Raw genomic sequence first — 144,179 nt, 5'->3', positions numbered from 1 at the left:
ACAGGCCCTTTTAAAACTTGGCCTGAGGGCGGGCAGGGAAGCAGGAGCAGCGAATCCCATTAGGATGGGGGTGGAGCCTGGCTCAGGTAGCTGGGCCATTCGGCCACCTGGCTACAACTGCGCCAGTTTCCTAACATGCACCTCCCGCCCAGAACTCCTTATGTCACTTAAGGTGAGGCCAAGCTTGGGATACACTGTCCCTCCACTGAGCCTCTTTTTCTTTCAAATGAGATTGTCCCCATTTACCTTCCTGGAAATGTGGAAAGGTGAATTAAAACAATGTCTTTAGTATACAGTGATCTACATTTACACATTTTTTACCTAGAAAATACAGACTGGTGCAGCATTCATTAATTTATGGAAGGCTGTGAAGTATCCATTATAGATCACATGTACATTTCCATGCTAGAAAGACAATTTTGGAAACTCTTTGTCAGTAGGCTTCTGGTGTAGCAGGTAAGATATTGAGTGGGACGTCCACATGCTAAACTGGAGTGCCTGTATTCCAGTCCTGACCTTGCCAACAGGTTCAGTTTCCATAATGCTCACCTTGGGAAATAGGAGGTGATGGCTCAAGTGGTTAGGTCCCGGAACTAAAAGGGGGAACTTGAATTGATTTCCAGACTCCTGGTTTAGATCCACCCTGACACTGGCTTGGGAACGTTGAAACTAAACGCTCTTCTGGTTTGGCACATGTAACATGAGTTACTGAGTTGTTACTTTCTCTGGGAGGCTGGAGCCTGCACCTGGAGCTGGGAATCAGACCTAGGAGCTTCAGCATAGGACATGGGTATCTTAAGCAGTGTCCTACATGTGAGGCCAAATGCACACCCTGAGCTCTGGTTTTATAAGAGCAGCAAAATTATAAAACCTCTTACTATACTGATAAGGAAAACAATCGAGAAGATCTAAAATATCCATGTCAATTATGATAGTTGGCACTGATTTACAGGTGTTAAAAGTATAATATTATGATGAACTTTATGCAGCAAATTCAGCAAATTTAAACATGAGACAACTCCTTGAAGGTTTAGAAAATTGAGTTAGTCAACATTTATTGAAATTGAACTTATACTTAAAACCCTTCACAAACAAAAACAGAAAAATCTTTCAGATTCAGATAGTTTCATGAGTATTTTTCCCAAATATTTAGAGAAGTAGTATCAACACTTCAAAAATCCTTTTAAAGCCAAAGAAAAGGGAACAAAAAAACACTTCCCAACTCATTGCATAAAGTCAGTAAAAACCTGATATCAAAGCCTTCACACAAAAAGAAAAACAAAAGACCAATATCCCTCACAAATTCTAAAAGTCCACCAAATTGAATCTCACAATAAATAAATATAATATCTCTTGACCAAGAGTTACATTTCTTTTAATATTTAAAAACCAATCAATAAAATGTTGTACTAAACATAAAACAAAAGCCATATGATCATCTCAATAGATACAAAAAATGATTTCCATAAATTCAAAATCGACTTCAGATCTACTTCAAAAAAAAAAAAAATCACAGCAAACCAGAAATACATGGAAACTTCCTGAATCACTTCCTGACTCTGATGCAAGCCATTAGCAAGACCTACAGCTAACACTGCACCTGTTGGTGGAAGACTGATTCTTCCTTTATATGAACAGGAAATAAGCATAATTTCTTGGGAACTGAACCCAGGCACTCTAGTATGGGACTCAGCTTCTTAACCTCTAGGCTAAACTCCCTACCCTGCAAAAACGTCTTTATCATAAAAGGTGTGATTGACCGTGTAGAAAATCTTACAGATTTTGAAAAATAAAACAGCTTTAACTAATAAGTTCAATTAGTTTTTGGGATAAAGAGCTAAATAAACAAAACCAACTATATTTACAGAAAAGAAAATGTATAAGATATCATTTATTCTCAATCTTATGCAATCCCAAATGTTAATTTTGGCTTTGACTGCCTGTGCTTCCGGGGTCTTTTCCAAGAAGTCTTTGCCAGTACCTATATCTTGCAGGGTTACTCCAACGTTCTCTAATAATTTGATGGTGTCGGGTTGTAGATTTAAGTCTTTAATCCATGTTGAGTGGATTTTTGTATAAGGTGAAAGGTAGGGGTCTTGCTTCATGATTCTGCATGTGGAAATCCAATTTTCCCAGCACCATTTATTGAATAGACTGTCCTTACTCCAGGGATTGGTTTTGGATCCTTGATAAATATAAGTTGGCTGTAGATGTTTGGATTGATTTCTGGTTTCTATTCTGTTCCATTGGTCTATCCATCTGTTTCTGTACCAGTACCATGCTGTTTTGATAACAACTGCCCTGTAGTATGTCCTAAAATCTGGTATTGTGATTCCTCTGGCTTTGTTTTTGTTATACAAGATTACTTTAGCTATTTGAGGTCTCCTGTGTCTCCATATGAATTTCAGCCTCATTTTTTCCATAACTGAGAAGAAGGTCTTTGGTATCTTGATTGGTATTGCATTGAATCTGTAAATTACTTTTGGGAGAATGGACATTTTGATAATATTGATTCTTCCAATCCATGAGCATGGAAGATTTTTCCATTTTTTGGTATCCTCTTCTATTTCTTTCTTCAAGGTTTTGTAATTTTCGTCGTAGACATCTTTAATGTCCTTGGTTAAGTTTATTCCAAGGTATTTGATTGTTTTTGTGGCTATCATAAATGGGATTGATCTTAGCAGTTCTTTCTCAGCCATGGCATTGCCTGTGAATTCAAAGGCTGTTGATTTCTGTGCATTGATTTTATATCATGCTACTTTGCCAAACTCTTCTATGAGTTCCAATAGTCTCCAAGTAGAGTTCTTTGGATCCCCTAAATAAAGAATCATATCATCTGCAAAGAGGGATAGTTTGAGTTCTTCCTTCCCAATTTGGATCCCTTTAATTTCTTTTTCTTGCCTAACAGCTCTGAGTAAAACTTCCAGAACTATATTGAATAGCAGTGGTGAGAGTGGGCATCCCTGTCTGGTACCAGATCTCAGTGGAAATGCTTCCAACTTTTCCCCATTCAATAGGATGTTGGCCGTGGGTTTTTCATGAATTGCTTTGATTGTATTGAGGAATGTTCCTTCCATACCCAGTTTGCTTAGAGTTTTCATCATGAAAGGGTGTTGTATTTTGTCAAATGCTTTCTCTGCGTCTATAGAGATAATCATATGGTTTTTCTTCTGCAGTCTGTTAATGTGGTGTATATCATTGATTGATTTGCGCACATTGAACCATCCCTGCATACCAGGGATAAATTTCAATTGGTCTGGGTGGATGATCTTTCTGATGTGTTGTTGCATTCTATTGGCCAGAATTTTATTGAAGATTTTTGCATCTATGTTCATCAGGGATATTGGTCTGTAATTCTCTTTCAGTGCTGCATCTTTTCCGGCTTAGGAATTAAGGTGATGCTGGCTTCATAGAAAGAATTTGGGAGGATTCCCTCGTTTTTGATTGTTCTGAATAGTTTGAGAAGAATTGGTGACTTGATCAGCCCTTGCGATGACTGTTGATGAACAACTGAATACTTTATCCCTTTTAGTATTTTTTTTTGTTCTAGTACTATTGGTTGAACTCTGTAATTAACACATAATTATCTTAGGTGTTTAAATTTAACTGAAAAGTGATCCTTGTTAAATATAAGAGTGGGAATAAGAGAGGGAGGAGATGTACAATTGGGACATGCTCAATCGGACTTGCCCCAAACGGTGGAGTTAGAAACATGCCAGGGGATTCCAATTCAATCCCATCAAGATGGCATGTACCAATGCCATCTCACCAGTCCAAGTAATCAATTTCTGTTCACAATTGATCACACTGATAGGTCTAAGAGTCAAAGGGATCACACAAACAAGACTAGTGTCTGCTAACACTAACTGATAGAATAAAAAAGGGAGAGAACGATCCAACATGGGAAGTGGGATACACAGCAGACTCAGAGAACGGCAGATGTCCTAAATAGCACTCTGGCCTCAGAATCAGCCCTTAAGGCATTCAGATCTGGCTGAAGAGCCTATGATAGTATTTTAGGCATGGAAAGCCAAGAGACTCTGGGGAAAAAAAAAAAAAAAAAAAAACTAATGAAAGATCTCTGCGAGGCCGGCGCCGTGGCTCACTAGGCTAATCCTCCGCCTTGCGGCGTCGGCACACTGGGTTCTAGTCCCGGTCGGGGCACCGGATTCTGTCCCAGTTGCCCCTCTTCCAGGCCAGCTCTCTGCTGTGGCCCCGGAGTGCAGTGGAGGATGGCCCAGGTACTTGGGCCCTGCACCCCATGGGAGACCAGGATAAGTACCGGTGCGCCGGCCGCGGCGGCCATTGGAGGGTGAACCAACGGCAAAAAGGAAGACCTTTCTCTCTGTCTCTCTCTCACTGTCCACTCTGCCTGTCAAAAAAAAAAAAAAAATCTCTGCGAGTGAGATCCCAGTGGAAACAACAGGGCCATCAAAGAAGGAGGTACCTTTCTATGAAGGGAGGAGAGAACTTCCATGAGATCCCAGTGGAAACAACAGGGCCATCAAAGAAGGAGGTACCTTTCTATGAAGGGAGGAGAGAACTTCCACTTTGACTATGACCCTGTCAATAAGATCGAAATCGGCGAACTCAAAAGGCTTCCATAGCCTTGGCAACTCATGAATAGAGCCTAGGGAGATTACTGACACCATAAACATGAGTGTCAAATTTTTAAGTTAACAACAGGAGTCACTGTGTACTTACTTCTCATATGGGATCTGTCCTTATGTGTTGTCCAATGTGAAGTAATGCTATAACTAGTACTGAAAGAGTATTTTACTCTTTGTGTTTCTGTGTGGGTGCAAACTGATGAAATCTTTACTTAATATATACTAAATCGATCTTCTGTATATAAGATAATTGAAAATGAATCTTGATGTGAATGGAATGGGAGAGAGAGTGGGAGATGGGAGGGGTGTGAGTGGGAGGGAAGTTATGGGGGGGGAAAGCCAATGTAATCCATAAACTGTACTTTGGAAATTTATATTTACTAAATAAATGTTAAATAAAAATGAAAAAAAGCTGCTATAATCCAAAAGTTGTACTTTGGGAATTGATATTTATTAAATAAAAGTTTTCTAAAAAAATGAAAAAATATATCATTTATTCACGATAAATATGTAATGCCTATTCCCTAAAAATACAAAATTATTCTAGAAAACTTTTTAAAATAATAAATGAAATTGTAAACCATATTAAGTGTTAATATTCAGTAATAAAATATCAACTATCATCAAATTTATTAAGTATTTACTGAAACTCAATTAAAATTGCATCCAGGATTTTTTCTCGCTAGAATTTAACAAGCTGAAAAAAAGTCATATCAAAATTCAAGAAAAAAGTCATATTAAAATGCAAGCAAACTGGAATTGTCAAAATAAGAAAAAGAAGAAAATACGAAGACAAATACTTCTTGGTTTTAAGAGCTATTAGGAAGCTACAGTAATCAAATCTGTAATTAGTTGTTTTTACTCCAATAATTTTTATTGATGGTGGTTTTATTTCTTTAGGGTTGTATTTATTTAGTTATTAGTGCTTTGCTTATTTAATTATGACTTTATGTTATTTGGAATTTATTCTGTGGAACTAAAATGCTGTGTGGTCTTCAAATGGCATTCCTTCTATGAGAAGTCATATTACTCCTAAAAGGTACCAGGAGTGTTTTTTTTTTTTCCATTAATAAGTTATTGATTGAGGAAATAGTGATAAAAACATTTTTCTAATTAATAAATTACAATCCCGGCCAGCGCCACAGCTCAGCAGGCTAATCCTCCCCCTGCGGTGCCGGCACCACAGGTTCTAGTCCTGGTTGGGGTGCCGGTTCTATCCCGGTTGCTCCTCTTCCAGTCCAGCTCTCTGCTCTCTGGCCTAGGAAGGCAGTGGAGGATTGCCCAAGTGCTTGGGCCCTGCACCTGCATGGGAGACCAGGAGGAAGTACCTGGCTCCTGGCTTTGGATCGACACAGCCATTTGGGGGTGAACCAACAGAAAGAAAGACCTTTCTCTGTTTTTCTCTCTCACTGTTTAACTCTGCCTGTCAAAAAAAAAAAAAAAATTACAACCCCAACATCAGGTAAACTATGACTTGAATTTTTCTTGATGTGATTTAAAACATATATATCTCACCTAAACCAATGTTTAATTTTTGTTTTTGCCTATGTAGTCAAATACCAAGCTTCAGGAAAGTTAAAAAAAAATAAAAGGCATAGGAAACTTGTGATTGATGAGTGAGTTCCCATAGCAAGGGAAAAAAAATGCAGTCTAACAATAATAAAAACTGAATGGAAATTAACCTAACTAAGACTTTAATACAAGACATTTAAGAAATTTGGTGAAATTAATGAATATATCCCAGGGGAACATTAAATGACAGAAAGTTACCTTTGAATGACTGATGATTGATAGTTTCTGTCAATTGAGAATGTTTGTTATTTCTTAGAGTTTTCCCTTTGCTTTTCTAAAATTCTCAGTTTTTAACTTACTCAGTCATGTATTCTTTGCCTGAAATTAGGTTAGGCTGCTTTTTAATGCATAGATGCACACAAATGCATTATGGTTTTTAGTCTCTTTGAGAAATATGTGTGTGTGTGTGTGTGTGTGTGTGTGTATTTGACAGGCACAGAAAGAATACAGAGAGAGGGACACACAGAGACAGAAAGTTCGCATCTGATGACTCACTTCCCAAATGCTTCTAGAAATTCAGAGATCTAAGCTGAAATCCCAGAACAAAATCCATGTCTACTACAGGGGTATAAGAACTCAACTACTTGAGCTATCACCACTGTCTCCCAGGGTTTACATGAGCAGGAATCTAACCCAGGCCCCCTGATGCAGGAAGTGGGCACCCTATGACATCTTATCTGCCAGGCCAAATGCCTCCCCTAATATTTCTATATTACATAGATGCTGGATTACTCTCAGCTATTTTAAACTGCTAAAAATGCACACCTGATTTTTTGTTAATTGAAAAATGAACCAGTATTGAGAGTGCTCATATGGCTATTTCATACCTTTTTTTATTGCAATGCTTGGTTGATTTTTAGATGAAAACTATCATTTGGACTCATTTCAAAACATAATTAGGAACTGTGTTAATGCTTCATCTGTAGTCCTAAACTGTTCCTGAATGTCTCCTCTTCTGAATCAGAATACAGTATCGGGAAAACAGAACACAGGCACATCAAATGATGGCAGAATAAAATATACACAAAGGGAAACCAAGAAAAGCAAGTAAGGTCAATCAACTGAAAAAACTGAATTTAATCCAAGTAATTTTGTATTAACAAGGACTGGATATATGATTACATAGACTTTCGTGTATCTCTGATGTCCCCAAATTTGGGATGAGTAGCATGGTAGGAAGGTTCTGTATCTAGAGATATACAAGGGATTTCAATGTCATGACAGAGAAACAAACAAACTGATTAATGCAATACCTGATGGAGATTTTGCTTAAAAATTACTCTGATTTTAAAAAGCTTATAAAGCAGAAGGAGAAAAAGCAAGGTAAGGGTATAGTGTTAATGGACAATGTGGTACAATTTCCTTAATGTAATAAATTTACCCTACATAATTCAAATATATTCCTTGTACACATCACAGTTTTAATATTCTCTTTGTCAGCTCTTTAGATCGGAGGCATTAAACCAATACATTAAACTTATAAGAATATTTCTGCTATCTAGAGACTATACCTCGATCTGACCAAAAACCATATGTCAGACCACATTTCCTGATTTGGAATTTGGGTAACACAATCAACATAACTGCATAAGTCACATGCCTTTTCTAATTTCAAATAACATAATAAGAAAACAACTAAAATAATTACATACAGTGATCTGAAACCATGTTAATACAAAAAAAATCTTTTGAAATCACAGCATTATTCAGGGAAAAGCATTAGTTGTAATATACAAATGTGCTATAGCTGAAGAGTTGCCAGAGAATTCTAACTGATAGAATGTCAAATAAATGAGCCAAAAAATTTTAGTTCTTTAGTCATTATCTGATAGAGTTAATGCTTGGAGGATTAAACAGTGCATCTCAGAAATCATGTGTATTCGGGGTGGATATAAGGTACAGTGGATCCAATGCACCTAGTGATTTTTTTTTAAAGATTTATTTATTTGTTTATTTATTTGAGAAGCATAGTTCCACAGGAAGAAGGAGAGACAGAAATAGATGTCTTCCAATCTACTTGTTCTCTCCTCAAATGGCCACAATAGCTAGAGCTGAGCTGATCCAAGGCCAGTAGCTGGGAGCTTCTTCCAGGCCTCTCAGATTGGTAAAGGGGCTCAAGCACTTGGGCCATCTTCCACTGCTTTCCCAGGACATTAGCAGAGAGCTGGATCAGAAGAGGAGCAGCCTGGATATGAACTGGAGTCCATATGGGATGCCAGTGCCAGGGACAGAGGCTTAACCTACTATACCACAGCTCCAGCCCCACACTAGGCAATTTAATTAACTGTGCACAAAAAATAACTTTTTTAATCTGACATTTATTCTTTTTGAAAACATTCTGAGGGCTTATTTTGTCCCATTCCTGCATAAAATCTTAGATACATCCCATTGCTTTCCCTAGGACTTATTTGTATTAGCAATTATTATAGATTTTCAAATTTTCAAAATTCTAGATCTAACATAAGATATACTAGTCATGTTACAAACTTTTCCATTATTTTCACCCATGTTTCCTGCCAGCCCAACTGCATCTGTCATCAGATTCCAACTTAGATCTGAAGAGTGCAAGGAAGAACAGGGTGTAGAAATCAGTTTATTCCCGTTTGCTGTATATGTACTTCCTCCACCTGTCACTGTTGCAATTCTCAATACTAGGATTGAGTCCCAGGGAAGGGCAGCAGAGAACTGGACATTAGAATTCAAACTTTGCAGGCTTGTTCCACTGTAAGCCACTGACAGAATGTCCAAATGCTGACTTTTTTATTCCCATGGTGTTCATTATTTCTTTCTTTCTTTTTATTTCTCTTTTTAGACACCAGTAGAGTAGATAGATGTTCCATTTTCAGGTCCCTAATTTCAATTGAAGACTCAAGCAGTTGGTGATTTTCCAGCACCCTGTTAGCTCCTTGCTGCTGAGAGCCCACCTTCTTTGAAGGTCACTGTTCAACCATCCAATTATCCCTTAAAACATCAGTGTTCAAGTCCCACCCTGAACCCCATGCTAAATCACCAACTGTACCACCACACACATGGCTATGAATCTGCCTATCTGTGAGAGTTTTTTGGACCTCCTTGTGTAACCAAGAAACTCATACCCTCGTTCAAACATGCTCTATAAGAGTGACTTACATACCATACATTATATGTGCTGTTCTCAGGCACGCTACTCAAGCCATCCTCTTCCAAGCTTTAAGATTGTGACATAGTTTAAGGAGAGAAAGAAGCTCACTACTCATCAGCTCCCTAAGAATCAGGAAGAAAAAGAGTAACAGCACATTGGCCATTCTCTTCCAGGAAATTGTTACTCTTTGCCGATTGAGCTTCTTCATAATGAGGGCAGAAGTTTGAGTGTGATGAGAGATGATTGATAGTTTCATAGTATTATAATAAACCCTGATTAGTACGAGGCTTAACTCTTCTTAGCTATAACTGAGGCTCTGAAACCAGAGATTACATAAACTCTATTCCTGATCAAGCTTCATTTCATTCTTAAGGTAATTCCACTCGATAAAATTTGGTGTCTTATTTTTCAGCTGGAAAATATAATTTAAAAGTAATGCATAACTATTGAAATTCCTGAAAGAAGACAGAAATGAGACAAGTTTGGTCAGGATAAAGATGACTTAATAATAGTAAGGGGGCCGGTGCCATGGTGCAGAAGGTTAATACTCTGCCTGCGGCGTCGGCATCCCATATAGGCGCTGGTTCTAGTCCCGGCTACTCCTCTTCCAATCCAGCTCTCTGCTATGGCCTGGGAAAGCAGTAGAAGATGGCCCAAATGCTTGGGCCCCTGCACCCACATGGGAGACCAGGAAGAAGCACTTGGCTCCTGGCTTTGGATCATTGCAGCTCTGGCGTTGTGGCCACTTAGAGAGTGAACCAACAGAAGGAAGACTTTTCTCTCTGTCTCTCCCTCTTACTGTTTGTAACTCTACCTCTCAAATAAATAAATAAAATCTTAAAAAATAATAATAGTAAGGCAATAAGGCACATAAAGGGAAACCAGGCAAGGCAAGCAGGAGCAGGTGAGGAGTCTGGTCTACAAGGAAGGTGGAATTATCTATACTGTTAGTAGTGGAGTGTTTCATATTTATGTTCATTAGTTTCAGCACACAGAGTTCTGATTCTACAGGTTTATAATGATCTCCCTGATATGTACATATATTGGAGTGTTGATAATAACTAAGAATGAAATCATACTGAAATCCTAGTCAGAATGGGGATTTTGATGCTAGGGTTATCTCATAGTAACCCATTTAAAACTAAAAGTATTCTGGAGGCTAAATATTAAAGCATAATAGTTATTTTAGCAATCATGATATCCTGACATTTTAAAGACATGAAATATTATTTTCTAGCAAATCGAGGACCTTTTATTAAATGCCAACTCAACACATTAGCAAAACTAGGCACTAGAGGGACATCATGTTAGTAATTTGGTCAAGGTCACATAACAGAGAGAAATCTTCAACATAATTTACTACAATATGCTACATGCTGAAATCACACACACAAATATTTGAAACCTTTAACAGCAACATCAAATTTAATATGCCCACACGATGAAATCATCTCTATAATAAAAGGCAAGCTATATTTTCTTGTATACAGTTTTGATGTGCAGAGTTCTAGCTAAATGTGCACCCAATAGCACACTTTAGTTAAGCATTTCAATGTGCATTCATAAAAGCATGTGCTGGGAGATGCCAGCACATATAGGAAAGCTTATTCAGTAGAAACTAATGGTGTCCAGCAGAGAATAAAGTAACTAATTGAAATCTGTGATGTAGCCAGTAACATGATTATCAGAGTGTGTGGCATTTGCAAATAAAGTATTTTATTATCTATAATGTCAAAGAGATCACCTCGAAGTGAACTTAAATCTTCTTTCATCAAAGTTCTTTCTTTCTGACTGATAATGGAGTATAGATACACTCTAAAGTTTTTGATATATTTTTGAATGACATTTTTCCAACTTTCTTATATTTTACAAGATGTTAAATTACAGTGATTATGCCACTGAGAAAGAAAACATTCTGCATTACTTGTAGATCTATAGAAACTTTGTAATATGTGAAGAATCTGCAGTCCAAATTCCCATCAAGATTCTGCATTTCTCGTATAATTTTAAGCATGTCTGATATCCTATCAATGAGTTTCACTTTTTATTAAATGTTTCCATAATATTTTTGAATTTCATATACATATACATTCATATATTTAATATTTTACTTTTTATTAAATATTTATATCTGTGCTTATAATATCCCCAAATCAAAGCAAATATAAACAAAATAATGTACATCCAAGTTAGAATCTCTTTCTTTACATGATTTAAAATTGTGGGAATAGCACAATTCTATACCTTTTAGCATATATGCATACAAATGTGTATATATATATATTATATGTATATCATCTGCTACACGTCAACAACTATAAGGAGTTTGAAACTTTGTGCTATCTGCAAGTTTCATAGATTTTGATGGAAGACTCAAGATTCCTAGATTTAAAAAGGACAATTTATTAACGAAACAGTGGCATGATTCAGAGTACTCACATTTTACTTTTTCCTTTCCTTTATTTTTTTTGGGGGGTAACTCTTTCCTAATCTCCAGGCCTCATGGAGTGAACCAAGAAGAGCAATGAAATGTGGACATGCAGTGTGGACATTACAGAAGAGAAAAGAACCCTAAGTTAGTGGAAATTGAATAATAAATGATGAGTAATCAGCATGGCTAGTCTTTGCTCCAACAGGAGATACTACGTCTTCCAAGGCTGTTTGATGTACAAACATTTCTGAAAGATACTCTAGGGAAACATCAAACCTGTGATTGCAAGGTGTGCATAAACACAGATACCTATTTAGAGTTTCCCAACGCTACATCCATATAACTACATGTAACATAGTTTATTCTAAACTCTTGCCAGGTAAAAGTATACATCCTGTGCAAAATCATATCACTAAAAGAGAAATAAACACTTGAGAATTATCTGAATTTCCTACAATTTCATAATTGTAGCAGTGCGGATCGTCCAACCTGTGGGCCATATAATGCTTAGAAAATCATTTGGTCTGGCCCTACCAAGGAAAACACAGATGAGACTTGAAATTCAGTAAATCCACAGCAGGCTGATTTTTAATTTGATAATTTTTTAGCTTGTATTATAAATATCTAAATGGTCTTCACTAGAAAAAGCCACCTACACCTGAAGAATGAAGGCTTTTGGCCAGAAATCTCACTTACAAACATAAATGTAAAAATATAAACATAAAAGTAAAATATTAAATTAAATAATAGAGTATATAATGAAACTTTATTTTAGAAGTCTCTTTGGAGTCTTTTGGTTCCCCTATATTATATAGAATCGTGTCACGTGCAAGTAGGGATAGCTTAAATTCCACCTTCCAAATATATATACCTTGATTTATTTTTCTTCCCTAGTAGAATAGCAGTGGTTAGAGTGAGCGAGTGAGCATCCTTGTCTGTTCCTTGATCTTAGTGGGAATGCTTCAGGCTTTTCCTCATTCAATAAGATGCTGGCTGTGGGTTTGTCATAAATTGCCTTGATTGTGTTTAGGGGTGTTCCTTCTATACTCAATTTGATTAAATTTTATTTTTAATCCTGAAGGATGTTTTATTTTAACAAATACCTTTTCTGCACATATTGAAATAATCATATGATGTTTACTCTTCATGTTGTTAATGTGATGTATCCGTGTACTTAATTGCAAATGTTGTACCATCCCTGGATTCCAAGGATAAATCCCACTTGGTCCAGGTGAATGATATTTCTGATGTATTATTGGATTCAGTTAGCGAGTATTTTGTTGAGGTTATTTGCATCTTTGTTCCTCAGTGATATTGGTCTGTAGTTATTTTTATTGTATCTTTTTCTGGTTTCAGAATTAAGGTGATATTGGCCTCATATAAGGAGTATGGGATAATTACTTCCCTTTTAATTGTTTTAAATAGCTTGGAAAGAATTGGAATTAGTTCTTCTTTAAATGTCTGATAGAATTCAACAGTGAAGCCATCAGCCTTGGGCTTTTCTTTTTTGGGAGAATCTTTATTACTGATTCAGTCTGCATCTTGGTTTTGGTCTGTTTAGGTTTTCTATGTCTTCATGACCCAATTTTAGTACACTATTCTGTTTAGGAATCTGTCTATTTCTTCTAGATATTTCTATATCTTGTCATACAGTTCTTTGCAGCAATTCCTGATGATTATTTCTTTCTGTGATATCCATTGTTACTTTCCTTTTTCATCTCTGATTTTATTAATTTGTGTCTTCTCCTTCATTTTTTCGTTAGTTGGGCTAATGGTGTATCAGTTTTGTTTATTTTTTCAAAAAGCCAGCTCTTCATTTCACAGGTCTTTTGTATTTTTTGTTTCAATTTTATTTCTTTACTAGTTTTACTTATTTCTTTCCTCCTACTAATTCTGGATTTGGTTTGTTGTTTTTCTAGGCTCTTGAGATGCACTCATTTACATGATGTCTTTCTAATTTCTTGATGTTGGTACCAATAACTATAAACTTCCCCCTTAGTATTGCTTTTGCTGTATCTCATAGTTTTATTGTTTTTGCTGTATCCCGTAGGTTTAGATACATGGTATTGTCAGTTTCATTCTTTTGCATGAATTTTTTCATTTCCCTTTTGATTTCTTCTATGACCCATTGTTCATTCAGGAGCATGTCATTCAGTCTACATGTTTGCAAATGTTCTAGAAATTCTTTAGTTATTGATTTCTAGCTTAATTCCATTGTAGTCAGAAAAGATACATGGTATGGTTTCAGTTGTTTTGAATGTACTGAGGCTTGCTTTATGGCCTAGCATATGGTCTATCCTAGAGAAAGTTCCAGGCACTGACAAAAAGATCTATACTATGGACAAAATGGACCTAAGTTATATCTACAGAGCCTTTCATCTACAGCTGCAGAAGCTGTGTTATTTATACCCTCAAATTTCCCTGCTTAACTGCTCTGAACCCAGTCCAATAACCAACACACGCTTTTTCTGCAAGACAATCTGCTCTAAGTAAGCCAGGCTTATACTGTGCTATGTCTGCAGAAGGTGGCAAGGAGGACCATCATTTGTTGGGCAGGAAGGCATTGCGTATATCAAAGATCAAGGTACCATATGGAATTATATGAATTCCTTAATGGTGTGCATTAGAGTTAGGAATGGGACAAGTAAAGCAGGCCATGACTTCGGCAACAGAGTCTGGCTGTCTCTCCCTATCTTAACTGAAGTCAGGCACAGGCCTTAAAGAAATCATAGAATTGTTACTTCACATTGAACCTTCCAGTTTATTATGAAAATAGTCACTATTTACACAGCTGGAACATTCTCTATTTAATAGGTGGTTGGCTTGACTCCTGATTCTTACATATTTACACATAGGATATTGGGAACTTTCCTTGTGCTCATGCCTTATGTACCACACAAAGAAAAAAAGGAAAGAAAAAAAACTTAGGAAAGGTCCTACTCAAGGAATTTAAAGTCTGTATGTGAAAAAGTATCAGAAGCAATTCATACATGAAAAAAAGCTCATATGGCAGAAGCATAATCAACTGAAATGCATTGAATGGGAATGGCCTAATTATATTATGATGCAGAACTATAGGAGGTTTCAGAGAGAATGCATCATTTGAGTGTGCCAACAAAAAACATTTAAAATATCTTCTACAATACAATTTGCCATTTCACACGTCTTTAAGTTGTGAGAAATACCAAAATATAAATGAATAAAAAACATATATATCCAAAGGTAAAATAAAGGAAAAGTTCTATTGTTGTTTTAGTCATTCTAAAATGTCTTCAAAAATGTAATCTGATTCATTTAAATGACACAGAATCAGAAATCAGAAAGGATTAAAGCCATTTTAATATAAACTAGAACACAGAAATACTCATAGAAAATCAAGTGACTGTCTCAAATGTATGCATTAAGTCTTCTGTTAAATCTTACATATTTATATTTGCTTTAAATCTAGTTTTAAACAATGCTGTACAGTGTGGTTTTTGTCCTTCTGAAACTGATTGCTATATAATCATATATATAATTTTTAATATAATAAGAGTACTGTGCTAAAAATTATCTGTCAAATATATACAGTATTGGACTTTTCTAGAAGGTTTCATAAAGAACACCTGTAGTTATCATGAACTTTCACATTCTAAATATCAGAGCATATTTATGAGTGGTTTGGAATCTAAAATTTTATCTTTTTTCTTGTAAAAAATACAGCTAATTATTTACTGCCCAGATTTCATCATTTTTCTGTAAGAAAGTGACAAAGTTAGGAGGAATTAAAATGGAAATTAAACTAATTGTAAAGTATATATGAAACTTGCAAAACTTGGAATAATTTTCCGTAAAGGAAAACAACTTTTGAGCTTCCATTCATATATGAAGAACTGTAGTATGCCCTACATTGAATTTACATTATAGGCTACTTTTAACAAAATGTGTGCTTGGAATATATTTATAAAAATATATCTTCCAAACAAAGTAATTTTAAAGAAAAAACTTTTAATATGAATTTATTTTATGGTCATTTTATCTGCCATATTTTTATTAACAAATGTTGTCAATTTTCAAATATTCTGTATTTATTACATCTAACCAAACCATAACACATGAGCTGTTACATCAAATCTCACTCCACATATAGGAAAATAGACTAAGTGACTCCATATGGTTAATAGATCAGTAAGTCTTACCTTTCAAATGAGAATTATCTTTGAAATTATAATCCATATATAAACTATTGCTATAAACTCCTTTGAACTTAAAACTATCTTCTATATTAATAATCAGTAACTTCTCTCTTCCTCTTGGATTGATTCCATGTTTAAAGATAAAATACAGTTATCCAGTTGAAGAATACAATTGTTTTGAATTCAAATATTATTAACATAAAGTATAAAAATAATTTTCTGATTTTTCTATTGTTATGACAATGATGATTTTTTTAAAAGTTTCTTCCATTAACATTGAGGATTTATTTCTGCAATAATATCTTCATGTGTGAGTACTCAGAGTTAAAAATAATTATCACTGTCTAAAAACTAGAGTAGATTCATATTGTAATTCAATAATGCATTTTTTAAAAAATTAAAATATACTTAAATGTTGCTTCATCACAATTAAAGAAACCTTCAAATGTTTCAGTCTTAATTTCTGCCAAGTTAGTGAGTACTATATAAAATATTTTTGTACACTCATATTTTATAAACAACTGGATATATCAATTCTGTATTAATTCATACTTGATTGAAGAGTGTTTTTTACAAACCTTAATTTTTTTAAAGATTTATTTATTTGAAATTCAGAGCTGCAACAGTGAGAGATGAGAGACAGAAAGACAGAGATCTTCTATCTGCTGGCTCACTCCCAGACGGTTTGAGCCAGGCTGAAGCCAGGAGCAAGGAATTATATGCAGGTTCCCAGGTGGGTAGCAAGGGCCCTAGCCCTCAGGGCATCTTCTACTGCTTTTCCCAGGCCATCAGCAGGGAGCTGGATAGGAAGTGGAGCAACCAAAACTTGAACTGGCAGGTGGTGGCTTTAACAGCTACACCACAACATAGGGTCCCATAACCCTTAATTTTAAAAATTATTTTCACATGAGGAAACATTTTATATAAATCTTTAGAAAAGGACCAAAAATAGGATAATTTTAAAAAGAATTTCACCACAAATTTCAGGAACTTTAGCACAAATGAGTATTTCAAAATGTCCATATAAAATTGGAATGAAAACAATTCAGGTTGAATTTGTAAATAATCACTAGGCTAAAATGAAATATTCTACATTAAATCTGGGATAGTATAAATATACAATATAACTGGAATCAAGACACAAAACCTGACCCTTAAAAGCGCTGACATTTTTGGAACAGCATGAACTTACAAACAAATGTTTGTAGCCAATTACTTTGTGTGATAGTAAACACTTAAGAGTATTTCTTCTTGTTAACTTCCTCATAAAGTATAGATTTATGAAATATAAGAGATTGAAATGAACTGATCTGAAGATTAAGAAGTATTATAAAATGCATTGGTAATTCAATAACCATTTTTAAAAAACAAAAGATTATTTTGAGGAGTAATTGCTTATCTCCGATATTTTAGAATCAAGGCAATAATAAAAAGCTCAATGATACTTCTCGAATTTTTCATTAAGTTCAGTATCTTTTTTTTTTAATTTATTTGACAGGTAGAGTTAGAGACAGTGAGAGAGACAGACAGAGAGAAAGGTCTTCGTTCCATTGGTTCACTCTGCAAATGGCTGCAACAGCCAGCGCTGGGCTGATCTGAAGCCAAGAGCCAGGTGCTTCTTCCTGGTTTCCCATGTGGGTGCAGGACCCAAGCACTTGGGCCATCCTACACTGCCTTCCTGGGCTACAGGAGAGAGCTGGACTGGAAGAGGAGCAACCGGGACTAGAACCCAGAGTCCATATGGGATGCCAGCACTTGCAGTCGGAGGATTAACCAAGTGAGCCATGGTGCTGGCCCAAGTTCAGGATCTTAAGAGATGACTAGGGGTATGCCCATGGACCTTAGTGGATTCATAGCTTGATAGTGATTGATGTCATCCTAACATTCAAGGAGGAACTTAGCACATAAAATTAGAAAATTAGAATATACTAAGAATTATTCCAAGGAATACTAAGGAAAGAAATGCTTTACATTAAAAAAAAAACTTTTTTTAGAGACAAAGTAATAGTTTTGTAAATATTAAGAAATTTTAAATACATGAAAACAATTTGTGGTATGAAAATAAATGCAGCAATAATGATACATCTTTTTATCATTCATTTTCTCAATCTCAAGCTCATTTAGAGAGTAATATATATTGGATCCACTTTGCAATTTTAAGTTTGCTTTAGATAACACTTGATTTTTTTCCCTAAAAGACATTAATAGCTGACATTACCTATCTAAAAGAGGAAAACCGGCAGAGTTAAAATCCTTCATACAATGTACCTGGGCCATTTAATTTTGGTTTTTAAAAATGTAAGCAATCTAAAGCATCCTTTGATTGTTAAGGTTCGTAAAAAATTAATTCCAAATGCTTGCTGTAGTAAGATAGATTAAAGAACATTGTCCCTGAGAGGATGATACAGGCTCTTGGCTTACTTGGTTCTGGGTAAGGAAACATGGCCCTTCCAAATAAATACTGTTATCAGTGAATTTGAAATGACTCCAAAGTTCAAACATCAGTGAAGCGTAACATCATATGTTCAAATCAGATGACCATGTGGATGGGCAAATGCCACTTACATTTCAGGAGACATCCATGTACTAATCAAAAATGAATTAGCAGACATGGAATCTTTAAGCATCATTTGTCATCTGGAACTCATGTGCATTAATATGCTTCCTATCTGTGACTCTCTGAGAAGAGCTAAGTCAATTCCAGAATTACCATAACATTCAAAGCCAAATAGTAATGCATTTTAAAATGAATGTATTGAAAATTGAATGCCAGCTGGAAATAAATTATGGTGCCTTTTAAAATTAAATTACAAAGGGCTTTTTCTTTGTCTTTACTTTATTGTCATCCTCAGTTAGCATAACTGTCATATTTTTACCACTTATACCCATAACAAAAATGCTTTAGAATATAAAATGAGAAGATAAAATAAACACCTCATTCTACTAAAGCAAGGATCTGATGAATGTACTTGGTTTCTTATGAAAGAAAAATCTAATGTTATTCTCCTTTTTCAGCTGAGTTTCCTACATGCTTCCTTTAGTAACTCAACTTGGTTTTATTTTTATTGTTATTACCTCCAATGTACACTGTTATCTGAATATATTTGCACTTCAATAAGAAGAGACAGAAGGAAACTAACCATTAATGTGTTAGAATGTTAAATATACTTGGGGGAAACATCCGCCTTGTGGTAAAAATCCAGTTATGAAGTATTTATTTTTGCCCTTCTTAATAAGCCTTAAAAAATAAATCTATAAAACTGAATTATGTTTTCAGCTTAAAAGCAAATACAAATCGAACAAAAGACAACTCAAGTTGTGTTTTGCCAATAGATTATTCTTTGTATGTGAATGCATGCATGTGTATGGTTACACAGAAATACTTTGCCAGAATATATGAATTATTCTAATTATGCTAGGAGGAAAATTGCAAAACAAAACATAAATCTTAACCATCAAATACTATTAACTACAACTGATTCAGAGAATTCATGATTGTTATGTACCTTTCCTATCTCAAATACTTTATTATTATATCCTATCGTACAGTATTTTATTTATTTATACTATTGATATAATTTTATAAAATGATTTAGACACAGTTTTTAGGTAGAGTTATATACACATATATGAGCATGTGTATATATACATACGTTGTGCTGTGTATGTCTGAGTGTGTGGATACACAATGGCTGAAGCACAGTTGCATCCTACTCTCCTTGAGAACAATGCCAGCTTTCATTTCATTGTATTTCTCCCGAAAGGGGAGCATGTTGCTCGAAATAGTACAGGTGCTCACACTACTACTTTTGCATAACTGAAATTTCCCAAGTGAGTTAATTCCAGACGATAAGAGTTGACATTTACATCATAATTAAGGTTTAGAGAATGCTAGCTCTACTTCAGGCACTGTACTAGGTTTGTTGCATATATAATTTCCTGTTCTCAAAACAACCTGTCAGCAGAGTATTACTGTGCCTTATTTAAATACAACAGCTACAATTACACTTCAAATTTTTCTTTTTTTATATTTATTTATTTATTTGAAAGACAGGGCTGGTGCTGCGGCTCATTAGGCTAATCTTCCGCCAGCGGCGCCGGCACACCAGGTTCTAGTCCCGGTCAGGGCGCCGGATTCTGTCCCGGTTGCCCCTCTTCCAGGCCAGCTCTCTGCTGTTGCCCGGGAAGGCAGTGGAGGATGGCCCAAGTGCTTGGGCCCTGCACCCGCATGGGAGACCAGGATAAGCACCTGGCTCCTGGCTTCGGATAAGTGCGGTGTGCCAGCTGCAGTGTGCCGGCCGCAGCAGCCATTGGAGGGTGAACCAACTGCAAAGGAAGACCTTTTTCTCTGTCTCTCTCTCTCACTGTCCACTCTGCCTGTCAAAAAAAAAAAAAAATTAAAAAAAAAAAAAAAAGACAGGGTACAGAGAGGCAGAGGCAAAGAGAGAGACAGAAAGGTCTTCCATCTGCTGGTTCACTTCAAATGGCAATCATGGCTGGAGTTGTGCAGTCCGAAGCTAGGAACTGGTAGCTGCTTCTGGGTCTCCCTCGTGGGTACAAGGGCCCAAGGACTTCGTCCATCTTCCACTACTTACCCAGGTCATAACAGAGAGCTGGATTGGAAATGGAGCAGCTGGGACACGAACCAGCACCCATATGGGATGCTGGCACTGCAGGTGGTGGCTTTACTGGCTATACCACTGTGCCGGCACCGTTACTGTATCTCTTTATTGCATTGTTATCTCTTGTGGTTGACTAAATCTAGTAATATTTTGTTCAACATGGCCCCAGGAGAATAATATAGCTAGGTGTGTAGTAGGCCACATCATCTGTGTTAATATAAGTACATTCTGGGGTTGGCACTGTGGCATAGTGGATAAAGTCACTGCCTGCAATGCTGGCATACCATATGGGTGCCGATTCGTGTCCGGCTGCTCCTCTTCTGATCCAGCTCGATGCTAATGTGCCTGGGAAAGCAGCAGAAGATGGCCGAAGTGCCTGGGCCCCTGCAACCTCCTGGGAGACCCAGAAGAAGCTCCAGGCTCCTGGCTTCAGATAGGCATAGCTCCGGCCATTGAGCCACTTGGGGAGTGAACCAGGGATGGAATGATTGCTTTGAAAGAAATTAAATCCTCATGTTTATTTCATGTGTGAGCTTGAGGTGTGAATTTACATTGCCTGTGTAGTACGGGATTCCTAAGTAAATATACCAACATTTGAAATAGGCATGAGAGATCTAGAAGAAGCAAATATTCAACTTGTTTGGGATTCCTGTCCCTATACAAGGTACTCCGAAATCTTGAAAGGGAAAAATAACCATTGGTAAATATGATTTTGAAAAATTTAAATTATTTTTGCACCCAGAAATAATTGAGACACCATGAACTTGAATCTAATAGATTAAAATGGTAAAGACCATGTGTTGATGAAGTAGTTAAAACCATTTAAATGATTTACAGTAAAGAAAATACAAATAGCTAACATACTGGAGCAATAAACCCATTTTTAAAATGTTCAGATATACTTAAAACAAAAAAAAAACAACAAATTGAATTTATAGATTAAAACTATATTATTTATAGATATTAATAGATTGGTACTATTATTCAATATATAGACACAGCTGGAGAGACAGTGAAATAGATGACGGGTATGAAAACTTACCCAGAATAAAGTATAGAAAATTAAATGTGTAAAAGTAAGAAATGAGAAATTCAAAGCTTTAGAAATTCATTCTACAGTCATTTGAGGACTACATAGCTTCAACTTTCTCATGATAGAAATAAAATAAAAAGATGAATCTTCACATAACATGCAGATTTTTAATGAGAAGAAATAGGAATTAATCCATACTAACTTGGTAAGACTACTTTCAAACACCAAAGACAAAGAGATGAATGAAACAACCAGAAACAAAAGACAGTTGACAGCAAAGGAAAGGAGGCCCATTTACAGAATAGAAACTCGTAGATAGCTGAAAAAAATATTTAAAATTATAACATGGTTCTACCCACAAATATTCTTTATAAATACAGTAAAATATAAATTTTGAAGAAGCTGTCTGGGTATACTACTAAGAGACTATTACACATTACAAAGGATGATAAGCATGCCAGTGCACCTCAATAATTGACATTATTAATAAGAATAATGGTGATGACAATTACAGTTGATTTTAATGACATAAAAACAAAGAGAAACTAAAATACAATACAAGGAAAATATGAGAAAATATGATATAATGAGAAAAGATTAAATATATATCAAATAAAGTAATTATTTCACATATGTATATAAAATTTAAGAGTAACCATTGAAAGAATAGAAATAAAATACTTTGTAAATAAATAGAAATAGAAAGACTAGGAAATTAGATCAAAACAATAGTGAGATACATAAAGACAAATGTTTCCATGTTTTTATTTTAATTTTTAATTCTTTTAATAGATTCAATATAGTTTATAGATACAATTCTAAGAATATGATGATATTCTCTTCTTACCTTCTCTTCTCTCTCCCCCCTCAGTGAAAATGTTGATTAGAATAGAAACAATAAATTTATATAAAAGAGCAAATAAAATTGAGTCATCAAACCAGTTTTTTTTTACAAATAACTATTGATTATTATCAGTGCAGGTAGTTCAAAATATTTCAGTTATAAGTACAATAAAGAATTAATTTCAAGGGTTAATGTGGATAAAGGTGAACAGTTAATGAATGTGCTATTTAAATTCACATTACCATTTGAATAAACAGTAGATGATATATGGCATGAAATATTTTAATTAATTTATAATATTAAGGAAACATTCATTTTTAAAATGGCTTTATGTATTATAAACAATCCATTCATTTATTGATTTTTGTCAGTTTACTGAAGGTGTACTTTAAAATGTATATACACACACGTTTTATAGCTACTTATAATTATAATGAATATCAAATCTTATAATAAGCTATATTAATATCATACTTGAACAAACCTCAAGTAAGTTTTTATATAGAGTGATATCTTAAATTTTTGTGCAGCAAGTGATTTTGCAGTAAGTTTTCTTGATCCATATCTTAGATGACAATTATATTTGAAGTCTATTGCAGTTTTGGACAAAGCACCAGACATTGTCCCAGAATTAGCATCATGTTCCTCTTCTATTTTAGGGTCTTATAGCCACAGTGAAAAACTTTCAGAAGACAAGTACATTTATTTTCAATCAATGACGCCATTTATGTACAGTAGCAGTATTTGTTTTCAGGTTTTTTTACACAATTAGTGACATTATTATTTATGATCAGGCATTTTACACTTCAGAGTGCATGACATGTCTGGGAGTAATAGGGTTCCAGCTTTGAAGGGATTCTAATTCATCATCCCTTAATTGCCTGCTTGGAGCAAAGTCAAACCAATTCCCTTCTTGCCTGACCAAAGTAGCATTCCTTTTGGCCTTGAACATCTGACTCTCACTTCTCTTTATAACAAAACTCACGCCAATATGAGAAATGTTCACTATAAAAAGATGGTGAGGGAATAAAATATGTTGAAATGATTTTTATGAATGTCATTGTTACCGCCATTTTCAGTGTTGTCAGGTATTACAAAATAGTGTCCTAAGATACCCTTATAGCCCTTCATGGCAAACTCATTGAGGCTTGGCTTGGGCCTGAAGTCATTTAAAGTAATGAAAAGCAGAACATACTACTTAGGCAAATAATTTTTTCTTGACAAAACTTCACAAGTTCAAATTCTGCTACCATGTTGTTTAGAACTAACATTTCTGAGTTTTATACATCAAAATATAATGTTTTTTTGGTTATCATGTATGCAATCTGAGATTCTGATAATATTGCAGTTTTTTAAACCAAAAATAAGATTTTAAACCAAAAATATGTGGTGTTCTGATATTGCATGCCAATAAAACAGGTATTGCAAAAGAATGAACAAGCAAAGGCCAAGAAGTCAATACTGATTCTATAGGATGACTTCTTACTTAGGGACTCACTGAATTCATGGAATCGTCCTTGAAGTGTCGCCCAAGAACAGGGAGTTCTCATTAAGACAGAGATCAGAAAACCATAGCCTGTGAGCAAAACATATCTAGAGACCTATTTTTGTGTAGTCTATGCAATAGCATTGCTGTTATTTTTATGAGTGGTAGTTTTTTTTTTTATTTTTTTTTAAGAAATATGATACAAAGAATTTAACCGGTTCTAAGGACTAAAATATTTCAATTCTAGCCGTTCTTTATGAGCTCTGCCTTTAAAAAAAAATGCAAAATCCATAATCAAAGCCATAAGGCAGTAAGATAATCACATCACAACACATCACATTAGCACTCTATGCAGAAGACTTTTAGACCGGAACAGTCCCTTTCCTTCTTGATGGTACAGAACCTAGTACAAACTAATCTTTCATAAACAAACATGCACACACACATCTCACTGACAAAGGGTATTACTTCTTTGTTGGTATTGAAATTTAGCATATTTGTTAGAATGTCTTCCTGATGCTTATTGCTACAAAAACACAAGAACAAATTTTCTTTGTGTTCATCAGAGTTTACTTTATGCCTAATGGACACAGTCACATGTTAATGATTTCCAGCCAAATCAATTTGTATTTTAGTTATGCTTGGAAAGTATGTTGGTTGATAATCTTTTATTAGCCAGAATAACTTTTATTGGTATACCTTGTAAATTATACGAGTAGGTTATCTCTAATACCAATGTCAGGATAATTTGTGTACTATGAAAGGGACTAATTAGAAATACTGATAAATCTATAAGATTGAAAGAATAAAGTTTAAGTAGAATAAAAATCAGATTAATTTGAAGACACCACATTTTTGTAAAAGCCCACCAGTTCCCAACAATGAAAAAGTGCTATCATTTTAATCTAATGTGATATTTCTAAGTCATGTGTAATAGAGCAGTTATTGTGTGAGAAGTTTGATATTGTTTGAGAAGTAGATATTGTTTGAGAAGTTCATGATCACCGGATTTTGGAGAGAAGATGAAGTCACTGCATCTGCAGCACAGGTGTGCAGACTACTGGTCCACAGAAGAGACCTGAGGTCCCTGAAATCTTATTACCTGGACCATTTCAGTGGTATCCTCTGTTGTCTACTTGTTGATAGCAGTGTTAGTAGTAATTAATGCTCACTTTATCCCAAGAGATCACCAACTCTTTATATATACCACAATATGCATTCATTGTTAGAACAACTCTATGATATAAATACTCTAAAAAGAAATTATGTAGGTTATGTGCCCATAAATGTGTTATCTTTAAAAAACCAGAGAATAAGTATTTTGCTATGTTGGATATACAACCTCCTTCACTACTACTAAACTCTCTTGTGTAAATGAGCATTTCTGATTTGCAGTAATACTTTATTTTTGAAGAGAGGCAGTGGTTGGATTTGACCCAAATCTCAGTCGGGATATTAGAACTCAATCTAGTTAATTCTGAAGTTTTGTTTTTAAAGATTTATTTACTTATTTTGAAAGTCAGAGTTACTGAGAGAGGGAGAGATAGAGAGAGAGGGATCTTCCTAATGCTGGTTCACTCCCCAATGGCCACAATGACCAGTGCTGTGTGTACCAGGCTGAATCAGGAGCCAGGAACTTCTTCCAGGTATCCCACAAGGGTGGCAGAGGCCCAAACACTTGGTTGTCCTCCACTGCTTTTCCCAGGCTATTAGCAGGGAGCAAGATCAGAAGTTGAGCAGTGAGGACATGAACAAGAGTCCATATAGAATGTTGGTGTCACCTGTGGCAGTTCTACCCACTACACCAGAACACAAGTCGCAATTCCAAACTTTGTAACTGTAGTTATATACAAATTAACAAGAAAAATGAGAAACCATTTTTATTAATAAATTATTTTCTCAGTTTTCCAATGAAAATAAATTATAAAATCGCCCACACAAAATATAACATTTAATTCCTGAAATTAAATTCATTCTCTTTGATCTTATTTCATCATAGTAAATTAGTAACATCCTGAGCATTAGCAAGAGTAAAAGAATGTTGAGCTTTTTAAAAAATATCTTCCTTTAAGGTAAGGGAGATGGACAAAGAGATGTCCTGAATAAAAGATATCAAGAAAGAAGGTGCTCAGTGAGGGAGGTGTCAATGTAGTCATATTGCAAAGATTAGTCAGAAATGAAACCTAGCGTCAGTGTTCAACATAAGCATAGACAGAATTGATACCATGAATCCTCTCACCCAGAGGGCGGTATCTGTTTTCATTGATAGAATGTGCTTTAGGCCAGCTGCGGCTCACTAGGCTAATCCTCCGCCTGCGGCGCTGCCACCCAGGGGGTTCTAGTCCTGGTTGGGGCGCCGGTTCTGCCCTGGTTGCTCCTCTTCCAGTCCAGCTCTCTCCTGTAGCCCAGGAGGCAGTGGAGGATGGCCCAAGTGCTTGGCCCCTGCATCCGCATGGGAGACCAGGAGGAAGCACCTGGCTCCTGGCTTCAGATCAACGCAGCGCGCTGGCCGTGGCGGCCATTTGGGGGGTGAACCAACAGAAGGAAGACCTTTCTCTCTGTCTCTCTCTCTCACTGTCTAACTCTGCCTGTCAAGGAAAAAAAAAAAAAAAAAGAGAATGTGCTTTAAATAGGAAAACTTTAAACATGATGACTTTTCACAGTGGCGTGTCTTGTTAGACGGGTAATCTCAACAGAGGTGATGCAACACAAAACTCGGAACATAATCTTGGAAATGAATGTTGGGTGCTTTAAGTTTTATGCCTTCTATCTCGGTTGGGGTCTGGTGAACAGTATTGCCTACAGAAAGCAACAATATAATTAGCAGCTTAACAGCCCTTTTCATCTTTTCTGAAAGTGAAGACTTACCCTCAGGACAAACTTCAGTTGATCAATTTATGCACTTTAGTTTGTTTTCCCTGGCAGATATTCCTAAATCATATGAAAAATGCATGCGTTAATATAAAACCAATTGGTCCCTATAAGTGATCCTACTTTTATTCTAATTTCTAGTTACTTTATTCTATTTAAGACTTTTGTGAGGAAATCGTAGTGTCAAAACTACACCTCACCTGATTTTGTCCTTGTTTTTGTGTTTAGGGAAAACAGTATAATAAAATGATTTTTAAAAACTCTATTCATACCAGCTCTATAGATTTCTAATTATGTGACCTTGAATGAATCTTAATTCCTCATCTGAAAAGTGGGAATAGTTGAACTGCTCATTCTAGAGATAATAAATAAATAAATAAATAAATAAATAAATAGAGAGAAATTTACCATGCATAACCTGAGGGTGTCACCTTTGCACACCCGTAACCCAGAAGAACCAAGCAGAGCTCTCAGGCCACACCCATCTCAAGCCTCCAAGGCTCCTCCAACAGCAGGCAGTCCACTTAACACAGACATAGTATAAAATAAAAAACAACAACAACAACAACAACAACAACAAAAAAAAAAAACGCATAGTGACGAAAGAAGAATTAACTATGCCAAGCAACAAACACAGAAATCGAGGGAACAAGATCAATGATGACACTATGATGCCTCCAAATAAACAAAACACCCCAAACCAAGATTATGAAGATGATGAGATAGAAGAAATGCAAAATACAGATTTCAAAAAATTTATGATAAGAACATTTAGAAGTTTTCAAAAGCAAATCCTTGAACTACAGAAATCCTTATTGGACAGGATTGAAAATCTCTCTCGTGAAAATGAAATTTTAAGGAAGAGTCAAAATGAAACGCAGAAACTAGTAGAACAGGAAAGTGTGATAGTGAAGAGAAATCAAAATGAAATGAAGAGCTCAATAGATCAAATGACAAACACATTAGAGAGACTTAAAAACAGAATGGGTGAAGCAGAAGAGAGAATATTGGACTTAGAAGACAGAGCACAGGAAAACATACAGTCAAACCAAAGAAAAGAAGAGGAAATTAGAAATCTAAAAAATATTGTTGGGAATCTACAGGATACTATTAAAAAAACCAACATTCGAGTTCTAGGAGTTCCTGAAGGCATGGAGAGAGAGAAAGGATTAGAAGGCCTTTTTAGTGAGATACTAGCAGAGAACTTTCCAGGTTTGGAGAAGGACAGAGACATCCTAGTACAGGAAGCTCATAGAACCCCCAATAAACATGGCCAAAAGAGATCCTCACAACACACGTGGTAATTAAACTCACCACAGTGAAACATAAAGAAAAGATCCTAAAATGTGCAAGAGAGAAACGTCAGATTACTCTCAGAGGATCTCCAATCAGACTCACAGCAGACTTCTCATCAGAAACACTATAGGCTAGGAGGGAATGGCGAGACATAGACCAGGTGCTAAGAGAGAAAAATTGCCAGCCCAGAATATTATATCCTGCCAAGCTCTCATTTGTGAATGAAGGTGAAATAAAGACCTTTCATAGCAAACAGAAATTGAAAGATTTTGTGGCCACTCGTCCGGCCCTGCAAAAGATACTTAAAGATGTGCTACACTCAAAAACACAGAAACACGGCCATCAATATACAAGAAGGTAAATAAGAAAAACCACCAGTAAAAGAGCATGGGAAGCTCAAATCAAATACTAGAAAATATCTCCGGGAAAACGGCAGGGCAAAGTCACTATGTATCAATAGTCACATTAAACATTAATGGTCTTAACTCTTCAGTTAAAAGACACCGATTGGCTGATTGGATCAAGGAACACAACCCAACTATTTGTTGCCTACAAGAAACACATCTCTCTAACAAAGATGCATGCAGACTGAAAGTGAAAGGTTGGAAAAAGATATTCCATGCCTACAGAAACCAAAAGAGCAGGTGTAGCCATAATAATATCAGACAAAATAAACTTTAATACAAAAACTGTTAAGAGAGACAAAGAGGGGGCCGGCGCCGCGGCTCACTAGGCTAATCCTCCACCTTCTGGCGCCGGCACACCGGGTTCTAGTCCCGGTCGGGGCGCCGGATTCTGTCCCGGTTGCCCCTCTTCCAGGCCAGCTCTCTGCTGTGGCCAGGGAGTGCAGTGGAGGATGGCCCAAGTGCTTGGGTCCTGCACCAACATGGGAGACCAGGAGAAGCACCTGGCTCCTGCCATCGGTTCAGCGCAGTGCGCCGGCTGCAGCACGCCGGCCGCGGCGGCCATTGGAGGGTAAATCAACGGCAAAGGAAGACCTTTTTCTCTGTCTCTCTCTCTCACTGTCCACTCTGCCTGTCAAAAAAAAAAAAAAAAAAAGGGACACTATATAATGATTAAGGGTTCAATTCAACAGGAAGATGTAACTATTATAAATGTATATGCACCTAATTACAGGGCACCAGTCTATTTAAAAGATATGTTAAGGGACTTAAAGGGAGATTTAGATTCCAATACAATAGTACTGGGGGCCTTCAATACTCCACTCTCAGAAATAGACAGATCATCTGGACAGAAGATCAACAAGGAAACAGCAGATTTAATCGACACTATTGCCCAAATGGATCTAACAGATATCTACAGAACTTTCATCCTACATCTAAAGACTTCACATTCTTCTCAGCAGTGCATGGAACCTTCTCTAGGATTGATCACATACTAGGCCATAAAGCAAGTCTCAGCAAATTTAAAAGAATTAGAATCATACCATGCAGCTTCTCAGACCATAAAGGAATGAAGCTGGAAATTAGCAACTCAGGAAACCCCAGAAAGTATGCAAACACATGAAGACTGAACAACATTCTCCTGAGTGAACACTGGGTCATAGAAGAAATCAAAAGAGAAATCAAAAACTTTCTGGAAGTAAATGAGGATAACAACACAACATATCAAAACTTATGGGATACAGCAAAAGCAGTATTGAGAGGCAAGTTTATATCAATAGGTGCCTATATCAAGAAATTGGAAAAGTACCAAATAAATGAGCTTTCAGCGCATCTCAAGGACCTAGAAAAACTGCAGCAAACCAAACCCAAATCTAGTAGGAGAAGAGAAATAATTAAAATCAGAGAAGAAATTAACAGGATTGAATCCAAAATAAAATTACAAAAAATCAGCCAAGCGGGGAGCTGGTTTTTTGAAAAAAATAAACAAAATTGACACCCCATTGGCCCAACTAACTAAAAAATGAAAAGAAAAGACCGAAATCAATAAAATCAGAGATGAAAAGGGAAACGTTAACAACAGACACCACAGAAATAAAAAGAATCATCAAAAATTACTTCAAGGACTTGTATGCCAGCAAACAGGGAAATCTATCAGAAATGGATAGATTCCTGGACATATCCAATCTACCTAAATTGAACCATGAAGACATATAAAACCTAAATAGACCCATAACTGAAACAGAACTTGTAACAGTAATACAGGCCCTCCCAACAAAGAAAAGCCCAGGACCAGATGGATTCAATGCTGAATTCTACCAGACATTGAAAGAAGAACTAACTCCAATTCTTCTCAAACTATTCAGAACAATCGAAAAAAAGGAAATCCTCCCAAATTCTTTCTATGAAGCCAGCATCACCTTAATTCCTAAGCCGGAAAAGATGCAGCATTGAAAGAGAATTACAGACCAATATCCCTGATGAACATAGACACAAAAATCCTCAATAAAATTCTAGTACCTGCTAATACTAACCGATAGAATAAATAAAGGGGAGAGTGATCCAACATGGGAAGCAAGATACTCAGCAGACTCATAGAATGGCGGATGTCCTAAACAGCATTCTGGCCTCAGAATCAGCCCTAAAGGCATTCAGATTTGGCTGAAAAACCATGAGAGTATTTCAGGCATTGAAAGCCAAGACACTCTGGCAAAAAAAAAAAAAAAAAAAAAAAAAAAAAAAAAAACAAAAAAAAAAACTAAATGAAAGATCTCTGTGAGTGAGATCCCAGTGGAAAGAACAGGTCTTCAAAGAAGGAGGTACCTTTCTCTGAAGGGAGGAGACAACCTCCACTTTGACTATGACCTTATCTAAACAAGATAAGAGTCGGAGAACTCAAAAGGCTTCCATAGCCTTGGAAACTCATGACTGGAGCATAGGGAGATTACTGATGCCATAAACAGGAGTGTCAATTTGTAAAGTCAACAACAGGAGTCACTGTGCACTTACTCCTCATGTAGGATCTCTGTCCTTAGCATGCTGTACATTGAGACTTAATGCTATAACGAGTACTCAAACAGTATATTTCACTTTGTGTTTCTATGGGGGTGCAAACGGTTGAAATCTTTACTTAATGTATACTAAACTGATCTTCTGTAAAAAAAAAAGAAAGAAATTATCAATTCCCAACTTGACTCTCACTGGGATTAAACATGACAATAGGTCTGATCTGATTTCATCATCATTTAAAAAATCATCTATTATTTTTCACTTTATGTTTCTGTGTGGGAGCAAACTGTTGAAATCTTTACTTAATGTATGCTAAACTGATCTTCTGTATATAAAGAGAATCAAAAATGAATCTTGATGTGAATGGAAGGGAGAGGGAGTGGGAAAGGGGAGGGTTGTCTGTGGCAGGGACGTTATGGGGGGGGGGAAGCCATTGTAATCCATAAGCTGTACTTTGGAAATTTATATTCATTAAATAAAAGTTAAAGAAAAACAGTAGCTAATTAAAAGTAGTTCTTTCCCTTTGGCATCAGAATTTCCACTATGATATTTTTGTCCTTAAGATATATCTAATAATATTTAATCAATATTGGAAGTCATGAGCTATTTGTATTTTGTTGTTAAAATGGGAGAAATATTTTCCACTTCTACTTTTAAAGAATGTTGACTGAGTTCAAGTGTCAAACAAGAATATGATTTGTGCACTAAAACTCTGGCAGCAACTTTTGACAGGTAATTTGTTTAGCTACACCATGATAGATTGCTTCAGATAATGAGATGCATAACTGCATTAGTTGTCCATAAGCAAAGATGATTGGGGGAAGGTGTTGCTACGAAGAGGAGCGAGAAGACTAAATTTTGGATGAGATGCTTGCCCCCCACCTTGACTCTTGGTAGAGATTTCTACTTCAGTTTCCACATAAAGCTTTATGTTCTAGTTAACTGCTGAAGCCAAACATCTGCTTCCTTTGTGCTTTCAACAATTGTTTGTCAATATGGCCTTGTGCATCATTCATATTTCATTCATGAGTAATTTCTACAATGTTGTTTCCCAATATTCCTGACTACTGTTAAGGAAGAGTTATTTTTTTATCTTTTTCAAATGTTCATTTTCTTTCAAATGTATAGCATACATTGTAATCAATTATCTTGCCATTTATTCTTGGAGTATGAGTCAAAACTTTCTAATTTATAATTTTGTATGATTTAGGGAGCACTGGTCAACAGAAGCTTTATGTATTTCACTTCTATTTCATGCTTAATTTAGAAATTTTAAAAATTTTGACATTTTAGTTCTTAAGTATTTTCTGGTCGAGGCTGCCACGTGGAAGACATTATAGATTCTGTGTGTGACTTGTCCAATATTTGTGATTGTTGACTGTTATAGTTTCTCCTGGACCACTGAACTACATAGTGTTAAATTGAAAGATTCTTTAATGACCAATATAACCTATCATTTCTTAAGTAGAGATGTTGAGCACAAAGAGGTTAAATGTCCTTCAGGGGATGGATTGTCTCCAGGTCTCTGGCTAGAACTCAATTTCCTAAACTGCAAGCATTTTTTATAGCAAATGTGCATTTATGCACTATTAATTTTTCTGTTCAAGATTCATATGTCTTTATTAATTTGAACCATATATTTGTCATCCAGTGTGGAACTCATATGATAGTGACATATGATGATACTTTTTAAAGAATTGAAATAGTTTTAAGATATTTATTTAGTGGTTTGATTTTACTGTTTTGGTGTTCCCATAAAAATTCCTATTCAAAATATTTTAAAAGAACATAATTCCTATAAAACATCATATATAAGTATAAATTAATGTTTAGAATGCTACATTGAATAACTGAGCAACTAAAAGAGCCTAAGTAAGAAACAAATATTTCGATATTATAATTGGTTTATTTTAACTAAAATTTCTAATGTAGTATTTCTTTTAACTAAAATTTCTAATGTAGTATTTCTTCAATATGGATTTTTTTTCTGGAATTGCCTATGAATGTTTCTTTAAAATCTCTGCTTATGAGCCGGTGCTGCAGCTCACTAGGCTAATCCTCTGCCTAGCTGTGCCGGCACACTGGGTTCTAGTCCCGGTCAGGGTGCCGGATTCTGTCCTGGTTGCCCCTCTTCCAGGCCAGCTCTCTGCTGTTGCCAGGGAAGGCAGTGGAGGATGGCCCAAGTCCTTGGGCCCTGCACCCCATGGGAGACCAGGAGAAGTACCTGGCTCCTGCCATCAGATCAGCATGGTGCGCCGGGCTCAGCGCGCCAGCCGCGGCAGCCATTGGAGGGTGAACCAATGGTAAAGGAAGACCTTTCTCTCTCTCTCTCTCACTATCCTCTCTGCCTGTCTTAAAAAAAAAAAAAAAGTTCTCTGCTTATAGTTAATACATTTGCAGGTTTTATTTTCCATTGTACTTCATATGCATAACAGTTTTAATTCAGAAAATAATCACTCTGTAAATGCAGATGCTAAGTTACCTGGAAAACTCAGACCAAATTCTATTATTTACAGCAATTTTAACAAATTTTGAAATATATGATTACCACAAATATTTCTATGTGCTGTTTTTTTGGATAAGTTGATATAAAGCTCATCAAATATGTTTTATGTTCTCAATATCTGTTCAGAAATAAAATATAGGACAACTATAACACTGAAGAATTGAGCATAAACCAAGTAATAAAGAATATAGAGATATATAAATATATTTATATAGATTTTAGAAGATATGTAGAATACATTAACTTTCACTTAAACTACTCTCTTTTGAATGATTTTGACAAAAATATTTTATATTTTTCCCAAATTTGCTCTATCTTGGGCTCTTCATTGCTTCCTAAATACACATATATGGATGCACTAGTCAGCTTTTTATCACTAATTAAGTATATGACATAGCCTTCTTATAATGGAAAGTATATTCAGGCTCATGGTTTCGGATGTTCACAGTCCAAGATTGTCAGACCTCTTTGGTTTGGCTGTCTGTTGAGGACAGAGAACAGAATGAATGTGGAGAGATGAACATGTAGAGAGTCAGAAAGCATGGAGAAGCTAGGTCTGACTCTCAGGCATTTATAATCAACTCTCTCACAAGAACTATCTTCTGAGGACACTGTGCCAATGACTTCAGGATCTTCCACTCAGTCCACCACCCAGATACCATAGATGGATCAACCTCTAACTTAACAGTATCATAAAGGCATTACATTGGAACTTACATGCTTTGACATGTTTGGGAGCCAGATCCAACTTCTGCTAAAACTGTACCATGGATTTTCACATAGAATCTGCTTACCGCCTGAAAAACTTCTTTCACCACTTCTTGAACAGAAAGCCCATTGATAACATACCTCTCAGTTTTGTAATCTAGTCTTTTTCAAAAACTTTTTAAAAGATTTATTTATTTGAGAGGCAGAGTGACAAAGAAAGAGGGAGAAACAGAGAGAGGTATCTTCCATCTGCTGGTTCACTTTCCAAATGGTCGCAATAGCCAGGACTGAAGCCAGGAGACTGGAACTCCATCCAGGTCTTCCACGTGGGTGGCAGGAGCAGAAGCACGTGGGCCACCTTGTGCTGCTTTACCACGTGCATTAGCAGGAAAAGGATTGGAGGTGAGACAGCTGGGTCTTGATCTGGTGCCCATATGGGAAGATGGCATCACAGGTGGGAGCTTACCATACTATGCCCCAACACCAGCCCCTACCTTATTTTTTAAAGCATATTTTCACAAAGTATACAATTTTATTTGTAGAGTATTTTTATTTGCTGTTTGTTTTTCTGTTGAGTATTTCATGTTTATTTTATTATTTTCTGGATTCCATTTTTTATGGTAGTATTTTTCTTATTCTTGCTTTCAATTCAAAGCGTGTCCTTTTCACTTCTGTTTTTTTCTGTGGATATTTATATTTACATTTCTTTCTTCAGCTTTGATTTTTTCTGTCATTAGGCTGTGATGTATGTGTATGTGATTTTGGTTTAATTGATCCTGTTGGGGTTTTTCTGAGATTCTTGGATGCGTATATTGACACACTTTGTCGGTGTTAGAAGATTAGTTGACATTATATCATGCTCTTCTCTCTCCTGTGATTACCACACAACTCTGTGGATCCTAAGGATACACATCATAAAAAGCCCATATACACCACCAAGTCACCCCACTATCTCCACTGTCTGTTGTAGCCCAGACAACTGCGGCGCTCAGAGTTACCACTGACAGTGACTGAAGCACAGATCTGGGCTCACCCAGACCCTAAGCCAAAGCAGCTACCCACTGACACTGCACATCTCTATAATGTCAGTTCCCTGCTAGCTTCAAATAATTTAAAGTCACTATTAGATTCCCCCCCTTCTAAAGGACTTGGGATATAAACACCACTAGATTCCAGAAAGATCTCTGTGCTGTACAACCCTGCCTTAAGTTCCTGTGCACTGCCTTGGTCTCAGAGGAAGCCCAGGGAAGAACAAAGTAGAAAGGAAGCCCTTGGTCTCTACTTCTCGGAGCAGTCTGACTCTAATCTGTCATTCTGGTCCGCAAGTTCCTTGGAACGTGGCTGGTAACTAATTGACTAATACGACCATAACCAATTTTAAGTCAAAGTGATTCATGTGCTATCTGATAAGATTCATTCTGTCAAAATCGCTCAACCTTAATGTAATGATACTGCAACATCAACAATGGTAAATAGAGTAACATTATGCAAAACAAACACCTGTACTCAAAAAAGGTCAATATTTGGGAGAAACTTTTGGCACAGCAATTAAGATGTTGCTTGAAATGAAACCTGTAGTGTGCTAGGAGACTATTTATATTTTTCAGAAACTCCCACTGAATTATTTAAGGTTAAATACCTTAAATTCACTCTGGAATAGTTTAGGAAGACATATGGATTGATTATTGGATTAATAGAAGAGAGAGAAGACAACAAATCAAATGAGGCAACATATAATTAAACGATCAAACTAAGAAAAGAGAAAACGGATGCTCTTTGTACTATTTTTGCAAATTTTATGCAAGTTTGAAAATATTTCAAAATAAAAGTCACCAAAATACAAGTGGAGAATTTTTCATCTTACTTCTATAATATCTCCTGACAGTTTTATCTCTCTTTCCATCATGCTTCCTCAAGGAAATGAGATCATTTTTTTTTTCTCACCCAGTAAGCCTTATACTTCTTTAGAATTTAGTTCATCAAGATTTTATATTCACCTGTTGCTCTGTTGGGTTTTAAAATGTTCTTTGGTTGTTTTGTTGTGGTATGAGTGGTTGTGACAGTCTCTTGCAACTTCCTTGGTCCTAACTTGAAAATAGGTAGCTTTTTACATAGTTTTCTTAAAGTAACTATTAATGTAGAAAAGTTGCTAAGGCTTTTTTTTAACAGATTTTTGCCCTTGAGACTTCACTGTGGAGATTCAGACACATGGCCACTCTTAATTATGAAAAATGATAACTTTCCCTATGGCTGACTTTTAAAGTGTGCTCTTTTTCATCATCAGTGGAAATTTTTTTAGTACTCCTTCACAATGACCTAGAATTTTATGTGTTATAATTAATTATTCAATTCTGTTCTATAGTTCCTAAACAACTAGAAAAACATTTATAATAAGTTTCACCCAAGAGTAAAATTATAGAATTGTGAGTTTTATCTTTCTTTTATATAAACAAAGGTGATGATTTTTAAGCTATTTTCTGAGGCTGTTTTGATGTTTAGATGTTAACTGCTAAGTTTTGGCTTCCTAAGGAACCAAATTTCTCTGAATTTCCTAGAATCTGAGCCTTCTTATGAATTTCAAAGATATTTTAAAAGCAAAATAGTGGGTTAGTGGGCCGGATGCCACAGCTCACTAGGTTAATCCTCTGCCGGCACACCTGGTTCTAGTCCCAGTTGGGGCGCCGGATTCTGTCCCAGTTGCTCCTCTTCCAGTCTATCTCTCTGCTGTGGCGCAGGAAAGCAGTGGAGGATGGCCCAAGTCCTTGGGCGCTGCACCTGCATGGGAGACCAGGAGGAAGCACCTAGCTCCTGGCTTCGGATCAGCATGGTGTGCTGGTGGCCGGCTGTAGTGGCCACTGGGGGGTGAACCAACAGATAAAGGAAGACCTTTCTCTCTGTCTCTCTCACTGTCCACTCTGCCTGTCCAAAAAAAAAAAAAAAAAAAAAAGCAAAATGGTATCTTTATTTTATAAAATCGCCTTATTATGGAACAGAATTTACAAAATGCAGATGAACTAACACTCACTCATTAACTTACTGAGGACATACTATGTGCTGGGCACTGTTGGTCTGGAAAATATATAAGTGAGCAAAATATATTTCCTCCCTTGTGGGGTTACATTCTACTCAAGTAGACTGAAAACACACAGTAAATGGATTCAATAAATAAATCATATAGTAAGAAAGTTTACTAAATGTTGTGGGAAAAAATAAGAAAGGAGAGCAGATTAAAGCCAATTCCATACATTGGCGGTGAATGCAATTTTAGATAGATTTTTTTAGGGACTGCCTATCTGAGAAAGTCACTCCTGAGAAAGAATGGAATGTAAATATATGCAAAGGTTAAGAAAGAAAAGTCATTTCTAAGGATAATTTCATTAAATGTTTTAGAAGGTATGTTGAATATTTTTCATGTATATATGTGTGTGTGTGTGTGTGTGTGTGTGTGTTTTGTAATCCATGCTTTATTTGTTACTTAGCCACATAGTTTGAACAGATTTCCACTTATGCAACACAGTTCTATAACACTGATCCCCCGTGGAGTTCAGGTGCCCCTGCGTTCCATAGAAGCTCCCCTGAGTTCATGTGATGCTGTTTATGGAAGGGAAAAACAGTGCAGCATTCTTAGGTGCCTTCTCCTTTCAGGAGCCAATTTTGAGCACTACGTGCAGTTTCATTGGTAGGGGAGATACAGCGGCTAAAGCAGTTTGGAAAAACTGCTATTGTCCATTGTTTAATCCTTTATATATTCTGTGACTTTCTGAATCATTCCATGTGGTTGTGCTTTTAGATTTTTTCAGTTTTTCTGTTTCATATGTATACCCTCAATAGATATTTCGGCAGCTCTATTGTTGCACAATTGCTTCACTGTCATATTGCTTTAACTACAATCATATTTGCAAATACTAAAGAAAAATTTAACATGTTTTATTTATCAAACTGCCCTACAAAGAAATACTATTTACATTTCCTAAGTCACTTTAAATACAGTTATTTGTCTGAATCCTTCTGTATATAGTATTTTATTTTTATTTTTGAATTCAGTAAGAAAATTTATATTACCAATATTTTCACGTGTTTGACTTTCTTTGCTACTTTTTCTAAAGTATTGATAGTACCATTGTGCAACTGGATGTAAAAAAAAATCTGCCATATTTTGGATAGTGAACTCTATTCCAAAAGAAAAGAGAAACATAGAGACTGTGGCATCTTAATCAGCTAGTGGAACACTGACCTGAGCCTGCTTACCCTGCTTCACCCTCTTTGCTTCCTTGTCCAGCTTTTGTAAATAAATGAATGCTCCTCTCGGAGAGATATGTGGCTGTCCAAGGCTCCAGGGTAAATACTGAGATTTGTCTCTGTGCATATACTGTCTACTCTTTGTGAAATAAAGGTACAGTTTTGGCTGTAAGTTCTTTAATTCTTGTATCTGTGCTGTGTAGGCAAGAGAAAAAAGTTGGAGGAAAAAACAGTGTAGCAACAGATAAAATAGTATACTTGGAAATGCTTATTTTGCCTTATTAACAAAGAAAAATCTATGAAAAAAATCATTTGGCTGATTTAGTTGGTTGGGGAATTCATTTGTTCCCAGAGAAGTTACATTAGGATTCCATCCAGTTCTTCATGATGTATCCAGATGCAAGAAATTTAATTTATGTTTTAAATATAGTAAATGCTCTAGATTAAGAACTGACTGCCTGCCAAATTTTAAGCTCAGCTGTTTTATTTTTTTGCTTGAGATACAAAATAAAAAGTCTTGAACTATATAAAACCGAGTAATTCACTTCCTAATCTTTTGAATTTGCTGATTAGTATCAAATTTTAAAGATATCTTGCCAGGCTGAGTGCCTATATATATCAGGATGGAGCCAGAGGGATTTGTGTTTCAAAATCAATTTTTATGGGATTGAAACTTAACTAAACATGTTGCCATTTGCATATCACTTTGTTTTGTAAAATGTCTTGGTAAAGTGCTTGTGCTTTTAATTTTGATAGTTTTGAATGTTAGTGAGAAGTTTAGTACAGAGAAAATTGGGTTATATGACAAATGTTGGAGAAAATTAAGAACTATTGTTTCATGCTCTGCAATAGTCACACAGGGGATTAGTTTTTTAAAATAGAGCAAATCAAGTGTGAACATTTCTCATAAAGTAAGTTTTCTAATTCATGACTGTTATCATCTTTTTTTTCCTTGACTCCATTTGTTCTTTAAAATTTTTATAGAAATATAGATTTCAGGGAATTAGTGTTCAGGGATCATTTGACTGCTCTTTCCTAAGGTAGGCTGGGGCTATATTGGACTAAAGCATAATTTTTAAAAGTCCCTTAATTTATTGTGAATTATATGTAAGATCCCTTTATCAACATTTAGGAAAAACATAGAGCTTTCATATGCCAAAACCTAATAAGAAACAAATGGAGACAAAGAAATAAAAATAATTATATTAAAAAATCTACTGAGGTTGTCTCTTCATCTACAAGGAAAGCAGAAAATAAGAGACAAAGGTTGGACAAGCTCCAGAAAATTATAAGCGAAGACAATGGCCAAAATTACCTTACTGAAGAAACTGGTTAAAATAACCAGGTAATGCATTAAGGTGAAATGGACACTATCAGAGACAATGTCATGATCAGCCCTTGTCTAGACTGTTGAGAAACAACTTACTATTTTATTCCTTTTAGTATTTTGTTGTTGTTGTTGCTCGGTTTGTTCTACTTAATACCACTGGTTGAACTCTGTAATCAATACACAATCATACTTAGGCGTTTAAAAATTAACAGAAAAGTGATCTCTGTTAAACATAGGAGTAAGAATAAGAGAGGGAGGAGATATATAGCTTAGCATAGGCTCACTCGGACTTACCTCCAATGGTGGAACTAGAAATGTGCCAGGGGATTTCAACTCAGTCTTATCAAGGAGACATGTACCAATGTCAGTGCACTTAGTAAAGTGATAAGTATAAGTACACAACCGATCAAAAAAGAGAGGGTAAGTGTCGAAGAGATTTTACAAACAAGACCAGTGTAAGCAAATAATGAAGGATACAATTAAAAGGGAGAGAATGATCCTGCGGGGGAAACAGGACACACAGCAGACTCATAGAATGGCAGCACTCCTGCCTCAGAATCAACCCTTGGGGCATTCGGATCTGGCTAAAAGGCCCATGAGAGTCTCACAGGCATGAAAGGCCATGACACGGTGGCAAAAAACAATCTAAATGAAAGATCCTGGTGAACAAGACCCCAGCAGAAGGAACAGGCCATCAAGGAGGGAGGAGCCTTTCTCTGAAAGGAGGAAGGAACCTCCACTGTGATACAGCCTTGACTAAACAAGTTCAGAGTTGGTGAACTCAAGGGGCTTCCATAGCCTTGGCAGCTCATGGCAAGAGCCTTGGGTGATTGCTGACGCCATAAATAAGAGTGCCAATTGTTAAATCTACAACGGGAGTCACTGAGTACAGGCTCCCCACGTAGGATCTCTGTCCTTAATGTGTTTTACTATGAAACTTAAAAACAACACTACTAGTCAAACAATACCCTATACCTTGTGCAGTTGTTTGAGTGCAGCCTGTTGAAATCCCTGCTTAGTATATACTAAGTTGATCTTCTGTATATGAAGGTGATTGAAAATGAAACTCGATGAAGGGCAGGATGGGAGAGGGAGTGGGGGAGGGGAAGGCCACCGGAGAGAAGGAGGTTGGGGGGGGAGCCACAACAATACAAAAGTTGCACTTTGTAAATTCGCATTTATTAACTAATAAAAAGAAAAAAAATTAAAAATTAAAAAAATTAAAAAATGCTATCATGGAGACATTTATTAAATAATAAAAAGAAAAAAATTTTAAAAATGCTATCATGAGCTATTTTACATTCGGAAGTTCAACAGCTGCTCACAAAAATCCTGTTGGGGAATCCCCTCATGATGTTCTGTTTTCTAAGAAAAGTTCACCTGCCACCATAAAAGTGTTGACAAAATAAGAATATTATATTCAAAACTGAATACTCAGAAAGGAAAATTCAGTAAGAGGAAATATATGCATAACCTGGAACAACTAAAAAAATAACCTAGTAATGAAGATGATATTTACTTATTTCATATCGTTTTTTTCAAGGAAAGAATGAGTATAATTTCAGAAAAGTAGGAAATCTCTTACTGTTCTATTTTAAGGTTTGTGTTATTAAAACAGTTTTGATGTTTGATATTAACTGTACTGAAACTGGGATTTTTATAAGAATACATAAGATGCTCCTAAGACATCAGAAGGACAGTGATTTTTTTTATATATATTTACTTGTTTACTTTGAAAGTCAGAGTTACAGGGAGAGAATAGAGATCTTCCATCTGCTGGTTCATTCCCCAGATGGCCACAATGGCCAGTGCTGGGTCAGACCAAAACCAGGGGCCAAGAGTTTCATCCAGGTCTCCAGTGTGGGTGGCAGAGGCCCAAGCACTTGGGCCATCTTGTGCTGCTTTTCCCAGGCCATTAGCAGGGAGTTGGGTGGGAAATGGAGCAGCCAAGACATGAACCGGTACCCATGTGTGGCTCCAGCACTGCGTGCAGCAGTTCTACTGGCTATGCTACAACACTGGCCCCTTTGTTTAGCTTTCATTTGTAATTTTGTTTCTTAATATTGAAGATGTGATAGGTTCCTATTTCTTCATTTTAATTTATTGTCACATCTGTCCTGTGTTACTAATATACAATTGAGAAATGAAAATTATTTATTTTGAGAACATGCCTTATCCAAAAAGCTTGGAATCAAAAGCATTTTGGAGTTTAAATATTTTTCTTAGATTTTTAAATATTTGCATATTCAAAATGAGATATCTTGGAGAGATGCCACAAGTCTAAATATAAAATTCTTTTGTGTGACATCTACAATTTATACAGATAATATGAAACATATTTCAAAGATTTATTTATTTATTTGAAGGGCAGCATTATAAGGAGACAAAGGGAGAGATTGAGATACCTTCCATCTGCTGTTTCACTCCCCAAATGGCCACAACAGTAAGGGCTGTGCCAGGCCAAAGCCAGGAACAGGAGCTTCTTCTGTGTCTCCCACATGGGCGCAGGGCCATCTTCTGCTGTTCTCTCGGGTGCATTATCAGGGAGCTGGATCTGAAGTAGAGAAGCTTATGGTAGGCCAGTGTCATAGGTGGTGGCTTGACCTGCTATGCCAGAATGCCTGCCCTCTGAAACTGAGTTTATAAAATAATGACTGTGTTTGCACTTTCAAATTAGGTCATGTGTTGTGAGTGGAAAGAGATTATTTGTCATTTAACCTAACATCTAAGCTGCTGGTTGGAAAATCTGCCTCTTGTATCAAAGTACCTGGGTTTGAGATCTGGCTCCTCTCCTGATCCCAGCTTCCTGCTATGCAGAGTCAGGGAAGCAGAAGTGACAGCTCATGTGAATGGGTTCCTGCCACACATGTGGGAGACCTGGACTGGGTTCCTGGCTTTTGGCTCTGCCCTCATCTCAGCCCTTGATGCTGCAAGCATGAAGTGTGTGCACCAGTACATGGGAGCTCTGTCTCTCTTTGTTGCTTTGCTTCTCAAATAAGTAAATAAATGGAATTTTTAAAATTTTGTATTTCAAGTTTTCAGATTAGTGATCCTTAGCTTGTATACAAAAGATGTGCGATGTAATAATTTGATATAAATGTACATTGTGAAATGATTATCACAATCATATTAAGGAGTGCATCTATCACCACACATATTTACTGTTCACGTGTGTAGTAAGAATCCTTAAAATCACTGCCAGCAAATTTCTAGTAAACAAGACAATATTATTAACTATAATTACTATTACTATGAATCTTCGTACAGGCCCAGTGGGAATGCAAATTTTTTCAGACATTATGCAGCTGTTTTTCTCCTGGACTAGGATATATATCTCTACACTTTATGAGCAAAAGGCTGGTTCTTAGTACAGCATGTTGTTGAAGTCAGAAACTCAGGACTCAGATTATCATTCACAAAACAGTTGGTTTAGGTATGTTGACTACACAGTGAATGTGAAATATTGAAATGCCACAAAACATCCTAAACTTGTGGTAATGAGGCTGCCTTTGACACTAACTTAGCATAGCACCATAAGAGGGATGTAAGTTTTGCCTGCAGTGGCTGGGTAGGAGAGAAGCACACCATGTTGAGGAAACCATGTGTACTCTTCTGTGCAATCACGTGTACTGTTCATCATTTCTGTGGTGGGGAAGTGTAGAAATACGGTTTGAAAATTAGTGTGTGTCTAGTTCGAATGGCTTTTGGTTCTATTGATGGAATTAGATTATTTATAAATTAGGAGATAACTTAAAATAATGGAAAGATAAGTGGGGCCAGGACCGTGGTGCACTAGGTAAATCCTCCGCCTGCATCTATGCTCTGGCCTGGGAAGGCAGTGGAGGATGGCCCTGGGTGCTTGGACCCCTGCACCTGCACGGGAGACCAGAGAGAAGCTCTGGGTCCTGGCTCCTGGCTTCGGATTGGCGCAGCTCCGGCCATTTCAGCCATTTGGGGAGTGAACCAACAGAAGGAAGACCTTTCTCTCTGTCTCTCTCAGTGTCTGTAACTCTACCTTTCAAATAAATCAATAAAAATCTTTTAAAAAAAAGGAAAGATAAGTGTCTATTTTATGTCATTAACACAAGATTACTGATTGATAAATAGGAAACAGTAAGAGAAAAGGTCAACCATGTCACTTTAGCTTGAAAAAGTGCTATACAGTGAAACCACGTGCCATTAACTGACCAATGTAGAAAGTCTACCAAGAAATTCATTTATTTGTATGCTTAGAAAGAGAGGATGCAAGAAAGAAAATACGGTCAATTTGTGATGAATTAAATATAATAATCCTTAAGACATGATATTTAAGACATTTATAATGATGTACAAAAGGCAATTTTATCTTTATAACTATGTAGAGTTAGAATTAGAGACATAATTTTCAGCTGCAGTATAAGGGCTAGCTGAACTTGACAATGTCAAGTTTTATAGAAATGCATGAAGTAATAGCATTGTCAGCATTTATTGTTTGTTTATTTCTGTATGAGAGCCATTCTAACTTCAGTGAAGTGAAACCTCATTGTGTTTTGATTTGTAATTCTTCAATGGCTAGTGATTCTGAGCATTTTTTCATGTCTGTTGGCCGTTTGAATTTCCTCTCTTGAAAAATGTCTATTTAAGTCTTTTGCCTATTTCTAACTGGGTTGATTATTTATTGTTGTTGAGTTTCTTGAGCTCTTTGTAGATTCTGGATATTAATTTTCATCAGTTATATAGTTTGCAAATATTTTCTCCCATTCTTTGTTTGCTTCCTCACTTTGCTGAGTGTTTCCTGTGCAGAACAGAAGTGTCTTAGCTTGATGTAAAAACATTTATCTATTTTAGCTTTGATTGCCTGTGTGTCTGGGGTCTTTTCCAAGAAATCTTTGCATATGCCACTGTCTTGCAGTTTCCCCAAAGTTCTCCTCTAGTAATTTGATGATGTCAAGTTGTAGATTTAGAGTCTTGACCCATTTTGAGTTGATTTTTGCATGAGGTGTGAGGTGGGGGTCTTGTTTCATACTTCTACATGCAGAGATCCAATTTTCTCAGCACCATTTGTTGAAGACACTGTCCTTGCTCCAGGGATTGATTTTAGCTCCTTTGTTAAAGATTAGATGGTTATAGTTATGTGGGTAGATTTCTAGAGTTTCAATTCTGTTCCATTGGTCAACATGACTATTTTTCTGCCATGACCAGGCAGTTTTGATATAACTACCCTGTGGTATGTCTTGAATTCTGGTATTGTGATGCCTCCAGCTTTTGTTGCTTAAGATTGCTTTAGTTATTCAGGATATCTTGTGTTTAAATATGAATTTTTTTTTATTTATTTGACAGAGTTAGACCGTGAGAGAGAGAGACAGAGAGAAAGGTCTTCCTTCCATTGGTTCACCCCCCAAATGGCTGCTACGGCCGGAGCTGCACCCATCTGAAGCCAGGGGCCAGGTGCTTCCTTCTGGTCTCCCATGCAGGTGCAGGGGCCCAAGCACTTGGGCCATCCTCTGCGGCCTTCCCAGGCCAGAGCATAGAGCTGGACTGGAAGAAGGGCAACCGGGACTAGAACGTGGCACCAATATGGGATGCCGGCGCCACAGGCAGAGGATTAACCAATTGAGCCATGGCTTGTAGTATTGATTTTGCTAGATTTGAGAAGGATATCATTGTTATTTTCATTGGGATCACACTGAACCTGTAAATTCAGTAATTTAGACATTTTGATGATATTAATTCTTCTAAACCACAAACATGGAAGATTTTTCCATGTTTTTATATCTTCTTCTGTTTCTTTCTTTAATTTTTTGTAAATAATTTGCTTTTAAAAAGTCACAGCTACTTTAACAAACTATTGTTGCTTATCAGTAGGGGAGATGCCTGTCACTTCCTTTGCTCCTTTTACCTGAAATTGATGATATAATCCTTAGAACCACTGCAGAACATTTGTCCATTTTCCTGTCACACTGTGTGGACAACTATTGTTACCAACTGAAAGCAGAGAATGGCTTGAAATTGATTAACCTAGTTCCCTTTCCAGTAAAACCATTTATATGATAATTCACTTTAGCACATGCCATTCCAAACACAGTGTTTGGTGTGGAAAGCAATTTTAATCCATACCCTAGGGGTTCTCATTATTTGAAGAACTTTGAATTCCACCATCCAAGATTGGTTATAGGAACAGTTCAAACACTGTTGAAATCTGGACCAGAGTTGTTTGGGGTTTGTTTTGTTATTCGTATACAAAATATTAGAAATAATTTTCTTTAGCATGCTGGGTGTTGTTCAAGAGCTGTGTTCATTCAGAGAGATTGAAAAGGTACCTCCAAGTTTGTCTCATCAAAATACAACATTTTAGCTGACCAAGCCACATAGGAGAAGCACTTAAATTCTTTGGGTTTTGGCGTCCTTTCTTGGTCCAACACACCTGCTCTTTTGGAATAGTGTTCCTTGGCCCACGATGGTTGGTCCTGTCCTGACATTGTGGCATTAACTTTAAAGTTCACCTCCTCTTGGGGCCAGCGCTGTGGCGCAGCAGGTTATTGCCCTGGCCTGAAGTGCCGGCATCCCATATGGGCGCCGGTTCTAGTCCCAGTTGCTCCTATTCCAATCCAGCTCTCTGCTGTGGCCTGGGAAAGCAGTAGAAGATGGCCCAAGACTTGAGCCCCTGCACCCACTTGGGAGACCCGGAAGAAGTTCCTGGCTCCTGGCTTTGGATCGGCGCAGCTCTGGCTGTTGTGGTCATCTGGGGAGTGAACCATCAGATGGAAGACTTCTCTCTTTCTCTCTGCCTCTCCTCTCTCTGTGTAACTCTGACTTTCATGTAAATAAATAAATCTTCAAAAAAAAAAAAATAAAGTTCACCTCCCCTGAGTGTCTGTAAAAAGGGATTGGGGAATTCCCCTAAGTTACAAAAACTGGATTATGAGTGAGTAAATACTGCCAAAACGCTGGTAGGCTTAGCAGAGTACTGTTACTTTGCAAAGTTCTGTAAGATAGCAGGGTTTTTGGTGTGGTGAAAGAGGCATGCAAATGAAACTACTGATAACTGCCACAAAAATCTTATTAGATTCAGAGTCAGGCATAGTGGTGTTGGAAACTAAACCATTACTTTATATGTTCAAAGTTCTAGCTTCTCTGCTTCCAATCCAACTTCTTGCTAACGATCCTGGGAGGCTGCCAATGACGGTCCAAGTACTTAGGTCCCTACCACCCATGCAGGAGACCTGTACAGAGTGATCAGTTCCTGGCTTCAGTCTGGCCCCAGCTTTGACTCTCCCTGTCCCTTTCAAATTAATAAACAACATCTTTAAAATGTTTTCTTTGATTCAGTATAAACATGACCCACTTCACAATAATTGAAAGACAGTCAAAAGGAGATGTCTGTGTTTATGTAAGAGACAGAAACAGTGATATAGAGAGAGGTTGACTTGGTTTGTTTGAAATTTTACAAAGAGGTGGAGATGGGGGGAGGTAGTTAATTTATTATTTATAAATCTGCCTTCTTCATTGCAATTTTCACCATCAACAACCTCAGTAATTCAAAGCAACAGCTGCTGCTTTATGTTCTTTCTGTATTGTCTATGGTAATGCTGATGCCTTCATATCAGCTTTGTATCTCTGAGGCCTAACACAATGCCTGATACATAATAAACACTCAGTTAATCTTTAGTTTATTAATAAATGAAAGAGCAAATCAGATTTTTTTATCTTCCTTCAAATTACAGGAAAATCTCATCTCCCTCATTTAACTGACCTCTAAATAAGTCTCTATTTTAGCTGGGGAAAAAAAAATTAGGTTATTTTAAAGTGGTACACAGGAGCCAGTGCTGTGGAGTAGCAGGATAAGCCACAGCTTCCAATGCCAGGTTCCCAATAGGAGGGTCAGTTCAAGTCTTGGCTCTTCCACCGCTGACCCAACTTCCTGCTAATACACCTTAGAAAGGAGTGGATGATGGACCAAGTACCTGACTCCCTATCACCCACATGTGAGACTCCAGTGGAGTTCCTGCTACTGGCTTCTGCCTGGGCTGGACCTGGCTGTTGCAGTCATTTGGTATTTGGGGAGTGAGACAGCAGATCAAATTTCTCTCTCTCTCTCCCTTTCTCTCTCTTTTCCTCCCCTCTCCCCGTCTTCCCTATCACCTTTGACCCTGTTGCTATACCTTTCAAAATAAGTCTTTTTAAAAAAATATTGTTAGACAACAATACTTAACTATTGTGCCTTATTTTTCTAAACTTCAAAATGGAACTGACACTGGTACTTATTTCACAGGAGTGTTATGCATGGATTAAATACGTGGGAATCATGGTAGTCTGAATCTAGCACATAGAATTCAATCATTAATTCTTAGTGATTATTTAGCCACATTTTGTGTCATTATAGGATATTGTTCAAATATAATAGAAAAGGTACAGTTATTAAAATAGATATGTTTTATCTTGATTTCAACATTTTAGTCTCCTTAAATTTACTGCCAAATTTAGTGGCATGTAAAACTATGTCATAAACACAATAACATTTAAAACTAGTAATTCAGAAAGTTAGAATAACAAAATTAATATTACTCATATGGTAGTTGTATACTTAAATTTATATTGCATAAGGTGAGGACATTATTTAACCTTCGGTGTTGTGTCTGTGAGTCATTTACAAATTTCTCTAACATTGCAGGCCACAAGGAAGTTTTCAACAAATTTCAAAAGTACAAATTGTCAATGTCACAGTGTATGACCACAGGCTTAAAATTAAAAACTAGGGGAAGCCATCGTGGTGCAGCAGGCTAAGCAGCCGCTTGGAGTGCTGTCATCCCCCAGCAGAGTGCTGGTTGGAGTCCTGGCACCTGCGCTTCCAACTCAGCTTCCTGTTAATGCATACTGCGATGCAATGGATGAAAGTTCAAGTACTTGGGTCCCTGCCACCCACGTGGGAGAGCCAGTGGAGTTCCTGGCTCCTACCTTTGAGCTAGTTCTGCTGTAGTTCTTGTCAGTACTTGAGGAGTGAACCACTGGATAGAAGCGCTCTCTCTCTCTCTCTCTCAGAGTTCCAAAGCCCAACCAAACCCCAACTGTCATGAGCAGTTTAGCAGTGAACCAGGAATCTTTCCCTCTGTTTCCCTGCCTTTCAAAGCAATAAACATCAAAACATTTTTTTCTAAAAATCTTTTCTTACTTTTTACTTGTTGAACACTATGGTTAGTGGTGTATTAAGGCCGTGATTATAAATTGAAGTATGTTATTGCAAAAATTAAAAGGAGAGGAGAATTGATGGAGGAAGGGAAGTCTCTTAGAACGGTATCCATGAAATACATGAAATGTGTTCTCTATATATTAATAAAAATTAAAGAAATAATGATCGCAATGCATAATAAAAGAAAGTAGTCAGATTTTATATCCTGCTACATTGCCAAACTCTTCTACGAGTTCCAATAGTCTCTTAGTAGAGTTCTTTGGGTCCCCTAAATAAAGAATCATATCATCTGCAAAGAGGGATAGTTTGAGTTCTTCCTTCCCAATTTGGATCCCTTTAATTTCTTTTTCTTGCCTAATAGCTCTGGCTAGAACTTCCAGAACTATATTGAATAGCAGTGGTGAGAGTGGGCATCCCTGTCTGGTACCAGATCTCAGTGGAAATGCTTCCAACTTTTCCCCATTCAATAGGATGTTGGCCATGGGTTTTTCATAAATTGCTTTGATTTTATTGAGGAATGTTCCTTCCATACCCAATTTGCTTAGAGTTTTCATCATGAAAGGGTGTTGTATTTTATCAAATGCTTTCTCGGCGTCTATTGAGATAATCATATGGTTTTTCTTCTGCAGTCTGTTAATGTGGTGTATCACTTTGATTGTTTTGCAAACATTGAACCATCCCTGCATACCAGGGATAAATCTCACTTGGTCTGGGTGGATGATCTTTCTGATGTGTTGTTGTATTCTATTGGCCAGAATTTTATTGAAGATTTTTGCATCTATGTTCATCAGGGATATTGGTCTGTAATTCTCTTTCAATGCTACATCTTTTTCCGGCTTAGGAATTAAGGTGATGCTGGCTTCATAGAAAGAATTTGGGAGGATTCCCTCGTTTTTGATTGTTCTGAATAGTTTGAGAAGAATTGGAGTTAGTTCTTCTTTCAATGTCTGGTAGAATTCAGCAGTGAATCCATCTGGTCCTGGGCTTTTCTTTGTTGGGAGGGCCTGTATTTCAATTTCTGTCTCAGTTATGGGTCTGTTTAGGTTTTCGATGTCTTCCTGGTTCAATTTAGGTAGGTTGCATGTGTCCAGGAATCTATCCATTTCTGATATGTTTCCCTGTTTGCTGGCATACAAGTCCTTGTAGTAATTTCTGATGATTCTTTTTATTTCTGTGGTGTCTGTTGTTACATTTCCTTTTTCATCTCTGATTTTATTGATTTGGGTCTTTTCTGGAAATTTATATTTACTAAAGAAAAAAAAGAAAGTAGTCAGAGTCATTTGTTGTAATTGACATAATAGGAAATTTTAGGAATACTATTTGAATAACTTGGAATAATAAATATTAACCTTTACTAAAAAGATTGAAATAATATATAAAATGTCATCATTTTACAAGAGTAATTAGGAATACAGTATAAACTGCTAAACACCATCACGACCCAGTGTGAAAACATGCTGAAATAATTAGGAATTGAATTCACCAGATATTTAGGAAGCAGATTCTGGCACATAAAATGCCCACTGAAGAGACATTCTGTTTTGCTTTGTACTCACTTTATAGCTAGATATGTATACAATCCCCCTAGTTAAGCTATTAATAAACTTCAATTATAATTAAAATCCAATTTTGGTGAGTTGAAGAGGTGTACATTAACATTAAATTCACTTAAATTTCCTATGGGGAAATAAATGTTCTGAAAGAACTATCAGCACTAAAAAGAAAAGGTTGGAACTAGCTATAAATATTCAACACGCAGAATGAAACTACACAATTAATAAATCTGTAAGCTAAAAAGTTTGGTGACCCTTAGAGAGCACAGTCTATATCCATGTTGTTCACAGAGATGTGTGTGGAGGCGGGCACTTGGCCTAACAGGTAAGACACCTGCACCTCATATGAATACCTGGGTTCAAAATTCATTTCTGGCTTATAACTCAAGCTCTCTGGTATTACCTTGGTTCCTTCCACCCACCTGGAAGATTATGAAACTCTTCATGATCCTGCTGAAATTGTGTGTGAATTGGGGAAAATGTAAATGCCAGGATAACTAAAGACTAACGGCAATGAGAAAAGAGATGATATGTGCTTTTCCATTATCTCTTCTGATTTGCTTAAAATTATTGCAGTTAATTATTAGTAAAGTTTAATCCATGTTTTAATTAACTCTTGGGTTTCTTCTTTTATAAATTACCCTTTAATTTTTGCCTATATTTTAATTGTTTTCATTATTTCTTATTAATTAGAAAAGCTCCTTAAAAATAAGAATATTGACAGTCTTTCTTTTATACATCTAACAAATTATTTCTCAATTTACCATGTATTTATATTTTAAAACAAGCTTCATACTGGAAAAGTTTATGTAACCAAAACTCAGTCTCTGTACTTTCTTTGTTTAACATTATTTTGGAAGTTCTTCCACAGGGAAAGATAAGACAAATATTCACATATATTTTCTTCCATGTGCAGATTTCCTTAAGTGTTACTTATCAATTTATGTGTGACAAATCACACCAAAGCATAGAAACTTAAGGCAACAAAATTTAATATCTCTCAGTTTCTGTGGGCAAGGAAATCAGGCATAGCTCAACTGGGTCCTTTGGCACTAAGTCTCTCACAGGCTGCAAAAAAGTTTCATAATTGTGTCTTCCTTTTTCCTGATCATATGGCAGTGATATGTTCTTTTTTTTTTCTTTTCTTTCTTTTTTTTTTTTTTTTTTTTTTTTGACAGGCAGAGTGGACAGTGAGAGAGAGAGACAGAGAGAAAGGTCTTCCTTTGCCGTTGGTTCACCCTCCAATGGCCACTGCGGACGGCGCACCATGCTGATCCGTAGCCAGGAGCCAGGTGCTTCTTCTGGTCTCCCACACGGGTGCAGGGCCCAAGTACTTGGGCCATCCTCCACTGCACTCCCTGGCCACAGCAGAGAGCTGGCCTGGAAGAGGGGCAACCGGGACAGAATCCGGCACCCCAACCGGGACTAGAATCCGGTGTGCCAGCGCCACAGGCAGAGGATTAGCCTATTGAGCCACGACACCGGCCGATATGTTCTTTATACTTTTATTTGTAGATTTTCTTCTGTTATCCTTTCTATTTTAACTGCAAATTCAAAACATTTTCTCTAACCAGGTGTTTAAAATGGCAACAGTAATTCTCTTCTCAAATACAGAGCTCTGGTATCTTCTCATGTTCTGATGGTCATTTTGAAAGAAGAACCACGAGTTATGGGTGTAATCCCTGGAGTTGTGCTCACCACTTCCGTACAATCCTGGGGGATTTCTCTTGGGTTTATAGAGCTAACACCTGCAGGAGCCAATGGATGATCCAAACCCAATTTTAGGAAGTTCCCTTTGCACGTTCTAGCTTATGGTGTAAGAACTCTAGAGATGAGTTCCGCTGTCACCCTTGCATACCACATTAGAATGGGGTGCAGCTCCATGTGTGCCTCGTAGAGACAGTTGTTTATGTTGGTTTTAGAATAGTAGGAGTAACTGTCACTCATGGTATCTGGAATGCTCTATCATTCATCACTCTGCTTTAAGCAGATGCCTACCTACATCTTTAATACCTGGCTCCCACTCTGGATACTTCCTACTGTATCCTGCAACTCCAGAACTGTAACAATCAGCACTAATACCTCAAAAACAGTGGAATCTACCTGGTGGCACCTAGGGAAGAACCTGCCTTCATTCCACCTTTCCAAACTAGTACCTGATAGAGCAAAATCTCCCATATACCTTGTAGTTACCCTACAGGAAAGGTGCCGCTTTCAGTTTACATCCCCTATTCCTGGAACTAAGACTTTTGATTGCATAAAGAAGAAGGTACTATTTTGCCAGATGTGTAGATGTTGATGGAGGGATACAAGAAATATGAAGAAGCAAAGTGACATGACAAGTCCTAAAGAACACAGTACTTCTGCAGAAGTACCTCCTGATCCGAAAGAAATCTGTGAAATACCAGAAACAGACTTCAAAATAATGATTGCCAGGAAGCACAATGAGATCCAGGAGAATACAAGTAGCTTAAAGAAACAAGGAAAACAGTAGATGACATGAATGAAAAATTCACTAAGAAGATAAAAATCAGTTATAAGAACATAACAAATGTTTTAAATAACCCAATCAACTAAAATAAAGAAAAAAAAGAATTAAGAATGAATAAAGTCTTCAGAAAATATAAGGTGGTATTAAACAACTAAGTGCTTGCAACATAAGGATTCCAGAAGGAAAAGAGAAGGTAAAAGGCATTGAGAACCTACCAAAATGAAATAATAGTTGAAAAATTCCCAAGTCTTGAAAGAGATGTGGACATCTGATATAGGAAGGTCAAAGGATTCCAAGGAGACTCAATCAAAAAATATATTTTCCAAGGCCTACTGTAGTCAGATTATCAAAAATTAAGGACGAGAGAATGCTAAGGACAGTAAGAGAAAAGCATCAAGTTGCATATAAAGGAAAACCAATTAGACTAACAGCAGACATTTCAGAACAAACCCTACAGGCAAGAAGAGAGTGGGATGATATATTCAAGAGATTACAAGAAAAAAAAAAAAAAACTTCCAGCCAAGAATATCATATCCAGTGAAGCCACCCTTCAGATATGAGGGAGAAATAAGGTATTTTCCAGCTATTAAATAAAAAACAGAATTTATCGCCACCAGACCAGCCTTACAAGAAACCCTGAAGGGAGCCTGAAAGTAAGTATCATGGGCCAGTGCTGTGGCTCAGTGGGTTAAAGCCACAACCTGTGGCACTGGCATCCTATATAGGTGCCAGTTTGAGTCTCAGCTGCTCTGCTTCCAATCCAACTCCCTGCTAATGTCCTGGGAACGCAGTGGGAAAGTGCTTGGGGCCCCCATATGAGAGACCCAGAAGAAGCTCCTGGGTTCTGGCTTAGGCCAGGCCCAGCCCTAGTTGTTATGGCCATTTGGGGAGCAAACCAGTGGATGTGAGATCTCTCTCTGTCTCTTTTTCTCTCTTTCTTCTCTGTCTCTCAAATGAATAAATCTGCAAAGAAATGATCAATAGAGTGAAGAGACATCTAGTTGAAGAATTAAAATATTTGCAAGCTACCTACACAACAGAGAATTAATATCTCGAACTCAACAGCAACTCAAAAAACTCAACAAAATAATCAAGAAGTGGACAAAGGATGTCAATGGTTCACAAAAGAAGAAATACAAATGACCAACAAGTATATTTTTAAAAAATATTCAACATCACTAGTGATCAGGGAAATGCAAATAAAAATGATGGGAGTGACAAAGAGAATCTTCAATCTAGTTCACCCACCAAAGGTCCACAGCAACCAGGGCTGGGCCAGGCTAACATCAGGATCCAGGAGCTTTATCAGGGTCTCCCATGTGGATTTAGGGGCCCAAGGACTTGGGCCATCCTCTGTTGCTTTCCCAGGTCCATTAGCAGGAAGCTGGATCAGAAGTGGAGCAGTCAGGATTCAAACCAGTGCCTATATGGGATGCTGATATTGCAGGTGGTGGATTAATGTATTATACCAAGATGCCAGCCCTGAGGATTTACAGATTTTTAATGGAAAAAAAGCATATTTCTTCAAAGTATTTACAGATATTTTTAACAGAAGTGAAAGATAACATAGATTAATGAGATGGAAGACATGAGGTTCTATAATTCTATAGCCAACAAATGGGAAAGTTATATAAAAATTTCCCAATAACAAAAGCAGAAATTAAATCTCTGAAAGATACACTCTACTAAAAGTACTGAAGTAAGTTCTATGGGAAGAAAGACATAGACCTCAGCAAAAGGAGAATAAGCAGAAAGGATTGGAGAGCAATAGCAATAGAAATGGAAATGAATCATCCCACAAAACTTAATAAAGATGGAATTAATGATTATAATAACATGTTGATTTGAAATACATGCATATTTCATACAAACATTGATTAAATGATACATCTGAGATTGCAAAATATGTTTGCAATACAAAAAAGATCTGATATATGTTTTTATCAAATATATAATGAGAAACCTTCCAAATCTACACATGAAATTGGAGAAACATGGGCAGAGCTAATTCATAAAAAAAGAAAGGAAATGAAGCTAAAAACATGAAACCCCATGGATGCTGTCACATACATATTATATTGTCATACTGCTAAGTGTTTGAAGTAAGATAATCTCATGCTGTTCTGGTGGAAATGGAGATTGATGATTTTTTAAGAATAATTTGGAGATATATGAAAACTCTTACTTGTGACAAAAATAATTTCTTAATAATACATATGACAACACTCTGAAATATAAAAAATAAATATATCAAACAATGAGTATCTGTAGGAGAATGAAGAAATTATGATATATTCAAATAATGAAATATTTGAAAGCAGATAAAATGATAGAGAACTATGACAACATAATTAATTAATCTCCAAAATGCATAAGTTAGGCAAAAATGTATGTACCGAGGGGTATATAAAGTATATTGTAATTTGTACTTGATATGAAAATAAGGAAAATACTGTCATGTGCTTTGGATATATAAGTCTATTTGTAAAAATTTAGAAGAACATATTAAATTATAATTATGGTTGGAGAGAATTGAGGTAAAGGAAAAATGCACATTCAGGGACTCATGTGACTATAATTTTCTGTTTATTGAAAAATGATCTGAAGGTAATACAATTGCTGCATTAAAATAAGGTAAGTGATGAGAATTCTATTACTGTCTTCACATTTATAAATTACAATATTTGGAGGCTAGAGGAGTTCTATGATGAGAGTAGATTACGCAACATAAAATCAGATGAGAAGGTAATGATCTAAGTGAAGGAAAAACATAACCTGAATGCTGGCAGTGGTTAGCAAGAGACAAGTGGTTGAGCTGAGGATTTTTTTAAAGTTACTTTTGATGGAATTTTCTGATGATATGAATCAATGAGAAATCAAAAATATCATAGTTTAGCTTGGGCAATACGTTTTACATAGGAACATTGAAGAAGAAATGGATTTGGGGAGGACTAAATGATATGTTTTTGAAATTTATGATTATGGTTTATATTAGGTATTCAACAAGTGATTTCAAGAAGTCAATTAGGTATACAGATTAGAGGTCAAGAGAAAAGTCAGATCTGGAAATATAAATCAGGGAGTTAGCATAAAAACCCTGTTTACAGGAACAATCTCACTAGGAAGAGAGGGAAGATGGAGAAAAGAGGACAGTCTCTGAGACTCCTTATAATCACAATGTAAGAAAGAAGAGAAGCCAGCCAAGGATGTAAGAATGAGTGACCACTGAGTGACACAAACAGGGAGTATGGGATACAAAAATCAAATGTAAGAAGGCTTTCATGAAGTAAAACAGATGAAGCAAATGCCATAGATAGTTGATTTATGTGAAGACTGTGATTGAATTAAAATGATTAAGATTAGGAAAGCTACATGAGGATTTTTTTTAAGTTCAAGGCTGTTGTAACATACTTATATTCTAATGAGAATTACCCAAGAGAGATGAAAACAATGATGCAGAATGAGAATACCATGTATTCCAGGGTAAAATCTACACCTGAATGATGGTTGAGTGGATCAGGTACACACTGGAGGAGTCATCCTTGGCATGGGCATCTGTCGTATCAGAAAAAGACAGAAGAGCATGTGTACACAGATGCAGTTGTTAGATGTGGAGAACAATAATGCAGTTCTCATCTGTGTCTTTTTTTTTTCTTTTACAAGAAGCACAAAGTGGTACAGTATGAGTTCTGTTCTTAAAATTCGTATGTTGATACCTGAATCTCCCATGGGACTGTATTTGTAGGATCTACAAAGGTAATCACAATTAGTGAAGTCAAGAAAGGAGGTTCTGACATGGTAGAATTAATGCCTTTATAAAAACAGATAACAGAAAGATCTATACTCCCTACCCCTACACGGAGAAGAGATCATTGAACACACAGCAAAGTGGCAGTCACCCACAAGCCAACACAAGAAGCCTCAAAATGAAACCTACCATCACCCAAAGATTTCAGTACAAACAGCAAGAGTATCATCTGAATGTGGAGAAGGAGAAGTGGGTGGTGAAAGTTTGAAAGAGAAGAACTGAGACAGTAATCCCAGAATGTGGGATAGTTAACTGGGAAGGGAAATGGACTTGGGGCCATACTGAGAACTGAGTAAATGGTGGGTGGATAAATAGATGGAAGAAAGCGAGGAAAACATTCCAGAGGAAATGTCTGAGCATAGAGGGAGAGTGGAGACACAACACCCTTGGAAGTGGTAGACTGAGATGGAGTAGAAGGGACTAAGGGCCCGAGTGTGTGTTGACAAGTGACTTGGAAGGCATAGTATTCCATTCCACATGGAGCAAATAAGCATGCACATCCCACAGGGATAGACACCAATGGCCACTTCTAGAAGATGGACAATCAGTTTGAATGATGAGGTGCTTGTAGTAAGTGGGCTCTTTGACACAGAGCTTCATGCAGGAGCAGTACACATAGAAAGGATAGAAAGGAATGGGAGTTAAAAAACTTCTGTGTATCTCATTTCTGGTTTGCTCACCAGATGTCTTCAATGTCCAGGGCTGGACTAACCCAAAGACAGAAGCCTGGAACTCAGCCCAGGTCTCCTATGTGAGTAGCAGTGACTAATGTTTTTAAACCATCACCTGCTGCCTCCCAGAGTGTGCATTAGCAGGATGCTAGAATTACAATCAGAGCCAGGACTGATTTTTTTTTGAGGGGAGTACTTTCTTCTCTATTAAACAATGACCCAATGACCATCATATTTCTCTTCTTTATGTGCATGTTAGGAAACTCAAACCAATTTGAATATTCCAATGCAATAGTTTCTTAGAAGCCAAGCCTTACCTTTGCTTTCATGTGTAAGTGTTTCTTTTTTTATAATCAACATCAGTCGTCGCTCTTATTCCTTTGGTCTTATTTCAATAGATCACTTTCACTACTGCTATTCATTAAAGACCCTCTCTGATCTTTAGAATGTAATCAGAGAACAAAATCAGTCACTTATCATTATATATCCATTATTCAGAGATCACCTTTCAGATTCACTTCTTCTCTTTCCTTTCCTGAAAAATAACAACCAAGGATATACCCAATTGTAGAAATCTAGCTCAGACTTGCATCCTTAGGCTCAGTTTTCCCAACTTGACCCCCTACTCATTAAAGTCTAAACTCGTTTCCTCTTTGCCGGCTCCTGTTTCCCTTGTGAGCTTCCTTAAGCCTTTCTTGCACTCTTTCCTTTGTTTTCAGTTTATTGCAATTTATTCATCAATGATATTTCTTTTAAAGGACAATTCTTCTTTGACCCCTTGATTTTTTTTACATTTTCTCGTTGACTTGATTAAGTGCTCTCTGTGTGTGTCACAAAAAAAATCTTCCCTTATCCCAGCACTTATGACATTGTGTTTTAATTATTTGTTTATATGAAACATTTAAAAAGTTTCAAAGAACAATGGAATTAAAAATATGACCTTAGAAGCAGGTGTTTGCCCCAGCAGTTAAGATGACACCCACATTCTGCATCAGAATGCCTAATTTTCAGTCCTGGCTCTGATTCTGATTCTAGCATCCTGCTAATGCACACTCTGGGAGGCAGCAGGTGATAGTTTAAAAACATTAGTGCCGGCGCCGCGGCTCACTAGGCTAATCCTCCGCCTAGCGGCGCCTGCACACCGGGTTCTAGTCCCGGTCGGGGCGCCGGATTCTGTCCCGGTTGCCCCTCTTCCAGGCCAGCCCTCTGCTGTGGCCAGGGAGTGCAGTGGAGGATGGCCCAGGTGCTTGGGCCCTGCACCCCATGGGAGACCAGGAAAAGCACCTGGCTCCTGGCTCCTGTCATCGGATCAGCGCGGTGTGCCGGCCGCAGCGCGCCGGCCGCGGCGGCCATTGGAGGGTGAACCAATGGCAAAGGAAAACCTTTCTCTCTGTCTCTCTCTCTCACTGTCCACTCTGCCTGTCAAAAAAAACAAAAAAAAAAACAAAAAAAAAACATTAGTCACTGCTACTCACATAGGAGACCTGGGCTGAGTTCCAGGCTTCTGTCTTTGGGTTAATCCAGCACTGGATATTGAAGACATCTGGTGAGCAAACCAGAAATGAGATCTGTTGGTCTCTGTCTCTTTCTCTCTGCCCTTCAAATAAAAACAAAAATAAATTTTCAAAGCTTTAAATGTGACTTTATGTTGGTGCATTTTCAAAATTCATGCACGGTTTTTCAGAATTTGCATTTCCATGTGTTATGAAAAAAGTTGCCACAAAACTTTTTATACTTAAATGATATTTTAATATAATTTCCAGGAACTTTTTGAAATTCATTTATATCACTGTATTTCTTTCCATATCAGTCATGAAAATAAATATTCTATATATTCTGCTTATCATTACAACCTCCAAAACTGTATATGCTCAATTAACATTTCTTGACTAGATGCATATATACTTCTGATCCAATTTGTTAGAATGTTCGAATTCAAAATCTAAGTCTTCTTTTTCTATATTGTTATCTAAATATGAGTCTCAGACAAGAACACTATATTCCACAAGAAACTGCAGTGATGGTTATAAAATTATTATTGAAAATTTTGTTTTCTTAGGCTTTGCAGATAATTTCCTGATTTTCTACTGTGCTTTAGTTGCATGAATTTGAAGGCCAGAAATATAGTGGAAATGTTATTGGTCAAGCTACCATGCTGGATTTATTCAATTTTCTTTTCCTTAACTGTGGTATAAAGAGTTTCAATTAGCACACTGGCAGCAATAAAATCCTTCATCAATACATTACAGCAATATTCTAAGCATGAATGCACTTTAGTAGAGACACAAATCATTAGTAATGAAGTGGTCCTTTGACAGACTTTACAAAAAATGCAAAACCCTAACTCTGCAGAGTGAACTAACACACATTTGGCTTATCAGTTAGTGATAGGAAACAAGTTGCATCATCAAGCCGGCATTTTTCTGATTACATAAGTGAATTCTGCAATGATATTATTCTTTTTCTGTACTCTATGAAAAAAAATTTGCTTTTAAGATGCTTCCTGTTAATGCACACTCTCAGAGGCAATAGATGGTAACTCCAGTATCTGACTCCTTGTCACTCACAGGGGAGACCTCAATGGAGGTCCTGACTGTTGTTGCCGCCATTGGAAGAGTGAATTACGGGCTAGAAGTTCTCTCCATGTCTTTCTCTCTCTCCCCCTCTCTCTTTCACTGTGCTTTTCTTTCTTTTTTTTAAGATTTATATATTTATTTGAAAGGCAAAGTTCCAGTGACAGAGAGAGAGAGAGAGAGAGAGAGAGAAGGAGAGAGAGTCCATCTATAGGTTCACTCCACAGATTGCAACAGCACGAGTTTGGCCTATCCAAAACCAGAAGCCAGGAGCTTCTACCAGGTCTCCCACATGGCTGCGGGGGCCCAAGGATTTGGGCCATCTTCTACTGCTTTCCCAGGCCATAGTGGAGAACTGGATGGGAAGTGGAGCAGCTGGGACTTGAACTGGTGCACTTATTGGATGCTGGTGCCACAGGCGGCAGCTTTACCTGCTGTGTCACAGCATTGGCCCTAAGTTAAATCTTTTTAAAAAGAAAAAAGAAACTTTTGAGCATGAGCAAGATGTTGCTAAACATCTTGTTAATTATGATGTTTTCCAGATGCATATGTATCCTAATTTATGAAGTATAATCCTTTAAATAAGTGAAGGTGAGCACATATCCATTATACCCCACAAAAATTGCTTAAAAACATCAAAAATGGCATGCACTGCCCCTGAAAATACTTATGGTAAATGCTAGTTTTTTCTAAATTAAGTTTTGCATATTAATTTTCAAATTAGACTCGGTAAAACACCAGAAAGAGTACAGGAAAACGAACTGAAAAATACAAAGTTGTGTGATGATTAAATTTTAACTTTAGAACTGGAAAGCAACAGACGGTAAATAGTCTACATTCACATGTGAAAATTGTCTATAAATACTACAGTGGAGATTTAGTAAAGTGCTATGGCTCTCCTAAGAGTTTTGCATTTCTGCCACAGGCCGTTTAGAAAACTCTGGAGGAGGTTTAGGTAAAATAAATCTATTGAGAGGGATAAAAAAAATGATATTTCATTCTTTTTAGTTGCATAAGTCTCACTGTCCACTTTTAACTGAATCATTAGAAATTGCTGTGCATTTAACTGGAGGAAACTATGTTCATTTGCCAAGAAAACAAAGCAGATTTTTTTTTTAATGAAAAGAATGACACTTGATTTTTGTGAGTGTTTGTGTTTGTTATCAAATATTTTGTTTAAAAGGTGTTGGTAGGTATCCTTATCTCTGTTTTATGGGGAATTCCAATCTTTAATTTGTAATTTGAGGCTAAGGGATACCTTTAGCCTCAGCATTTGAAATCAGGTGGTGTTGGCTTTTTATTTTTATTATCTCTCATGGGAAGTTATGACCTTAAAAACAAATCCTTATCAATGGTAAACAAATGTGCTTCATTCAATATTAATAGTAGTATCTGTAGATATTTATTTTGTCTCAAAGTAACCAAACTATGTATTGAGTTTTGGAGAAATAGAAACATGAAAAACTGGAAGCTTAGAAGTAGATGGTTAAAGGGGTACCTCAAAAAGTTACCAAATATGTGATTGGCTGTCATTTGTAGTCACCAGAGATAAAATAGAAAAACAGGCCTAAGTGAGACTACACAATAAAGAATATAAGTGAATACAAAGGAGAGTGTCTTATTGTAGTATTACTGTCTTCCAAAATATGTTCCTGAGGCAAGGATAATTGAAGATAGAATCTTATTTGTCCAGGCTGTTTTCAATGTGGTACACTCATAAGGCATTTGGAGCAAATAATTCTTCTACCATTGTTTATGTGAAAATCACTCAAAATGTGAAAAATATATATATATATATACATATATTGATTCATTCTAATATATCATTTATATAGCATTTTCTGTTTTCTCTAAAGGCAAGATTATATAGATGGGGTTAAGAATAGGAGTTCCAGATGGCCCCAGTGCTTGGGATGCTCCCATCTATGTGGGAGACCAGGATGGAATTCCTAAATCCTGGCTTCAGACTGCCCCAGCCTTGGCTATTGCCCATTTGGAGAGTGAAACGGTAGATAGAAGCTACCTCTGTTTCTCTTTCTATCTCTCTCTCTTCTTCCCTCCATCTCTCCCTCCTTCCCTCCCTCCCCCTCCACCTCCTACCATCCCTCCCCTACCCCATTTTTGAAATAAGTAAATCTTAAAAAACAAGGAGATCAAAGATTAAATACATGAATTTTTAAAAAATCGATGCATTCTAGAAGGTAATGAATCTTTTAAGTTTGTGCATTCATAATTGTCTTTAGTTGAAAAAGGTTATGTCATAACTTTTATTATTAGAATTTTAATCAATGCTATCGGCCTCTGTAACATTAATAGTCCACATTTATTAATATTTTTCAGTATTTCTTTGAACATGTTTATTTTTTGACATTTTTCAGTGCATCTTGGGAAAAAAAAATCTGCCATATTTTTTCCATTATCCAATTTTCAACTTCCAGTTTGACTGCTTCAAAGATGATTTTTAAAATTCTGTTTTTAGGTTTTAATATTATTATTTATTTTTAAATTTAAAATTTTAAGATAATAAGTAATACATTCTTATTACAACATGTGAAACAAAGCTATATAAAAATCATCTATCTCTCTCCTATCTCTACATGCAACCTTAAAGCTGCAACTAAGATGTAGATAAAAATGCATAGGTCTCTATAAAAAGAAATTTAAGCTCCTTTTCTTCCAATTTCAGCAGATATGATAAGCACACATGTACCTATGAGAGTAGCCTTTTGCTCTTTTTTTATTTTTAAAGGTGTTACATCCAATAGAAACAAGAATAACTGATTTAAAAATCATATGCCTTCAGCTAAATATACAAAATTTTAATGTTATTGACATTCCTGTGAGGCAGCTGAAGTAACTGTTGGGTATCATAACTGTCATCTTTAAATCATAGGCAATGGAAGTTGTATTTCTTATCTTATGCAAGTATTAAATTAAACAAATTGAACATTGATAAAATATTGCTAGCTAATAAAATCCATATTCCTATTTTCACAGATATATCTGTTCATCAAACACAATCTTTTCTTTATGATCTAGGACACAGTCTAGGATCATAAACTGTATTTTTTTGTTTGTTTCTTAAATGTCCTTTTTTTTAAGATTTATTTATTTGAAAGGCAGAGTTACAGAGTGAGGGGGAGAGGTACAGAAAGGGATCTTCCATCTACTGGTTCACTCCCCAGATGGCTGCAATATCCAGGTCTTTGGCAGGCCAAAGCCAGGAACCAGGAGCTTCATCCTGGCCTCCTACATGGGTGGCAGGGGTCAAATACACAGGCCATCTTGTCCTGTTTCTCCCAGGCTACGAAATGAGACTGGATTAGAAGTAGAACAGCTAGAATATGAATTGGCTCCCATATGGGATGCTGGTGTTGCATGTGGGAACTTTACCTGCTATGCTTCAGTACCACCCCCACTCTCAAATCTTCTTGGATATAAAATTGTTTCTTTGTCTTCCTTGATTTCATATTTTTTAAGAAAACTGGCCTAATGTATTGTGGAATGTTCATTTGTGTTTGTCAATTATTTTCTCAGGATCAGATTCAAGTCAAGTGTTTTTCATCAGGAATATCAACAACAGTGAAAGTGTTTTTCCCATGACCCCCACTCACCCTCATTGTGTCCCATTATTGGTTATGACAGTGTAGATCATCAGCATGGGAAGTAGGATACACAACAGATTCATAGAATGACAGATGTCCTAAACAGCACTCTGGCCTCAGAATCAGCCCTTAAGCCATTCCGATCTGGGTAAAAAGCCCATGAGAGTTTCTCAGGCATGGAAAGCCAAGACACTGTGGCAAAAAAAAATGACCTACATGAAAGATCTCAGTGAGTGAGATCCCAGCAGAAAGAATGGGCCATCAAAGAAGGAGGTACCTTTCTCTGAAGGGAGGAGAGAACTTCCACTTAGATTAGGGCCCTGTCTAAATAAGAACAGAATGTGTGAACTCAAGAGGCTTCCAGAGACTTGGCAGCTCATGACAAGAGCCTTGGGTGATGACTGACATCATAAATAAGAGTGCCAATTGTTAAATCAACAACAGGAGTCACTGTGCACCTGCTCCTCATATAAGATTTCTGTCCTTAGTGTGTTGTACTATGCGAATTAACGGTAAAACTAGTACTCAAACAGTACTTTATACCTTGTGTGTCTGTGTGGGTGCAATCTGTTGAAATCTTTACTTAGTATATACTAAATTGATCTTCTGTATATAAAGATAATTGAAAATGAATCTTGATGAAGAATGGGATGGGAGAGTGAGTGGGAGATGGGATGGTTGCAGGTGGGAAGGAGCTTGTGGGGGGAAAACCACTATAATACGAAAGTTGTACTTTAAAAACTTACATTTATTAAATAAAAGTTAAAAAATGTGGATCATTTGGTTAACATGGTGTTTTTCTAGTTGCTCCACTGTTAAGACATTTTTCCTGTTTTTAGTTATTTTTCAGGCTATGAGAAAACACCTTAAGGCTATATGTCAAAGTATCCTGTTAACCCAATGGACTTCAGCATCTGCTATCTGATTTAATCATCACTACACAGATAATTTTCTTTCAATTTTATCTTGTTCCCAGTTTCCTAATTTCGGAAGCTAAGTCTACCTAAGACTATACCTCTGGTGTTTTTCTTACAAAACCTCTTCCACCTTAATCTTGAGTCCTGATAGTCTCAGACTTTGTCGCAGTATTTTTCCCAGCACTCTCTGGGGTGCTGTACTGTTTGCATGATTCCTCTCTTGCTCAGCTGTGGCTGTGTTTTCTTCTCTTCTGTTTATGTTTGATTTTCTCTTCTGGATATATAGCTCCTGATATTTGATATTCTCTTCTGGAAATCTTGAACTGGAGCTCTGGGCTGTGTATTTCATTTTTTTCATGAAAACTAAATGTTGCAGGAATTTTTTTCTAAGTCATATTATAGGTCTGAGGGCTAAGAATGGTTGTATTTTCTTTCCTTGATTGTCTGGAGGATAGTCAAATAAAGAAAATACAAAAGAGAAAGGCTGAGAGATGAAGTAACAGAGACTGCGAAAAAAGGGACAGAGAGGAGCAGGGTGACAGTAAATAAAATTGATAAACAAAGGGTCCGAGGAAAATTAAAAGAGCATACAGAAGAAAGAAAGATATTGTGACTTTTTTGCCTTATATTAGGTCAGAATTTATTAGCTATCTGACTAATTTGCTTATTTATTTCGGTCAAAATCTTAACAAATCAACAATAGCAGCTTCTCCAATTTCAGAATATTTCCTATTCGCAGATGTGATCTTAACACTTGATGTCTTTTTTTGATAACTTGCACACATATCTAGAATTTTAAGTTTTTCGTGAATGTGAGTATAAAAAAATCATTACACCAAATAGTTTACATTACACTTTGCCAGAAGTTTTGTTATGCGGTACTATATAAATATATACCCATCTCTAAAGTGCACACGACATTAATTTGGTATGAACAGAATGAAAGAACAAATTGTTATTTTTAATTCAAGGTGCTTCCCAGTTGCTGTTTATAGCCAATGTGTGGAGTTCTAGGGGATTTTTCAAGAGGAGCATTTAGGCTTCACTTGCCTTTACTCATCCTTTCACTCCCATGCTTAGGGAATTTTGTTGTACACATTAAACTTAATGTTTTATCAAATGCATAGAATCTGACGTATTTAATGGTTCAGTGACATAAAAATATTGAGTGTGGGAGTTGATGCATTTCTCTTAAAAATCTTCTACAATAAATGAACTGTGGCAATCAAGTTTCCAAATTCTGTTAAGCATAAAATGTAAAGTTTGACTAGTTTAAGCTAGGCAATACATTTAGAATTTTTGTCTTAGAATAGTGAGATAATATCAAAATGGTCCAGTATAACAGTTCAGTTAATTTGCAATGTGAAAAATGTGTTTAATATCCCTGATGAAAAGCAGCTATATTAAACCAAATGGCCTCTTTCCTATTTTAAATGTCTTTGGTTCTTACAGTTAACTTCTAAAAATATCTCCATGCTACTGAATTGCTAGTACATTAAGTGAACATTTCATTTACTATTCTACAGATAAATATACACATAAACCATATTTTATTTAAGACACTTAGCTGGAGTGTGAAGCATGGTTAAATGAAAAATATTTAATAATCCAACTTTGAAAGGTCAGCTTTCTATTTTCATCCTCAGAATATATAAATTCTTGACACTGTCAGTATTTAATGAAAACTTCACTTCAATGTGGTGAATAAATTAATGAATGGTCTGGTTAGAATATCACATTGAAGTATTGAATGTCTCTCATACAAACCCTGACATTAGTCTATATAACATTAAAGAACACTATAGCTCTGGCCTCAAAGAGATCTTAAACCTTCTTCATATAATTTCTTGTGTGATCTCTCTAGTTTTTGACAGTCTGAGCTATTCTCCATATTTGTATATGTTAAATCAGTAATTTGAACACGTCAATGATCAGGAACAAACAAAACTCTAACATTCAGAAATTCGTGTGAGGTTCACAGTGAAACCACCTATTTCTCTTATCAGACACGAACATCTCAGAGAAAAAAAACACCAAACAAGGTCTTTCTGAGACCACCATAAAATAGTACAAAATAAGCTCCTTCCACAAGGTACCACACAATCCCTGCCCCAGTTAACATAAGTAACTGCTGCTTGTTTTGCCAAAGTTGTTTTTGACAACTTTATCCTTACACCATTCTACCTACCATATGATAAGCTCTATTATCAGGAAATTCTTCCCCCTTTTTCTGACAATACCCAATCTATGATGGACCTTGCTTGCCCAGATACTCAAAATTGTTTAATCAGGGCTGGCGCCGTGGCTCAATAGGCTAATCTTCCGCCTTCGGCACTGGCACCCAGGGTTCTAGTCCCGGTTGGGGCGCCGGATTCTGTCCCGGTTGCCCCTCTTCCAGGCCAGCTCTCTGCTGTGGCCCGGAAAGGCAGTGAGGGTGGCCCAGGTACTTGGGCGCCTGCACCCGTGTGGGAGACCAGGAGGAAGCACCTGGCTCCTGGCTTCAGATCTGTGCAGCACGCTGGCCTCAATGCGCTGGCCATAGCGGCCACGTTGGGGGTGAACCAACAGAAAAAGAAGACCTTTCTTTCTGTCTCTCTCTCTCTCTCACTGTCTAACTCTGCCTGTCAAAAAAAAAAAAAAAAATGTCTAATCAGAGCTCCCATCCTATTATAGTCTTTTCCTAACACTTCTTAGCATGACTATCACAGTTCCTCATTACGAATATTTATCCTCCCTGCAGTACATGACAGACCCAGCCTGTCAACTCTGTGTACTCCTGGTGGCCTTTGGCTAAAGAATGTTAACACTCCTAGGGTTTTCTTGTCTTTATGAGATCGTCAGGAACTTTGGAACATGGCTTGATGCATGCTCATGACAGCTCATCTGCAGCTAACCTGCTTTCCCAGATTTCCCATTCCATTCTGCTCCATGCTCAATATTGATAGCAACCAAGTTAAAAGAAAGAATGAAGACTGTGGAAGAGACAAGAAGATAAGCAAGAAGATGAATAGGAATCCAAGTTTCCCATGCATTCCAGTTTAAAAGAGGAAGAGTTTGCATCATGGCCTCACCATTATTTATTTTGTAATTTAATCTAAGGAGCGTGAAGTCAAATACTTCTCTGTTCCTTGAATGAGGCTTTCATGAGATGAAGGCATTTATAAAAAATAATATCCTACCAATTATCTACATACAATGACGGCTGTATACCAGACCAATTAAATCAGAGGGTTTGTCTCAGTCATCAGCATGTTTTAATTCCTCAGGTAACTTCAAGGTGCAGTCAAAATTATTAGGCATTATTACACTGAAAAGAAAGGAGTAATAAATAGAATAGTAAGTTTAGTAGTTGCTTTTAGAGAAAGAGAAGGGGTATTGCAAGCAGAAGGGAACTTTCGAAGTCCTCAATTACCCTGGAATATTCTACTGCAAAGGCTTGCGAATTCCTGTTAGGTTTTATTAATCTTACTATTATAATTGTTATTATTGAGATTTATGTGCATTCGTATTTGAATTAGATGGTGATATAAAAGTATTTCATAAAATTCAAATATGACAAATATGCCTTTTATTTAGCCATCAAGGCTAACACATCTATAATGTTTAGATATCAATAATTAATTATTTACATAGCCTGTACCTAAGCCAAAAAGCTCGGTAAAATAATTTGATGTAAAAAAATAGAAAAAATGAATTGTTTTTTTACCTTTTAAAAGTTTTGTTTAAGGTATTCAAATTTCATGTATTTCAAATATACAGATTTAGGACCATAGAGATGTTTCCCACCCTACCCTCCCTTGCTCCCGCTCCCACACTTCTTCCTCCTCCCTCTCCTATTGCCACTCAACTTATACAAAGATCTATTTTCAGTTTACTTTAAACTCATAAGAGTAACCCTACACAAGTAAAGAGTATAATAAATAATATGAAGAAAAAAAAAACTGTTCCTAAAGGCAAGGGTTGTAAACAATCTCTGACCCTCCAAATGTCAATTTCACACTTACACATTTTATTTTAGGTACTCTAACAATAACCACTGGTAGGGAAAACATATGATGTTTGTCTTTTATTTATTTTTTTAATTAATTTTTTTTTTATTTTTTGACAGGCAGAGTGGACAGTGAGAGAGAGAGAGATAGAAAGAAAGGTCTTCCTTTTGCCGTTGATTCACCCTCCAATGGCCACCGGGGCCGGCGCACTGCGGCTGGCGCACCGGGCTAATCCGAAGCCAGGAGCCAGGTGCTTTTCCTAGTCTCCCATGGGGTGCAGGGCCCAAGCACCTGGGCCATCCTCCACTGCACTCCCGGGCCACAGCAGAGAGCTGGCCTGGAAGAGGGGCAACTGGGACAGAATCCGGCGCCCCAACCGGGACTAGAACCCCGTGTGCCGGCAATGCAAGGCGGAGGATTAGCCTATTGAGCCTATTGAGCCACGGATGTTTGTCTTTTAGAGAATGGCTTAATTTGCTAAGTATAATGGTTTCTAGTTGTTGCGAAAGACACATTTCATTTTTTTTTTTAATCACTGAGTTGTATTCTATAGTGTGTATATATATATCATAATTTCTTTATCCAATCTTCAGTTGATGCACATCTGGGTTGATTCCATACTGTAGCTATTATGAATTGAGCTGCAATGAACATGGGAGTATAGATAACTCTTTCATATGCTGATTTCATTTTGTTTGGGTTAATTCCCAGGAGTGGGATTGCTGGTTCATACAGTATATCTATTTTTGGATATCTGAAGTATCGCTAAACTATCTTCCACAATGGCTGGAGCAGTTTACATTCTCACCAACAATGGACTAGAGTACCTTTTCCCTGACATCCTTCCCAAAATCTGTTGTTTGTTGATTTCTGTATAAGAGTCTTTCTAATTGGGGTGAGATGAAATCTCATGGTGGTTTTGATATTCATTTCTCTGATGGCTACTGATCCTGGTCATTTTTTCATATGTCTGTTTACCATTTGAATTTTCTCTTTTGAAAAAATGCCTGTTCAAGACCTTTGCCCATGTTTTAACTGGATTATTTGACTAGTGGTTGTTTGGTTTCTTGAACTCTTTGTGGATGCTGGATATTAATTTTTATCAGTTGTATAGTTTTCAAATATTTTATCCCATTCTGTCAGTTGTGTCTTCACTTTGCTGAGTGTTTCTTTTGTAGTGCAGAAACTTCTCAGCTTGATGTAATCCCATTTGTCAATTTTGGCTTTGATTTATTGTGCTTCTGGGGTCTTTTCCAAGAAGTTTTTGCCTAAGCTCAATGTCTTGCAAAGGTTCCCCAATGTTTTCTAGTATTTAGTAATTTTCTGGTATCATGTCATAGATTTAGGTCCTTAATCAATTTTGAGTGGATTTTTGTGTAAGCTGTAAGATATTTCTGCATGCAGAGATCCAGTTTTCACAGCATTATTTGTTGAAGAGTTTGTACTTATTCCAGGGATTGATTTTAGCTCCTTTGTCAAAGATAAGCTGGTTGTGGATGCTGTGTTGATTTCTGGAGTTTCTATTTTGTTCCATGGGTCTACATGTCTATTTTTTTGCCAGTACCAGACTGTTTTGATTATAACTGCCCTGTAGTATGTCTGGAAACAGGTATTACGTTGCCTCTGGCTTTGTTTTTGTTGTATAAGATTGCTTTAATGGGCCAGTGCTGAGGCGTAGGACACTAAGCCTCCACTTACAGCACTGGTATCCCATATGTGCGCTGGTTCATGTCCCGGCTGCTCCTCTTCCAATCCAGCTTTCTGCTTATGGACTGGGAAAGGAGTAGAAGATGGCCCAAGTATTTGGGCCTCTGCACCAATGTGGCAGACCTGGAAGAAGGTCCTGGCTTCAGATTGGTCTAGCTCCAACCACTGCGGCCATTTGGGCAATGAACCAGTGGATGGAAGACCTTTCTCTCCATCTCTCCCTCTGTCACTCTAACTCTCAAATAAATAAATAAAATGAGATTGCTAGGGCCAGTGTTGTGGTGCAGTAGATGAATCCTCCGCATGCAGTGCTAGCATGCCATATGGGAGCCGGTTCTAGTCCCGCTTGCTCCTCTTCCAATCCAGCTCTCTGCTGTGGCCTGGGAAAGCAGTAGCTGGCTGAAGTCCTTCGGCCCCTGCACCCACATAGGAGACAGGAAAGAAGCACCTGGCTCCTGGCTTCGGATGGGCGCAGCTCTAGCCATTGTGGCCACTGGGGAGTGAACCAACATATGGAAGACCTTTCTCTCTGTCACTCCCTCTCACTGTCTGTAACTCTACCTCTCAAAGAAATAAATAAAAAATCACTTAGGGCCGGTGCCGTGGCTCACTTGGTTAATCCTTCTGCCTGCAGCACCGGCGTTCCATATGGGCCCCGGGTTCTAGTGTCGGTTGCTCCTCTTCCAGTCACTCTCTGCTGTGGCCTTGGAGGGCAGTGGAGGATGGCCCAAGTACTTGGGCCCTGCACCCGCATGGGAGACCAGGAGGAGGCGCCTGGCTCCTGGCTTCGGATCGGCGCAGCATGCTGGCCATAGTGGCCATTTGGGGGGTGAACCAAGGGAAGGAAGATCTTTCTCTCTGTCTCTCTCTCTCACAGTCTAACTCTATCTGTCAAATAAAAAAAAAAAAAAGAAAAAAAGTTTTAAAAAATGAGATTGCTTTACCTATTCAGGGTCTCTTGTCTTCCCATATGAATCTTAGCATTGTTTTTTATAGATCTGAGGAGAATGTTATTGGTACTTTGATTTGGGATCATATTGAATGTGCGAATCACTTTCAGTAGTATGGACATTTTGAAAATATTAATTATTGCATTCCATGCACATGGAAGATTTTTCCAATTTTTGTTTCTATTTCAATTTATTTCTTTAATGTTATTTTCATCATAAAGATCATTGACATCTGTAGTTACATTTATTCCAAAGTATTTAACTGTTTTGGTAGCTATTGTGAATGGGATTGATCTTACATGTTCTTTCTCAGCCATGACATTCTCTGTGTATGCAAAGGCCATTGATTTTGTATTCTGCCACTTTACCAAACTCTTTTATGAGTTTCAATAGTCTCTTAGTGGAGTTGTTTTGTTCCCCCCTACATAGACACATGTCATCTGCATATAGGGATAGTTTGACCACTCCTTTCCAACTTATAACCCTTTGATGTGTTTTTCTTGCCTAATGGCTTTAGCTAAAACCTCCAGGAATATATTGGATAACAATGGTGAGAGCAGGCATTCTTGTCTAGTTCCAGATCATAGTGGGAATGAAGATGTTTCTATACCCAATTTACTTAGAGTTTTCATCATGAAAGAGTGCTGTATTTTATCAGAAGCTTTCTCTGCATCTATTAAAATAAGCCTATGGTTTTTGCTCTTCAATTTATTAATGTGATTTATTGCATTGATTGATTTTCTAATGCTGAGCCATCTCTGCATACCAGGGATAAATCTCACTTGGTCCAGGTGAATGATCTTTCTGAGGTGCTGTTGGATTCCATTGGCTAGAATTTTGTTGAGGATTTTTGCATCTATGTTCATCAGGGATATTTGTCTATGTTTCTCTTTCTCTGCTGTTTCTTTTCTGCTTTAGGAATCAAGATATTGGTCTAAAGTTCACTTTCTCCATTGTATCTTTTCTTCTGGTTTAGGAATTAAGGCGATGCTAGGTTCATAGAAGGAGTTTGGCAGAATTCCTTCCCTTTCAACTGTGTTTAATAGCTTCAGAATTGGAATTAATTCTTCTTTAAATATCTGGTAGAATTCAGCAGTGAAGCCTTCAAGTCCTGGACTTTTTTTTTTTTTTTTTTTTTTTTTTTTGATTCAGAGGGTCTTAATTACTGATTGAGTCTCCGTCTTAGTTATTGGTCTGTTTAGGTTTTCTATGTCTTCCTGACTCAATTTCGGAATATTGTATGTGTCCAGGAATCTATATATTTTTTCTAGATATTTCATTTTGTTGGCTTTGTTGACATACAGCTCTTTGCAATAATTCCTGATGATTCCTTTTTATTTTTTTTTGGTATCTGTTTTTATGTTTGCATTTTCATCTCTGATTCTATTGATCTGGGTTTTCTCCTTTTTTTTTTTTTTTTGGTTAGTTGAGACAATAGTGTATCAATTTTATTTTTTTTTTAAAAAACAAACTTTCATTTCACTGATCTTTTGTATTTTTGGTTTCAATTTTGTTTATTCTCTAATTTTAATTATTCCTTCCAACTAATTTTGGTTTTGGTTCATTGCTGTTTTTCTAGGCCTTTGAGGTACATTGATAGCTCATTTATTTGGTGCCTTTCCAATTTCTTAATGTAAGCACCAGTTGTTATAAACTTCCCTCTTAACAGTACTTTTGCCGTATCCCATACGTTTTGATATGTTGTATTGTTGTCTTCTTCATTTCCAGAATTTTTTTGATTTCCTTTATGACCTACTGCTCATTCAGGAGCATTTTGTTTAGTCTCCCTGTGTTTGTATATATTCTCAAGATGCTTAAGTTATTAATTTGCAGGTCCATTCCATTGCAGTCAGGAAAGAAGCATGGTATGATTTGGATTTTTTCAAATTTGCTCAGAGTTGCCTTATGGTCTTCAGATATGTTCTGTCCTATAGGAAACTACATGCACTGATGAGAAGAATGTGTACTCTGCACTACAGGATGAAAAGTTCTGTATCAGTTAGATCCATTTGGTCCATAGTGTAGATTAGCTTTGTTCTTTATTAATGATTTTCTATCTAGTTGATCTGTCCATTGATGAAAGTGGGGTGTTGAAGTCCCCCATTACTATTGTATTGGAGTGTTTGTCTCCCTTTAGATCCATTAGCACTTGTTTTAATATCCAGGTACCCTGGCATTTGGTGCATATACATACATTTATTACAGTCACTTCTTCCTGTGGAATTGATTTCTTCATCACAACATAGGGCCCTTCTTTAACAGTTTTTGTGTTAAAGTCTATTTTGTCTGATATTAGGATGGCTACTCCTGCTCATTTCTGCTTTCCATTATAATGAAATATATTTTTCCATCCTTTGACTTCCAGTCCACATGTATCTTGGTTGGTGATGCAGCAAATAGATAGGTCTTGTTTTTTAATCCTTTCATCCAACCTGTATCTTTAATTGGAGCATTAAGACAATTTAGATTCAAGGTTAGTATTGAAATGTAATGACCTAGCCTTGCTTTTTTCCATAAATATCCCTATTGTTTACTTTGGATTTATTTGTACTGTTACTGGGAGATTTTCTGCCTTCACGTTCTTCCATGATGATGGCTATCTTTCTGTGTTATAGCTTTTAGCAACATAGCATAAGTATTTTTCTAATGATGAATGAGTGGTGACAAACTCTTTCAAATTCTGTTTGTTACGGAAAGTCTTTATTTCCCCCTCATTGATAAATCAGAGTATTGCAGGGTACTAAATTGTGGGTTGACAGATTTTTCTGCTTTTTTTTTTAATATTTATTTAGTTATTTGAAAGACAGAGTTATAGGGAAAGACACAGAAGGATAGAATGGTTCACCTCCCAAGTGGCTGCAATGGCCAGGGCTGGGCCAAGCCAAGGCCAGAAACCAAGAGCTTCTTCTAGTTCTCCCACATGGTTGGCAGGGGCCCTAACATGTGGGCCATATTCTACAGCTTTTCCCAGGCCATTAGAATGGAGCTGGATCAGAAGTGAAACAGCTGGGACTTGAATCTGTGCCCATATGCATGTCAGCTCTGCAGATGTCAGCCTTACCTGCTATGCCACATGCTGGCCCCAAGTTCTTATTTTTTCAAAGATAATTAATTGGATCAAGAGATATAAATTCTTATAGTAATTATGGTTTTAAAAAGTAGCAGTTTTTTAAATGTAATAAACAGTGTCTCTTCAAGAAATGGAAAAAAAGAACCTTAGCATTTAGAAATGTTGTTGCTTAGTGGTTTTGATTAGAATTGGTAATGGTCCATGTACTCATTCTTAGAGCTACTGGAGACCCTGCTAATGGGAACTGGTGTTTCATTCTTCTTTTATTTTTACCTGCAGGAAAGCAGTACAAACACAAAGGACACTGATTCCACAAATCTTCTACTCCCTGGCAAAGTCCTGTTAAAAACTTGCAGCTAAATATTTATTATCCCCTGCTATAGGGGGCTACTGGGCACTTTTAATGTCTCACAGAAAATTCTGAATATCAAAATGATATTTTTGAGGGATTTGCTGATGAGGTCAATATACATAGCAAGTAATATACATAAATGCATATATATGGCTTTGTTCTTTTTTTGGAAAGATTTATTTATTTATTCAAAAAGCAGAAAGAAAGAGACTGGGAGAGAGAGAAACAGAGAGCAACTGCCCATCCACTGGTTCCCTCCCCAGATAGCTGCAAAGGCAGTGCGGATGGTGGTTTAACCTTATACACAAAACACCAACCCCTTTTTTATGATTTTTAACGGTTGGATAAACTTCCTGGGAATTTTACCAAGATAGTTTCCGGAATGCAAACTCAAAGAATCATTTTAAAAGCATTTCATTAACCATGATTACTTTTAAAGATTTGAGGGGATAATCTACTTTTGCAAAAAATAGCCATTTTGTTTATATAACCCATCCAAGTCATGGGTCCAGAATTGCTCACCGCCCAGGAAGTTTTATTTCACAGATCACATTTTATTCTTCTCTCACAAGTGCATTCTTATGCCTTTCAGCTAATGAAATTTTTTTTCTGTTTGTATTATTAAGTGATTTTTTAAAATTTCCCCTTTTCTTTTCTGGGCCACAAACATCTAAGTGCATTTACCTTAGTATTATCCATGTAATTTTTTTACTTTATTTGTACAAACAGAAGAGCATTATATATAAAAGGATTGTGGGGTTTGCACCTTAAACTATTGTTTTGCTTTGGTCCTCTGTGGGTAAAGAAGAAGTATATCCTGTTTTGGATTTCACCATTTCAATAGAACTGCATTTGTGTGCTGGATGGACAGAGCTGGTGGAAATAAATGGCACAGCCCTGTCCATCCATTTCTTTCTGCTGGGTCCATTTTCTGTGGCCCTTCTTGCTGATAAGGAAACAGCATTTGCCAATGACATGGTAAATAGTGAGATTTTAACACTGCCAAGGGACTGTGTGAGTGCTTAATGAGCCATTTCACTTCCTTAATGTCTTACTCTTTGCTCTGTGTTGTTAGGTCAGTGGGCAAATTGGAACGATAAAGTTTGTGGCTGCCACACACATCTCTGGAAATAGAGTCAGGGTTTTTGTCTCTGTGTTCTTATTTTGGAAATCATTTCTCTAGAGAGTTTTCAGGAAACAGTGCTCTCTCCCACCACAATGGTGAACACTGTCTTATGTTAATTGGCTAGTTGACCCATGACTAGGACTTTAGGCATTGAAATATTTTCATTTTGCATCTTTACCATGGAATAAAATTGCCGTTATAACTCATAACTCTCTGCTGTGAATAGCTTCTGCTGTTTATATGTCAACCAGGTGGCAGTAATAGAAAATCAAATCCATCTCTGTCTTTAGTCTATAAAAATAATAATTTAATCAGACAATAATGAGTGGTAAAGATCTCAGAATTTGAAACCTGATGCAGTTGTAACAAAAATAAGCATCAAATCACCTTATCTAACCTCATTCCAACCATAATACTTGTATTTTTTCATATATAATCACACACACACACACACACACACGCAGTATTCTGTCATACCCTCTTGTCCCTTAACTATCTCATGACTCTTAAGAAGTGTAGGATACTTCAGGCTGAAAAACTATGGTATAGTAAGAGGAATGTATTTAAGAGTCAACTTCCTTGTTTTCAGTGATGTTTAGGCTAAGTAGTGTCATTGCAACCTAAAATATCCCAATTTTTCTCAACTAATGTTTTCTCAATTACAAAATAAAGGTAACACTAACAAGTGCTTCAAAAATTATTTAAATTTTAAAGGAGCTAAAGTGTACACATTGTGTATTAAAACAGTTTGAGCACAAATAGTGCTAAATGATAACAATAGCATCAAAATTATTATTTAGGTAATAAAGAAGAATTTATACCAAACTGAGTTGTTATGGGATATCCCCTCTTTTAAGCTGTCCCTCAACTCTCTACATACTTCTTTTCCTCAGAAATTGAATGAAAAGCTAGTTGGTTGGAAGAGTAATTGGATGATTTGAGGAATCCTCTCAGAAATAATTCTTACGTGTCAAACTCCTCACAAAATACATGTACCTAGTATCTTCTATTAATATCCAGATTAACAAATTAGCTCAGATCAATTCAAATTTCTCTATAATCTCATTGAGCTCAGTAATTTTATAACTGGCCTCCAGAAGCCAGGTTTTGACCTGGTTGACTGTAATATTGTCATATTCTCACCAGGAGAACACAACTGGACAATGGCTTAATTTTCCTTTATTTTATTCATTATAAAAATATGGATGGGCAGGCATTAGATGTATCAGTTAAAATGCCACTTAAAACTCTTGAAACTTCAGACTGGCACAGCTCCAGCCATTGTGGCCATCTGGGGCATGAACCAGCAAATGGAAGACCTCTCTCTCTGCCTCTGCCTCTCTGTAACTCTACTTTTCAAATAAATAAATCTTTTAAAAATAAATAAATAAATAAATAGCATATGACCCTCCATGATTTACATAACCTTTGAAGTTCTCAATTTCACACAACTGTGGAGTCCAACTGTAGCATATAACACAATTCATTCTTTCTATTCTTGATAAACACTGGGTAGCTTTCAGTATACAGCTATTCTTTAAAAAAAATTCAATGACATTTGAGGAGTAAAAATATGCAGAAAGATTAGAAGCAGATTGGAAGAGGAAAATAGCACTTCAATAATGTGCATGGGTTTGCAGATTTTATTGGATAGAATTGATAAACAGATAAAGTTTCACCATTACTATACCCTGTGACTGACAGGGTGTGAGAGTTCTTAGTGCTATAAACATTTTAATACTTGATGTTGCTGGACATTTTAATTTTTTCAGTTTTATGAATATAAAATATATTTCTCATTTTTAATTTTTATGCTAATAATTATATGAGATTGAGCATATTTAAGTCATTTGGGTGTCATTTAAAGTTTACTCCATAATTGTGTTGCTCATATCACTTCTCTGTGTTTATACTTTCACCTGAATTTTTGCAAGTTATTTGAGGATTTTCTATATTGTTCCTCTGTAAATTTATGGATTGAAAATATTTTCTCCCAGAGTGACTTGCTTTTTTCTTATATCATTCTTTCCTCACAACAGTATTGAGAAAAACATTAACATATAAACATTATTATCAGGTGCTCACAATATCTGTGTTCTTTTTTGTGGCTTCATTTGTTGAAAAAAATAATAAAATATTTAATTATATCAACTTATCCTAATTGGAAAAAAAAACGTTCAATGGAGGGAATTTTAAAACTATAAAGACTAAGGCCAGTGCCACAGCTTACTAGGCACTAGTAGGTTCTAGTCCTGGTCTGGATACTGGATTCTGTCCTGGTTACTCCTCTTCCAGTCCAGCTCTCTGCTGTGGCCCGGGAAGGCAGTGAAGGATGGCCCAAGTGCTTCTTGGGTCCTGCACCTGCATGAGAGACCAGGAGGAAGCACCTGGCTCCTGGCTTTGGATTGGCGCAGCACGCCAGCCGTAGCAGCCTTTTGGGGAGTAAACCAAGGGAAGGAAGACCTTTCTCTCTGTCTCTCTCACTGTCTAACTCTGCCTGTCAAAAAAAAATATAAAGAATAATAATAATGAAATACCCAATAATTAAAATCATAATTACTGTTTAATGTAGGACATGACATTGTTTTAACTTTTTCCTTATGATAAAATCATTACATAGTCATAGATTAAACACTCATGAGATAAAAGTACATGTGCAAGAGAGAGCAATTTCTGAATGTCCTCCAGAAATGTTGTGTGATATCATATTCTCAGCAGGAGTGTATGCAAGTTTTGGATTGTAACACATTTACAAAATTGCTTGTCATCGTTTTAAAAAATTAGTAATAACTTCAATTAGATTATGAAAAGTAAAAGTTTGTTTCTTTAATTCACAGTTTGTCATTTTGAGAAAGAAAATTTTTATTCTCCTTAATCTTTATTTTGGCAAATGGCTTTATCTTATAATTCATTGCCCACCTACAATGGTCTAGATAAATTTCTATTGATTTATAAATGACCATTTTCAAGTGTGGCAGCATACATCTGTAACATACGCATGCTTTCTCTTCTTTTTATGTTTACCAAAATTTCTTACTATTATATATGAAATTTTTAAAGAGTTCTGCAGTTTAGGAGATTGATAGCTTTTATTTCTTACCTTCCATTTCATCTGTATGTAACCCTTACATGAAAGTAAGTGAATTATTTATACATATTTTCTTCTACTTAAAAATTCATTATTCACAGTTTACTTTTAAAAACATAACTACATTTATGTTGTTTGTTTAGAAATTTTTCCTTCATAAATATTTTGTTTCAAAAAGAGTATGGTTCAGAACTGTTATTCTTTGAAACTTGCTCCATGCCCAAGATTTTTTAGGAATTACTGAATTGTATCATCCTTTATTCCTTCCTTTCTCCAAAAATGTCATACTTTTCTCATTTTTCAGTTATTTTAATAAGCCCATGAAACCTTCCCTAAGTATTTAAAAATACTCTGACAACAATTTTTGTAAAGTTAATGTAAAAGACACATTAAATCTGTTCATCCAGGAACAAGTTATCAGTATGTATTAACCCATAATCCTCTTTTAAAAATTTTCAACATTTATGTATTTTCTTCAGAATCCTACATTTGTCAGTTTTTACTTGTGTTACTTGTGGTGGAATGAGAAGGCCATGCCAAGATGGCCACTAGCAAGCAAGCATCAGTTACTCAGGAATGGCTTCAGAAACCACATGGCAAAGAAGCCTGCCTGGCAATAGACTGTGATTGGTTAGAGCATAAACTGCCCTTTGACTGATTGGCTGCCTCAGCTATATAAGCTGCTGTACCAATTGAAATAAACGAGTCTGCAGGTGCTTGCCTCTGGCCCGCTTTCACCTGACTCCCAGGGTCTTTGTGGTGACTCTACGCCTCTTGCCCCCACCACATTCCTCCTCTCAGAATGAATCCACAGCAATAGTAACTGCTCCTGTTAATAGAAAATTTATGCGAAGTACAAACAGAGAGAGAAGCTATTCACTCCACCTTCATTATTTGTTCTAGGAATACTATTCTTCTTTCATTAATTTTAAACATAGTTCATAGTTTCTGTTATATTATTTAAACATGTAAGCATATAAGCAGACTTAATATCATCCTTCTGTTTCTAAACAAGGTTACTAATCTGAAAGTACAGAAAAATATTAAATAAAAATGATGATGGCATTCTACTACCTCACATTACCAACTGTGGAATTGTGTCTAACATTTCACTTCAATACTAACAATCTACTGGAATGAGTGCATTTCTTTTTGTGATGTGACATGATGCACTTTTATTGCAGTTTTCTCTCATTTTATCAAGATTTAGGGACTAAGGCTATTAATTTTTTTTTTTAGTTTCTAAAGGATGTTTAATTATAGCCTTAATTTCATCTTATATCAATATATAAATAGAAAGGTATGTTGACAAATTATTAAATATTTTATTTCATTCTTGATGTTGTTTCAACCTGTATAAATGATAAAACAGCATATAAAATATATATAGTTACTACTTTAATGAGATTCTCTATGTAGTTATTATGTAATCACTTTTGACTCATCTCCCTTTACATTTTCAGTCAAATTCCTATTAAGTAGTTAAATTATCTTGTGATAATTTTGCTTTGTGTCTTTGCCTTGAATTTTTGTTACTGTATTTTCATCATATTAACTAAACTGTATATCTTTACTTAGTGAAAAAAGATTCATAGCTGCTGGGCCTACATTTTTGAGTGTATAAATTATGAATGTGAAAGGACCAAGAATGTTTTATCTTTTTAATTTTTTTTTACTTTTCAAAATTTATGTAAAGAAGCAAATTTCATGTATCTCATGTAGACAGTTTTAAGAGTATAATGATACTTCTCACCCTCCCTTCCCTCCCTTCTTCTCTCCCACCCTCTTCCTCCTTTTCTTATTCTTCTTTTAATCTTCACAGTAAATATTAATACCCATATGTGTTTCATCATTAACATATTGATAACTACTTTGCAAACTTTTTCCTAGTAAGTTGTATTTAACCTTAATTATACTAATAATACTAAGTATAGGTCCTGAAACAGAATTTCTATGATTAAAAGCCTAAAATTATTATTTTTAAAAAAACTTTTAAAGGTATTTATATATAAAAGGAACAGAGTTCATGTGTTTCCTATACAGAGATTTAAGAATACTTGGAAACACCAATGTAGGTTTGCCTAACTGTTGGGCAGCCATCCTCACAGCAGTGACTCAGGGATTCAAGCTTCTCATTGCCTATTTGTCTTCATTATTTGGCTGCTGCATTTTCCCAGATACTAATGTGAACTGGATAAAGAGGAAAGAGTGTAGCCTCACCCTTGATAGGATGTTATGCGAATATAGCCACTTTCATTCTGTTGTCAAGAAAACAGGACAATAATCAAACTTACCTATAAGGAAGCTTGGAAAATATATCTTAGCTATATACTTAGGAAGGAAAAATCGGGGCCGGCGCCGTGGCACACTAGGCTAATCCTCCGCCTGCAACCCCGGTGTCCCATATGGGCTCTGAGTTCTAGTACCGGTTGCTCTTCTTCCAGCCCAGCTCTCTGCTGTGGCCTGGGAAAGCAGTAGAAGATGGCCCAAGTGGTTGGACCCCTGCACCCACATGGGAAACCAGGAAGAAGCACCTGCCCCCTGGTTTTGGATCGGCACAGCTCGGTCCGTTGCGGCCATTTGGGTCATGAACCAACGGAAGGAAGACCTTACTCTCTGTCTCTCTCTCTCACTGTCTGTAATTCTACCTGTCAAATAAATAAATAATCTAAAAAAAAAAAAAAAGAAACAAAGAAAGGAAAATCAATTTGGTCAATAACAAAAAATTTTTGCCAAGTAATATTCTGAAATATCTCTTTTAGGCACTATGTTTAGAGATTTTACATATTCCTTCATCTTTATTTTTTTCTGTAGTCAAACAAGTGTGATTTCATTATACTCACATTGGTTTTAATATCATTAGCGGCATCTCTAGCAACTGGCTTTATTTCTTATGCTTTTTTTTTTTTTGGATTTTTCCTCTGGTTATAATACTTGCTGATTTAAAAACATGTCCTTGTTGCTTCCAAGTGCTAACATAAACTTTTTAAAAATAAACAATTTCCATTTAAAGATATAGGAACAAAAATTATCTTATTATTATATATCAGGAGATCTCTAAAAGGCTTCAAGTGTAGGAACACATTTAATCTTCACAACAGCTTTGTGATGGAGATAATTTTCATAACTCAATGTCAACAGAATACACATTCTTCTCACCTGCATGTGGTCCTCCAGACAAATCACGTGTTAGATCTCAAATCATACCTTAATGCATTTAAAGAGCTACAAATCATAGAAAGTAGGCTATAAAACATAGAGTAGGCTTTCTGACCAAAATGGAATGAAGTTAGGAATCTTCAAAAGAAAAAAAATGTGGAAATCACAAATGTGTGAAAGCTAAATGATGCATTCGTAAATAAACAATGGATTAAAAAATCATTTAAAAGGATAATTGGAACAGACTCTGAGATGAGTAAAACAAAAAGGCAACACACCAAAACTCATGGGATGCAACAGCAACACAGGTGAGAGAGAATGAGTTTTGGTGTGCTGCCTTTTTGACAAAACTTTGCTAAGTTAATGAAGAATAACAAAAAATACTCCAATTAGTAACACAAGGAATAAAAGAGGTAGAATAAAAAGTACTATAGTAGAATACTATATATACTCAAATACCATCAAATTAGGTAAGTTGATGAAACAGAGAAATTCTTAGGAAGATACAAACTGCTAAAACTATTCAGGAAGATATAGAACATCTAAATAGATATATAGCAAGTAAACAGGCTACTAATTAAAAAAAAAAAAACACAGTATACAGCTTGTATCTGATGACTTCACTAGCAAATTGGCTAGTTCTAAAGAAAAAATATTACCATCTATAAACTCTTCCAAAAAGTAGAACAAGAGGAAACACTTGCTTTTATGAGAGTATATTACCAGACAAGGATATCACTAAAAACCAAGCACACTCCAGATCAAAATCCCTTACAATTATAGATGCAGAAATCCTCAACAAAGTTAGCAAACAAAATCCAGCTACACAGAAGGAGGATTACACAAAATTATCAAGTGACATTTGTCTCAGAAATGCAGTGTTGTTTCAACATTAAGAAATAATCTGTTTAATGTTATATTAGTAAAGGATAAAGACCACATAGTTACTGCAATAGATATGGAAAAAGCATTAGACAAAATCCAATGTTCTTTTGTGATTAAAAAAATCATCAACAAACTAGAAATAGAAGGACATTTTCTCCATCTGACGAAAGTTATCTATGTAAAACCCACAGCTAATAGCATCTGAATGATGAAAAATGGAAAGCTGCTCTTGCAAGATCAGGGATAAGACAAGGATATCCATGCTGACATTTATATGGTATATTCATCTCTGTGGGGAGTTCTAGCCAAGGGAATTAGCCAGGTAAATGCACAAAGGCTGAAGTTGCCTAACCCAGGACAAAAAACCCTAAAGGAAAGATACCCTCCCCAAGGTTCAGGTTTGTATCTCAAAGACAGAAATGTGGCCACCAACTGAATGGCAATGAAGTTCACTGGGGTGAGCAGCCCAGGCTGATTGATTCCAAATCAGTGGACAAAGTGTAAAGGCCAGTGTGGGCTGAGCATAGTCTAAGGCCTATAGGCAGCAGCGTGCAGGGGATGCGATGGCGGTGGGTAAAGCTGATGAGAACACAAAAAGGGATCAAGCTGTTGAGTGGCCCCTCTGGCAGGGAGACCTAGCATGCGCATCGACTGCTGTTGGAGGGCTGTCACACATGATAGACGGCTGCATGAAGGCACTTTGGAGTCAGGCAGTTGAACTTGAAGACTGGGTGTGCAGAGAGTGTTGGGAGTCTGCAGGCTAGAAGTGGGATTTGCAGTTTAGACTGTGTGCTATGCAGATTAGGAAGGCTGCAGCAAGGTTGAGTTGGGCTGTGAGTCTGCTCAGGGATTGGTTCCCTTCCGTGCATGCTTGGGGTAGTGGCCCACTGCATGTCCTCCACCTGTGCTGTTTTGCCTCATAGCAGCAGGAGAGGAAAATTCTTGTTTTAAAAACAGTAAGCACACTAGATACATACCCTTCCCCTTGCAATGTCCCTCTCATGCCCTCTGCTGACAATCACAGCTAAGGAGAAGTGCTGAGTCCAATCCACAGCCGCGGCACAGGCACAAAGGGCGAATCTGGAGATGAGGAGCAACTAACCTGCCACAATTTTGAGGTTGAAAAAAAAGCAAACTTACTCTTTACGACATCACAATTCATAAGGTTTTATTAATTATGAACATATAGTATTGGAGGATTTTCAAAAGGATACTTTTCCTGAATATTAGAAAAATACAAACTTTATCTTACTGAATCTCAGAGATATTAATGTGAAAGAGAAAGAATGAAGCTAATACATGATAATGGAGAAGATTTCCTTTATTTCCACTATGTAGAAATGGGTTGTTTATTGAAGAGTAAAAGTATAGCTGTCATCAAGGAAAAGAGTCTTATATTGGACTAATTTAAAAGGATTATATTCTAGTCATCAAAAGATGTTGCAAAGAATAGCAACACAACAGACAAAATATCTCAAATACAGATCTCTATTTGTAAGATAGATTTTAAAATATATTTTTTTCATTTTTTGACAAGAAGAAAAGGAATTTTGGCCACAGATTTGTATATTATTATAGTCTATTGAATATCAACATGGCAAATACTGATATGAACAAGTACTCAGCCTTGCTATTATTAGGGAAATGAGGATTGGAAACAAGAGATATCACTAAAAATCTGCCAAAGCAGTTGAATTAAAAGAAGAAAAAAGTCTGTGAAGATATGGAGAACAGGGATGCAAGTTGTCAACACTAATTTTAGATGACTTACAAGTATTTGACTTTCAGTATATGTGCTCCTTAGGACTGAGCGATTCTACTGTATGTTTTTATATACATCAGAAATTTGTGCAGAAGTACTTGAAAAGACATATTCAGAAACATTCCTAATAACATTACCTGTAACACCCAGAAACAACGCAAGCATGTATCAATGATATAATTAATAAATGTTAATCAATAAATGTTAATTCAATAAACATGATAAAACCATGCAACCAGATATAACAGCTGCACAAAAGTCTTGGCAGCTCATGACAAGAGCCTCGGGTGATTACTGACGTCATAAATAAGAGTGTCAATTGTTAAATCAACAACAGAAGTCACTGTGCATTTACTCCCCATGTAAGATCTCTGTCCTTAATGTGTTGTACCATGTGAATTAATGGTAAAACTACTACTCAAACAGCACTCTATACTTTGTGTCTGTGGGTGCGATCTATTGAAATCTTTACTTAGTATATACTAAGTTGATCTTCTGTATATAAAGATAATTGAAAATGAATCTTGATGAAGAATGGGATGGGAGAGGGAGTGGAGGATGGGATGGTTGCGGGTAGGAGGGAATTTATGGAGGGAAAAGCTGCTATAATCCAAAAGTTGTACTTTTGATATTTATATTTATTAAATAAAAGTTTAAAAAAATAATGATTGAACAAAAGCTGGATGAATGAGGATATACGTGTTAGTGCTCCTTCATTAAATTTCAGAATCAAAAGTGGTTTTCAAATATGATTTAACTTTGGAGAAGACAAGAATAATAACTGGAAGAACAACATAATGGAGATTCTAAATGGTGCTGATATTGTATTTTAAGAACAGAGCAGTGGTTACACAAGTGAACTTGTGCTAATTTTTTAATATGTCACATTAGATGGCGTGGGTGAGAGAGAGCGAGCCAAGAGCTTGGGATGTAGTTATCTTCTGGAGAGTATATGATCAAAAATAATGATATATTTCCCTTATCTTTGCTTGTCTATGATTTGGCCAGAGGGTTCAAACTATAAAGAAAGGAACAAAAACAGAACAAATCTCGAAGAGCTCATAGAGGAACAATATCCCATGGTCTAACCCAGTTTCCCACGTTGGAACAGATACCACTTGTGGGCTGGAAGTTCATCTGATAAGAAAAAAGTGAGTCATGTGGAGAGGAGTGCTAATCTTAACATCTGGCATTGCCTTACCAAGAGGATAATAAAAATATAAAATCAGAAAAATGAAACTCCTCAGGCAGATAGAAAAGTTCAGAGCCAATATTAGATAACATATCTGATGATAGTGTTTTTGTGAATAAAAGTTAAAAATAGGAAACAAACGAATTTGACTAAAAATGTGTCAGGTCATCAGATAAGTAACTTGACAACAGACTCAAGATGACCACGTAAGAGTGAGCCATAACTACGGGCTTCGTGTACGGTCAGGAGAGGCAAGTTGTACATAAACTGAAAACAAAACTCAAAATACCTTCCAAAGAAGTTAGCCAAATTCAGAAATGATCTTTCCCATGGGGGGATACATCTAAATATCACTCGGTGGTCCTGACTACAGGAACAATTATTTGGGAAAAAAATCTACTGAGGGGAGGTGTGCGCATGCGTGTGTGTGTGTGTGTGTGTGTGTGTGGTTATATAAAATGAATGAGCAGCTTGAGTGTTCGGCCTACCATGTAAAACAGAGTGCTTGGTTCGAGCTCCAGCGCCAATGCCAGTTCTAACTTCCTACTAACGCAGACCCTGGGAGGCAGCAGTGATAGCTCCAGTACTTGGTCCCTGCCTCCAGAGAGACCTGCATTGAGGTCCTGGTTTCTGCCAGCCCTCGGCTCAGCCAGTGAGGGCATCCGAGGAGTAAACCAATGGATGCAAGCTCTCCTCTTTCTCTAAAACAAGAAAAAATAAAATAAAAATTCTTCTCTTGATTCCGATCGAGTATTCCTCAAATAATCTAGGCTCCAGGCTTAGATATGACAGCACATAATCTCAGCAGCTGACCAAATAAATAACAAAACTACTGTTTCCATTTCTTCCTTATCCTCATATCTGATTTTATTTTTTTGGAAAAAAAAGTATCACAAATATAAGTCTTAGAATTTTCCCTTCACAGCCGGCACTGTGGCTCACTTGGTTAATCCTCTGCCTGCAGCACCGGCACCCCGGGTTCTAGTCCCAGTTAGGGTGCCAGGTACTACTAGTCCCGGTTGCTCCTCTTCCAATCCAGCTCTCTGCTGTGGCCCAGGAGGGCAGCAGAGGATGGCCTAAGTGCTTGGGTCCTGCACCCACATGGGAGACCAGGAGGAGGAAGCACCCAGCTCCTGGCTTCGGATTGGTGCAGTGCTGGCCATAGCGGCCATTAGGGGAGTGAACCAACAGAGGGAAGACCTTTCTCTCTGTCTCTCTCACTGTCTATAACTCTCTCTCTGTCTCTCTCTCTCTCTCACTGTCTAACTCTGCCTGTCAAAACAATCAAAAAAAAGAATTTTCCTTTCACAATAAGAAGACAAGAGAAAAGAACTTTTGACCCATGTGGGAGACCAGGAAGAAGCACCTGACTCCTGGCTTCGGATGGGCACAGCGCCAGCCGTAGCGGCCATTTGGGGAGTCAACCAAAGGAAGGAAGTCTCTCTCTCTCACTGTCTTTAACTCTACCTGTCAAAAAAAAAAAAAAAAAAAAAAGAACTTTTGAGGGTGCTTGAGAACTTCCATTACCTAATGTGCTAAGTAGAGGAAACATTAATGTTATCTAATCTGAAAAAATAGATGAAAAATGCTTTGCTTGGCTCTCCTAATTTTTCTGTGCCCTCATTTGTATTGCAAGCTCTTTCATTACCAGAGAAGAGGGAAAAAACAAATAGAGAAAACTCAAAATATAAAAACTAATTTTCCATGGATTGTCTGAGAAAAACGATAGGAATCAATCATGTGTTTCTTTAAAAGTTTAATGTAGCACAAAGTCAGAAAATGAATTAAACAATTCAGTGTTACAAAAAAATCAAAGTACAGTTTCCCCGAAGTGAAATTTGCATTTAGGAAACAGCAAATGTTACAGAAAGTACCTTGAAGAACTTTCTAGTAATTGGAGCTGGATAACAATAAAAGTGTACTGGAGAGAACAATGGCTGTGTCTGGAGCCTGAACCCTGGCAAGCAGAGTTCAACCAGAGCCAATGACTTTTTCTCACAAGGCATCTGCAATATTCATAGACACCACACTAGAATAAATTTATTGCTGCTATAAGATATATAAAAGGTTGATGAACTGCTTTCCTGACCTTGAAGAACTTTGTTGGCATATTAACAGACTTTGATACATAGCAGAATGCAGGCCTGCTTTGTGATTTGTGGGACACGCAGTCCTGGGTCTGCGCTATTAGGTGCCTGGGAAACAAGGGGACTCTTGAGAGAAGGTGATGTTGTGAAGGAGCCACAGTCTGGCTGGCAAATGCAGCCAGGGAGAGCTTGGGGATTTGAATGGTAAGCAACTCCACTTAAACGCCAGACAAACCCAACTTTACAAGATATATATTGCTCCCTGCAGTACGTCTCTTTGGTTTTCTGCTGTCTCTTTGCTTTCCTCGCTGGCAGCTTAGTATTTGACCCTCAGCACCTTGTTTACGACACGTTGTCTTCTGTGCACACTGGGGCCTCCGGTGAGTGACAGCAGTAGCTCTGAGAGACTGCATTGTGAACAGTGAAAGTCGGCGGAGGTTTCCTAACAGAGTACTGAGCCCTTTAGCTCTGCAGAAATGTCCTTGAAGTATAAAGACTTCAATGACAAACTAGGGTCTGCAAAGTGCTAAATGCTGGAGTGAAGTAAGCATTGGGAGCCTAAATGCTAAACTTCACTTCTACTTTCTATCCAGAAGCTTTACTGTGAAACCCAAAACATTCCTAGAAGACTGAGAAGAATGGCTGCTATATTATGTTGCTTTTTTCTCTAATATTTAACATTTAACTTTCAACTGTTTTATTGAAGAGGTGAGCCCAAGGTTAAAAAATACTCTGGCAAAATTGTTGTGTATGCGTATGTGTTTGTGTATAAAACTCAATTCACAAGTTTGAGACACAAAGTTTAATTTTTTGATCCATTATATCATGTATAAGATATTTCTCTGTTTCCCATGTGAAACAGCCTATGTTACTGACAGTGGAGCAACTCTATCAAAACATACATATTATTCCTTTTTCAAAGTGAAGTAAATAGGGGCTTTCAAAAACAGGACAGGAGCATAGAAGAATCTTTCTCTAGTAGAATTGATCATGCAACTCATTTATTACCCAACACGTAGTGAAAAATCAGTGGACAGAAATTTGCTTCCATGCTTCTTGCTTTCAGTTTAGCAAAGACTGCCCTCCCATGTGTGTTGGCTTTGGCAGGGCAAACCTTGTATCTTCTTACCGCTCACCAAATGGCCTTGCTTGTGGGTGGCTATCTGAGAAAATAGCACGAATGCTGTGGCTTTTTCTCCACCCTCATGCCATTGGCAGTGAATTTTTGGTGCACAACTAGAAGAATGCCTAGCACTCTCCTTCTGTTCTGTAACAGACATGAGTCACTTAATGTTTACTGAACTAGTAGTGAATTGGTCATCCATGGGCTTTTGAAGAGGTCATATCTAGGGCCAGTGTGTAGAGCAGCAGGTTGAGCCACAGCCTGCAACACCAGCATTCCACATCAGAGTGCCAGATCTAGTCCAGGCTACCCTTCTTCTGATCCAGTTTCCTGCTAATGTCCCAGGGAAGGCAGTGAAAGATGGAATTCCTGGCTCCTGGCTTTGGCCTGGCCCAGACCTGGCTGTGAGAGCCATCTGGAGAGTACTCAGAAGATGAAAGATCTCTGCCCCTTCTCCCTCCCTCTCTATGTCTCACTCTTGCTCTCATTCTCTCTCTCCTTTTTGCTCTACCTTTCGAATAAGTAAATAAATGCATCCTTTTAAAAGATCATATCTACCCTAATTATTTTTAAGTTTTTAATTTTAATTTCACTTAAAAAGAAGAAATCTTTCATCTGCAGGCCCATTGTCCAAATGCCAGCAACAGTTAGGGCTTGGGGAGGTGAAAGCCGGAATCTTGGAACTCAATCCAGGACTCCCATGTCAGTGGCAGGGATGCTGGGGTTAGAGCTATCACCTGCTGCTTCCCCAGGCACACATTATAAGGGAGCTGGAATCAGAAGTAGGGTTGAATTAAAACCCAGACACTCTAATATGGGATGTAGGCATCCCAAACAGTGTCTTAACCACTGCACCAAATGCCCACCCCTCCAATCCTGTTTGGACAAACTAGCTTCAAACACCCCTTTTCAAATTTCTGGACATTGATGGGTTTGACTTTTGTCTAGCAAGTTAAATTCTTGATAGACACAATGCCTCTGTACATTTTGAGGTTTAGAATCTTTAATAGTAGAATTTTTCAATAATTTTGAAGAAAATCTTCATTTTAGAAGTATTATATAAAGCTACTATTATAATATCAGTTATGTCTATTTTGTACAGATCACACAGGTGAATAAGACAATATAATTTAAAAACAGTATGAGTTCAACTTATCAGTGTACAGTGCCATTTAAGATAATTACATTGGCCAAATACAATCTAGAATGGAAGATTTTGTGTCTGTGCTCATGTGTATCTCACCTCAATTCTTCACTTTTGATGCAGAACAATCTCTGTTTCATTACCTCTTTCATTTACCAGGTTTGACCTGGAAATCAGACCCTTGAATTTTGTAAGATTCTAGGTCTTTTTTTAGATCCACCTTCCATTCTCCATCCTGCTCTGTATGGCCTCTCAGGAAGCTGTCCTTTATGGCCAGTATCAACTTTTCCCCTTGCCACCCGGTTTCCAGTCATGCTCTGCCAATAGAAGGCACCGATTGAAGACTGGAATTTGAAGATAAATGATTATTTTCTAAGTCCTTCTACAGAAGATCTTTTAGTCAGTCCTCTTTCATTAATCAAGACTGCCCTGTCTTCCTAGCCTTAAGGTTGTTAATTTCTCATTGTAGCTACTATAGACAAGAGATGGTTTTCTGCACAGAATCTTATCAGATTCCTCAAGCCCTTTCTGACCTCTGTGAGTAATATCTTAATTACATGCTTCAATCATTCACTTTGAGTATGTGATTGGTTTTCTGCTGGGCCCGTGACCAATAGCTCCAATTTTTAGACTTAAACACATTTTTTAAAATTTGGTGTTTGGTTACTTTGTTTTTATTGAAAAGGCTTTGTTTTTGGAACAATATGAAAAATGGTATTTAAAACCTTTTATTCTAAATATTAGTACATTTAGAAGTGATACTTTCAAATCTATACTGACTATTTTGGACAGATTTGCACTTATTTGAAGATCAAAGACTTAACAGTTTTGTTATCAACCATAATACTTTATGGCCGAATCATATACAATCCTCAGAGTACATAAGATTTTGCCTTCGCAATAGACACTCCTACCTCTGAAATGATTTAGATATGTTTTAGCATTTTGTATGACATGACTTGATTGTGATCATTGAAATGTCTGTTTCAATAACCCTCCTCTCTTGTTTTTTATAACTAAGATGTAAAATAAAGAGTGACAAAGTGAAAGACTCACTCTCCCCATACATTGATGGTTTTATCAATCAATAAATGATGTACTCATGGAAAGTTTTGTAGAGTAAGTAAAACATCACACCAATATTGTATTAAATGGCTATTTTAGGCATTAAATTATACTAGTGCTCATAAGAGGAACATAGAAATTTGTATTGTAGATGAAAATGCTGAATAAAGCTTATTTCAATTATTTATCTTAATTAGCTGGATCTTAATTAGCTGGATCTACATTGTTAAATACCTATGATGTGGAATGTATATCCTAGGATAGTCTTGGGATCAAGTTTACATAGGATAGAAATAAAAAGCACCTGCTAATCACCATGCTTCGTAAAGCAAGCCAGTCCCCAAAAGACAAATATCGGATGTTCTCTCTGATATGTAATAGTAGGATAGAATACCAAAAAAAAAGTATAGGAATAAAGCAGACATCTTGAGATTTGATTGTTGCTTTTAACCCTTGTTTACATACCTATGGAACTGTGGTCTTTATTATTTTATTTGTTGAAAAAAATGATTTGTGATACATTAAGCCTGTGATGATAGAATGGAATGAAATTATGATTTTGAGAAATTAAAAGAAAAAAAGGAAGGAGGGGGAATAAGGAAGGCAAGTTAGGAGAGAGGGAGGAATGGTTATCTCCTAAAAACTGTACCTATGAAACACATAAAATCTGTTCTCTTTATATTAATAAAAATTTTTAAAAGTAAGCAAAAAATTTACTGCTATGCCTATGGGACACAGGCTATGTGATAATAAAAACTAATGTTTATAGATTATCCTATTTTTAAGAGAATTGCGTTTTTAAGAGTAAATATTTATTTGGCAACTAATTCTATTTAAAATGTGTGGATAAACACCATAAGGACTCAAATGAAGCCAACCATAAACAGAATAATTCCTCTTTTGTTTTTACTGTGTCTGCCTCAGGGACACACTGGCCAGCAATGTTATGATGGGTCTGAAATTCTGGAGTCAGATCTACCAAGGTTAAATTCCAGCTTGTGATTTATAATGCAAGTGTGAACGTGTTCTCTCATCTCTTTAAGCCACTGTTTCTGTATCTTTAACACAATGATTAAATCTGTACCCCCATGGAGTCCTAAGAATTCAATAAGGCCATTAAAGTGAAGAGTTAATATAGGACTAGGGATGTATGGAGTGGTCAGTCAGTACTGGCAATATTTTATATCAGTGGAACCATCCATGCTTAATATTTGCTATCATAAATTTTTACTTGGTAAGATGTCTTAGGAGCATGTTTATTAGTAATTACAATGCAGTTAATGTAACTATTAGTTCATTAGTATGTGGTATGACTTAGTTTCTTCCTATGAGCAAATTTTAAACAAGAAATTGATTGCAATGTCATGTATTTTTAAGGGTTTTGGTGTTTCTTACCAATATATCCACTCCCAAAGTTAAAATGTTTTAATCAACTAAGTGTGGCTGTTTCTGTGCTTACATTAGCTGATTCTTCTTTAAAAAATTATTTCGGAATAGTTTTAAATTTACCTTCCAAAATATCCCTATGAGGCAGTAATACAGAGTTCCCATACACTCCAACCCTGTTTCACCTATTAACATCTCATTTTTTGTCACAATTAATGAGACACACCCCATCTCTGTTATTTTGTTTTTGCAAACTTCTTTTATCCCTCCTTAATGCATTTTGAAGTGATTTCATATATGGTTTGTGAATACTTGAGTATAAATTATATTTTCTTTATTGCTGAGGAATTTGGGACATATTAATTTTTTCAGGTTCACACGGTCAATGAATGAGAAAAGTAGGTCAAGAACAGAGGTTCTGAAAAGTTTTGTTTTCTCCAGTGCTTTATATATTTCCTTCTTGCTTAAAGAGCATAATTACCTGTAAAAGTATTGTGTACTTAGCTGTTATTTAATAATATGTCATTTAAATTACAGACTATTCTTTATTATTTGATAAAGATACATTACCAGCATTTTTATATGTGACGAACATTTGGAAAAGATGTTTTAGTTTTAAGAAAGGGACAGCAACCAAGATTCAGGAGAGTGCTGTAAATTGCAGGCACTACACTTAGCTTCAAAGATAAATGTGATGTCAGTTTTTTAATTTAGTAGTAATTAACTCTTGTTCAATGTAGGTAGCATTCATTTGTTCATTTCTGTATTTATTCAACAAGTATTTATTGAAAACCCACCAGAGGCAAGGTACAGTGGACAGAGAGAATGAGTCACAAATCCTGACCTCAGAAATGTATTCCATGTTCTATCATTTGGTATTTCCCAATTAATCTAACACGAATTAAGATAATGATAAACAGAACAATGTTTTCTATTAAATATATTTTATATCTATCTAATATAAAATATCTAATATATATATCTAATATATATATATCTAATATAAAAATTAAATGCACTTTTAAAATTCTTTCTGTAAGTGGCAAACATATTATAATAAGCAATATTCTTCTGAAGTGAGGGGCCAGAAACCTCAGAAACAAAATGAATCACATATGATGCAAACTTTGATAATGCAATCACCATATCAGATACAAAATAAAAACAGAGTGTGGGAATTCTGGTTACATGTCTGCTGAGAGTGAGGATGATTGCAATTGCATGATATGGTTTTAAGGTGGCTTTTTTTTTCTTTTGAAAGATTTATTTAGGGGCTGGCACTGTGGCGTAGCAGTTAAAGCCGTTGCCTGCAGTGCTGGCATCCTATATGGTTGCCGGTTCGAGTCCCACTGAAACCATAAGTACTCCACTTCCACTTCAGCTCTCTGCTGTGGCCTGGGAAAGCAGAAGATGGACCAAGCCCTTGGCCCCCTGCACCTATGTGGGAGACCGGGAAGAAGCTCCTGGCTCCTGGCTTCAGATCAGCACAGCTCCAGCCATTACAACCAATTGGGGAGTGAACCAGTGGATAGAAGATCTCTCTCTCTCTCTCTCTCTCTCTCTCTCTCTCTCTCTCTCTGCCTCTGCCTCTCCTTCTCTCTGTGTGTAACTTCAACTTTCAAATAAATCTAAAAAAAGATCTATTTATTTCCTTGAAAGACAACAGAGAGACAGAAGGAGAGACACAGAGGTCCTCCATCCGCTGGCTCACCCCTCACGTATCTGAAATAACCAGAGCTGAGCTGGGGAGAAGCCAGGAGGCAGAAGCTTCTTCTAGTTCTTCCATATGGCTAAAATGCCCAAGCACTTGGGGCATCCTCAGCTGCTTTTCCAGGCTCATTAGCAATAGAACAGCACCCATATGGGATGCAGGATCCACAGGCAGCAGCTTTATCCACTTCACCACAATGCCAGCACCTTAAAGTGTTTTTTTAAACTATTATTTGTTTGTTTTATTTATTTTTTAAGTAAATAAATTTCATGCATTTCATATATATATATACATAAATATAATAAAGAACATAGTGATACTCCCCACCTTATCCTCCCTCCCACTCTTGCTTTTAGCCATCTAACCTCCTCCATCTCATTCCCATTCTTAATTTGTAATACAAAGATCTATTTTCAGTTTACTTTATACTTATAAGATTAACACTACACTAAGTAAAGGGTTCAACAAATAGTATGAAGAAAAAAACACATTATTTCTCAACAGTTTAGACAAGGGCTGTTCGAAGTTATTGCATCTGAGTGTCAATGTCACTTTTATAGATTACCTTTTAGGTGCTCTATTAGTTACCACAGATCAGGGATAACATACTGTGTTAGTCTTTTTGGGACTGGCTTACTTTACTAAGTATAATGGTTTCCAGGTGCATCCATTTTGTTGCAAAAGCTGGATTTCACTTTTTTTTTAACCTCTGTTGTATTCCAAAGTGTATATATACCATAATTTCTTTTTTAATTTTTTTTTTTTTGACAGGCAGAGTGGACAGTGAGAGAGAGAGACAGAGAGAGAAAGGTCTTCCTTTGCCGTTGGTTCACCCTCCAATGGCCGCCGCTGCAGCCGGCTCACCGCGCTGATCCTGGCAGGAGCCAGGATCCAGGTGCTTTTCCTGGTCTCCCATGGGGTGCAGGGCCCAAGCACCTGGGCCATCCTCCACTGCACTCCCTGGCCATAGCAGAGAGCTGGCCTGGAAGAGGGGCAACCGGGACAGAATCCGGCGCCCCAACCGGGACTAGAACCCGGTGTGCCGGCGCCGCAAGGTGGAGGATTAGCCTATTGAGCCACGGCGCCGGCTCTATAATTTCTTTATCAGGTCATCAGTTGATGGACATCAGGATTGACACCATATCCTAGCTCTTGTGACTTGAGCTGCAATAAACATGGGATTCAGATGACTCTTTCATGAAATTACTGATTTCATTTTGTTTGGGTAAATTCTCAGCAGTGAGATGGCTGAGTCACATGGTAGGTACATATCCAGATTTCTGAAGTATCTCCCATATTGTCTTCCACAGTTGCTGGACCAGTTTACATTCCCAACAATGGTGGATTAGGGTACCTTTTCCCCCACACCTTCACCAGAATTTGTTGCTTGTTGATTTCTGTATGAAATTCAATTCTAATTGGCATAATGTGAAACCTCACAGTGGTTTTAAGTTGTAATTCCCTGACCGTTAGTGATCCAGAGCATTTTTTTCACATGTCTGTTGGCCTTTTGAATTTCATCTCTTGAAAAATGCCTGTTCAAATCATTTGCCCATTTCTTAACTGGATTGTTTTGTTGTTGTTGTGGAGTTTCTTAAGCTCTTTATAGATTCTGGATATTAATCCTGTATCAATTTCATAGTTTACAAATGTTTTTTTCCCATTCTGTCAGTTGCCTCTTCGCTTTCCTGAGTGTTTCTCTTGCAGTGCAGAAGCTTCTCAGCTTGATGTAATCCCATTTGTCAGTTTTGACTTTGATTGCCTGTATAAGCCCAAGTTATAGCTCCTACTAGCACTCAGTTGTAGATAATAACACATAACTCACATAATAATGAATATTATAGTTCATATTTTAGTCCTTGAATTTCCAAGCCAAAGCTTTTGTGCTCTGATTTTTTTTTTGTTTTATTTTGTTTTGTTTTTTCTCCCCCACTCTTTATTGAAAACAGAGAACTGTGAGCCAGAGAGAAGTTGTATCATTACTTTCATTATCCCAGTTGGATAAACATAGGTGAAATGCTTGCCCACAGTTACTAAAGTAGTTACTTTTTAAGAAATATGAAAACAACAGTATGAAATGGAATAAGCCAGCTCCGCGGCTCACTAGGCTAATCCTCTGCCTTGCAGTGCTGGCACACTGGGTTCTAGTTCCGGTCGGGGCTCCAGATTCTGTCCCAGTTGCCCCTCTTCCAGGCCAGCTTTCTGCTATGGCCCGGGAGTGCAGTGGAGGGTGGCCCAAGTCTTTGGGCCCTGCTCCTGGCTTCGGATCAGCGTGATGTGCCGTCGCAGCACGCCAGCTGCGGCAGCCATTGGAGGGTGAACCAATGGCAAAAAAGGAATACCTTTCTCTCTGTCTCTCTCTCTCTCACTATCCACTCTGCCTGTCAAAGAAAGAAAGAAAGAAAGAAAGAAAGAATGAAAGAAAGAGAATAGATTTAAATCATTCATTTGTATCATTCCCAGAGTGTGTTCATAAAAGTAGATGCATTAAGAGGTCCTTTAATGGAAATAGCCTTCCTATACCACAGTCATGATAAGATACTTTCAATTACCATGGATAGATTTCTGCTATAATTTGAATGATATTTTACACAGGAATTATATTGTATAAGTCCATTTGATGTGGATTTAACTTTGAAGCCAAAAAATTTGAAACTCAGTTATATGTCAAGTTTGTCTCAATCTTTTATTTTTGTGTCTATAAGGACTGATTCCATGGTCACAGTTTGGAGGTTATTTGTTCTTAAGGACAGCATCTGGGTTATATGTCATCAGGACAGACAGCCAGTGCTTGGGGTGCTGAAACACTCTATGCTTGCTGCAGGGTTAGGTTCACAGACCGGGTCTCTGTGGAAGATATATGAGCACTCCCACCATTGTTCAGTGTTCAGTCCAGGAGTTTAACAGAAGAAATCAATGAGGCGCAACTGTGTAAAATAGGGGTCAAATATGTACAGCTGTGGCTCCACATATATCAGACAGCTCTGTTTGATTTTCCTCTAGACAGCATTCATTACCAAAATGGGCTTCAGAAGCTTTTTATTAAAAATAAATTGATGTTAATTAATTCAGATTGCAGTGGCCATTAGTCAGCTATCTCATTGTAGGAAACTGGATCAAATCAAGACTTGCTGAAATCTCTGATGGTTTGATATCTCTAAACCCAATTTTAAATTGAGGCTCTTATATTGAAGTTGAGGTAAACTTCTCTTCTGTAGCCTTGGCTTGATTATCAGCTGCCTTGTCCTTTAGATTCTTAACATTATGTTAGGGATCTGTACTATATTATTTCCCATATTTACTAAAAATATTATATAACTTTCATTTTCTTCTGTAGTACAGATTATTGCATTCAAAGATATTGCATATGTTTGCATTGATTTTTGCTTAAATATTTGGAACTTTGAAATCTAAATACATTTCAAAGAGATTTTTAAATTCCATTTTTCAAGAGAACTATCTCCTGAACATATAAATTCTAGCAAGTATTTGAATTATCCATATTCTATAATTCTGTTCCTGTATATTATTTGTCTATCATGTCTCATATTTTCCTAACACGCAAATACATAAACAAAAGAAAGGAAAAGTTCCTTCAAAGTTCTGTATTTTTTTCTCTTTTCTGATAATTAGTCTGAATAAGAACCAGCTCAACTGACTCCTTTTATTGTCCTGGGCATTCGTCTCTCTGAGTGACACACAAGTCAGGTGCAGGCAGATATGAAATATGCTTTCTTCTTTTTCTTCATCTTTCTTTAAACTGATGAGCAGTGGAAAGTCAGAAGTGGGAGTCAAACTCTCTAGCAGTATAATGCAAGACAGAGAAAGGGGGTATGTGAGTGACTGTGTGTGCTAGTGTGAGGAGAGCAGGGAGAGCAGAGAAAATTACCAAATATTTTGCAACAGAAAAAGATTGCAGAGAGATGAGAGTATGGAGCCTGAAGTTGCAGAGAAGAAGTGAGGTAATACAGAATTCATAGACCATCTGCTCTTAGAACCCTGCAAGCAGAGCCCCAGTTGTTCAGGTGGCCCTTTGGAGGGCCTCTTCAGAACTTTCTATTCCCTATGCCAGTACCTCTGAAAACCTGGGTTGGTTGTGTTGCTTTGCTGGGGCATCCCGAGGTCCAGGATAGGATCTTCAGGAGTCTTGCTTTTCATTTGCATCTTACAGACTGCCAGCTTCTCCTCACTCAGAGGAAGTGAGGACATGCAGAAGGTCTAAGGGTCTGCTACATTTGCTAACATGAGGTTATCCCAGGGTCTTCTTTCCAGATCCCCAGGTCCTAGTTCTTGGAAGGCAGCCTGGCATGTGAATTGTTCCCTTTAGCTACATAGAATGTCCCTCATTGGCTCATGTGAGAGCAAGCTGCCACTCTGGTGCTGACATGCTGATTTGGGGTGACCACTTCTTTCCTTGCAGTTTAGCCTGTGATCTAGCCCATTATTGCACCTTCTTCAGCAGCCTTTACAACATGGGTTGGCCAATATTCCAGTGACTTTCCAGACCACCGTCCCATAATGCCTGTGGATCCTTCAGTTCAGTGACCTCTCATGCCTCCAATGGACGTGGTGATCTTAACACACTGCTTCATCATGCCAGGCAAGGGAAGGACATCCATCATGTGAACAGGATAACTTCTCATTCCAACCTCAGACTCTGGTGTGAATTGAATGTGTGTCTCCCGAGAAAGGATGAGGTTGGAATCAAAACTCCAGTAGGAGGAAAGGTGATTTGGGGGATTTTTAATTAGATAGTGAGGTTGGAGTCCATATGAATGGAATTTGTACCTTATAAAAAGAGATAAAAGAGATCAGAGTGTGAGAACTCTGCTTTTTTCCATGTGAGGACATAGCAAGGAAACAGCCCTCCAAACCAGGAAGAGGGCACCCTCCAGGTACACATACTGGTCCCCTGATTTGGGACTTGTAGCTTGTGAGAAATAATGATTGTTGTTTACACCACCTAGTCTATGGTAGTTTTTAAAGCCCAAACTAACAAAGGAGTTATCTTAATTATGCCCCAGCTAGAGGTAACACATAAAAATAGATCATATTTTAAGAATGCACTATCACAGACTCCAGATTTCAAGGAAAGATATGATTAGAAGATACTGTATTCTACTTTCATGGTATAAAACTTCATATACTCAATATAATCTGAAATAGCAAATTATCATTAACAATTTCCTGCATACGATGGATGAGACTTGGAGTTCTGGCCATTTTCAAAGTAGTGCGGTATCATCCTTTGAGAGAGTCATTGGGAGCCGGTTCCATGGGCAGCATGATGGATGGTGCAGCATCATGAGTAACAATGTAACCAGCACTAAATAAATGGTCTTGGGGAACAATAGTAGCAAGAAGATCTCTATTGTTTCAATACAAACAGGTTGTGAAGAGCATGACATTGTGAGTAATAACAGGGTTGCTACCTTTCACAAGCTAGGAGATATGAAGTTAGCCAGCTATGACACATTTGAAAGGGAAGAACATGAAGAAATGGCTCCTGAACCTAAATATAGAGCGATTGTGCCTGGATGCTACAAAGAATTTTCGAGTTCACCAACTGAATAAACCAATGCCTACTACTACTTCTATGGCCATTATTTTAAAATCTCACCAGTAAATTAGTAAGCCTCACATAGGCCCATGGATTTTTAAAACAATTTTAATCAAAGTTTGTATACCAATAAATCCTGAAAAATTTTTTTCTTAGGATCCTGTACATACCAGGCACAGCCCCATTTCAACAGCTTCTCTGCAGTGTTCATTCAGATACCTAGAGGTGTTCACTACACAATTATACTTTGAAAGTGGCAAGAGCACTTTAAGTCTATAATATTGATAGTAATCAAACTTTCCTAAAGAAAGAAGAGAAAGCATTGTTTTCCTGATTATGTGGGATGGTTACAAGAGATACAAGATATAATTAGAGGAGTCAGCACTGTGGCATAGTGAGTAAAGCCACTGCTTGCAGTGCCAGTATCCCATATGGGTGCCGGTTCGAGTCCCGGCTGCTCCACTTCCCATCCAGTTCTCCACTATAGGCTAGGAAATCAGTAGAAAATGGCCCAAGTGCTTGGGCACCTGCAGACACCTGGGAGATCTGGAAGAAGCTCCTGGCTCCTGGCTTTGGATCTGTGCAGCTCTAGCCATTGCTGCCAAATGGGAAGTGAATCAGTGGATGAAAGACCTCTCTCTCTCTCTCCCTCTCTCTCTCTCTCCTTCTCTGCTCTCCTCTCTCTAACTCTGACTTTCAAATAAATAAATAAATCTTTTATACATATATATTTAATTAGAGAAAAGGAGAATAATAGCACTATATTTTTCCAGGTGTTTCTCTATTTCACGCATTTAACCAAATAATAGTAGTTAAAGGCTAGCCCTAATTCTGAAGAGCTTGAATATATTTGTTTCTTATAAACTGATTTCACGTGTTTGAACTGATAGTCTTTTTTTAAAAGATTTATTTATTTACTTGAAAGTCAGAGTTACACAGAGAGAGGAGAGGCAGAGAAAGAGTGAGCGAGCTTTTCCATCCAATGGTCCACTCCCCAGATGGCTGCAATGGCCAGAGCTGCGCCAATCTGAAGCCAAGAGCCATGAGCCTCTCCTAGGTCTTCCACTCGGTGCAGGGACCCAAGGACTTGGGCCACCTTGTACTGCTTTCCCAGGCCATAGCAGAGAGTTGGATCGGAAGTGGAGCAGCGGGGTCTCGAACCGGCACCCATATGGGATGCCGGCGCTTCATGCCAGGGCATTAACCCGCCGCACCACAATGCCAGTCCCTGAACTGATTGTCTTAAATGTATTCATTCAAACTCTGATACTGAAGTTTCATACAAAGATGGTAAATATGAAAAAAAAAGTTTTCTGAGCAACTAACAATTTGGTGGGAAAAATGTAAGCAAATAATAGCATGATGTGTTCTGAGGAAAAATAAAGGGAGAAACTAATCGGTAGGCAAAATCAAGAGCAAGCTTTGATGTGGTTAATTCTTATAAGTCTTATAAGATTAATAGGAGTTTCTACATACTTAAGTGGAAGAAGTCTAATATAGGATGATGGATAGGCATGCGAATACTGATGTTAATCCAACTTCCTACTTCCCTTACTGAATGACATATTCTTGAGATAGGAAATATTTCTTTGGAGCCTTTAATTAACCCTGTAGTTTAATTTAGTTAGAAGCATTAGTTAGTGCATTTGAATATTTTGCAAATTTTATGAGTATTATACAGAGCAACATTCACAATCTGTGTTTCAGTTGTCTCTTAATATGTTGATGGATTAATTCTTAATTGTAATTCAACATTCTGTGTGTGCTAAAATTGAGTTGGTATAAATTGCCAAAGGTTTGCATTCTAGGTTTCCCTTACCTAGTTCCCACTTCAACTCATGCTGTATCACCTCTGTCCCACTTTGAAGACAGGAGACAGAGACTTGTTCCCACTTTCTTAAAAACCCAGATTTGATACACTCAAAACTTCATGCTCCCTTAGGATCTCACACTCTGACCACTCATGTTGGATTACTAAGATAGTTCCCTACTGAAAGACAGCATGTTCATTATTTTTATAGTGGTGAGCCTCAAACATGGCTGCATTTTGAAAACACCTAGGTGAATATTGTAATTCCATAGATCCCGGAATCCCAATTACTGATATCATTATTTAGTTGGTCACAGATGCATACTAAGTCATAGGTTTTTAAAAGTTATTCCACTGCACCAAAATAAATAAATAAATAAATAAATAAGAGTCTTCCAGTGAGAGGGCATTTAGTGCAGCAATTAGGATGCCTCTTAGGGCTCAAGCTCTGCTTCTAATTCCAACCTCCTGTTGATGCACATCCTAGGAGGCAGTAGGTAATGACTCAAGACTTGGGTCCTTGTCATTCATGTTGGACAGCTGGATTGACTTCTCGGTTCCTGGCTTCATCTTGGTCCATCCCTTGCAGTTGCAGGCATTTGGTACATGAATTAGCAAATGGGAGGAACAATCTAGTAGGATGAATAATGTAAATGGCTTAAAATCGTCCTGAATAGATCTTTGAGTGAGGCTTCCTACCACATGGGGAGAATTTGCTTGGCTAGAACAGACAGATCTCTTTCTTTTTAAGTTAGTTATTTATCTGAAAATCAGAGAGAAAAGAAAGAGAGAGATAGAGCGAGAGCACTCCATTCACAGGTTCACTCTCCAGATACCCACAATGACTATGATTGGTTTAGGCCAAAGCTGTGAGCTGGGAACTCCCTCTATGTCTTGCAAATGCTTGTCAGGGCTCCAATCATTTGAGCTTTCACCTGCTGTCTTCCAGTGCTGGCATTGGCAGGAAGCTGGAATGGGGAGCCAGAGTCAGGAATCAAATGTAGATGTTCCAGGTTGCTGGTATCTTGCCTGACATCTTCATACCAGGCTGACACTCATTCCTTTCCTTTTTCCTGGAGTCTTCATTATAGAGCAGATCTCTTCTAGCCCAGCACTCTCTGATACAAATATAATGTGAGTTATGAACAGAAACTATGTATGCCACTTGACATTTTCTAGTAGCTACATTTTTAAAGAGGGAAAGGTGAAGTTACTTGTAATAATATATTTTGTTTAATCAGATATATTAAAATTGATTTCAAGGCGATATCATCTCCAGGTTCTTTGATGCCCATGTAATAAAAAGTTGACAGAAGACCAACATGCAACCCAGATAAGATTTATCAGGGGTTTATGCTTGAACACAAGGGAGACAGTACAGCAGCAAGAGGTTCCAATGAGTGGCTCAATGCGGGGAGCTGGGCAGGAGTTTTATAGATGGGGAGGCATGGCAGTTTCCCCATGGCATGGCATTTCTATTTGCACCCAGTTTAGAGTTCTGGCTCATCCCTCTCAGTCCACAGCAATTTTGGTTTGTACCCAACTCAGTGTTCTGCATAGTTGCTCTTCCTTCTTTTGCACCCATTATGTTCATACAGCAGTGTTACTACTGTCTCCCCCAGGAAGGTCAAACCTGATTGAACTGGGCTATTCTGTGCATGTGTCTGGTGTGAGGATATCACTCAGAGGCGGGTGGAGGTCTTTTCTGTGGTTAGGGTGTGCATGCTTCTTGCTCTTGATTGGTTTGGAGCAAGGTAGATGCACAGTCAGGTAAGGAGACAGATACATGTGAGGTCAGGTAGAGCATGCATTTGTGAGTCCTTCTTCTAACCCTGTTTGGAAGTATGAACAATATAAAAACCATTAATGAAGTGATTTACATGATTTTTCTGTATATCTTAAAAAATTCTCAATCTTGAGCACCTACATTTTAAGTACTTGCCACCTGTAGTGAAGAGGTGTTTATTGTACAGTTCCATCATAGACATAAAGGGATCGCCTAGACCCTGGTGCTCTCAGGTACTCAATCCTAGCTTTCCTATATTTTAATCCAATCAGTAGAAAACAGGCTCTTTGGTGGACAGACTCCTTTCTGAGAAAGATATCTGAAGAAAGCACAGAGAAAAGCATGACCTAATATTTCTGTCCTGGGTTGTTAAACCTAAAAGGTCATGGCCACATCAGTTAGAGGAACATGACCTTGAAGAGGTCATTTCCCAGAGAAAGTGACCTGGAAGTCAGAGATGTGACCTAAAACAGCAAACAGAAATTCCATTAGCAGATGTGTCCGATACTAGTACATGTAAGAAAATGAAAGCTTTCAAAAAGAAAATTCTTGGATAAAGTTTCCTGAATTTTTTACCTGACAAAGACTACTTAAGTGTTATTTCATAGTACCTTTCTATTATTTATCTTGTATTATAGAACTACAACTGCATTAGATAACTCGAAAATATACATAAATAGAATTTATTGTGAATGCAATGTGTTCATTTTCCTAATTCCTCATTTAGAGATGATTTGAACTATCTAAACTGAGAAATATTTTCTGTTCATTTGTGTAATTTTTTTATTTTTAAATATGCTAAATCTTTTGAATGTGTGTATATGTATGTTTTCTCTAAAAGACTCCCACGGGGAGATAGGGAGATGCAGAATCCATGTGCCCAACCATTTAAGTGATTTCTTTAATAATATGGGAAGAATAATTCCTGAATTAGGATATTCTTAGCGCATTGTTCCACTGTGTACATTATAAATGTAAAGCAGGCACCAGCGCTGTCTCTCCACAGGGAGAATTTATGACATGGTACTATTATAAACCCAAAGATTTTATAGTGTTTCATTTTATGGTCTACTCTGCCTAAAATGACCTAGGGTATAATTTTCCTCCCACTGATAGATGCCATCTACAAAGTGCCGCTGCTATTGAAGGGTTGGGCTGAACCCATAAGGAAATAATTCTCACCTTTATGTCTTTTGCTTCTAAGCCCAGGTGGTAATGAAAGGGTGGTACATCAGTAAAAGGTTATTCATTAAGTGCCCTTAAGCATATTTGTAAGTACAGGAAACCAGAAGGATTCTGAGAACTGTTCTGACCGCAACTTTTGGTTGTTTGAGGTGGTCTCTGTGAATATTCTCAGAACAAGTGAATTGTCTAAGGAAAGGAAGTGAATTTCTAAGTCGCTTTTATAGCCTGTGTGGTCTCTGTAGCCATTCGGCTCACAATCACAAAACAAAGCACCTGCTCATCACCTCCAAGTGCACTGAATGCATCCATAACTGGGTACGGGGGATCTTGGAGCTCTGTTCAAGGCAAAACGCTTCTTACAAGAGGTCTGTGGTGATTCAGAGTAAAAAGAATTCCAGGTAAAATACATGTGCATTTGGAAGAACTGACATTATCTATTTAGGAATAACATAAACCACCAGTGATGCATGTGGTGTATTTCAGTTCAAGCATATATTTGAATTGCAATTCATTCAGTATAATCATACATCTTCATTTAGGCTAAACAATCATTGTCAGATGACTCAGCACTGTAGTTCACATGTAAGTTTGATGTAGATTGTAAGTTACTCAGCCTCACCAGTAAACCCCAACCCTTCATTCTTCTCCCTTTGGGCACTGTTTCTCATTTGTTGTACTTACTTTAGCATTTTAGCTATTTTCCCTGGTTAAAGTTATCTCTCTATTTTTTTTCTTTTTATAGTTTTGCCAGTGTTGATACTTAAGTAATTCCATAAACTTATTATTTTATCAAGAATGAGAACTCTCCCTTCTTCCCACAGTGCCTTAGTCAAATGTATATAACATATGGGTGAAATTCATAATGAGAAGGAATTGCCTTGACTGTCACATAAAGTAAAAACTGTGCTTGTGTAACTAAACAACAAAGTATTGCGTAAATTGATCATTTGGTTTAATCACACAAATAGTTATGGAAGACAATGGAAACTTAAATGAATACAATTTTTTCCATAGGCCATATGTGCTTGAATGTATGATTTGACGTATGCATTTGTCTCTAGTTAGAATATATTTTCATGCTTTGGAAAAGAATAGATCTCTGTTGTCACTTTATTTGCATGTCATTGAAAGATCATGTCATTGAGAGATCAGAGTGGAAAAGCTCATACTATAGGTGTCCAAGTGCCAACAGGCATTGGTCTATTATGTACGACATCAATTGTGAGAATTTAAGAGTTCCGTTTTAAAAGGAGATAGAGCAATAGGATAGACTCAGAAGGAAAACACCACCTTTTTCATTTTGATTTTTTTTCCTAAGATATGAGTAGTCATTAGCCCAAGATTCCATGCTGTGTAATGACACAGAGAATGAGTGTTGTCTCTGACTCAGCCCATGAATATGAGGGTTCAGCTTCCAAAGGCCTAACCTTCCAAGAACCAGGTCAGCTGTGCTGGCTTTGTCTTTCTGGATTTTCTTTTCTTTTTTTTAATGTGGAACTTGAACCAACCTATCAGCTCAAACTGAGAGAAACTCTTCTGCAGAAGGTCCTCTTTCCCAGAATGCTGATTAATCTAATAAGAAATTCACAGGTTTTCTACAATAACTTTCTAGCCCTAGCTCCTGATAGGTCTTTTTCTTCTTTTTTTTTTTTCTTTTTTTCTTTTTGGGGGGTTGGGGGGCAGGCAGAGTGGACAGTGAGAGAGAGAGAGACAGACAGACAGAAAGGTCTTCCTTTGCCATTGGTTCGCCCCCTAATGGCCACTGTAGCCAGCGCACTGTGGCCGGCACACAGCGCTGATCCGAAGCCAGGAGCCAGGTGCTTCTCCTGGTCTCCCATGCGGGTGCAGGACCCAAGAACTCAGGCCATCCTCCACTGTACTCCTGGGCCACAGCAGAGAGCTGGCCTGGAAGAGGGGCAACCGAGACAGAATCTGGTGCCCTGACCAGGACTAGAACCCCGTGTGCCGGCACCGCAAGCAGAGGATTAGGCTATTGAGCCGTGGCGCCGGCCCTGATAGGTCTTTCAATAGCATCCAAAAATGAAGCTGGAGATGAGGAGACTCCTCAGCTGTCATGAATGCACACTCTAATGATAAGCACAGAAGAATGAGTCAGCATTTTGCCATTTCATTCGATGTCACTTCTCAATTGTCCCAGTAAATCTCATTGAAGAGTAGTAGGCCACAGTGATTAAACTTTCAGATTCTGGAAGAGGCAAAACTGGCCCTCAATTACACATTGATAGGCTTTTATGTAAAAAAAAAAATTCTATTTAGTTTGGAAGAAATTATATTAATTTGTTTGACCTGTAGAGGAGGCTTAGAAAATACTAATACTTTGATTGTATTACCTTCATATAGAAAAACATATGAAAATATATCGGACTCTCTGACATTATAAATAAAATAGTGGACTATTTATTGGTATGTTTCAAGATGTTATTTTATTCTTTATATCTCTTTCTGTATTGGTATTTAGAAACTGATTTTAACTGAATGTACTGTCAGTGACAAGATATTTTCCAGCCCCCTTTGTTATGAACGATGTCTGGTGAATTTGAGTATGAAAGTGTCATGCGACACTTTCCAAGGATACTTTCTTCATTCTCTTCCCCCATAGCGGTGCTTGGAGCCTTCCTATGATGGCTGGTGCTCTAACCATCATTTAGATAAGGAGAAGAGTTCTCACAGCTCAGTGAATGGCAAGAGTGCATAATGTTGTTGTGGACATTCCATGAAACCCTGGATTGTTTACTTCCGAATTCACTGTATAGAAGGGAAATTAAATCCAGTCTCAGCTGGATTGACTATTTGTCTTTTCTATGTCACTCATATTTTCTCTTTTTGTTATACTGTTATATGAAAACTCTAACCTAACCATTGCCCTATGAATTTCTAAATTATTCTGGGATTGACTAATACTTGCTAAAACCCAGTAGCCACCCAATAATTATTTTAATATGAAAATTTTCTTTAATTTTTAGTGGATTTTGAGGTATTTTTAAAATAGAAAGAAATCTGTTACAAGTATAAAGAAAAAGCTTTTTGAATATGACATTTTTGTTTCCAGTAGTAGTATTGTTTAATTGTAGATTTTTGAAAATTACACAGAACACAAAAGAAAAAAATCCACTATAAATCCATCTTCTTTTTATATATTTATTGATGTTTTTGCTTGCTCATCTTTTGTGTTTTGCAACGGTATTCATTCAAAAACTTTTTCAAACCCAGATGAGGGGGACAAGAGAACAAGTTATAATAAAGTTTTGCTTTGCCAAATTAGATCTTCAATTGTCTTGGGGAATGGAGAAGAATGGTAGAAACACCCTTTGTGGAAATGATTACTTGTATTTCTAAAAGTGTATTGTCCTTGCTAACTGTGACAGCCCGGACTTGGTTAGGATAGATGCTTTGTCTTAAAATGACATGTTTATATCACAGCATTGATAAGGCTTTTGTTTATTTATAAAGCTGTTCAAGAAAAATTGAAGCCAAAAGTATTAATGTGGTAGCCCAGAATCAGTTGAGTAGATCAAAATATCTAGCAGTTAACTAACCTCTGTTTGAACATTCACTCGAAGTGTAACACTTTTTTGCCTCCCTCTTTATATCAGAAAAGCTTTTACCTCACACATAACAAATACAAATAGTCAGTATACACTATATGCTGTAAAAGTTTTCCAAAATTTCTGACACATGGTTTAAAATTTTATGTTATCAGGGTGATAGGAATCTTTGCCTATAATTATACTATTTTGTTCTCAGAAAAAAATAATTTTGAAAAATTGTCCAGAAGAGATCTACCCCCTTGCATTGTGTCAACTCTTATTCATACTTGAGATCTACTCTAAGTGGAAAATTCTCACGGAAGCCTTTCCTGAAGCATCGAACTGTGCTATTTCCCTCATTATATGCCAGGAGCCACACAGTGAGCCACTGCCTGGCAGGAGCCAGGTGCGCTCCGTGTACTGCATCCTGAGTGCAATAAACCCGGGTCATTGGGTAGAGTAGCTGACATTCAAGAACATTCTCTTTACCTGTCTACTCAATGACATTTTGAATTAATTTACTTGAATAAATTTGAAAGAGTCAGTACATTTAAGAGTAAGAGTAAGTACATTTAAAATAGATTCAGATTGCCCTCAAAGATTGCAAATGTATGACTGTGTTTTAGAAACACATACACTTCTACAAAGTATTAAGGCATAGCAAAGGTACATATGAAGAATAAACTTTATGATGTGTAAAATGGTTATGTGACATTTTTCACATTTAGCAAATATTTAACCACAACAATTAAATGAAGATTCATTATCAAATATTTCACCAAAAAAAGTCAGTATGCTAATAGAAAACGGAAGCATAGGATGAATTTTTGATAGGGGGATGATTGTATACCTAAAATACGTTAAGATGAATTAGACACCACAATGTTGCCAACTGTTCTTAACATGATGAAATTTCTTGTCACACCTAAACTTGGAATCAGTAATCAACATGTCCAAAGTTTTCTATGACTCCAAGCCGAAATTGTTAGCAATCTTCGCTCCACTCATGCCACTCAAATTGTAGTATCTGTTGTACAAACAACAGAAGGAATATGAAAACTCTAAATAAGATATGCAGAGGCTAAAATCAAGAGTAATGATTTATAAAAGCTTTGATTCTGATCATATAAAAAAGATAAAATCATCATCGATTATCTATTGGCTTTATTTTTTTGAAAACTATTTATTTGAAAGAGTTATAAGGAGAGGCAGGAAGTGGGAGTTGTTCCATCCAGTGGTTCACTACCCATATGGCCACAATTGTCAGCACTGGGCCAGGTCAAAGTTCGGAGCCAGGAGCTTCATCCAGGTCTCCCATATAGATGGCAGGGGCAAAAACACTTATGCCATCTTCCACTGCTTTCCCCAGGCCATTAGTAGCGTGCTGGGTCATGAACAGGTGCCCATACAGGATGCCAGCACCTCAGGTGGTGTTTTTCCCTGCAACACCATAAAGCCTGTCCTCTCCCCATTTTCTTTAAAAATATAATTTTTCAGTGTTTGCACCAAAATATTAAAATAATATAGTTCAAGAGATTATTTGGTTTTCCTTCATACAAAGTCTACTCTCAAAGATTGCACCTAAGAACTCTGATAACATAATTTCAGTTCCCATGGTAACATTATTTTAGCAACATAAAAAAGAAAGACATAAAACATTTATAGATTCAATTTCTCAAGTTTCTACCAACTTCTACCATTTTTTACTGAAATTTATTTTCATTTTAATATGTGCACATTTTAAAATTATTTGAATAGTTGTATAACATTCAACTTAATGATTCACTGGGGTTAAATTAGTCAGCCTTATTTTCTCTATCCCTTTTATATATTAATTATTTGAATAGTTGTATAACATTCAACTTAATGATTCACTGGAATTAAATTAGTCAGCCCTATTTTCTCTATCCCTTTTATATATTTTATAGTCACTGAATCTATTTGTTTTCTTCCTAGTACCCTAGGAAAATATTTAAGTTGATGTTTTCTGTTAACGAATCAGCTCTCCTTTGTGCAAAAAGCTATTCTTTTCTCTCTTTATGTTTTAACATTTTTATTACATTTTATTTACTTCCCAGCATTAAATTAGCTTGGCCATTGTAATGTTTTTAGATAATTTTTTGAGTGACATTTCTGTTATCCTTTCATTTCAGATTCTTAATTTCTTAAGTATCTATCTTTTTTCTTAAAAATAATTCTTCCTAACGCCTATTTTTATGAAGTTTTTTTTTATTTATTTGAAAGAGTTACACAGAGAGAGAAGGAAAGACAGAGAGAGAGAGAGAGAGGGAGAGAAAGAGAGAGATGGAGAGAGAGACTTCCATCATATGGTTCACTCTCCAAATGGCCACAATGGCCAGAGCTGTGCTGATCCAAAGCAAGGAGCCAGGGGATTCCTCTGGGTCTCCCATGTGGGTTCAGGGGCCCAAGGACGTGGGCCATCTTCTACTGCTTTCCCAGGTCACAGCAGAGAGCTGGATCAGAAGTGGAACAGTTGGAACTAGAACCGGCGCCTTCTCACCTGCTAAGCCACAGTGTCTGTCCCCCCTAATGCCTATTAAAGTCAGCATTTTCCTATGCTTCTACTAATTAACTTCCAAATGAAATTTTTCCTTTTGGAGTTTTTTTTTTTAACTGATTTCCACAGAAACTGTGCTGCTGGTTTTAATTTTTTTCTTTTGAGGTAAAATAAAAACCTGTAAAAAAAACAAAAACAAAGAAACAAAGAACATGTAACCATACTCCCTGCTGCCTCTTGGAAATCCCATTTCTTTTCCACCAGTTTCCACTGTTTTCCTCTTGGCCGATGTCAAACAGCTTTATCATTTTATTTTTTAAAAGTTGGTAACTGCATACTTCTTAGCCCTTTGTTCAGGATCTCTTGGGATTGAGCATGGATGACTTTGCTGTATTAAAATGAGATCAGTTTGTCTTTTCATTATTAATTTTTAATTTTTTTATTTATTTGCAAGGCAGAGACAGAGAAGACAGACAAGTGGAACCACCTTGTGTTGGGTCATGCCCCAAATGCATACAATGGCTGGGGACAGGCTGGACCAAATCCAGCAGCTGGGAGCATAATCCTGGTCTCCACATAGGTGGCAGGAACCCAGTTACTGGAGCCATCACTGCTGCTTCCCAAGCTCTGCACTGCAGGGTGTGGAGTCCAAATTCAAGGGTGGGAATCAAACCCAGATACGTCAGTGTAGGATGTGGGCACCAGCCTAAAAATGTCCGGTCCGCCTGTTACTTCTTTCTTAAATACTTAGAGATAATTGAAAATATCCCTATCATGTATTATCTCTGAAACTCTTTTCTTTGCTGCCCACCAAAATAATTTTCACACAGGGCCTAGAGCTCACAAGGTCAAAGTTTCCACTAAGCATGTAATACTTCTTACCCTATCAGTTGATCGTAATTTTATTCTGTGAATTAATTTCTAAAGAAGATTGCATGTGGCAAACATTACTCAAGCCATCATTTAATGTAATGTGTCCCTAGTGATTAGATTTATTGAATTAATTGGAATGATTGCTATAATTAATTGGATTTTATTGATATGATTATGAGGTAGCCTATAATCTTTTGCATTAATTATTTATTGAGCAGCTATTTTGTCCATAGTTTTATCTTATGCAAATTGTACTGAGAATTAAATTCAAAATCAGTTATGTAATAATATTTGTGAGATCATATATTTATTTTATGCGCTAGGACTGTGGCTAAGTATATTTTGAAAGCACAGCTACATTTTTTCCCCTTCCTTACTGAGGGACGATCTGGAAGCTTGCTTGCCATTACTGAGCTGCTCTTCACTTATCCACTGAGGAAGAATGTGGCATTTATGTAAAGTGGCAAAGCTACACAATGTTACCCTTATGCTGCCCAGTGAGCTGCAGAGCTGGTCACTGTCCCCCAGACAACTAATTATTGCTCACATGTGGGGAGGTAGAGGACTCATTTCACAGATTGTTGGGGAAGGAAAATGAAATATATAATTTATCTTTCAAGAACTTTCCAAAAAAGTTCCTGAGAGCATGGAATCAGTCACTAAATAACTTTTTTAAAGTAGAACTGGTAATGTCAAGCAAATATTAACTTCATAATAATTTGAAATTAAATTGACTATTGACAGCCCAAAACATTAAAATTTCTCACTTTTTGATACAGCATGTTAATATACCAAAGTAAGCAATAGATAATAGATTTACCCTGATGATAGAATTCTTAAAACAAGCGCCATTTTAAGAGGAACTTATGGCTGGCGCCGTGGCTCACTTGGCTAATCCTCTGCCTGCAGCGCCAGCACCCCAGGTTCTAGTCCTGGTCAGGGCGCCGGATTCTGTCCTGATTGTTCCTCTTCCAGTCCAGCTCTCTGCTGTAGTGGGGGAAGGCAGTGGAGGATGGCCCAGGTGCTTGGGTCCCTGCACCCGCATGGGAGACCAGGAGGAAGTACCCAGCTCCTGGCTTCGGATGGGCGCAGTGCACCGGCCGTAGTGGCCATTAGGGGAGTAAACCAACGGAAGGAAGACCTTTCTCTCTGTCTCTCTCTCACTGTCTATAACACTCTCTCTCTGTCTCTCTCTCACTGCCTGGCAAAAAAAAAAAAAAAAAAAAAAGAGGAACTTATGTCCAAGGAACAATACCATGTCACCACATAAGGGAATGATGTCAGGGGGTGGTGACATATGCAAGTCACTTGGTAGCATTTTTCTGACAAAGAGCATCTATAGCTGGACATATAATTCAGAAGAAAAAGTTTAAGAGACATTAAGTGAAGGAGGGAAACAATATTGAACCCTAAGTACAAGAATTAGTTTAGGGATTTTAAAAAATTCATTAAGGAGACATTGGGAACTTCAAGAAACTATTCGGAGAGCAAACTAATAATAGGGCAGAACTGAGGAGATATAGATTGTTTTAAAGCTATGCATAAAGGAGTGCTCAATGCACCTCATCTGTCTGAACACATTAGTTCTCAGAATCAGCTCTGGGGAGGAGCCCTCTGGGATGCCAAAGCATCTGATGGCTGATAAAGTGGGCAGTGGAATAGGATTAGGTGTCTCTGAGGCCATGAAGCTCCGCAGTCCTTAAGGGAGATGGCAGCAAATGCTTGCATGTTTGCGTAATTTTTTTCTTTTTTTTGACAGGCAGAGTGGACAGTGAGAGAGAGAGACAGAGAGAAAGGTCTTCCTTTGCCGTTGGTTCACCCTCCAATGGCCGCCGCGGCCAGCGCGCTGCAGCCAGTGCACCGCGCTGATCCGAAGCCAGGAGCCAGGTGCTTCCTCCTGGTCTCCCATGGGGTGCAGGGCCCAAGCACTTGGGCCATCCTCCACTGCACTCCCTGGCCACAGCAGAGAGCTGGCCTGGAAGAGGGGCAACCGGGACAGAATCCGGTGCCCCGACCAGGACTAGAACCAGGTGTGCCGGCGCCGCTAGGCGGAGGATTAGCCTAGTGAGCCGCGGCGCCGGCCATGTTTGCGTAATTTTAAGCTGTCACAAAGATATAAATTCTGTCAAAATCTTAGGGAGATTTTAGATTAGTATTTTAAAGTAGGAAGGACAGATGTGCTAACTCTTCAGATATGTTGTTGTTTTTGAGATAACATTTTTAATTTATGCTGTCATCAGAGTTATTCCCTCCACTAAATAACAAGTTTCACAAATAAAGAACCACCATGGTTGAACAGGAAAAGAGGCATAAGCTATAGACAATAATGAAAGGAAAATGTGTTCAACTCCACTCAAATAAAGTAAATTTTTACAAACACCAAATCATTAAAATGAAAGTGGTATAAAATTCCCATCAGCAGAGAACCGGATCAGAAGTGGAGCAGCCGGGGCTCAAACCGGCGCCCATATGGGATGCCGGTACTGCAGGTGGCAGCTTTACCCACTACACCACAGAGCCGGCCCCTTTCTAATGGTTTTTGATTATGAGACACACAGTGTTTACCATGATTAAATGTCGAAATTTTTACATAGACTATAAATGAATCACAAATATTTTTCAACTATGTACATATGATCATTTTCAGTAAACAGTCTCTCATAGACCACTTAAAGGCAGAAATTACCACTCTTGAAGGGATCAACTTAAATTGTTTAGAGAATGTCTGTAAATGGCTATAGTTTTGATGAGAAAATCACAATGAAAAACATGAAAATATGAGAGAAAATTAATTAGGAAAAACATTTTTTTAACCTTAGAGCTTTTTTTAACTTTCCAGAAAATTATCTTCTGTAATCAGTTCTTTTTTCATGCAGTGGACCCATGTACTGGAAGAAAAGGAGGTTCAATAACAGCAAAACCCAACAAAATCTAACATGCATGACTCCTCTACTTCTTCTTAAAGGAGAAAAAGTTTAAGAAGGGAATAAATATGAACTATTTGAAACTAACAATATTTAAAATCAACTATTTTAAATGGTTGGCTCATTGTGTCAGGGTACTATTAGATATTTTTGTCTTTTCCCCAAAAAAATAAAGTGATTGTAATTATGGAAAGTCTCTTAGTGAGAGCCTATTGATCCTGTGTTTCTCACAGATCAGGGAAGTACAAAATAATTGAGGAGGGCGAGTGCAATTTCAAATGATATCAGCATCCTCTGATACGAATTGGGGTAGAAGAGGCATTAGTTTCCATCCAGAAACACTTCCAAAACCCAAGGCAACCCATGCTTAGGGTGTTGGGCAAATTGACTTTCAAAGGACCTGCTCTCAATTTCCTTTTGTAATCATGCACTGTGCAGTAATGCCCCTTTATCCATGGGGGGTATGTCCAAATTCTATGTATGTACCTGAAATCACACAGATGAACCCAATTCTTATAACAATATACATCATGTTTTTTTTCTCCTGTACTTACATAGTATTACTAGACTTTAACTTATAAATTAGGCACAGTATGCGGTTAATATCAATAGTTATTAATAAAATAGAACAATTACAACAATGTACTGTAATGCAAGTTGTTTAAAATGTATGATTGGTTTAAATCTGGAATTTTCCATTAATATGTTTGTACTATGATTGACTGCAGGAAACTGAAACCGTGGAAAGAAGAACCACAGACAAGTATGGACAACTGTAAAACATGACAAACTCTATGCAAATATACACTCAGTGAAAAAATCAATACAAGGTATATTTCTAATAGGTAAGTACACAGAAAGTCAAAAGAATCATGACAATTTTGCCTGAAATTCAAGGTTTAATTGCTTCAGTCCCAGGGCAACCATAAACTGGAGAAGTGACAATTTATATGGGTTTTTATGAGTCTGTTTACTCTGTTATTCATGAAAAAAACTTACTTTAGCAACTGTTGTGCCACATGATACTTATTCTACCTCTGGGTATGTTAGCTTATTCTTAGAGAAAGATTATAACAGTTTATATTAAGAAAGTGCTATATTTTAATCCATGTTTTCAAGAAATATCATTGCAAAATTTTTTGAGTTAATATAGATGAATACTCTCTATCAAAGGACATTTGTGGGAAGGCTGCAGTCCGTGGGAAGCATATATACTCTGATTTTCTTGCTCTCTCGACACATTTAGGATTTTCAACATGTGATATAATAAGTGTTGGGTTATAAAATATTATAAATAGTTGTTCATACCCCCGAAATCATCCTATTATAATGGAAACCTTTTGAATATTCTTTACTGAAGTTTATGGCATTTTTTAAAGTTTCTTGCAATCTACAACTCCCTATTGATATCTAAAGCTTAAAAAAATCAACTTTTGACCCCAATCTAAAAATGAGGTTAAATTGTAATTATAAATGTAGAATAAAAACTTCCCTAAACATTAAATATGTATGATGTATATATCATGTCTTTTATATATATATGTATATATAATGTGTATATATATGTGTGTGTGTGTGTATATATATATATATCATGTCTTAAGGGTTTACTGTGTCACAAGGTGGGTATTTTCAAACCCCCTATCCCTGATTCTAGTAACATTTACTGGGCAATTCAAAAGCTCAAAATTAAAAAGCTTTGTCTTTCCACATGAAAGTAAATATGTAATGTGTCAGAGAATATGCAACATCCATGATTTCTGTTTGAAGAAAAAAAACACATTAAACCCTACTCTCCTGTCCCCAGCTGTTTGATCTAGGGAGACATACTTCATCTACCCTATGGAGAGTTTCTTTATTAATACAGTGATAGTGATAATAAATGGATTCCTAACATACTGTCATTATAAGGAGCATTTGAGGGTTATAGGCAATAGAGTGAATTAGTTGTTATAATTATACTGTTAACACTCAAAAGTTTACCAGAATTTCAGCACCAGTGGAAGAGTGATGACTGGCTGGCACTGTGCAGAGTAGGGTACATGGCCAGCATCCCCAGCATTAGCTGGGCTCCACTCCAAGCCTTCCAGAGCATAATTCTCTTTGGGGCCTAGAAATCTGCATTCTGACATGTTTTGCCGTGTAATTTTCATGCGCAGTGAATTTTGAGGAGCACTGCCTTAGTTTGCTCTCAGCTACCTTTCCAGTGCCTGGATTAACAATGGGCAAAAATAAGAGCTTACTTAGTATTTGTTTAAGCATTCACTTACTAATGATTGTTCTTTACTTTAAGCTGTCTTCTCTGACATGTACTCTTGAGAAACATCTTATGATAAGAGACTATCAGTAATTTCTTTTGCTATTTTGTAGGTAACAGCAATAATAAAGGACAAAAATTATATTTGTGGATATTTTGCATTGTCAGAAATTACCTTTGGAATAATAATAGCATTGCATACATTATAGAAAAATTGTGAACATACTGGGTAATGCATGGGAAATATTTGGCAAAATTATGGGCATTATGCTGTTTGAGCTCAAAAATACTATATCTTGTCATGACTTGGAGTTCTTTTTTTCTTATCAGAAGTAAAAAGTTAATCTCATTAGAAGCATAATGAGTGTAAAGAACCTTAAAAGGATTTTCTTTTGCAAGGAAGAAACAGAATGTTTAACATACTGCTTCTTGGTATGATTTCCTTTTCCAAGTTAACGCACAGTATTTTTTTTTTAAGATTTATTTATTTATTTGAAAGGCAGACTTAGGCAGAGGCAGAGAGAGAATGTGTGTGTGAGAGAGAGACACATATACACACACACACAGAGAGAGAGAGAGAGAGAGAGAGAGAGAGAGATTTCTTCCATCGGCTGATTCACACCCCAAATGGCCACGATGGCTGCAAGTGTGCTGATCCAAAGCTTCCTCCCCGTCTCCCACAGGGATGCAGGGGCCCAGGGACTCAGGCCATCTTCTACTGCTTTCCCAGGCCATATTAGAAAGCTGGATTGGAAGTGGAGCAGCTGGTACTCAAACTGGCACCCAAATGGGATGCTGGCATCGCAGGCTGCAGCTTTACTCGCTATGCTACAGAGCTGGCCCCAACACACAGTATTGATTAAGATTCAAGAAACTCCTTGACCATACTAAATGACAAAACAATTGATTATTTATTATTATCTATTGTACAATGTGAGAAAGCTAAAAAATGCAAAACAGTAATCAACTTATGCAACTACTGTGTAGAAAGTGGAATTTTTGCAAAGGAAAGTCTATGGAAGTTTAAATGTAATAATCATGCAAATTAAACATAAATGTTTGATTCTTTAAATTTTTTAAAAAAACATTATTTATTTATCTGAAAGACAGAAACAGGGAGACTGATAGAGATCTCCTATCCTCTGGTTCACTTCTCAAATGCCTCAGAAGCCAGAGATGGGCCTACCCAAAAATAACAGGGGCAGGATTCAATCAGAGTCTCCCCGTGAGTGGCAGGAATCCAAGCACCTGAACCACCGTCTACTGCCTCTCAGGGTGTGTGTTAGCAAGAAGCCAGGATCGGAGCAGAATCAGTTCTCAAACCCAGACACTCCTATTATGAGATGTGAGCATTCCAAGTGATGTCTTAACTTCTGTGATAAATGCTTACTCCTGTTTCATTCAACTCATGTCTGCATTGAATTACTTAGTAAGCAGCAAATCATAAGGCTTTGGATTTGTTTTCTTATGGTAATCAATAAAATATAACTGGATTTTGATTATTCCAACTGAAACAGAAATCAGTATACTGCGCAGTTACACCTGCAGTGATAAAAATGTTGAAGAGTTTCTCGAGGCTTAACTCCCCTCCAGGGAAATATATTTTTAAAAACTTCAAAGAATGTTAGAGATTTTCAAATAAGCTGTAAACAGACATCTGCAGTCCACACTGTATTTCAATAAGATGAGAATGGTTGTCATGTCAAATCTCCACAGGCTGTCTTTCCTCGTATTTTCCTGGTTAAGAAATTCTACTCAAGCAGAATGAAACCTAACCTTTAATATTACATTTTGTAGAACAAGCTCCATTGACACGTGAGAGGATCTTATCATTGGATCTCAATGGATTTGGTTTAAAACAGCTTCTTTCCTGCAAGACAGATATCTATTGGGAGTACTCTTTAAAGAGAAAGACCCATTTGCTTTTCATAGCACAACCTGGAAAATGAAGTGTTTCAAATAATCACACAAAAATAGACAGTTTTGAATATTAGCATCACAAAACGCTTCATGCAATATGCAAGGTCCAAAAAACTGTACTCATCTGTGACCAAAATATACATTTGAATCAGATGCTACCATATTACTCTTTGTAATTAGCAGGCTATAAAACTCCCATGTCAGGGCAAGCATTTGGCTCAGCAGTCAAGAGGTTGCTTGCATCACCACATCCCACATCAGAATGCATGGTCAAGTTCTGGCTCCTCTGATTCAGGTTCAGCTTCCTGCCATTGTGCACCCTGGGAGGAAGCAGATGCTAATTCAAGTACTTGAGTCCCTGTCACTCAAGTGGGAGACTTGGACTGAGTTCAGAGCTCCTGATTTTAGCACGGTCCATCCTTGGCTGTGGGCAGTAATTTGAGGAGTGAATCAGTAGATGCAAGATTTCTCATCTCCTTGTCTCTCTCCCTTATTGTCTCTCTACCTTTCAAATAAAATAAAAATAAATGAATAAAATTTTTAAAAAGTTTCATATGCCACCAAAAGTGAGTAAGTCTGTAAAAATACAACTTACAAATAGGTAAATAATGCATATCTAAATTTCATGAGTACAATAATCAAAATCAATGATTAGAATATTAAATAAAACTAAATATTAAATAAAACTGACTCCAATTAGAGCAAAATATATTTAAATTAATAGCATTTAGGAATAATTTGCTAATATTACCTCTGTTTGCTTATGAGTCATTTATTTTCTAGTCTATTTCTGCTGGAAATTTTAAAATGTTGAGGAAAATATAATTTCTTCATTGGTCAAAAGAAAATAAGTTAGAAGTAACACATCAACTTGGGAATCTAATCTCAAAATCATTGACTACAGGTACCCCTATTGTCATATCAAAAAATTAAATTGAAGCATAAATTATTTTAGTTTTTATTAACATTAATTTAAAATATTTCTTATTAAAAACTTGGTTTTAGGATCTTGAACTATCTTCTGATAGGATTAATTAAAATTATTACTTTAGCATGACTACCTATATTTAAGGAGGACCATATATCTATAGCTGAATAGCATAGAGATTTATAATTAAAATTATTTTAATGCTTGCAAACTTTATAAACAATGCTATTAAAATATGTCTAATCTACTTTGGTACTCGAATGTGTTCCAAAAATGTGTAAATGGAATATTTCTGTGTCTTTTTAAAATTTTATTTAAAATAAACAATTTTCATGGATTTCCTGTATACAGATTCTGGAACTTAGTGATACTTCCCACCAAATCCTCACCCCTACCCATGCTCCCATTCTTCTTCCTTCTCCATCTCCTATTCCCATTCTTAATTTTTACAAAGATCTATTTTCAGTTAACTTTATATTCATAAGATTAACTCTACACTAAATAAAGCATTCAACAAATAGTATGAAGAAAAAAAAAAAAAAACACGCTGTTCCTCAACAGTCAAGACAAGGGCTAAAAAGCAATCATGAATCTCAAAGTGTCAATTTTCACTCCTATAGATTACCTATTAGGTACTCTAACAATTATCAAGGATCAATGAAAACATATGGTAGTTGTGTTTTTGGGACTGGCTTATTTCACTAAGTATAATGGTTTCTGATTATATCCATTTTGTTGCAAATGACAGGATTTCATTTTTTTCCACACCTGAGTAGTACTCCATGATGTATATATTCCATAATTTCATTATCCATCATCAGTTATGGACATCTGGGTTGATTCCATGTCTTAGCTATTGTGAAATGAGCTACAATAAACATAGAGGGTACAGACAACACTTTCATATGTTCATTACATTTCCTTTGAGTAAATTCCCAGGAATGGGATGGCTGGGTCATATGGTCAGTCTATATTCAGATTTCTAAGATATCTCCATAATGTCTTCCACAATGGCTGCACCAATTATATTCCTACCAACAGTATATTTGTGTACCATTTTCCCCACATCCTCACCAGCATTTGTTGTTGGTTGATTTCTGTATCAGACTCATTCTAGCTAAGGTGAGATAATAACTCACTGTGGTTTTGAGTTGCATTTCACTGATGGCTATTGAGCCTGAATGCTTTTTCAAATGTCTGTTGGCAATTTGAATTTTCTCTCTTGAAAAATGCCCATTCAAGTACTTTGCCCATTTCTTAACTCGATTGTTTTATTTGTTGTTGAGTTTCTTGAACTCTTTATAGATTCTGGATATTAATCCTGCATCAGTTGCACAGTTTGTAAATATTTTCTCCTCTTCTGTCGGTAGCCTCTTCACTTTTCTGAATGTTCCTTTTTCCGTGCAGAAACTTCTCATTTGATGTAATCCCATTTGTCAATTTTGGTTTTGATTGCCTGTGCTTTTGGGATCTTTTCAAGAAGTCTTTACCTATACCAATGTTTTATAGAGTTTTCCCAATGTTCTCTTCTACTTTGATGGTATTGGGTTGTAGATTTATGTCCTTAATCCATTTTGAGTGGATTTTTTTGTGTAATGTATAAGGTAGGATCTTGTTTCATAATTCTATGTGTGCAGATGCAGTTTTCCCAGCACTATTTGTTGAAGAGATTGTCCTTGCTCTAGGGATTCATTTTAGCTCCTTCATCAAAGATAATTTGGTTTTAGGTACATGGATTAATTTCTGGAGCATCTATTCTCTTCCACTGGTGTACATGTCTTTTTTGTTTGTTTGTTTGTTTGTTTGTTTGCCAATACTAGGCTGTTTTGAGTATAACTGCTCTGTGGTAAGTCTTGAATCTGACACTGTGATGACTGCAGCTTTATTTTTCTTGTAAAAGATTGCTTTAGTTATTCAGGATCCCTTGTGTTTCCATATGAACACTAGCATTGTTTTTTCTTTTTTTTTCTTTTTTCTTTTTTTTGACAGGCAGAGTTAGATAGTGAGAGAGAGAGAGACAGAGAGAGAGAAAGGTCTTCCTCCTGTTGGTTCAACCCCTAAATGGCCGCTACGGCCAGCGCTGCACTGATCTGAAGCCAGGAGCCAGGTGCTTGCTCCTGATCTCCCATGCGGTGCAGGGCCCAAGCACTTGGGCCATCCTCCACTGCCTTCCTGGGCCACAGCAGAGAGCTGGATTGGAAGAGGAGCAGAATCTGGCACCCCAAAGAAGACTAGAACCTGGGGTGCCGGTGCCGCAGGCGGAGGATTAGCCAAGTGAGCCACGGTGCCGGCCTATTAGCATTGTTTTTTCTATATCTGAGAAGAATGTCCTTGGTATTTGTATTTGAATTGCATTGAATGTGTAAATAGATTTTGGTAGTATGGACATTTTGGTAATAGTGATTTTTTCCAATACATGAACATGGAAGATTTTTCCATTTTTGCCTCTTTTATTTATGTCTTTAATGTTTTGTCATTTTCATCACAAAGATCTTCCATCTCCTTGGTTAAATTTATTACAATGTATTTAATTTTTTTGTAGTTGTTGTGAATGGGATTGATCTAGAAGTTATATCTCAACCGTGGCATTAACTGTGTATACAAAGGCTATTGATTTTTGTGTGTTATCTTCATATCTTGCCTCTTTTTTTATTTATTTTTTTTAACTTTTATTTAATGAATATAAATTTCCAAAGTACAAAATATGGATTACAATGGCTTCCCCCCCATAACGTCCCTCCAACCCGCAACCCTCCCCTTTCCCACTCCCTCTCCCCTTCCATTCACATCAAGATTCATTTTCGATTCTCTTTATATACAGAATATCAGTTTAGCATACATTAAGTAAAGATTTCAATAGTTTGCTCCCACACAGAAACATAAAGTGAAAAATACTGTTTGAGTACTAGTTATAGCATTAAATCTCAATGTACAGCACATTAAGGACAGAGATCCTACATGAAGAATAAGTGCACAGTTACTCCTGTGGTTGACTTAACAAATTGACACACTTGTTTATGGCATCAGTAATCACCCTAGGCTCTTGTCATGAGCTGCCAAGGCTATGGAAGCCCCCTGAGTTCACTGACTCTGATCATATTTAGACAAGGCCATGGTACAGGGCAGTTGTAATCAAAACAGCATGGTACTGGTACAGAAACAGATGGATAGACCAATGGAACAGAATTGAAACATCAGAAATCAATCCAAACATCTACAGCCAACTCATATTTGATCAAGGATCCAAAACCAATCCCTGGAGTAAGGACAGTCTATTCAATAAATGGTGCTGGGAAAACTGGATTTCCACGTGCAGAAGCATGAAGCAAGACCCCTACCTTTCACCTTACACAAAAATCCACTCAACATGGATTAAAGACTTAAATCTACGACCTGACACCATCAAATTATTAGAGAGCATTGGAGAAACGCTGCAAGATATAGGTACCGGCAATGACTTCTTGGAAAACACCCCAGAAGCACAGGCAGTCAAAGCCCAAATTAACATTTGGGATTGCATCAAATTGAGAAGTTTCTGTACTGCAAAAGAAACAGTCAGGAGAGTGAAGAGACAACCAACAGAATGGGAAAAAATATTCACAAACTATGCAACAGATAAAGGGTTGATAACCAGAATCTACAAAGAAATCAAGAAACTCCACAACATCAAAACAAACAACCCACTTAAGAGATGGGCCAAGGACCTCAAGAGACATTTTTCAAAAGAGGAAATCCAAATGGCCAACAGGCACATGAAAAAATGTTCAAGATCACTAGCAATCAGGGAAATGCAAATCAAAACCACAATGAGGTTTCACCTCACCCCAGTTAGAATGGCTCACATTCAGAAATCTACCAACAACAGATACTGGAGAGGATGTGGGGAAAAAGGGACACTAACCCACTGTTGGTGGGAATGCAAACTGGTTAAGCCACTATGGAAGTCAGTCTGGAGATTCCTCAGAAACCTGAATATAATCCTACCATTCAACCCAGCCATCCCACTCCTTGGAATTTACCCAAAGGAAATTAAATTGGCAAACAAAAAAGCAGTCTGCACATTAACGTTTATTGCAGCTCAATTCACAATAGCTAAGACCTGGAACCAACCCAAATGCCCATCAACAGTAGACTGGATAAAAAAATTATGGGACATGTACTCTATAGAATACTATACAGCAGTCAAAAACAACGAAACCCAGTCATTTGCAACAGGATGGAGGAATCTGGAAAACATCATGCTGAGTGAATTAAGCCAGTCCCAAAGGGACAAATATCATATGTTCTCCCTGATTGGCAACAACTAACTGAGCACCAAAGGGGAAACTTGTTGAAGTGAAATGGACACTAAGAGAAACAGTGACTTGATCAGCTCTTGTCCTGACGGTTGATATCTTGCCTCTTTTGCAAACTCTTTGATGAATTCCACTAGTCTCCTTGTGGAGTGTTTGGTTCTCATTTTATACAATCATGCAATCTGCAAAAAGAGATAGTTTGACTTCCTCTTTCCCAATTTGTATCTCTTTGGTTTCTTTTTCTTATCTAATGACTCTGGTTAAAACTTCCAGGACTATACTGAATAGCAGTGTGAGAGTAATCATCCTCGTCTGGTTCCAGATATTAGGGAGAATGCTTCCAACTATTCCCCATTCAATAAGATGCTGGCCATGGCTTTGTCATCAATTACCTTGATTGTGTTGAGGAATGTTCCTCCTATACCCAATTTACTTAAGGTTTTTATCATGAAAAGATGTTGTATTTTATCAAATGCTTTCTTTGCATCTATTGAAGTAATCGTGGTTTTCTTTTACTTTGTTAATGTGATATATAACACATTGATTTGTAAATGTTGAACCATCCATGCGTAAATCCCATTTGGTACAGGTGAATGATCTTTCTGATGCGTTCTTGGATTGGACTAGCTGGTATTTTGTTGAGGATTTTTGCATCTATGTTCATCAAGGTATTGGTCTATAGTTCTCTTTCTTTTTTGTATCTTTTTCTGTATTGGAAATTAAGGAGTTTGGGAGGATTCTTGACCTTTTAATTATTTTGAATAGCTTGAGAAGAGTTGGAATTAGTTATTCTCTTTCATCACTATGCTATAATATACTGAGCTCACCGGCCACCTTAGTTTTTCTTTAAATGCCTGGTGTACTTTAGCAGTGCAGCCACCCATTCCTGGACTCTTCTTTATTGGGAGAGTCTTTATCACTAATTTAATCTCTGTCATCGTTATTGGTTTAGTTAGGTTTCCTATGTCTTCATGACTCAATTTTGATAGATTTGATGAGTCCAGGAATCTATCCATTTCTTCTGGGTTTTCTGATTTGTTAGCATACAGCTCTTTGTAGTAATTCCTGATGACTGTATTAATTCTATGGTATCTGTTACATTTCCTTTTTAATCTTTGAATTTTATTGATTTGATCTTTTTTTGATTAGTTGGGCCAACGGTGTATCAATTTTGTTTATTTTTTTTTAAGAAAACAATTCATTTCACTGATCTTTTGTATGTTGGAAGGGCTCAATTTTGTTTATTCTCTAATTTTAATTATTTCTTTCCTCCTACTAATTTGGTATTTGAATTGTTATTGTTTTTCTAGGTCCATCAGTTGCATTGATAGCTCATTATTTGGTGCCTTTCTAATTTCTTGATGAAGGTAACAATTGCTATAAAATTCCCTCAATATTGCTTTTGCTGTGTCCCATAAGTTTCAATATGTTGTATTGTTGTCTTCATTTGTTTCCAGAAATTTTTTCATTTCCTTTTGATTTCTTCTATGGCCTACTGTTCATTCAGGAGCATGTTGTTCAGTCTCCTTGTGTTTGCAAATGGTCTCAAGATGCTCCAGTTTTTAATTACCAACTTCATTCTATTGTGTTCAAAAAGGATGTTTGGTATGATTGTGATTTTTTTCAAATTTGCTGAGACTTGCTTTATAGCCTAGCATATGGTCTGTTCTAGAGAGAGCTCATCGCATTGATGAAAAGAACATGCATTCTACAACCGTAGGATGAATGATTCTGTGAATACCAGTTAGGTCTTTTTGGTACATACTGTTAAATAGCTCTGTTGTTTCTTTTTTGATTTTCTGTCTAGTTGATCAGTCCATTGATGAAAATGGGGTGTTGAAGTCCCTCATTAATAGTATATTGGAGTCTGTATCTCCTTCTAGATCCATTAACATTTTTTTTGACAGGCAGAATGGACAGTGAGAGAGAGAGACAGAGAGAAAGGTCTTCCTTTGTCGTTGGTTCACCCTCCAATGGCCGCTACGGCTAGCGCGCTACGGCCAGCGCACCGTGCTGATCTGAAGGCAGGAGCCAGGGGCTTCTCCTGGTCTCCCATGTGGGTGCAGGGCCCAAGCACTTGGGCCATCCTCCACTGCACTCCCGGGCCATAGCAGAGAATTGGCTTGGAAGAGGGGCAACCGGGACAGAATCCAGCGCCCCGACCGGGACTAGAACCCGGTGTGCCGGCGCCGCAAGGCGGAGGATTAGCCTAGTGAGTCACGGCGCTGGCCACATTTGTTTTAAATAGCCAGGCTCCCTGACATTGAATGCATATATATTTATTATAGTCACTTCTTTTTGTTGAATTGATTCCTTAATCATTACATAGTGCCCTTTTTTGTATAACAGTTTTTGTGTGAAAGTATTTTGTACAATTTTAGGATTGCTACACCTGTTCATTTCTGCTTTCCATTAGCATGGAATATCTTTTTCCACCTGTTTACTTTAGTCTGTATATATCTTTGTTGGTGAGGTATGTTTCTAGTAGGCAGTAAATAGAAGGATCTTATTGTTCAATCTATTCAGCCATTCTGTATCTTTTAATTGGAGAATTTAGGGCACTTACATTCAAGGTACCATTGATAGGTAATACCTGGTCCTGCCATTTCTCCATATTCATATTGTTTACTTTGTATTTCCTTTGTACTTTTACTGGGAGATTTTCTACCTTCACATTCTTTCATAATAATGACTATGTGTCTGTGTTTCTGTATGTAGCACATCCTTAAGATTTTTGGTAAGGATGAATGAGCGGTGAAAAATTCTTTGAATTTCTGTTTGTTATGGAAGTTCTTTATTTCCCTTCATTCATAAATGAGACCTTCCCAGTGTACAGTATTCTGGGTTGACAGGTTTCTTATTTTCCTATGACATGGAATACATCTCTCTATACTCTCCTAGCTTGTAGAGTTTATGATGAGAAGTCAGGCTATAAGTCCAATTAGAGATTCTCCTAAAGTAATCTGGAGTTTCTCACGTGTAAATTTTAGAATCTTTTCTTTACATTTTACTGTTGAAAGTTTGACTACAATGTGTCATGGTGAAGATCTTTTCTGGTCATGTCTATAAGGAGTTCTATGTGCCTTGGGTACTTAAAAATACCTTTCTTTCTCCAAATTAGGAAAGTTTTCTGTAATTATTTCACTGAATAGGCCTTCTGATCCATTCACTCTTTGCACACATTCAGGAACTCCTAAGACCTGTATGTTTGGTTTTTTTGATCATTTCCCACAAATCTCCAACACTGTTTTTAATTTTTCTGATTTCCTATTTTTTTCTTTTTGGTCTGACTAAAAAATTTTCAAAGATTTGTCTTTAGTTCAGATACTATTTTTTTGCCTCACAAGTGTGTTGTTAAGTTTTTCCCTCTTTTTTATTTGAGATATTAAATTCTTAATCTCTAATATTTCATTTTGATTTCTCTTTAAAATCTCAAATTTGGCTGGCACCGCAGCTCACTAGGCTAATCCTCTGCCTTGCGGCGCCGGCACACTGGGTTCTAGTCCCGCTCGGGGCACCGGAATCTGTCCCAGTTGCCCCTTTTCCAGGCCAGCTCTCTGCTGTGGCCAGGGAGTGCAGTGGAGGATGGCCCAAGTGCTTGGGCCCTGCACCCCATGGGAGACCAGGATAAGTACCTGGCTCCTGCCTTCGGATCAGCGCGGTGCGCCGGCCGCAGCGCGCCGGCCGCAGCGCGCCGGCCGCAGCAGCCATTGGAGGGTGAACCAACCACAAAGGAAGACCTTTCTCTGTGTCTCTCTCTCTCTCACTATCCACTCTGCCTGTCAAAAAAAAAAAAAAATCTCAAATTTATGGGAAAATAATCTATGGGTTTAATTCATGAATTTGCTTCTCATTGTTTCTGAGTTATCCAATGATTAATCTTTCACATTCTGTTTCAGGCATTTCATCAATCTATTCATCTTCAAATTCTAATATTAAAGTGTTGTGTTACTTTGGGAGGGGTGTCATGTTGTTTTCCTTATTCTTATTTCTTGAATTTCTGCATTTATTTTCAGGCATTTGTAGAGATATTGCCTTTTTCCTCTGATGGCTTTTATCTTTGAACTGTGCCAGTGTGGCTTAGTGGAGTGTCTGCTCTTTCAACGAGTACCCAGAGGTGTGTGCTGGTCAGTGCTCCAGGGTGGTGCAGGTATCCATAGTGACACCCAATTTAGGTGACACCCAATTTAGATCTCTTGCTAACAGAAAGGGGGTAGGGGGATGATCAGCTGTTTTGGCATAATCACATCTATACTTCTCTTGCTATGTGATCAATGCTCAGGTGTTAGCCCTCAGAGGGTTCACTACTCATCCACACTTCCTCATAAACTACACAAAGGTTCTGTGCAGTCTGCATTGTGAGCACAGATCCTGCTGCAATGATTTACCACAGGCAATCAGGAAGCTCTGAGCGTGTGGTGCTGCACACAGTGATATTGCCCAGAGACCCAGCCACACCCTGCACTCTTTGTACAATCGTAGTATCCCCACAGTCTCAGCACACCAGGCTCTCACAGTCATCGAGTACAGACGATTCACTTTGCCCTGCTAGCCTATCCACCCACTGAGAAGCTAAGATGTTCCAAAGGCCTGCTGCCTGTGGGTGCTCCTCCTAGGCATTTTGAGCCCCGGAGCCCGTGATAGATCATTTGTGGGTGCCCAGCTCCCTGTCAATCCTCCCAGCCAGACTCAAAGCCAGTGAGGATTGTGGCTTTTTCCCTCCGGTACAAGCCATGGACCACAAGAGTGCACAACAGCCACTGCCAGCACCCTCCTCATTTCATAATTGTGCCTTCTGCCAACTGCCAGGTGCACCCTAGAGTCTCTGCAACCAGTACTAATGTCTGAATGGCTCCTTTGCCCCACCTGTGACTGGGCATGGGCACTCAAGCTGTTGTGGGAGAGCATCTTGTCTTCACCAGTTGCCAGGCTCACACACAAGAGCTGTTGCAGCTGCTACCTGCTTTTGTCCAAAATGGCGCCTTCCCTTTCTCAGCCAGTTGCCAAGTGTTGTTGTGGGAGGGATGGGGAGAGGGAGAGATGTGCCCCTTTTTTTCACTGGGTCAGAGGGCACCCTGTTCCCCTCAGGGATTCAAACCGGGCTGAAAGACAATGTAGTCTGCCATGCTCTTCCTCCAGCTATATCACCAGTGGCATGGGCCACTGCAGTCTGGTTCCCCTTGCTCTCCAAAGCTGGCACTTTCTTTTTAAGATGTATTTGTTTATTTGAAAGGCAGAGTTACAGAGGCAGAGGCAGAGAGAAAGAGAGTCTTCCATCCACTGGTTCACTCCCCAGATGGCCACAACTGCTGGAGCTGAGCTGATCCAAAGCCAGGAGCCAGGAACTTCTTCTGGGTCTCCCACATGGGTTCAGGGGCCCAAGGAATTCTGCCATCTTCTGCTTTCCCAGGCCATAGCAGGGAGCTGGATGGGAAGAGGAGCAGCCAGAACACAAACCGGCACCCATATGGGATGCCACCATAGCGCCAGCCCCCAAAGCTGCCATTTTCAATAGCTCTCAGCTTCCAGGGTGGTTTCTTGTGTCCATGCTACTTGCTGTGCATCTGTACTTCCACACAGATCCACGGCATCTCTCCTCCTTCTGTGGAATGTCCACCTCAATTTTCTCTCCAGCTTCCCTGAGAATGCCTTTATCCATTATATATATATATATATATATATATATATATAGAGAGAGAGAGAGAGAGAGAGAGAGAGAGAGAGAGAGTATGTATATATTCAGGCATTTCATATATATGAATATAATATAGTATATATAAATATAATAAATATAGTATACTAGTTTCCCCTAGCCTAGAACAGTCTGTCCTTTCCCTATTCTGCCATCTTGGAATACATCTTGGAAGTATTTTTTTTTTAATGTAATTACTTACCTAGTACCTACTGTGTTTGTAACAAGTAAACATAAATCTAGGTAGTTTGAAAATATTTTGCTCATTTAATACTCAAAACCACTCTATGATGTAGATATTGCTTTCATTCTAATTTTGCATGGGGAACAAATCACTTGCTCTAGGTCATGGAGAAGCTTGAACTGGCATCTAGTAACAGGGCATGTACCCTAACTACAATGTTCACTGATGCTTCAGGGTGGCCTTAAGTGGAAATGCATTTTTTAGAATTAAATTTCTTGGAAAAATACACTTAAATTGAAAGAGAAAAGTCAAACCACTGTTTTTCATTAGCTAAAAAAATACCAGCGAGAGTGCATAGAGACACTAGACAATAAACAGATTGTCAAACAGACTATAAACAGACTATAAACAACCTGAAATTATATGCAAAGTATATATTTGATTGAGTGATATATGAAAGTGTTAAATAAACGTACTCCTAGAAAGACGGTTGCTAGCTTCAGGGAGAATGTCCTGTGCTAACAAGCAGTTGAAAGAAGTCAAAGGAAAGGAACAGACTGACTTTGGAAGAAAGGGATTGATTTATGGAGAAATTATTTCAGAAGGCACATAGAGATGAGAGGTAGATTACAGAAAGAAATTAGCCTTGGAATGGAATAGAAGCGGCAGAGGAAGTTGTAAGCTTGACTAATGACATGATATTCTCCCTTGCTGTATTGTTAATTCTCTGAAGATAGAGATGTATTTGTCTTCTCCTATCCAAAAATGAATTCTGCATTTAATGTTGATGGGAATGATTACTTTTTCATGGATTAGATCACTTAAAAATCTGCAGTGGAAACAGTAAGCTAGCAATGCAAAGATAAGTTTTTAGTGAACGGATGCTTCTTTGCAATGTCTCCATTAGATGGAGTCATTTGGTCAGTCATCTACAAAGTTTGATCATCAATTTGCCTTTTTAGAATAAGAATTATGCCAAGTCTTGGTAGTCCCAAAGTACAAGATCACAGATTCTATACTATTTTACACTGTGCAAAGAGTAAAAGGTGAGTACATAGGTGGGACATGACATGTCGCATTCCAGAATCAACTCTATTATTGTGTGAGGGAATGCTCTTTGGACTACCCCGGTATATTTTTGTTTATTCGATTTTTGGTCTTATTTTTACTTTTGCCACTAAATATTGTGTATTTTATTTATTTGAACGGCAGAACTACAGAGAGAGAGGAAGAGATAGGGAGTCATCCATCAGTTTGTTTGCTCCCCAAATGGCCATAAGGACTGGAAATGGGCCGATCCAGAGTTAGGAGCCAAGAGCTTCATCTGGGTCTCCCATGTGGGTGTAGGAGTCTGAGCATTGGGACCATATTCCACTGCTTTCCCAGGTGCATTAGCAGGGAGCTGGATAGGAAGTGGAGTGCCCAGGCCTCAAACCGGCACCCATAAGGGATGTCCACACTGCAGGCAGCAGCTTAGCCAGGTATGCCACAATGATGACCCCATGCTGTTGCCACTAATTATTAAAAGCATATTATGAAAGAATTTTGAAGTTTCAGCTGAGATTAGAGTCATAAACATTTAGAATATTCAATCATGGTTATTTTTATTCTCAACCAAGGCCAAAATTTCTGACACTGGATTTAGGATTTAGCAAAGACGAAGAGAGACTTTAAAACATTGGTGACATTACAGCTGTAATATTTGACCACTTATTGAGGAAAATAAAATTTAGAGCAGGCTGATAGATTTTAAAAATAGGAAACAGCTATGAAATTTTATGTTGCAAAATAATAGAACAAGTTTAGTAAGTGATATTGACTGCAGGGATATTCTTGTTGCAGATTATATTTATACAATAATATTGAAAATGCATGATGTCCAGGCAGTCCACTAAAGATCATAAATGCATTGAATTCTCATGAATTGTCATCAGTAGTCTAATAGCTGTTCACTGTTCCCATGCTGTGGTAGAGGATAACAAAGGCTTAGAGAATTCTCTGATATGTGGTAGTTAATACAGAATACAAAAAAAAAAGCATAAGAATGAAATGCACATCTATGATTTGATTCTTGTTTTTAGCCCTTGTCTATACTCCTGTGCAACACTAGTCTTTCTACTTTTTACTTGTTGATTATTATGGTGGTACATTAAGCCTGTTATAATAAAGTAAACAGATAGTATTTTTTTTTTGCAAAAATTAAAAAAAAAAGCAGGGGGATTGAGGGAGGGAGAGAGGTATGGAGGAAATCATATTTATTTTCTTAGAATTGTATCTATGAGGCTGGCGCCGTGGCTCACTTGGCTAATCCTCCGCCTGCGGCACTGGCGCCCTGGGGTTTTAGTCCTGGTTGGGGCGCCAGATTCTGTCCCAGTTGCTCCTCTTCCAGTCCAGCTCTCTGCTGTGGCCCGGGAAGGCAGTGGAGGATGGCCCAAGTGCTTGGACCAGGAGGAAGCACCTGGCTCCTGGCTTTGGAGTGGCACAGTGTGCCTGCCATAGTGGCCATTTGGGAGGGTGAATCAGCAGAAAAGGAAGACCTTTCTCTCTTTCTATCACTGTCTAACTCTGCTGCCTGTAAAACAAAAACAAAAACAAAACCAGAATTGTATCTATGAGATTTGCTCTTTTTATGTTAATTAAAAATAAAAAGAATTTTAAAAACTTGCAAAATAGCACATGATAAGAAAATTTTAGGTCAGGATTAAGCGCTAGGCCTATTGGAATGCAGATTTTAAATTCTTAATCACTTTATTTTTTAAAGAGTTATTTATTTTACTTGAATGCCAGAATTACACACACAGAGAGAAGGAGAGGCAGAAAGAGAGAGAGAGGTCTTCCATCCACTTATTCCCTTCCCAAATGGCTGCAATGTCTGAACTGAGCCAATCCGAAGCCAGGAGCTTCTTCTGGGTCTCCCACACAGGTGCAGGGGCGCAAGCATTTGGGCCATCCTCTACTGTTTTCTCAGGCCATACTAGAGAGCTGGATTGGAAGTGGTGCAGACAGGCCTTGAACCAGCGCCCATATGGGATGCCAGCACTACAGGCAATAGCATTGGCCCCACTTTAATATTATGTTCTAAAATTGTTTGTTATTGACAAGAGGTGACCATATATAGGGTTGCTGGAGTACAGTGTAGAAATGATCTCTGTAGATAAATGAGCTGAGGTTAGAACATTCACGGTGAAAATAAGCAGTGCTTATTTTGGATAATGGCAAGTGATATAACAAAGAAGACAGTGATGAAGTTCATGTCCAGGTTTAGAGATCATGGTCACTGCTGATATGGAAATGTCTAACCACCAAACAAAAGAGGGTAGAATCATTGTAAAGCATGAATGTCAGAGAGAAAGTTAGATAAAGTCACCAAAATAATAGTATGGAAAGTCAAATAGTAAACCAAACTCAATGCCAATGCTTAAATTTATTTAATGTGTTTATATTATGAAGGCTTCTTATGTTTTAGATTAATTAGATGTTGCTGTACTTATATAACTAATTACCACAGTCTTAATAGTTTAACACACACACACACACACTCTATTAGCTCAGAATTTTGGGTAGTCGGAGATCTCGGCTCAATGTAGCTAGGTTTTCTTTCTTTCTCTTTTTAAGGTTTATTTATTTATTTAGTGAGTGAGTTAGTTATTTGAAAGGCAGAGTTACAGAGAGAGAACCTTCCATCTGCTGGTTCGTTCTCCAGATGGTTGCAACAGCCAGGACTGAGCCAAGTAAAAGCCATGAACTTCATCTGGGTCTTCCACATGGGTGCAGGGGTCCAAGTACTTGGACCATTGTCCACTGCTTTCCCAGGTGCCGTAGCAGGGAGCTGGGTTGGAAGTGGAGCAGCCGGGACTTGAACCAGCACCCATATGGGCTGCCAGCACTGCTAGCAGTGGTTTTACCCACTAGGCCACAGTCCTGGCCTCTGTAACTAGGTTTTCCATTTCAGGATCTCTCACAAAGCTGCAGTCAATGTGTTGGTCAGGGCTGAGGTTCTCATGGGAAAGGTTGACCAAAGAAAGAATTATTTTCATGGTCACATGGCTGTTAGCAGGATTCAGTTCTTGATTGTCAGAGGACTTAAATTTCTTTCTGACTTTAAGCTAAAAGCTGTCCCCAGTTATGTGCCACATTTGTCTCTCCATGGAGCATCTCATGCCATAGTAGCTTGCTTTGTCAAAGCCAGCAAGAGAGAGAGTTTTCTAGCAGGATGGAAGTCAAAATTCTGTCTAATCCACTCTTGGAAAATAACATCCCATCATCTTTTCCATTTGGCATCCCTTAGAAAGGGGTCTCAGACCCACCCATACTTAGAAGGAGTAGATTATACAAGAGTTGAGTATCAAGAAATGAGGTTTTGTTGAGGAACATTTACCACGGCTTTCTGGTAGTAATCGTCCATACTGAATGAATTTTTGCTCAGAGAGGGATAAAAAGAGGAGGACAGAGAATGAATTTATAAGTAAAAAGAACGATTACAAATGATTTCATGACTCCTTCCCCGTCAGTGATTGTCACTTTCCCTTTAATCCCTCACATTTGTAGAAATGAAAGTTATTCTCCCAGGGAAAACATATTTCTTGTTAACCTGACTCTTGGTTTGCCTTGTAATTTATTTTCTACTTTATTATTGATAAACTGCTTCATTCATTGTTTTACTACAAGAAATTTTAGTCCTAGATCAGAAAGCTACCAATTCCTTGGGAAATCACTTTTGATTCACAATTCACATTACCCATTTCATCAATAATTACCACACTAGCTGTAAAGATATCTCTGAAAAAGAAATTATTCATCAATTGTTCATTATGACAAACATGTCTCAAATAAACACACTCGCTTTGTGTTGTACTGAAATAGTCACCAAAGAACAAGATATATGAGCCCCAGTAGTATAATATTTAATATACAGTGTGTTAAGTAAAGTTTTTAATATTTGACAGCCTCTAAGTACTCAGTTATTAAGATTTTTACGATAGCTGAATTTGACATGAAGCAAGTGAGGCTAAAATTCAAGAGCCTTCCCTTGGAAAAGCCTCTTCCAAAGCTGGTGTTCTCTTAAGAAGCAAGAACAGGGGTAAAAGCCCTAGCTCTGTGACAGAGTTGGGGAAACTGTCCCACACTAATTGGTACCTGCTGAATCTTAGTGGGGATCCTGAGGCTGCCAGCTCATGCCTTAGTATCCAGCAAGTCTCTAGCCATTATCTCCTCATAGGTCATCAGGATACAAACTCAGGATGAGACAAATTTTATCTCCAGGAGAAGGAGGATATAAACAAGAGGGACCATCAGACCAAATTCCCATTGGGAATTGACCTGTGAGAATCAACTCCATGTAGACCAGGATGGGATTAGTAGGGGGTACAGAGCAGGAGGGCATAGCAAAGATAAAGCAGCTCTTCTCTACCATTCCATGGGAACTATGCCCACTAAAGTCTGAAAGTCTACAAGAGCTTTCCTTAGGATGAAAATAATGGCCTAAACAATTAACTACCTACTTGTCACTACTTGCGGCATTCCCAACAAAGAATGCTGGTACCCAGAGAAGCTTCTGTCAGCTCTCAAGTACACTTTTTTCAATCAACCGTGCTAGACTAAATTAACTTTCTATTGTCTTCATAGAAAACACTTTGAAATTGCTGCATATGAAGAAACAAAGAGTACACACCCAAAAAATGCAGACATGTCAGGTAGCTAATTAATAATATTAATGTGGTATTTATCTGAATGCTGTAAAGGCTGTAAAATTGCCAGCTCATTTACATTTTCATTTATTGGGATTTATTTTCTCAAACAAAATAAATGTTTACTTTCAGACCTGTTTTCTATTTGTAAATCTCCTATAAACAGAGCCTCCAAAATGGTGTGAGCTTCTGCTCCCACAAAACCTGGGTCTTCCCGAAAAGCAAAGTCTTTCATCACTGTTTGTATCAGTTGTGTGTTGTGTATGTATGAATGCTGACCCAAACTAAAATCATTTGAACATTTTTCTTCCTTCTTTCTCTCCCACAATAGAAATATCCTCTGCCTGTGGTTTCTGAATGAATATGCCTGCCTGCATGGTATTCTCCTTACTGAGACAGATCTCAGATGTTAGATTAAGTTTATTAATTCACAGAGATTTGCAGGATAATACATAGTCAGGAAGCTCATTTTTTAAACCTGTAAATGAGAAAGGAAAAATTGGCTTGTCATTCTAGTTCAGGAAAAATTAAGAGGTTCTTTTTTTCTTACCAGGGCTTTAGAGAAAGTCTCCATAATCCTGCTGGCATGAACTGCAAATGTAATCACCAATATGAAAAAAAGTTAAAAAGCTCTGAAGTGTTGGGCTATGCTGCTTTGGCAAACAAAGACTTCATTGTTCGCAGGGCAGAACACGGCTTCTGGATTTCTATGTAATGGTGGTAAGCAGAGAAGCATCCTTAAACCATGGGTCACATAGCATCAGCGTTGTTGCACTCAATAAAATACAGAATATGATAGATAATTGCCTTCAAAGGAGAGAAAAAAGTGAAGTCTCCCCTTCACATTTCTGCTTCATTCCTTGCCTCACTTGATTCCGACAGCCACTTCCAGCCAGGCTCACAGGGGTTTAATTGATGTCTAGGGTGTGGATAGAACATAAGGTCTCCCTTAGTAAAATATGTTGTTTATTGTGCTCAAGAGCAACACCTTTGTAATTCATTAGGCACTTCTGGGAATGGAAGCCATTAAGTTAGGCACAAAAGAGGACTCATGCAATCAAATGAGTTTGGTTTTACTATGTTTATTTTTTTCCCTCTTTCAAGACTGAGGACTAAAGTTTCTAGAATGCCTGAGAACATAAATATGCAATTGACTACAGGGTGCCAGGGTTTAAAAAAAATACAGGATTTCTCTCTTCTGGAAAATCAGTTGGATTAAAATTAGATATAACAAGTCCAAGAGTAAATACTGCTTTTCTGTGCTCTGAGCAATCTGTTTCAAAGGCCCAGTAAATTTTTCTAGAGCCTGGTAGATATTTCAATTTTTCATTCTTGCCAAAATGCTGAGGGTCAGTTTATTATAGATTTTAACTGGCAACTTGCAGGTGCATATGCCTGTTAGCAGCTCTCAAGGATGATGTGGTAAATAGTGACTAAACAGAGACAGCAGCTCCCGGAGCTCAACAACACACTGGGAACTTGGTGGCTGGGAGCTCACATAAAACCAGGAATGTCTTAGTCACTTGCGTGATGACTGCCCCTTCAGCTGTAAAACCAGGTTAATATCGCCAAAAACTGGGAGGTAAGTGAGAGTAATGTTCCTTGAAAACAACAAAACAATATATAAAAGCTGACAGGCACAGTGCCACATTGATGAGTGTATATAACTCCTGAAAAAAAAGTCAAGATGTTTTAATCAAAGCAGATGATTAAACTGATTGAGCCCACTTCAGCTGGGGATCAGCCATCAAATAGAATTTGAATTAATGGAATTAGGAGTTAAGGAAGAGAGAGGAGAAGGAAAATAATAAAAGTTGGGCACTCTATTGGTGATTCAAGGATTACAGGACTTGTTAAGCATGGTAGAAAGAGTTGAATTGCTTTGACTCCAACACACTATACTGTTTAGTTTTTTTTGTTTGTTTGTTTTTGTTTTTGTCTTTTTGCTCTTTTGCCTTGCTCATGTTTATTGCCCAGGATAGAAGCCTTTAAATTTTAAATTTTCTTACCTTGAAAATGTTTTCAACTAGATAGACTTCTCTTATTAATTCATCTGTGTGGGTAGGCCATTTTTTAACTCTTAAACAATCTGTTTTCAGAACCATCTGTGATCAGTTTCTTCATCACTATGCTTGAGTTTAAAAGTGTATTTTTTTTTTACAAAATAAGGAAAAATAATTGTATGAGTGGGTTTTTTACTATTGTTTAGAAAGAAAGGATAAACCAGAAACTAATTAAAATACAGACTTCTAAAGGATTTATGGAAACTAGAAGATAGTAAGAATATGAACAAATTTTCTCTGAGTAAATATTTTAATGTAATTTGGTCTTTTAAACTATACTATAATTATTAAATGAAAAGTAAATAAAAATATGAAAATAAGTCTTACATTCAATCCAAATGGATACAATGAACCTTTCATCAAATCAGTGATAGGAATTAATTCAGTTAACCTGAACATATTCTTTTAAAGCCAAAATGCTGACAGAGGGATGGATGGGTGGATGGACAGACGGGAGATAATAGGTAGATAAAGATCTGAAGGGAATTTTTTTTAAAAAGAGAGGTCTTCCATCCGATGATTCACTCCCCAGTTGGCACAATGGCTGGAGCTGTGTAGATCCAAAGCCAGGAGCCAGGAGCTTCTTCTGGGTCTCCCACGCAGTGCTGGGGCCCAAGGACTTGGGCCATCTTCTACTGCTTTCCCAGGCTATAGCAGAGAGCTGGATTGGAAGTGGAGCAGCTGGGTCTCAAACTGGCTCCCATGTGGGATGCTGTCACTTTAGGCTAGGGCGTTAACGCGCTGCACCACAGCAACGGCCCTGGGAAATTTTAATGTTTTCTATTTTTAGTTATAAAATTGGTATAAAAATTTTGTGCATTTTAGGATATGCATAAATGTATTAGTGCCGATGGTTACATGGCCTTTACTTTTGGGAGAAGGAAGCTAGGGCTATGGATGAAGAAGGTGAGGAAGAGCCCTATGGTGTCATCATTGGGAGTATCAGTGATTCACTACACTTGCATTTATGTATCTATCTGTTTCTTGATAGGGCTTGAGTGTGCCCCCCAAAGTCCATCTGTTGGAAACTTTGTCAGTATGCAGTCATGCTGGGAGATGAGGCCTAAAAAGAGGTGATCAAATCACCAGGGCGGTCCTCATGGAGGGATTAAGGTACTTATCCCGAGAGCGAGCTCCACCTCCTCGTTCACTCCCTCTGCCTTTCTACCTTCCACCATGGGGTGCCACAACACAGAGGCCCTCACCATGCTGCAGCCACTTTCCTGGTCTTCCCAGGCTCCAGAAGTACTGACTTTTTTCCTAAGGGCAATATGCAAAGAAAAGAACCAGGTGGATTCCAAATCTGAATGTTAGAAACTGTAAAATCAGCCTCAACCTCTTGTTTCCTAAAATAGGGAAGTGTTCAAGCAGTATAGAAGCTAGTGCCAAATAACATCCCAAGTGGCCTAAAGAGGGCTTACACTGGCAGCATTTGAGATAATCTCACCATTTAAAGACTAATACACTAATAGACTTGAACACACTGAACTTGAGTAAGAGTATGTGTGAAAGAAGCCAAAGTTTAGGAGAATCATAGACTACAAGAACAGTTACATACAGTCTCTATTCTTCTTTCCTTTCTTGCCTCTATCAGTTCTAACTCCTCTTCTTGGACTTAGAGTCTCTTGTACCCTTGGTAATTTTTTCAGAACAGACATAAAATATCACTTCCTAAAATGTTTGCAACATTATCAGTACTCCTGGAATTATTTAAAATTTCTGTGGCAAGGGGAGGTGCAGGTAGTGGAAGATTCAGACTTGAAGAATGAATCTTCAAGTGTGATCTAAGATAATTTCCTTTGTCTTTACCTTTAAAGCTGTGCTAGCAGAGTTCATCCAAGATTCACTCAGACAGTGCATTAGCCTGCTTCCTGTTAACTGAGGTTTTAGTTTAGCCCATGTGCCACCATTTATTGAAGGGAAAAAAAAAACATTTTTAAAGCATCCAGTATCTTCTTAGGTCAGGTGAAATTTCAGTTTATGGAATATACATGTGACTATAATTTCCCTTGCATTTTTATGTTTTCCCAAAGACTACACTTTTTTGGAATCATAGTTATGTTTCTACATATCTAACAAGCTTGATTTCTTGAAGTAGATGTTACAGCATGGCTACTGTCTTTATATTCTCAAATAGAAATTTTCTTGCTAGTGTGCTTGGCAGTGAGAAGACCTTTGTCTCAGGGCACTCAGGAAGGCTTTTGCTTTAGATCCTAGATGAGTAAGAATCAATCTGGGTTGAAAGATCAGCAGTAGCAATAGTTTAAGACCATGTCGGTGCTGTAAGGATTTATTTTTACTAGTTCCCCACAAAAACCACTCAAGGAAAGAAAGAGAAGTTATTTGGTTTAAGTGGATACTAGTGAATAATGAGGGTGTTTGATCCATGATCTGTGGTGCTTGTAATACAAAATACATAGATTTGAGGTCACAGGAAAGTTTAGGCATTTAGCATGCAGTACTAATATATTTTTATCATGTGCAGACAATAATTTTTAGTGATTGCCAAACTGAAATGGCATTCATCCAGTAAATGGCATTGTTATAGGGCTACTTAAAGCCAAAGGCCTGTTGTATTTTATTTTAAGCATGACAACCTTAAATGAAGCATTAATGGGTAAATCCCCTTTGCTCAAATTTGACCATGTTAACATAAATATGGTAATACATTTGAAATGCTTAGTAGCACAACTCTTTACTGACAGTCAATATTAAACATATGGTAACTATTGCTTAAATATAACTCATAATTACTTGTGTGTTTTTTATGTGTCTCATGCATTCTTATTTTCATCAGGGTTTTTTTCCCCATGATTTATCATCACACTCAGTTAATATCTGGAATGTTACCGAGGTTCAATAAAATATTTGTTGATTAAATAATGCCATAAAAACTCTCAAGAATTAAAATTCACAAAATGCCTATATTATAGAAATTCTGTATTAAAACATACAGCAAAGTAGTTTCGGACCCTGTAAGGATTATTATCTAAAACACAACTTCATAATTTAGGACATAATGCCCATGTGATTGGGAGTAATAACTGTGATGGGCATCACTTATTAAACACTGACTGTGTTCCAGGAGCTGCATTAAATTGTTTAGTTGGATATCTTGTTCAATATTGAACTTGGTATCATAATGCAGATATTATCATTCCTATTTTATAGATGAGAAAACCGAGGTTTAGACAAATCACATCAATGAAAGAGTGCTGCTCTTAAGTATATTTTCATTTGAAAAGCAGAAAGAGAGACAGAGACAGAGACAGAGACAGAGAGAGAGAGAGATCTTCCATCCACTGGTTCAGTACCCAAATGGCCACAATAGCCATGTCTGGGCCAGGCCAAAACCAGGAGCCAGGAGTTTCTTCTGGGTCTCCCATATGGGTGCAGGGGCCCAAGTACTTGGACCATTTTTCTTCCGCTGCTTTCCCAGGAGCATTATCAGGGAGCTGGACAGAAATGGAGCAGCCGGGACTCGAACCAGCGCCCATTTGGGAAGCCAGCACTGCAGGTGGAGGTTTAGCCTTCTATGCCATGGTGCTAGCCCCCCTTGTTATAACTTCTGGACCTTAAATTAGACATATCTCCTATAGCTGTATTATCAGAAGTCTGCTAGGCACTCTCAGATTTAATTCAAACTAAAGGAATTCCAGCTCCCACACCAGTAAGTACGGACTTGGTTTTAAAAAGTCTCTTACAGGAAACAACCAAATTAGGAAAAGACCTTTACTTACTTGAACAGTTTGGAAAGGTATGTGTAGATACTATTCGAAAGGACAGCTTCTGAGAAATAAGGCCATTTGTGTTTGACAAGCTGCTTCCACTGGTAAAATAAGAAACAGAAAACATCACAGATAAATGCTACATAGGCAAAATGTTTTAGAGATACTGTAATCACTGGTTTTCTGGGAGATTTGCGATACAGCCTTGGAAGATGCACTCACTGAATCATGTGGGAAACTAATTATGTTTAGATGAAATGGAAAAGCAAAATGGATACCTGAAAATTTTGCAGGATTAAGCAAAATTGAGTGTGACAATAGGGAAACGGATACAAAGATCAGTTATTACTTTGGAATTTTAAATGCCATTTCTGCCCATTTCAACAGAGGCAAGGCATCAGCAGTCGGACAGACCAATAAATGGGCACTAAAATTTAACAATAGGAGTGAGTGGCAGTATACAGCATGTGCATCTGCTTCTCAGAAAGTCTAATTCTGCTGCCCTTGGCAGTGATGGAAACTATTGTATAAAAAGGGTAAATCAGTGTCCCCTTCTAAATAAATTGTATCAATCATATATATTTATCATAGTCATGCCAGAATCATGAAATTTTGTTCTGGTCTGCTTATTATTCACCAATAATAGTTTCAAATTATCCATATCATCAATAAGGCTGTTTTTGATAGTAAATTGCAAAGAAAACCACACAGACAGTCGTTAGGGCAACTTTTATAGTACAATTTTTAGGAAATATATCTTGAGAGTATATGAAACATTAGATTTTGAAGCTTTCTTTTAGATTTAGCAGTCTTCAATGTTATAATATCGTTATAAAGCTATTTCTGTATATGATTTGTATAAATGCCCTATGTATTTCCTCAGAAAGCAGGTAGGAAAAAGTCTGAAAAACTTGCTCCCTTAAGGGTCAGGGGAAGCAGACTGTTGTCTACTAGGGTGGTTAGCATAATGGGCAAGTGGGCAGTTCTCATGCTGGTGTGTGCATACGTGCACAGGGAAGTGTTGTGAAAAGTGATGACTATGCTCTTCTGAGTGATGTCAACCAGCATGCCTGCCCCTTGCCCGTGTGGACCGTGTGAAGCACCTGTCTGCCAGCCAGAATGCCTTGAAAGAGGAGAAAGGATGAGAAAATAGAATTCTATTTCATTAAGTTCAATGAGATCTTTGCTGAGATAACAAAGGCACGAATGAGTAGAAGATAGTTGTGGGCATGACCCTGTTCTTCATCAGTGTCACCGCCCTCATGCTGATCTGGGAAAAGCACTACCTGTATGGCCCCTCATGCATACCTTTGTCAAAGAGTGGTTGGCCGTGCAGACCAAGAGGATGCTTGACATCCAAAGTTTCTCTGCTGAGTGGGACTACAGCAAGTGTAAGTGAAAGAAGAGCTCACTGCTCGTGGATCTGAGCTTAATGTGTTCTGCTTCCTCTTGCAGCTCTGCGTGTTTCCTGGAAACCCATATGTCAGATAGCACCTATACCAATAAATGGCCACCTCTCATGCAAGAAAAATTACCACAGTATGCAAATTCTGCACTTATAATATGTATAAGTTATATTAGATAACATGATAGAAATGTCACTCGGAATGTCATTGGAATATTAGTCATTACCCTTTCTAAGAATTATTTTTTTTTTTGATAGGCAGAGTTAGACAGTGAGAGAGATAGACAGAGAGTAAGGTCTTCCTTCCATTGGTTCTCCCCCCAAATGGCCGCTACAGTCGGCACTCTGTGCCGATCCGAAGCCAGGAGCCAGGTGCTTCTTCCTGGTCTCCCATGCGGGTGCAGGGCCCAAGCACTTGGGCCATTCTCCACTGCCTTCCTGGGCCACAACAGAGAGCTGGACTGGAAGAGGAGCAACCAGGACAGAATCCAGCGCCCCAACCGGGACTAGAATCCGGTGTGCCAGTGCCACAGGCTTAGGATTAGCCTAGTGAGCCGCGGCACTGGCCCTAAGGATTTTAAAATACTATTATACTGGGCTGACGCCCTGGGTTCTAGTCCCGTTCGGGGCACCAGATTCTGTCCCGGTTGCTCCTCTTCCAGTCCAGCTCTCTGATGTGGCCCGGGAGTGCAGTGGAGGATGGCCCAAGTCCTTGGGCCCTGTGCCCGCATGAGAGACCAGGAGAAGCACCTGGCTCCTGGCTTCAGATTGGCACAGTGCGCCAGCCGCAGTGGCCACTGGGGGGCGAACCAACAGAAAAGGAAGACCTTTCTGTCACTCTCACTGTCCACTCTGCCTGTACAAACAAACAAACAAACAAAAAAATTATACTGGTTGATACAACTAATGCCTTTATTTTCATTCTTTAATTAGAATGATGTATTAATATCACCTAATGATTAATCTGATACTAATAATGATCATAAAATATTTGTGTAGAAATTCATATTGCACTTGGCTGCCCTCAATTTATTTATAGATAAATAGGTATTATAGATAGATGTGTGTATACACACACATACACCATGAACTATAAGAAATGTACAAAATATGCATAGTTGTGAAATTCAAACTAATTATTCTGTAACTCAGATGTAAACACACAAATGAAATAATTCACAGGTCTATTTATACATAGTGTTTACAATGCTTAGAAAATGATATAACTATCGCTTCTCGGCCTTTTGGCTAAGATAAAGTGTAAAATGATATAACTGAACTTGTTAGGAAAGACTATATAAAGAAGAATGAATTAGGTTGACCATTTAAAGACATGTAGAACTGCTGATGAAGGACCATTTCAGGCATATTGAAGTCTGTGGGCTATTGCAAAGTGTATTGAGCAGACAAGATGTTAAGTAACAGGTTGGATTACAGGGGTCAAGTCAAGCACTAAATGGAAGTAGGGCATCACATTCTG

The 144,179-nt window shown here is 37.4% G+C and overlaps 1 pseudogene; it reads left to right on the top strand.

Annotated features, from left to right (window-relative positions):
- The first annotated feature begins 83,429 nt into the window (after positions 1-83,429).
- Positions 83,430-142,879, top strand: LOC100348831 (cytochrome c oxidase subunit 4 isoform 1, mitochondrial pseudogene; annotated as a pseudogene).
- The last annotated feature ends 1,300 nt before the right edge of the window (positions 142,880-144,179 follow it).

This window comes from Oryctolagus cuniculus, chromosome 16 (assembly GCF_051225735.1).
Source record: "Oryctolagus cuniculus isolate XC-2025 breed Fujian yellow rabbit chromosome 16, ASM5122573v1, whole genome shotgun sequence".
Classification (NCBI taxonomy): domain Eukaryota; kingdom Metazoa; phylum Chordata; class Mammalia; order Lagomorpha; family Leporidae; genus Oryctolagus; species Oryctolagus cuniculus.
The sequence above is the reverse complement of the archived record's forward strand: the minus strand, read 5'-3'. Positions and strand labels throughout refer to the sequence as shown.